The sequence below is a fragment of the Bufo gargarizans genome, chromosome 7 (assembly GCF_014858855.1).
Source record: "Bufo gargarizans isolate SCDJY-AF-19 chromosome 7, ASM1485885v1, whole genome shotgun sequence".
Taxonomy (NCBI): domain Eukaryota; kingdom Metazoa; phylum Chordata; class Amphibia; order Anura; family Bufonidae; genus Bufo; species Bufo gargarizans.
The window spans coordinates 56,129,073-56,273,251 of record NC_058086.1 but is presented as its reverse complement, the minus strand read 5'-3'; the positions used below and the strand labels follow the sequence as shown (position 1 = coordinate 56,273,251).

The following is a 144,179-nucleotide window of genomic DNA, read 5'->3' as shown; positions in this document are numbered from 1 at the left end:
AACCCCTTAATCAGTATTTTGTTGAAGCAGGTATATCGCAGCCCTCAATCAGTATTTTGTGGAAGCAGGTATATCAAACCCCTTAAGCAGTATTTTGTAGAAGCAGGTATATTGCAGGCCTCAATCAATATTTGGTGGAAACAGGTATATCGAACCCCTTAATCAGTATTTTGTGGAAGCAGGTATATCGCAGGCCTCAATTAATATTTGGTGGAGCAGGTATATCAAACCCCTTAATCAGTATTTTGTGGAAGCAGGTATATCACACTCCTCAATTTTTTTTTGCCACAACAGTTATTTCATACCACACCAAATCAATATTTGGTGGAAACAGGTATATCGAACCCCTTAATCAGTATTTTGTGGAAGCAGGTATATCGCAGGCCTCAATTAATATTTGGTGGAACAGGTATATCGCACCCATCAATCAGTATTTTGTGGAAGAAGGTATATCACACCCCTTAATCAGTCTTTTTGGGGGCAACAGGTATATCACACCCATTGCAAATAGTTTTTCCAATAGCGCTTGTCCCTCTATATAGCTGCGGTATTGCAGCAGAACCGCACACAACTGCTGCACAATACAAATGCACTATATACTTTCTATGTTAGAAAGTATATTATAGGTATATCACACCCTCAATCAGTTTTTGGGGGGAAAACAGGTATATCACACCCGTTGCAATTAGTTGTTCCAATAGAACCGCACACCACTGCTGCATAATACAAATGCACTATAATATACTTTCTATGTTAGAAAGTATATTTTAAGTATATCACACCCTTCAGTATATCACACCTATCGATAAAAGGACTTTTGTGGCCCTATTAGCTAGCGTTTTGTGTCCCTAACAGCCTGTTCCTGCTCCACAAAGCAACCTTTCCCTACATTGGCAAAACACAGAATGTAAAATGGCTGCCAGATCGGGTTTTTTGATAGGTGGGGGTGTTTCCATGTACTGAAACGTCTCAATTGGCTGTCCTGTCCCACCTGATGGATGTGTCACGGGTCAAAGTTTGGCGCTTTGCAAAAGAATATGGCGCCGGCGGACGTTGCCACATGTTCGCATATCCGGTGAACCGCAAACGTGCAAAGTTCGCCACGAAACGAACGCCGGGCGAACCGCAAGGCCATCTCTAATTACTAGCCTTGACTTCTCCCTGGACCCATTAGTTAGACATTCTGAGACAGAATGAAAAGGACATCATGGAGCGGTATGACCATGTACTGTATATAAGAGCAATATCTAGACACGGAAGACATTTTTTTCAAAGATGATTCCAGGTGAGAACTTTTTATGTTGTGTGTGATCTAACAGAGAAATTTAGCCGTGGGACTTTATGAGGTCAGTGAAAGAGCACCTAAGGCAAAAGGTCAGTTTTTTTACCTTTACGTAAGTTGCATCCCTTGGATCTAACGTGTCAGGTTCACAGCACAGATGTACATTAAAGTAAGTGGATTGTTGTATTAAAATATTCTAAACCTTATGTACTTTACACACAGCTGTCAAAATACAGCTAAAACTTACTCTACTGGATAGTTCTTAAGTGTCTGATTGGTAGGGGTCTGACCGCTGGGATCTCCACCTCCGATCACAAGAATAAGGGACTGTGTCCTCCTGAATGAATGGAACAGTGGTCAATTATGCACATTGCTGCCCAAGAGAAGCTGAGTCCAGAGCCCAGTTATCTCCATCAGTCCCATAGAGATCAATGGAGCCATAGCATGCATTCTTAACTGCTACTTAATTTATATAGTGAGTTTTTAGGACTCCTGTTTTTGTGATCAGGGGGTGTCCTACTGGTCAGACTCCTACCAATCATATTCATATCACCTATTCTGTGGATAGTTGACTAGTTTAAACCTCATTATTTAGTATTCAATTCCATTGGAGAACATACAGTATGTTCGTTTCTCTTGCATCCCCTTCCCCTCTTGGATGATTTGCTGGATGTTACCTGGCAATCACTGCATTTCCTGTTTCAGTGACCACCATACATGTTGCTGAATGTATAAAAGTGGTTCTTTTGCAAGTTCTTAAAACAAAAACAACACAAGTGCAAGTCTATAATGTCCCTCACACTTTGGTAGCATGAGAAGATTTCAAAAAGAAACCACGCAGCTTCAGGATGCAAACATGCAGGAAAAATGGTGGGGTCAGGGGTCTAAGGGTACATCCACATGGTCAGACTTCTGATGTTTTTGGAAGCCAAAATTAGGCATGGACCATACAAGAAGAGAAATTATAAAGGACAGATACAACTTCTCCACTTTTTTTAATTTATTCCTAGTTTTGGCTTCCAAAACTGCATCAGGTAACCTGACCGTGTGGCCTTCAAGGATCAAGAACGTGTGTGTTCTCTGTGTGTGGTATTGTGTACTGAGCAGAGATGGACTTTAACCGAGCAGCATTGCACTGATTTAATGTGAATTGATAAGTTTTAGTGTCTGCAAACGTTGCATGTAATAAAAATGTTTCAAATTTAACAAGTACGTATTCTTAATTTTATTTATCAGTATTGTCTGAGACGACCACATACATTTGCAGAGAAGTGACCCTATTGATAAAGATATATATATTCAGTAGGGCATTAGGGTGTATCCAAGTATTGTGATGCAATTTTGGAAGCAAAAACCAGAAGTAGATTCCAAATATGTCCTTAATACTTTCTCTCTTATGACTTTTGGCTTCAAAACCTGCATAAAAAACCTGCACACGTGTCAGCAATGGGTTGTCCAAAACTTGATTTTCAGCATAGATTCTCAATATCTGATTGGCAGGGGTCCGACACCCTGCACCTTTACTAATCAAAATTTACACTGCCTGGAACTGTCAATCAAAGTGCAGAGGGTGTGGCAGTTGCAGAGAGAGCAGAACCTCTAGGTGTAACGGCTACGCCCCCGTTGCTCCTAGAGAATCATTTGCATATATATAAATAAATAAAAATCTCAGCAATGTGGACACATATGAACATGGGACCAACACAGATGCCTTCAGCTGCCAAGTGCACATGTAACAGGTCAGCGAGTTTAATAAGTACAAATCTGCTGACAGATGCCCTGTGATGGAATAACTCAGCTCATAAATTAGACTATGGAATTGCTTTTTACGCTATGTGTAACATGACTTCTAAGCCTCATGCACATGACTGTATTTTCGATCCGTGCCGTATCCTCATTCTTTGCGGATCACACACACTGACCCATTCATTTCTATGGGGCTGCAAAAAATGCGGAAAGCACACAGATGACACCCGCGTGCATTTTGCATCCGGGCAGCCGTATGTCCATCCCGCAAAAAAAATAATATTGAACATGTCCTTTTTTTGCCAGACAAAAAAGTGGCTACACTGTTCACATTTCCTTTTGGGGCCGATCTTGATGGACCCCATTATAAGTCAATGGGGTCTGTCAGGCGTCACTGGTGTCTGCCATATGATGGATCTAGCACTCCACATTTTCCGTTTCTGCTTCCTCTGACAGAACAGAAAAATGGAAAACGTTCCAGATATGTGAACAGAGCCTAAAGCTCTATTCATGCTGCATTTGCAGTACATGATGTATGCCAGATGCAATGGATTGGCTACATCACTTAGTAAAATGGTAGACCGTTTGGTTTTTTTGCGGTATGCCTCGCTATTAAATAGCATAGTTGACTACACTATTCAATAGAGTAAAAAAAAATAAAAACATGCCAAGTGGGCATTGTGTGGGCACACGTCGGGTCAGTAGGGCTCTATGGGCACATTTAGCACATTACTGCACATATGTCCAACATACACTGCAAACGCAGTATAACTAGACCTTTTTACATATATCTTTTATGTATTTTATAGGAGCTTCTCTCTTGTTATTCCAGTGAACTACCACAGTTCTACAAAACAATATATGTGTAACCCAAAATTTTCACCATAAAATGGGCTTTATTGTCTGTTTAGCTCGTGTACAGGTAAAAATCATTAGTCCTCCTTTATCTAAACTGACTGCCAGAAAAACTGTCCTTGTTGTCAGTATCAACCAATCACAGCGCAGCTTTTATTTCTGCAGATCAGTTTAAGAAATGAAAGCTGACATCTGATTGGTTGCCATGGACAACCAGACAAACTGTTTTGATAAATGAGGCCTGGATTACCTGCTTCTAGAGCCATGATGGCCTGACCATAGAAATACATGTACTATTGCTTCATCACCAGAAGATACCTAATGTAGCAGTAGCAGACTTATGTTTTTAGTCTCCTACCACATTAGGAACGTTCCAGCAGAAAAATTATAGACCAAAGTTAATAAAACAATCCTACGAAAGAAGGTTCTGTAGTAGAGAATACCTCATGGTTATTTCCATACATAAGCTATAGGTTTAGAGCCACCCCATGTCATGTACAGATATTTATTCACTCTAAGGGCTCATGTGCTGCCCGTTGCCGTATTGCGAACCGCATTTGCGGATCCGCAATACACGGGCACCGTTCCCTGTGCATTCCGCATCATGGATGTGGACCCATTCACTTCAATGGGTCCGCAAAGCCGGAGATGCAGAACGGTGCAGAACGGAATCACGGACGGAACACTACAGAAGCACTATGGAATGCTTCCGTGGGGTTCTGTTCCGCATTTAGATAGAACTTGCTCTTTGCGGAACGGACGAATGCAGACCCATTCAAGTTGAATGGCTCTGGATTCATCCCGGCGGCTGTACGGAGGTTGCCCGTGCATTGGATTTCATTCTCTATTTTTAACCCTTCAGTTTTCAGAATGCAGTTATTTGAGGAAAGTTCAAAAAAAAGAATTTATTTTCTTTTCAGTTGAGTTTTTCCTGCAATGAATAAATAAAACATGTAATAAACTGTTCCTGCGTCATTATCTATCATGTTCTTGTCGCTAACACTGACTCAAGATTATTTCCTCGCAAATCCGAGTGTTGTAATCCATAGCAGCTGACAGACACGGCCTATGGCTGCCTTGTGAATCACTGAGGGCGGCCATGGATTACCATAATTTAATAAGGGAATATGTCATGAGAAAATGACATGCTGTTTAAAATTGGGTTTTTAAAGGGGTTTTCTCAATCTGAGACAATGGGAGCATATCGCTAGGATAAACCCCCATTGTCTGATAGGTGCCGCTCTTATATCGAGAACGGAGCGGACAAAGTGGTTGCTGGAGAAATCCGGTCTGGCCACCACTCTCCCCATAGAAGTGAATGGGAGCACACCGCGCATGACCGACCACTGCTCCTGTTCACTATTTCGGCGGCCCCATAGAAATGAATGGAGGGCAGTTGCAGCTGCACATGTGCAGTGCACCCGCCACCACTTTTAGGGACCTGCACCTATCAGACAATGGGGACATATCCTAGCAATATGCCCACATTATCTCAGCTGAGAAAACCCCTTTAAGTTAGGCTAGTTCCACACTAGCGTTAGACATCTCCATCATGCTGTTCCTCAAGGAGCAGCCTGCCTGAGATGTCTGGATCCGACATTGCTGGACGCTACCTGATACTCACTGGCCCTATTAAAGAGGACCCTTCATGGGTCCAGACATTATAAACTAAGTAACAGGATTCGTAGGGGATAGTGAAGGGATCTAACTGCACTTACTATTTTTTCTGGGCGCCGCTCCGTTCGCCCCCGTTGTATTTTCGCGCCTGGTATGCTAATTTTAGCATCGGAGCAATAAGGAGGAGACTGAGTCTTTCTCCTTGGGCGTTCCTTCTCCCTGGCTGTAGCGCTGTCCAATCGCATTGCAGAGCGTCACAGCCAGGGAGAAGGTGAGGTTTTTTTTTCTTCCAGGCTGTGACGTTCTGTGCTGCGATTAGACAGCGCTACGGCCAGAGGAGAAGGAGATGCCCATGGAGAAAGACTCAGTCTCCTCCTCATTGCTCCGATCCTAAAATTAGCATACCAAGCGGGAGAATACAATGGGGACACAGCAGGCGAACGGAGCAGTGCTCAGAAAAAATAGTAAGCGCTATTAGATCCCTGCACTATGCCCTACGTATCCTGATACTTAGTTCATAATGTTCATAATGTTTAGACCCATGAAAGGTCCTCTTTAAATTTAATTGGGGACCGATGGAGATATGGTTGCAGCCCGGCAACTATGCACAGTACTAGTTGGATTTAGTATAGGTACATTCTGACATTCGAAGTGGAGTGTAGGTGAGAGATTTTTTTTACACAATCCCTATAAGATAAAAAAAAAAGGCTAAATACCAATGTACTAAACAGGAACACCCACAAAAAGCTAGATTTCCACAGGAGGAGCAAAAAAATAACTGTGGCAGAATATTGACAAATTTGCCTTACAAGTAAAAGGACATGAGTCACCATTTACTCCAAGGCCTCTTTCACACGAATGTGTGCGGCCGCAAATTGCAGGCCGCAATGCACAAATACCCACCGTGGGGCAGACGCAGCAGATCGCGTAGCCATTTACTTTAATGGGTCCATGATCCGGCGGTTCCGCAAAAAGATAGGACATGTACTATCTTTTTGCGAAACGGAAGTACGGGACCGTAGGGTTCCGTTCCGTGCTTCTGTTCCGCATCTCCGGGTTTGCAGACCCATTGAAGGGAATGGGTCTGCATCTGTGATGCGGAATGCACACGGAACGGTGTCCGTGTATTGCGGATCCGCAAATGCGGTCCGCAATACAGCCACGGAGCGCACACATTCGTGTGCAGGAGGCCCAAAATAAAGACCAGTTTGAGAAATCAGGGCCGGAATATTTTGCGCCAGATGTATCAAGCTGCTATTCAGTTGCAAAAACGTTTCCGTGGAATTCAATAGGAATTTATAAACAGCAGATAAACATGAACTGTATCTTTCCATGCACTGGATGATGAAATGTACAAATAAAATTGCAGTATAAATGTAAAGTGATCAGTTATCAATCTTCCCAAAAATTATGTGACGCTTTGTTTTAAGCAGTAATCCAAATGGGTTATTTAGAAACCGTGAGTGGATAAAAAGGCCAGATGTCCACATGTGGAGGCCAATCTATACTGGAGATAGCTGCTCGCTTGTATGTGTTTGAAAATTTTTGGGGAATTTTGATAAGGGTCCAGGAGAGATCTGGCAAGAAGTCCAAGTTAATGTTAAATCACGGTTCACTGGCCAGCCAGGGCACAGGGATGGCCAAAGATTTTTAACTCATCGCTCCTGATGTTCACTAACCCTGGATTTTTCCCATCCAATAAACACAGGGTTTTAATCAGAGCTTAGTAATCAAGTTTAATGAGGCGGGATATTTTATGACAAGACGTCTGATTTTAAGATGATATTGGCCTAGGTACAGTGAGGCGTTCAAGGTAAAGCCGCATGCAGAGACCTGGATGCACATTCTTTAAAGGTTAGGAGAAATTTATTTTCTTAACAAGTAAAGTGCGGATGCTGATTTCACACCTCATATCTCCTGAGAGCAATATAGCCTACTCAAGGTGAAATTGTAGATTTAATGAGCAACAGAATACATTTTCACTGTAAGAAAAAAGTATATATATGATGTTTTTAACAAGCTAGTTATTTGGCCACCCTAGATATTAAATTACATTTTTGAAATTAATCTTTTAAGCATCCCCCACAGTAACTGAATAATAATGACATTTGTAAAAATCAATAACTTGCATGCACTCCGCATTCTTCATTTCTACTGAAAGCGATCAGGAATGTAATCAGTCTGAGCGGCTGCATGGGAAACCAATATTAGATATGTTTATGGTAATTTTATATGTCACCTAAATTTTCTTCATATCTTTGGAATTCAGGATTGCCTTGGGGTTATGTGAAAATCCATTTTTGCCACAATGCTTTTCTGAATTACTGTGAACAGCCTTCGCTATGACTTGGGGTCAGTGGTTGCATTTCTAAACGTGCAGGTCTAGATTTGTTCAGAAATTCTAGATATTACACACAAATCTAAAGGAAACTTGCAACAGTTATGCCCTATTCTATAGTTAGAAAAATGGTGTTATATGTGGATTGTGTTGTGGGTTCACCGACGATTTCACTCATGTTTACTCTCAATGCATTGGAAATCCACAGCATGCTAAGTATTGTACTGTAAATTGTACAGTGAATTTTGGTGAACAGGGTTCAAAGGGGTTTCTGAGATTTTGATACTGATGACCAATCCTCTGGATGGATCATTAGTATCTAAGAATCAGTCCTGCTACATTAAAGGGCAATTGAATGCATGAAATACACCAGATTAGGGGCCCCCAAGCCCACCACCCGACAGCGGCAGGTCACAGTGAGATAAACCAGTGGCGTACTGCCAACCGTGGGAGGGGGGGCCGGTGTTCTGCCAGATTTCTATAGCTTGCCGAAAGTCTATAGCGGAAGTGACGTGGTGCGCTGCGCAAGCGCACAAGCGTACTTCAGCGAAGCATTCCTGCTGCCTCCACTGGAGTAGTTCGCACACCGCGCGTGCGCAGACTTAAGGGTATAGCTTTCTTAAAGTGACAGTCATCTCCATTAATCTACATGAATTTGTACCCTCGCGGGCTCGCTTGCTCGCCACGCATCGGGCTCGGCCTCGCTGCGCTCGGCATTTAGTAAAACTAACTCTATGCTGCCATTGATAGTAAAGAAGGAAACGGATGGTAAAGAAAGAGATGGATAGTCTCTTTCTTTACCATCCATTTCCTTCTTTACTATCAATGGCGGCATAGAGATAGTTTTACCGAGCCCGATGCGTGGCGAGCGAAGCGAGCCCGCGAGGGTACAAATTCATGTAGATGCTGTATTTTACTGGAGGTGACTGTCACTTTAAGGCGATGATTCGGATGATTTGTGGAAGTGCGTTTGTGCGCTTGCGCAGCGCATCACGTCACTTCCGCTATAGAAATCTGGCAGAACACCGGCTCTGGTACTCCTACACAGCAGCTCCTACATCACTGGTACTCCTACACAGCAGCAATGGGGTAAGTTACTGTGGGAGGGAAGTTAGAATCCTGAAACTGCTGCCCCTGCACATCTTGTGTCCCCCTGTTGTTCCAGCCCCTCACACACCTCTGCCCACTGACTATCTCACCTATACTTCATGCAGAGCAAGAAGTTATGTCTCCAATTGACCAGTGCACCGCCCCCATGATTTAACCCCCCAGGTGCCACGATCAATGCTGATCACGGCACCTGTGAGGGAAGGCAGAGGAATGCGGTTCCCTCTAATAAAAAGAGGGACTATCTGTTACTGCCACATGGGGGGAGTGGGAGGCACTTTATATTGGCACATGGGGGTGGGGTGGGGTTTGGCACTTGATACTGGCACATGGGGGGTGGAAGAGAGGCACTTGATACTGGCACATTATTATGGGGCACTATGGGGGCTTCTACTGAGGCCACAAAGAAGGGGTATTTTATATGGGGGTGCTCTGTGTGGTACTAGTATTATCTGTTTCTGCAGTATAGTATTGGGGAGCACAGCGGCAAAGTATTGGGGGTAGTAGGATGATTTGTCCAGAAGATGGGAGGATGATGGAAAAGTAGTAAACTAAGATTTTTTTTTGTTGTCGAACTGCAGAGACGGAAAATGGCGACAAAATGGTGGTCTGGTCTGAAAAGAGAATATGAGGACACAGAACATCTACATCAAAGGAGACGTCACTGGATGTAAGAGGTATGGGGCGTTGTATTTGTGTAGTGATGGGGGGGAGCGTTAAAGTAAGCAGGTGTCATGTGGGGGGGTGGCCCTTATTGTTTTTCGCCCCAGGACCCCATTTCACCTAGAACCGGCACTGGCGGTAGGCTGGATGGAGGGGTTGGATTGAGAATTTGGCATGGGTGTAATCACCATTTCAGTCTTCACCTTAGGCAGAAAAAACGACTACGAGCACCCCTGAAAGTTCCCACCAACCCACATCCTGCCATTATCTCCAAAATATTTATAAGCATAAACGAGAAAAAAACAGCAAACACAAATATGTCCCATTAATGCCCGAGACGTTTGACAGTTATAATTTTACAGCAGGAGTAAACTATAAATGGATATAATATAAAAAGCAGTATTACCCGTCTTTCATAAATAGTCATTAAATGCCTGTGACCTTTAGAAAATGGTATGAAAACGAAGGAGGAATATTTCGCTGAAACTGCTTTTAAACAAAGAAATTGCAGCAAAGAAAAGCATCTTTAGAAACAAGGGACAAGCATCGCTATAGCTCCAGTGTTTTATTGTACATTATGTTCTCTGAAAATGCTGCAATTAAATTGTAAGAAGCTTCTACTGCTCATATTGCAGAAGGTAATCTGTGATGTTAGCCAGGTGCATACAGAACCCATTTACCGTTTTTGCAGATTTTCAGTGGTTATATTGGTTCTCAGTTTTTTGATCCCTTCTAGGAGCAATGAGATTTCATCTTACTCATTTACTTCACAAATCCTCTATTTACTCACTAATAGACTGGCCAAGTCTTGTAGTAACTCCTTCCACCATGTAGAACGTATAGCAGCTGCTATAGAGCGTTGTAGTATATGCCATGAATATAGGGGGACTTTCAGCAGTTCTAACCCCTACAAGATGCTGATAGTGCTACATGGGTGGCAGGGGGAGCATCGTAAGTATACATGGGGTGATGGTCCTGCAGGTTGCTTGACTAAGAAATCCAACTTTTGATCCTCTGGGACCACAGTTATGCATGCCATTAAATGTGGTTCCTTCATGTTCAGTAAGAGCCCTTTTCCATAGTGAAAAGTCAAGTATGAAGATACAAAGAAGGGCATCATGTGCAGAAGTGTTGCAGATGAATTGGTGTAAGTGTCTCTGGATAAATTGCCCTCTTCTCAATCTTCTATTGTTGCACTGTCAGGCACAATAGCTATTAAGACAGACATGAGAATCCCTTGTTATGTTGCAGCCTTAGGCCCCTTTCACACGGGCGAGTTTTCCGTGCGGGTGCGATCCGTGCGGCGAACGTATGGCACCCGCACTAAATCCTGACCCATTCATTTCTATGGGGCTGTGCACATGAGCGATGTTTTTAACGCATCACTTGTGCGTTCAGTTGAAATCGCAGCATGCTCTATATTTTCCGATTTTGACGTGACGCAGGCCCCATAGAAGTGAATGGGGTGTGTGAAAATCGGATGGCATCCGCAAGCAAGTACGGATGCCGTGCGATTTGCACGCATGGTTGCTAGGAGACCATCGGGATGGAGACCCGATCATTATTATTTTCCCTTATAACATGGTTATAAGGGAAAATAATAGCATTCTGAATACAGAATGCATAGTAAACCAGCGCTAGAGGGGTTAAAAAATAATAATAATAATTTAACTCACCTTAGTCCACTTGCTCGCGAAGCTGGCATCTCCTTGTGTCTCCGCTGCTGATGAACAGGACCTGGGGTGAGCTGCTCCATTAAATACAGGTTAAGGACCTTCGATGACGTCACTCCGGTCATCACTTGGTACGTCACATGATCTTTTACCATGGTGATTCACCATGGTAAAAGACCATGTGATGACCGGAGTGACGTCATCGAAGGTCCTTAACCTGTATCTAATGGAGCAGCTCACCCCAGGTCCTGTTCATCAGCAGCGGAGACACAAGGAGATGCCAGCTTCGCGAGCAAGTGGACTAAGGTGAGTTAAATTATTATTATTATTTTTTTAACCCCTCTAGCGCTGGTTTACTATGCATTCTGTATTCAGAATGCTATTATTTTCCCTTATAACCATGTTATAAGGGAAAATAATAATGATCGGGTCTCCATCCCGATGGTCTCCTAGCAACCATGCGTGCAAATCGCACGGCATCCGTACTTGCTTGCGGATGCCATCCGATTTTCACACACCCCATTCACTTCTATGGGGCCTGCGTCACGTCAAAATCGGAAAATATAGAGCATGCTGCGATTTCAACTGAACGCACAAGTGATGCGTTAAAAACATCGCTCATGTGCACAGCCCCATAGAAATGAATGGGTCAGGATTTAGTGCGGGTGCCATATGTTCGCCGCACGGATCGCACCCGCACGGAAAACTCGCCCGTGTGAAAGGGGCCTTAGACTCCTTTCAGACAGGTGAGTTCCACACTCCGGACGTGAGTATGCAGCAGCTCTCGTCTTGACCTCACAGCACTGACAGGTTGCATAGCATTATATTGATTTATGATGCTATGTAACCCTATATAATGCTGCTATAATGACATAATGCTGTCAGTGCTATCCAATACATGCCAGAACTGTAAGGGTTAGATAGCATCACATATCAATATAATGCTCTGCGACCCCGGCAGTGCAGGGAGGTCAGGACGGGAGCTGCTGCACACTCACGCTGCGAGTCGGTCGCGTGGAACTCGCTCGTCTGAAAGGGGCCTTAGGGTTCTGAATTGGTATGCAATAACTAGTGAACAAGATAATGCCTAGCGGACCAAAATCTAGGTCCTTTAGAGGGGATCTTTCATCAGGAAAAAAAAGAGTAATTTCTTTATAGCGAGAATATTTTATTAGTTAATAAAGAATTGTACTTTCAGGACTGAACCGGTCCCTTCATCAGGCTAAATAAAAATATAATTACGAATGAAAGAACGTGGGTCGCACATCCACATGCCATGCATTGATATATTGCTTCTCAGCATAATGAATAAACTTTACATGTGATACTTTCTTGATCAAAATGCATAAGCCCACTCACCGAGTCACACGGCGGCAAGACAGCACCAGAAGGTGGCGTGACCCAGCAGTCAAACAGCACCCCTGCTGTCAGACTAAGCCCCCTGGCACTGGGCCCCACCACAGACATAGCAACCACACTGTACTGCACCATGTGAAAAGATATCAGAAGCGCACCTTTCCACGTGGTCTCAGAAACTAACCCTGCTTTCACACCTGAGCGTTTCTCAAACGCGCGTTTTACGCGCGTTTTTGTCGCGGGTTTTTATGCGCGTTTTTTGTAATAGTAAACGCGCGTTTGACGCGCGTTTGTGTGATTGACTGCAGTGTCCTATGCCCACAAACGCGCGTCAAAACGCCCCAAAGAAGCTCAAGAACTTGATTATGCGTCGGGCGTTTTACAGCGCGATCGTACACGCTGTAAAATGCCCAGGTGAGAACCTTTCCCATAGGGAAGCATTGGTTTTCATGTGTTGAGCGTTTTACAGCGCGTTTGAACGCGCTGTAAAACGCTCAGGTGTGAACTTAGGGTCAACTGAGACCAAGTAGGTTTTTGCCCTTGTGCAGTCTCCTGCTACTTTAGTGCCTCGCTATTTCTCTTGGTAGCACCACTCCTCCCACCCAATTCAGGTGTTTTTAATTAGTAGAAGACTGCATAAGGCCCCTTTCACACGGGCGAGTATTCCACGCGGATGCGATGCGTGAGTTGAACGCATTGCACCCGCACTGAATACTGACCCATTCATTTCTATGGGGCTGTTTACATGAGCGGTGATTTTCACGCATCACTTGTGCGTTTCGTGAAAATCACAGCATGCTCTATATTCTGCATTTTTCACGTAACGCAGGCCCCATGGAAACGAATGGGGTTGCGTGAAAATCGCAAGCATCCGCAAGCAAGTGCGGATGCGGTGCGATTTTCACACACGATTGCTAGGAGACGATCGGGATGGAGACCCGATCATTATTATTTTCCCTTATAACATGGTTATAAGGGAAAATGATAGCATTCTGAATACAGAATGCACAGTACAATAGCGCTGGAGGGGTTAAAAAAAATAAAATAAAATTTAACTCACCTTAGTCCACTTGTTCGCGTAGCCGGCTTCTCTTCTGTCTTCATCCTTAGCTTTGTGTAGCAACAAGGACCTTTGGTGACGTCACAGTCATCACATGATCCATCACATGATCTTTTACCATGGTGATGGTTCATGTGATGACGTCACCACAGGTCCTGTTCCTCCACACAGCTAAGATGAAGACAGAAGGAGATGCCGGCTACGCGAACAAGTGGACTAAGGTGAGTTAAAAAAAATTATTTTATTTTTTTACTCCTCCAGCGCTATTTTACTATGCATTCTGTATTCAGAATGCTATTATTTTCCCTTACAACCATAAAGTGTTCCCGCAACGCACCCGCACATGTTTCCGCAACGGCCGTGTGAAAGAGGCCTAAGGGTTCAAACCTACGAGGTTGACGCCGCCCCTGGGCACTTGCGAGCCCTCATTTGCATATCCTACTAAGATGTTTTTTGCCAGTTTTATAGGTCCACGATTGCTTATAAAGGTAACGTTTTTATCAACTGTAATGCTGCTAGAAAGCTATGGGAAGCGTTAAAAAGGTGAAACTGTGATGACAGACTGCCTTTAAGGTTTGAATCGCCCTTCTTTCCTGTATGTTGATGTTGACTGTTTCTTTTATATGTTTGTCCAGTATTGCAGACTGTACTACATTTCTAAAGGAGTCAATATTCTGGTCCAAAATGGTATTGCGGTCAGGGGGAGGGGTCCAGTCAGACTGGTTTTTGTCCACCAGTGCCAATTGTGTTTGGGGTATCAAAAACGCCATTCACCTACATTGGAAAAGGATTGTGAATGCATTTCCTGTGGATTTAGGTGCAAAATCCGGTACTGATATCCTCTCGAAATCCTCAATGTGTGGATTTATCTATGTCCGTTCAATTAAGTGAGCTCAGCAATAAGCTGCCTATACCAGGTGCTGATATCAGTGGTGCTGTTATGTGCTCTTATGAGATATTGAAGGAACAGTCATTTATACATTAGGAAAATGCTTTAATGACACTAGAACTTAGCTTTTATGTAAAATGGTAACAATAAAAATAAATATTTGACTGTGGAATTTAGTGGACATGAGTATGTCCATAAAATTTTACTAGCTCAATTATCTTAGCCCAAAGAATGAATGCTATTTTTTTTATGTGTCGCCTTTGCATATAAAGTAATTTTATCCTCCCAGGCATTCGATTTTCTGCAGGATCCTTGCTCTTCCGCTGAGCTCTCATCGCAGAGTGTGAATTATTCATAATGTTTCTCATAATTTGATCAGAAACTTTGGATATAAAGTTAAACATTTTCAGGATTTTTTGGGTGTTTTCACGCTTTTCGGAGCATACAATATTTATTCAGAATTGTCATGATTTAGGAGTAGATGCTAAATGCGGGAAGTAATGTGAAGAAGGTGTTGGCGGGTGGATGTCTGCTTGTGAAATTATTAGTTTTCCACAAAATACTAATAGTTAAAGTGCAACTGTCATTTCATTTTTTAATGTATAGGAGCAGTGATATCAAGCGGTTTTCTAATATAATTTATTGGGGAATTACGTATAACTGAGCATTGCTATGGGAATTGTGTCTTCAGTGCAGTATTAAACGCTAAAGACAAGTGCCTGAAACACACTGCTTAATATTGTGACTGTTTTATGTAAAATGTGCTTGTGCCTGAGTTCCCATAAAGTTGCACAGGGAGGGGCAGGTTCTAACAAGCCTCCCAGGGCTGACTTCATCCTGTAATGATTTTATGTTCATATGTAATGTACCTGGTTCACCAGCAGATGGCAGCAAGCATGGCAGAGCTACCTTACCTAGAATGGAACCTGCTTTCCATTCTAGCTCTCTCTAGTGAGGGAGAAGTTTAGCTAATTAGGAGCAGGTCGAATCTACCCCTGCCAAGGGAGGGTGTGCAGCAGGCGCACTTCCCTGCTGGACGAGCACTGCCAAAAGCCAGCTAGAGTACCTTCAGCTCTGCTGGATCCAGAGGCAGAAGCCTAAAGCCTCAGAAACTAGGAGTAAAGTTCCCTGGATAAAGACAAAGCTACAGACCAGATTACAAAGTTAAGTACAGCAGAAAGGAAGAGGTCCTATTTAAGCTGGTTAGCACAGCAGAGCCCGAGAGAGCAACAGATGTAGCAGGGCCGAGTGTGTTTGCCTGCCAGAGTTAATGCCAAAGCATTCTGGTAACCAAGACAAAGCTAAAATATTGTTTCTGACTGAATGTTTATGCAAGTAAAGCTGTTATCAACTTCAACCCAAGGTCTTGACTCAATTTATTTAATCATCTCCTTCATCAACTATCCCTTGCTCTGCAGCACACGACAACGCCTGGGGTTCCAATGTATCCAGGTAGGAGCACCGTGACGTGTGCAACACTATTAAGGGACATTTAGGCCTCCCTATACCACTCTGGCATTCCTACACCTGGGTACCACCACAACACTAAAAGGGGTCCTGTGCCCTTGTTGCTTCATCGCAACTGGCGTCACGACAAAAACACTAAGAAAGGACCCCTGGCCGGACCGGCAGTACTCCCCTCTCCCTTCTCAGCATGATTGTTGTTAGTGCTGGGTAGATTTGAGAGAAGTGGGGTTTTAGCATTCAGCACTGACAGTAAGTGTACTCGTTTCCCGTATCCTTTCTGTCAGCATTGATCACTGCAGCCCCACCCCTCTCCCTACTTCCCAGTGCGTCTCTGGTTTGCACTGGGAACACAGGGAGAAAGAGGGGAAAACTGCTGGCAACGACTGACAAATAGATTATACAGTGGCTCATCTGTAAATACAGCAGGTCCTGATCAAATGCGTTTTGGGGTTTGTACTGTACCCCTTCCTCAGTGCACACACACTTACCTTTTAAACCTGAGGTGGAAATTTACCAAACAGTGTTGATTCTGCTTTTTTCTGCGATTTTAACCCCTTGATGTGGGAGTATTCTATTGACTGACAATATATTGGAGTACACTGTCGTATTTGGATCCATTTGATGCAGAGGATATTTTAGAACCTATATGTCATTCTATGTCCGTTTATAATGATTTATAGTTTTTTTGATCGTATGTATTAAACATTTTTTATATTCAAACTCATCACTTGGTATATATGTATTGCTCCAGTTTTTGAGTGCTCAGCCCACCTTTTATCTTTTTCAAGATGAGAAGCCTGCCTCCGCAGCTTATAATTATCTATCTTTAGAATTCAGTAGATTGCTAAAGATGGCGTTTCCTTAGCAATGCTCCGTAAGACATACATCTGTCACTTTAACAGATTTGGCTTGGGGCTAGTTGCAAGTGGCCCCCCTGGTTTTCACTGAACTTCACTACAGGGGAATCACCAGGCTGCTACCTCTCAAAGTCACCCCTGACCCACAGGCGTGAAAAGTCACTGGTTCGGAGCACTGAGGAATTAGTCAAAACTGTAGTCAGGAACAGGCTGAGGTCAGGGCAGGCAGAGTAGCATACAACTGAATAAACAGTCCAAGATCAGGCTGAGCAGCTCAGGGCCAGTACCTAGATCAGGCAGCAAAGGGGTAAATCTGAAAAACAGATAGAAATCAGTACACAGGCAGACAAATGTATAATAGCACACCTTTTGCAGGACACTATCTATCGCAACGGCACCCTCCAGAGAGTAAGGTGCTTTAGGTACCTTTGGGTCATCTGCCACAGGCTGGGGAAAATTTAGGTGCATGCACTGGCCCTTTAAGAGCACACTTGTGTGAGAGGCACTGCTGGCAAGATGCCACGGCCTGTAAGGACGAACAGCCAGGCAGCTCCAATGGTGGGGCCCACCGACAAGGAGTAGAGGGGCAGGTGAGCAGAGCGGTGCCTGGGCCAACTAGGAAGAGTGGAGAGGCGGTATGCATGCACGTGCCGTTTCCCTTCTCTCTTCCTGCTCACCGCTGCTTTGCCATAGACACGTACCCCCAGAGGAAGGGGGGACACACCACCGAAACGCACGTCGGGGTGCGCGGTCCTCCTGTGGAGTTACTACTTTAATATTACGGTATGTGACTTTTCATGCTGATATTGCACCCATTACCATTGTTGAGCCTTTGATAGGATTTTATCATGCTCTTTTTCCATTTATATGTGGTTTGCCCATGCACTTTATCATGATATCTGTTGCACTTTACTAAATATTTATCTACTCAATTGATGATATACGTACCTGCAGAGCTGCTTATTTGCGGTTAGCACTTGCACTTTATATATATGGCATTTTCTGCCTCCATTGATTAAGACATCCACACTCTTTGGATCTGTGCAATAGATTCTCATCTTCAGGCTCTATTTTATGTCACTTGTCTTACCAAATTCTCCCAGGGTTGTACCGCACTTTTTTCATTTTTGATTTGTCTGTCATCTCGTATTGTAAGTTTTTTTAATCATGAATTTCAATAAATATTATTTTTCTAGCTTATCAACTCTCAGTGTTCATTTTATAGGTTTTTCTAGCTAGCTCTGAGTTAGCTCTTTTGCTGAGGGGCTTATGCCACGTTGTTGCTTTACGCATCCCCTTTTGTAACCTATTTCGTATCTAATTTGCCATAGACAGCAGCGAACAGGAAGAGAGAAGGGAAATGGCACATGTACACTGCGTGTGCCTGTCTCCTCCTACAGCTGATCGGCGAGGGTGCCATGTGTTGGCCCCAGACAATCTGATATTGATGACCTATCCTGAGGATAGGTCATCAATAGTAAAAGCACAGACAACCCCTTTAATATCGAGTCAGTGGAGGTACAGCACCCACAATCCACACCAGTCATCTGTATTAGGCAGCCACACTAGGGCCAGAATCTATACAGTAGATGGAAGGCTCCACTTAAATGGGGGCTAACCTGCAGTACCCAGACACGGGCAGTACCCAGTGCTCAGAACCTTGCGCTTCGTCTCTCTCCGCTGTATAGTTCTGGGAGCTGGCAGCGAGCCAAGACAACTAAATGTGGGGGGAAGAGGTGTCAGACCCCTCCCAATCTGATACTGATGATATATCCAGAAGATAGGCCATCAATATCTAAGTCCTGGAAAACCATTTTAAGATGTTTACTGCTACACTGTATGGGACTGTTAATAATAATATTTTTTCCCAGGGCTCTGCTAATCTAAATTCCATTTTCCCAGAAAATTCTTTCTCCTCTTGGAAAATCCTATTCCTTACTATAAACAAACCAGAACTAATTTATATGCAAATACCAGAAAAGGCAAAACGAGGAAGGAAGGAAGAGTTCATGTCTAATAAAATTGTGACCATAACTATATTAAGGCTGCTGAAAATATGAATATTTGTATAATGCAAAGCTAAAGGTTGCACAGAAACCACGGAAATGCTAAATAATTGAACTCAAATAGAAATTAAATAATTCAAGAAATAAACAGCGTTTGCAGTTGTAGCACACCGAAGGAATTAATAAAAATATAAAAAAGCAAAGTAATCAACGGCACTGGAAACAAATACTTAGGAGGTAAATTAAAAGCCAGCAATTACTATTACAGACTGTAGGTAGCACAGTAGCATGTAGTAATGCTGAAACAAACAATTGCAGGATAATGACCTTATTACTGTAATATCGTGGATGTGATTAGTCCTATAAGTTACAGCCTGAAGTGAAACTTTTGTCAAGCAAATAAAATAAAAGATAACAACTGTGACACAGTGAAGGGTATGGTTTGGGTAAAACAGGTATTTTCCTCCGGGCGTGTGCTGCTGGGCTGATTTGCAGTCAGGTAGGGTCAAATACCAGACTGGATTTTAAGTGCCGGTCTGGGTTTTGGCAGCATCTAGGCTGTCCTTAAATAGGCAGCTGGGCTCAGCAGCAAAGTGTGTGTGTGGGCTGGGATCTGAGGCTTGTGCAGTGCTGGAGGGGCGAGATCCCGTGTTTAGGGGAAACAGGCCCCCTAAAAGCCTGCTATGGACTGATGGAGATAGCAAAAATCACCTTGTTGCCAGTTTTATGTGGACTTTCCATTGTGTATGAACTAACACCAAGACTGCAAAGTGACGTTTTGTTTTTGCCTTATGTGTGAATAAACACGGAGTTTGATTTAAGAACTGGTAATTTGCCTCTGTACTGCGTCCGCACACCCTGTCTACCAGAGCGAATCCCCACACAACCTACATTAAGATAATCTTCCAATGGCCTTATTTGCTATGGAGCAATGAGGAGGCAATGTTTTCTGCACTTTTATGCACGGTATGGAACAGTGGCATACCTAGAAATGGGTCCCACAGAATTTTTTGGAAAGGGCCCCCTTCCCCCAGCAACTTCTTTGCAACTCTCGACTCCTGTGCAACCCCCACTCCTGAGGCTAGTAAAGATCGCTGTCTCAGACGAGGCCCGGCAGCTGCTCCGTCCGTTTCCTACAGTGTCACAGTATATAATGTTTGTGTATGTATAAATACTGTTGAGGGGGCTTTGACAGTAAAATATTTTAGTCCTCCTCCTGGGTGGGCCTGTTTTGAGTGCCTCCCTTATAGCTACGCCCCTGATCTGGAAGACCACCAAAGGTTACGTCTAGGCTCTCCAATGGAGTATTAGACCACCTGCACATGGGTGTGAGTGAATGCACATAAGATCCGCAGGAATTTCCGTGCAGATTTATGTGTTTACCAACCCTACCCACCCTCTTGCCCTCTGCGATTCTAGTCTCAATAGGTGAATTGTATACAATGATTTTATTCTGTGGGTTTTGTGTTTTCTAATAAATTATATATTTTTACAATTAGAGGTGCATCCTTGTATGCGGTATGTCTTTTGGTTTATTCTATGGTTGTGCATTAATACCAGTGGTTTGCACTCTGCTTAGTGTATTTGGTGTGCCCCCTGCATTTGGTTTCTTTACAGGCTATCCCGGCAAAGAACAGCTTGCCAGAGTTCTCTGGATCCAGGATAGTCGGATACAGGACCCCATTGGGAAGCGGAGGTGGAATGGCTGCCCCCTGGCATATATGTCAAGATTCAGCTGGACAAAAGCCTTTGCATGCAGCAATTTTTGCTCAAATCCTGGCTGATATGCCGGGGAGCGGCCAGATACCTGCAGCCTTCCATTGTAGTCTATGGGGTCCATCAGGCACACAGCACTATCTGGCTATGCCAGATCTGGAGAGCTCTCTGCCGGAACAGCCTGCCAAATTATGTTTTTCTCAAAGCATTCTGATACCTTTATATTTTCTTGACCATTGAAGGGGCTACCCCATGATTAATGTAAAAAATGAAAATCAGACATTCACATAGTACGTGACAATCTCTTTCTAACAAAGCTAGAACCAGCCCTGTACCTCATTGCTCTGCTAGATTGATATCAAGCTGGCAGCTCACTGGGAGTGTCTTTTCTGCTGCAGCTAAGGGGGCATGTCTCAGCTCTCCCTATCACAGCTCAGGGGGCGTGTCTCAGGTCTCCCTATCACAGCTCAGGAGGCAGTTGAAGGATGAAACTGAGCATGTGCGTCCACCTCAGTGAGCCGGACAAAGAAATACGAAAAAGAACAAAGAACAGATGGCGCTATACAGATACATTTTATTGAATAACTCAGTGGCTATACAAACTTTTTAATTACATGCAATTAAAAAAGTATCAGGTCCGTTGCTGGTTTGAAAACTGTAGAATATTTTTTGTGGGTCAACCCCTTTAACTGTCATATGAAGGTGTAATAAAACTGTTCAGTGGATATATGTGGTATGTGAAAGTTCATTTTTAGCTGTATTTATTCTGACATCAGCCCATTATGAGGTTTTGTTGTCTATTTTTGGTCATTGCAGACACCACAGAATTTCCTTCTCTGCTTTTATTCAAAGGGAATTTAGAGATGAGATGCCAGTGTTTATACGTGTGGGCAGGGTGAAGGGGGCACACATCCAGCCAGGACTTGGCACTCAGTAAAAGAGTACTTTATGCATCAGAAGGACGTGTTCAGTGCAGAAATACAGACAATGGTGCTTCAGACACAACGACCTGGCTGGTGACAACTACATACAAATTGGTAGGGTAAGGGGGGATCATTTTGTGGTATTTTAAAGGGACACTGACAGGCCCAATAAGCATATTTAGGTATATATATGACAGTACAGGTCATATAAAGTGTATTAAAATCATCTAAGTATCCCCCCTGTCCACCTTATAAATACAGTAAACTGGAGTTTTATAACCTGCTTGAATCGTCTTCTTTCTGCCCAAGGGGCAGCGTTTCATCTCCACTTGCGCCCAGCCAGCCGCCCCCAACTGCCGTTTTGAAGCGCCGCCCAGCTCATCAATAATCACTTCGCTGGGCGGCTACTACTGTCCCCGACTGCACAAGATCCGGCGCATGCCCAATACAATCCTATGGGCATCGGCCTCCGTCTCCTCTTCAGCGCATGCGCCCGGCACCCTCACTGGCCGGGAGCATCGCGCCTGCGTACAATCTGCATCTTAGAGGCCGCTTCAGCCTCTGCATTATGCGCATGCGCCAGGCACTGTTCAGAGCGGGGACAGCAGAAGCCGCTCAGCAAAGTGAATATTGATGAGCTGGGCGGCGCCTGGCTGGGCGCAAGTGGAGATGAAACGCCGCCCCTTGGGCAGAAAGAAGATGATTCAAGCAGGTTATAAAACTTCAGTTTACTTTATTTATAAGGTGGACAGGGGGGATACTTAGATGATTTTAATACACTTTATAAGACCTGTACTGTGATATATATACCTAAATATGCTTATAGGGCCTGTCAGTGTCCCCTTAAAGGAAATGTGTCGCCCAAAAATGTATCTGCCGGTTAGAACAAGATCCACCCATATCCTTTTTTCTAGTCAGTTTTTATTTTCTGATTACAGTTTTTTTTATTCTATTTTCTGAACGTGATTATGGGGGCGGCCATCTTGCCTGAGCTGCTCTTACCAGCATTTAGAAAGCATTAAGAAAATTGCTTTACGGCAGCCCCATGGGCCATAGACACAACGGTCAGGAGGGGAGCTTATTGACTTCTATGGTAGAGTTTTCTGGGCATGCTCTGTGACCTGTGCAGAGGTCATTGTACAAAGAAAGAATAGCTACGCTTTGACAATCGCCTATTGTGAATTGTGGATCCTGCCTTATCTATACACAGAGGTGGTATCATTACAGGCAGGATTAGAGTGACAGATAAGCAGGTGACTGCAGTAAAGGGATCTGTACAGACCAAGAAGTGACGCCTGTTGTGAGTCTAAAGCTGGGTTCACATCTGTGCTTTTAACTCCAGCAGTCTATTCCGGCAGAGGAACAGACTGCTGGAGTTTACCGTATGTGGTATAGCCGGTACCACCGTGCAGTGCTGGATCCCCACTCACTGTAATGAGATTCGGCGGTGATCTAGCCACTTTCTGGCATACATGCCGGCTTTCCTTCTGACAAAAAAATGCTGCATGTAGTATTTTTTTGTCCAGGTGAAAGCCAGCATTTACGCTGGATATAGTGAATTCTGTCAGTCTGTTCCTCCGCTAGAACATACTGCCAGAATTAAAAGCACAGATGTGAACCCAGCCTTAGTGGCCAGTGTGAAAAACTGCAGGCTTTTATCGATTTTGTTTAAATATAGATGTTCACATGGAAAATGAAAAGTAACATTATCAAAAACACTAAAAAATATGTTAAGCATAAAAAACATGATTTAAGCAATTTTCCCTTTAAGTGGAGATGTTCTGATGCTTTTAAGATGTTCACAATGTGTCTCCTAGTTTTTGAAAATGGTTTTATGACATCTTTCTTGTCTGTAATTACTAAACACAACCACACACACCTTGGGAGAGATACGGTATAGTCAATCCCCTCCTAACCCATACAGCGATCAACAGATTCATCAGCATTAGTGTTGAGTGAATCGAAGTTCACGAAGTTGACTTCGATTTAGAATTTCAGGAAAAATGTGATTCGCCGTGAAGACGAATTTCCTTGTGTTTTGTAGTAACAAAAAGATTTTTCCTGAAATGGCAGTAAAATTTTTAAAAATCCTACTTTCCTCATCTATTAGAGCGTGAAGACACCGCCACGGGCATCTTGCTTGAAGATCCCACGCAAAATCTTGTGTGCGTTGACGTATGACGTCACCACGTCTGCCAACGTGATGGTGTCATCACTTGCCGAGCAAGATTTCGCGCCGGATCTTCAAGCAAGATGGCTGCAGCGACTTCTTTGCAATCAAATGGATAAGTGTAAGTACATTTTCATTTTTTTTTTATTAGCAATCACTAAAATGCTTCAATATGGACCTCAGATGATGCGATCAGTGATGAACGTGGCATCTGAGGGGTTCAATGACAGGTAGCGGTGCAATCGACGTTCCCTGTCATTGCACCCACTACTTACCAAGAAATTAGCTTTGTGACGAAGTAATTGTCACAAAGCAAATTTTTGGGTAAAATTCGACGAAGCAGCCAAATCAAATTTTTGAGAAGTTTGCTTATCTCTAATCAATATTATGTTCTGTGAATTGGTGAAACTTTTGTAGGTTAAAGGCAACCAAAACGCATAATAAATGTGAGACCCTACCAAAACACTATGGGCGTCATTTACACTATGGGGGTCATTTACTATACTGAAATATGCCTAAATTAGGCGTATTTCAGGCGCAGATGGAAGCTCAACAGTTAGTTGCACCGCTATCTATGACTTCGCCCCGCTCACGCCAGGTCTAAAATTGTGGGCGGGGGAGGGGAGGCCCTCCTCATTTACCATTTTCTACGCCAGCTCGGAAGCTGTCTTACATTTAGGACTGGCGCTGGATGTGCCAAAGTTATGTACAGGCCTGCGGCGGATTCACTGCCAGCACAGGGCCTTTATTAAGTCTTAATAAATGTGCCCCTATAGTTTTCTATATATCTATACCAGGAAACTGCCATCATTTCTTTATATTTACTTAAATATATATGCCACAAAAATATTCTACATTTTTCAAACCAGCACCTGGATCTGAATACTTTTGTAATTGCATGTAACTAAAAATTTTATATAACCACTGAGCTATTCAATAAAATGTATCTGTATAGCGCCACCTGCTGTTTGTTCTTTTTCTTATTTCTCGTCCACCTCACTGAGCTGGTCGCACGTGCTCAGTTTAAATGTTCTACTGTCACCAGGCATATCTTCTGTTAGAAACTGTGACAGTTATAGAGAAAGAGCTACAGCAGAAAGCGCATGCTCTCTAAACTGCCTGCCTGAAGTAAATCTAGCAGAATATTTGGAGCAGTGAATAGGAAGATCTCTAGATCCATGTGAGGTACAGGGCTGGTTCTAGCTTTGTTAGAGGTTGGTCAAGGCATAATCTGTTTTTTGAAACTAAGAAAATATAAAGCAATGCGATATTTACAGAGGAGGAGCTTCTTTTCAGCCTCTATTATATGTATTTGATTAAAAGAAAATATATATGGCTGCTTTTTTTTTTTTTGAAACAGTGCCACTCCTGTCCTCAGGTTGTGTCTGGAATTGCAGCTGAGATTCATTGACGTGAAGGAGGCTGAGCTAAAGTATCACAATATATATAAAAAATTTATCAATGTGTTGTGGCCTTGCACAGAATTTTATGATGTTTATATCCTTTTTTTTTTAGCAGAAAGGTAACCTCAGTGTTGTAATGTAAGTGAATGGCTACCGAAATGTGACAAATTTTCCCAATATTTCATATATCACATGATGATGGTCTGCCGTAGCAGAGGTCGTCGGATCCTCAGCTTTCGCTCGTGCTGTCAGCCACATATACTTATAATTATCTCCTTAGCAATCGCTTCTCTTGACCTCCTACAAATTGGAATAATTGGTCTGTCGGGTCGTATTGATTTTCAGTGAGTCTCAGTGATTTCGAGCTGCTCTCACAATTTTTTTTAGCGTCAGCAGTTTCAAGGGTTCAGTAGTCGCCTCTGTTTAAGACAATATCCTTCATTTCCATCAAGATCCTATTTTCTTCCCGATTATTCAGATTTCATTCATTTATACTCAGCGCTGGTCACATGCCAGAATCCCGCACCAGCTTAAAGGTGAATAATAAGATATTTCTGGGCAGAAAGATTCCACTACTCAGGAAATTATAACTGTAAGTTATTACATTACTGCAGATGTAGCAGAGCTGAATGTGTAATTGAACTGTCCCTTTTGTGCTTCGTTAAAGGGATTGTTGTAGTTTTCAAACATGGATTTGAATACTTTTGCAATTGCATGTAATTAAAATGTAGTATAGCCACTGAGTTATTCAATAAAAATGTATTTGTGTAGTGGCAGCTGCAATATTCTCATTTCTCTGTCCACCTCGCTATGGTGGTCACACATGCTCAGTTCCATCCTTCAACTGCCTTCTGAGCTGTGATAGTGAGAGAGCTACAGCAGAAAGGACACACACCTTTTAAATATACTGTAGATTATGTGCAATCTGAGGAGGTTAAGATTTGATAAATTGTATGCCAGACATTTATGCTTAAAGGGGTTAAAGGGTTTGTCTCACTTCAGCAATTGGCATTTATCATGTAGAGAAAGTTAATACAAGGCACTGACTAATGTATTGTGTTTCTCCATATTGGCTCTTTTCCATCACATTATACACAGCACGTATCCATGGTTTTGACCACTCTGCAATCCAGCAGCAGTGGCTGTGCTTACACACTATAGGGAAAGGCTGGAAGTGCGCATAAGCCAACACCTTTACCCTATAGTGTGTAAGCATGGCCACCGCTGCTGGATTGCATGGATACGAGCAGTGTATAATGTGATGGAAAAGAGCCAAAATGGACAATAACAATACATTAGTCAGTGCCTTGTACAGACCTGATCAAAAGTTTAAGACCACTTGAAAAATGGCAAAAAATCATATTTAGCATGGCTGGATCTTAACAAGGTTCCAAGTGGAGCTTCAACATGCAACAAGAAGAAATGGGAGTGAGACAAAAAAAATTTTGAGCATTCAATTTAATGAAAACAACGAATAAACTGAAAGAGGCAGTTTTTTCAGCTGATCAAAAGTTTAGGACCACACCTCCCAAAAAAACCTAAACCCCCCCCCCCCTCCAAAACAGAAATCCAACTTCCAAACATGAACTTAGTAATGAGTAGCTCTGCCGTTATTGTTGATCACTTAAGAAAAAAAAATTCTGCATGCTTGATGCAAGCGTTTCCATGAGGTGAGTGGGAACATTTCTCCAAGTGGTGAAGATGGCCGCACGAAGGCCATCTACTGTCTGGAACTGTTGTTCATTTTTGTAAACTTCGCTTGCCATCCATCCCCAAAGGTTCTCAATTGGATTTAGATCAGGGGAACACGCAGGATGGGCCAAAAGAGTGATGTTATTCTCCTGGAAGAAGTCCCTTGTCCTGCGGGCATTGTGTACTGTAGCGTTGTCCTGTTACCACACAGACGAGGCCCTCAGTCATGAGGAATGCTCTCTGCAACATCTGGACATAGCCAGCGGCCGTTTGACGCCCCTGCACTTCCTGAAGCTCCATTGTTCCACTGAAGGAAAAAGCACCCCAGACCATTATGGCGCCCCCTCTACTGTGGCGCATAGAAAACTTCTCAGGTGGGATCTGCTTGTCATGCCAGTAACGTTGGAAACCATCAGGACCATCAAGGTTAAAAAAAAAATCATCAGAGAATAAAACGTTCTTCCACCTTTGAATGTCCCATGTTTGGTGCTCTCTTGCAAAGTCCAAACGAGCAGTTCTGTGGTGTTCAAGGAGACGAGGTCTTTGAAGACGTATATTGTTTTTATAGCCCTTCAGTCTCAGATGCCGTCTGATGGTTATGGGGCTGCAGTCAGCACCAGTAAGGGCCTTAATTTGGGTCGAGGATCGTCCAGTGTCTTGACGGACAGCCAATTGGATCCTCCAGCTCAGTGCTGATGAATTCTTTTTGGGTCTTCCACTTGACTTTTCTGTTCCATAACCCTCAGGATCATTTAAGAAATTCCAAATGACTGTCTTACTGCGTCCCACCTCAGCAGCGATGGCGCGCTGTGAGAGACCCTGCTTATGCAGTTCAACAACCCGACCACGTTCAAAAAGGGAGAGTTTTTTTGCCTTTGCCATCACAACGTGTGACTACACATGACAATGACAATGAATCCACATCTTTGCACAGATTTGGCCTTTTAAAGGCATGTGGTCCTAAACTTTTGATCAGCTGAAAAACAGCCTGTTTCAGTTTAACCGTTGTTTTCATAAAATTGAATGCGCCAAAAATGTTTTGTCTCACTCCCATTTCTTCTTGTTGCATGTTGAAGCTCTACTTGGAACCTTGTTAAGATCCAGCCATGCTAAATATGATTTTTTGCAAATTTTCAAGTGGTCTTAAACTTTTGATCAGGACTGTATTAACTTTCTCTACATAATAAATGCCATTTGTTGAAGTGAGACAACCACTTTAAGTGTGCTACACTTAATAGGGTAACCTATCAGAAAAATGTGCATGCCCAGATCATCAAATATTCAAAACTGAGTATATAGTTAAAAAAAATATATCACATGAAAGTATTAAAAAACATTTGGCCTATGGACATATTATGTATTGTGAGACAGTCGGGTAGATCTTGGTATCCCTGAGGCTGGTGAATGGGCTTTTTTTATAGGAGGTTTTACAAGTATATTTTAGTTATCTATGCTCTTGTCCTTATGATATGTATGTTATACCCCTGATACAAATGCCCTGTATTATCAATATAATGCATTTTATGTAATCGATACTTACCTCTTGTGGTTAATGGTCCTTTTTTTATACTTAGGTGGTCCGATAAGTATACTATAGCCATTTGTGTTTTTGTACTAACGATATGTATGCTATACCCCCGATATAAATGCCCTGTACTACCTATATAATCTTATGTCACCAATAGAGGAAATGACTACTGATATGTACAGAGTATGACATTTTCCAGCCCCTTTCCAGTTGTCCCTTCTTCATGTACGGTGTGGATTTCTAAATGTTTTTTAATACTTTCATGTGATATTAATAAAGATATATATTTTTTAGCTATATACTTGGTTTTGACTATTTGATGATCTGGGCACACACATTTTTACGATAGGTAATATAGTATTGTCTATGTGGCCCTTTTAGGTCAGTTATAGGTTACTTAATAGGGTTAGGCAAAAAATGTCTTGCTGCGTGCATTGCATGTTTCTATGTGTGATAGGAACTGCATGTGTCTTGTTTCTGACTGACTTAAGAGCAGGATATCCATATATATGTAAGGCTACTCTCACACTTGCGGTAGCAGGGTCCGGCAGGATAGTCCAGTGGGGGAACAACCTGCCAGATCCATGCTTACTCTAGCCCACCGTGCCGCTGGAGGTCCGGCAAACATGCCGAGAGGCGGCCGGACAAAAACTACAGCGGACTTCCGGCAGGACGGTGGGCTAGTGTTAGCAGAAATGCGGGAGGCTTTTCCCCCGCTGGAACATCCTGCCGGACCCTGCTACTGCAAGTGTGAAAGTAGCCTAAATTCTGCCACATGTATGTTTGTGCATGTTGCTGTGAGTGTCTGCCATCATACTTCATCTTTAATATTTCTGTTATTACTGTAAGGGCTCATGAACACGATTGTTGGATGTTTGGCAGTCTGCAAATTGCGGATCTGCAAAACATGGATACCGGCCGTGTGCATTCCACATTATGCGGAACAGAACAGCCGGCCCCTAATAGAACAGTTCTATCCTTGTCTGTAATGCCGACAATAATAGGACATGTTATATAATTTTGTGTAGCGGCCATACAGACATGGAGTCATTTACGTTTTTTTGTGGCCCTATTGAAGTAAATGGTTTCACATACAGGCCACAAAAAAAAGAAATGGTATGGAAACGGAAGAAAAATAAGTTTTGTGCAGGAGCCCTAAGGTGGGCCCCCAGAATCAGTTACACTGCCGGCTTGATATAAATCTAACAGAGCAATGAATGAGGAGATCTCTGGATCCATGTGAGGTACAGGGCTGGTTCTAGCTTTCTTAGAAAAAGATTGTCATGTGCAGTACTAGATGATGTCTGATTTTCATTTTTGACATTCGTCATGGGAGAACCCCTTTAAGATAACTTTAAGGTTTACTTGAAGCCCTATGGAAATAGCACATGAAGGGTGAGTTTGCCTAATAACAAACTCAGCACTGCTACATCTATCTTCTACACATGGAAAATGAAGGTCTAAAAAAAGGTGAAGGAAGAAAACAAGAGCGCACCTCTAAGGTACTATAGTATTGTTATAGTGCAGAGGAGATGGCCAGACTCATCCATATCATTGTAGGTCACCTGGCTGGGTTGTGCTGTGATATTTGGCGCAGCTAAATACATTTCAGCCCTGGTAACCGGGCAATCCTATGGGTTCTGGCACTGCAACTGTGTCTTCACCAGTCCTAAGGAAGGCACCGGTGCAGTGGCAAAATCCACAGCCTCCATGTTTTATACTTTTATGTGGTTTTATTCCAATACACTGATATCTGTCATCTTTTATACAGGGGTGCACCACCAATGAGGCCCGGTGAGGCGATCACCTCAGGCAGCACCAGGAAGGGGCTGGAGGGGGGCAGCGGAAGGGCCATGGACAATGAGAGCTTTCATTGTGGCAAAGGGGTTAGGTTAAGAAATTGGCATTGGGGGGGCGCCGTTTCAGTTTTCGCCTGCTTTTATGGAAGAGGCATATGGCAGTACAGCTCAGGGGTATAGCTATAATTCATAGGGCCCATAGCAAAATAAGATTGGGCCCCTACCACCTTATGTAAGAAAATTAAAAAAGCAGCATCTGCGTCTGGAGGAAAGAAGGTTTGTACACAAACATAGAAGAGGATTCTTTACGGTAAGAGCAGTGAGACTATGGAGCTCTCTGCCTGAGGAGGTGGTGATGGTGAGGACAATAAAGGAGTTCAAGAGGGGCCTGGATGTATTTCTGGAGCGTAATAATATTACAGGCTATAGCTACTAGAGAGGGGTCGTTGATCCAGGGAGTTATTCTGATGCCTGATTGGAGTCGGGAAGGAATTTTTTCCCCTAAAGTGGGGAAAATTGGCTTCTACCTCATATTTTATTTTATTTTTTTGCCTTTCTCTGGATCAACTTGCAGGATAACAGGCCGAACTGGATGGACAAATTTATTTTTTCGGCCTTATATGTACTATGTTACTATGTTAGTCTCATACTGTAAGTAGCAATAATTAAATGTATCTGCAATAGCACAGAAAATCCGCATTATAGCAAACATACTGGGTTCAGTATAGTTTTTGTCCCAGTATACATTGGTTGTTTTCCTACTGATATTGATATCAGACTGTGTTTGTAGAGTTAAAGGGGTTGTGCAAGAATGGAGGGAGGCAAACCCTCCCTCACTTTACCAGATCCAGAAAGGGAAGATTACTTACCTGCTTCTTCTTCTCCAGGCTGGAGATGCTCCACAGGGCTCCCTCAATGTAAACATCTGGTTTGACATCGCCGCAGCCAATCACTGGCCATATCTTGTGACCATTTGTCATGATATAAGGGGAGCCAGTCACTGCCCCCCCCCCCAATGATTGGCTGCTGAGAAGTCAAACTGGATGTTTACATCGAGGGAGCCCAGTGGAGGCCAGGAGGAGAAGGAGTGAGGAGCCAGGAAGCAAGGAAGTACTCTTCCCCTTAGGCCCTTTGCAGATAAGTGTGTGCGGATTAGGTCCATATGCACTGCGAATGCGTTCAGTGAAAAATGTGCGATTTCGCAAACAAAGTCATTCAGTTTTGTCTGCGATCGCATTCATTTGTTCATTTCATTTTCTGCGCGGGTGCAATGCGATTTAATGCGTTTTGCCCGCTCGTGATAAAAAACTGAATGTATACAAACAACATCTCGTAGCAACCATCCGAGAAAAATGCATCGCATCCGCACTTGCTTGCGGATGCGATGCGATTTTCACGCAGCTCCATTTACTTCTATGGGGCCGGCGTTGCGTGAAAATCGCAGAATATGGAACATGCTGCGATTTTCACGCAACGCACAAGTGATGCGTGAAAACCAACGCACATGTACACAGCCCCATTGAAATGAATGGGTCCAGATTCCATGCGATGCGCAATGCACCCGCACGGAATACTCGCTCGTCTGCAAGGGGCCTTACAGGTCCGGTAAAGTAGGGGGGGGGGTGCGGTGCCAACTCCCCCCCCCCCCTTTCCCCCATTCTTGCGCAATCCCTTTAAGAATGTGGGCAGCACGATGGCTTAGTGGTTAGCACTGGTCCCTTGAAGCGCTGGGGTCCTAGGTTTGGATCCAACCAAGGACAACATCTGAATGGAGTTTGTATGTTCTCCACGTGTTTGAGTGGGTTTCCTCCGGGTTCTCCAGTTTCCTTCCACACTCCAAAGACATACTGATAGGCAGTGATGGTCAGTTTGCAGTGTTCGCCAGCGTGCGGGCTGCCATCTTTAGTAAGGTAGACTCACCCGTCCGGCGATGCACAGGTAAGCCCTTACCTGTGCCGGGAGCCGGTCTGAAATCAAATGCGGTCAGCGGGAGCAGGCAGTTCCGGGAACAGCCCGATGAAGGCCCCCGGGGACAGTGTGATGCATGTCTGTAAAGCGTTGCGAAATATAGTAGCGCTATATAAGTGCATAAAATGGAAAAAAAAGTTATGCAACTTGGGATATAAACCAGCACCTAACAAGCGCTGCGGAATATGTCCGCACTATATAACTAAGCAAAATAAAGTAACTAAAAAGGTGTTTCCGCTTTACTTTTTGCCCTGACACTCTCACGCCCACATGGCCCATACATGGTCTATTTAGTCCCTAATGAATGAACTTTACATTTTTTAAATTACTAGCTGTAAAATTGGTTGTCAAGAATGTGCGCACTTGCTTGACGGGTACACTTTAAGTTGTTTAGCCACGAGAAGCCAGGCGACCTTGCCTTCTGCCAAGCCAATTACTTCTTAACAGATTAAAATAGGCTACTTTGTATATGAAAAACACAAGGTAACGTTCCTGACTGCATTAAATAAGGAGTAAATAGGACTTCATAAACAGACGACTAGGTCCGCATACTCTGCATTGGAACAAGTGTGTACTGTGTCGCAGAGAATCCCATTTACCGGAGCACCTGCTGCTTTCCTTTATTTTACCAAAGTGATTTTAACAAGACATAATACAAATTTACATCTATCCTGTATTCTGATTAGCAAGCATGCAGGAACGGCGACATCTTGTGGTGACTTTGTGTACTGCAAGTCTCTGTAACTACCTAAATTCCTTATTTATTCATATTTTTTGCATTTCTCATATGGCGGCAACATAATCTGCAGCGCTGTACGGAGCTTGTCATTATCTACATCAGCTGCAAGATAAAGAGCAGGGAAGGGAAGCACGTAGCCTTCATGCTGCAATGGCATGCCTCCCCCCATGCCAAATTCTTGACCTGACCCCTTCCCTCCAGCCAGAAGTGTAACTTGACCTGCATGTACTTTCTGTAATACTGGTATTTTATTATGCGGCACAAGGGTCTTTGGGCCCCTTCAGGCTCCTGGGCACTATAACGACTGCTGCCTCTGCACCCCCTATATCAGGCATCCTCAAACTACGGCCCTCCAGCTGTTGTAAAACTACAACTCCCACAATTCCCTTCTGTAGGCTACTAGCTGTAGGCTGTTCGGGCATTCTTGGAGTTGTAGTTTTGCAACAACTGGAGGGCCGCAGTTTGAGGATGCCTGCCCTATAGCTACGCCCCTGCATCACCTCCATTAGTTCAGTGGTCTGCAAACCAATGTGGCCTCTGTCAGCAGGTTTGCCCCTTTGAAACTGGCTGACCCGTTCCATACCTCCCCAAGTGTCCCTCTTTTGGAGGGACAGTCTCTCTTTTTGACCCAAGTCCCTCTGTCCCTCTTTGCTCCTTAAATGTCCCTCTTTTTGATCAGAGGTATAGATTTGCATTATTACATTTAAAATATTGATCCAGAATGTGTTTCCCTGGTTTCTATCTATATCTTAAAGCCCATCTTGCATATTATTTCCTTATTTGATGTCATTTTGATTTTAGAAATCTTTATATTCAGATAATATTTGCGCTATTGCGTAAAAAAAAATGGCTATTGAAGTATATAAATATGCAGGAAAAGTGGACCTTTCACATAATAAACCATAAGTGTCCCTCTTTGACTGTCCAAAAAGTTGGGAGATATATTGTTCATATGTGCCCGCAAAGAGCTTCTAGTATCAACGGGGGCGTTGTCGTCACTCCTAGAGGCTCTGCTCTCTCTGCAACTGCCGCATCTTCTGCACTTGGATTGACAGGGCCGGGCAGTGAAAACTTCATAACGCCTTGAGCCAAGAACCAAGAGATGCTATTCAAATTGTGAGGGTCAGCACTGTTGGCTTCCAGCATCGGGTCTTTAGTTTTGAACCTTACCAAGGAGACACGGGCAATCCCTCTAATACGGAAGCAACCAACAAGATCAAGCGATTGATGCGGATCCGACATTCTGGCACTGATTTTGCTAGGGGAAGCTGTGGCCATCACAGACACATTACCCCGGAATGGCCATTGATTGATTAGTCATTAGTTTGGCTCTTGCAGCAGTCTGTAATCCGCCAGATCACAGGCAGCCAATAAACAGTCTGTTAGAGCAGGGATGCTCAACCTGCGGCCCTCCAGCTGTTGCCAAACCACAACTCCCAGCATGCCATAATAGCTGTAGGCTGTCCAGGCATACTGGGAATTCTAGTTTTGCAATAGCTGGAGGTCCGCAGGTTGGTCATCCCTCTGCTAGAGAATCTACAAGGCAACCGTGGGGAGAGGATTAGGGCTCCTGGTTAGTACTGGAAGCCCCTATAATAATGACATTATATGGCATACAATGCATTCAGAAAGTCTTCAGACCCTTTCACTTGAGTCCTCCCTAAGCTGCTCCCTAAGTGTTGTCTTGGCTGTGTGCTTAGGGTCATTGTCTTCTTGCAAGGTGAACATTTGGCCTAGTTTGAGGTCTAGAGCACTTATCATTAAGGCCTCTTTCACACGGGCGTCCCTGATTTGCTCCGGATGCGTCGCGTATGCATTGTGGGAAAAGCGCGCGAGTAGGCACGCAATTGCAGTCAGTTTGGACTGCGATTGCGTTCCGATGTTCTGCTTTTTTCAGCGCGAGTGCCTGTGCATGAGAAAAAACTGAATGCGGTACCCAGACCCGAACCCGGACTTCTTCACTGAAGTTCGGGTTTGGGTTAGGTGTTCTATTCATGTTATTATTTTCCCTTATAACATGGTTATAAGGGAAAATAATAGCATTCTTAATACAGAATGCTTACTAAAATGTGGATTGAAGGGTTAAAAAATAAATAAAAAACTCACCTCATCCACTTGTTTGCGCAGCCGGCATCGTCTTCTTTCTTCATCTTTCAGGACCTGCAAAAGGACCTTGCTTATCCTATCATCTCCTAGCAACCATGCATGAAAATCGCACCGTATCCGTACTTGCTTGCGGATGCTTGCGATTTTCATGCAGCCCCATTCACTTCTATGGGGCCTGCGTTGCGTGAAAAACGCAGAATATAGAACATGCTGCGATTTTCACGCAGCCGCATTCACTTCTATGGGGCCTGCGTTGCGTGAAAAACGCAGAATATAGAACATGCTGCGATTTTCACGCAACGCACAAGTGATGCGTGAAAATCACCGCTCATGTGAACAGCCCCATTGAAGTGAATGGGTCCGGATTCAGTGCGGGTGCAATGCGTTCACTTCACGCATTACACCCGCGCAGAAAACTCGCCCGTGTAAAAGGGGCCTAAGAATATCTCTTTAGGGTAAATGCACATGATCAGGATTGCCTGCAGTTTTTCTACGAGTATTTGCGTGCGGTAAATCCGCACCGCAGGTCATCCACATGATGCAGATTTTTTTCCGTGCAGATTTTTAAAAACCGGTCTCCTTGGCCCAGCCACTGAAAAATTCCCACTAAGCATGATGCTACCACCACCATGTTTCATGGGCCGGATGGTATTGGGCAGGTAATGATGAGCAGTGCCTGGTTTCCTCCAGACATGAAACTTAGAATTTAGGCTAAAAGATTCAATCTTGTTTTCATCAGACCCGAATCTTGTTTTGCACAGTCTGAGAGTCCTTTAGGAGGGCTGCAGTGATGGTTGACCTTCTGGAAGTTTCTCCAATCTGCTCAGTTACCATTGGGTTCTTGGTCACCTCTCTTACCAAGACCTTCTCCCACGATTACTTAGATTGGTGGAGTGGCCAACTCTAGGAAGAATCCTGGTTGTTGCAAACTTCTTCCATTTAATAACTATGGAGGCCAATGTGCTCTTGGAACATTTCAGTGCAGAAGACATTTTTTTTGTACTCTTCTCCAGATCTGTGCCTCCACACAATCCTGTCTCTGAGCTCTACAGGCAGTTCTTTCCTCTCATGACTTGGTTTTTGCTCAGAAATGCAATGCATTTTATATAGACAGGGCTGAGTCTTTCCGAATCATTTCCAGTCACCTGAATTAACCACAGGTGGAATCCACTCAAGGTGTAGAAACATCTCAAAGATGATCAAGAGAAATGGGAGGCACCAGAGCTAAGTTTCAATCGTCCCATCAAAGGGTCTGAATACTTATGTCCATGAGAAACTTTAGTTTATCCTTTTTAATAAAATTGCAAAAACATTCTAAAATTCTGTTTTCACTTTCTCATTATGAAGTATTGCGTTCAGAATGATGAGGAAGAGCTTGATTTTATTTATTTTTTGGGGCAAAAGGCAGCAACATAACAAAATGTGGAAAAAAGTGAAAGGGTCTGAAGACTTTCCGAATGCACCGTCTATCAGATAGATGCAATTTCTCCATATATTCTGTTGTAAAATGCAATCTTTGATATACAGCGACGGCTTATATTATATTACAGCCCTTGCAAGGACGTATATCTATGGTCAATAGTGAGGATCGTTTTCCCTTGAAACCCCTTGGGGCTGCCTAATGTGGCTTTACGCCGTAATTTCAGTGTTTTTGTGCCACAGCTATGCGGCAAATGCGTTGTTGAGATTGAAGGATGATAAATAATGAATAGTGCACCTCTCATTGAATCAGGGTTCAGCCTCAGGTAATAATCAGAACATCGTATTAAGCAACTACTCACATTTAAATAACCATTAGACAGCGCCGAGCTAATGTGATATTTGCAGCTTTATAATGGCCATTAGCTAGCATTAATAAACAGGAATGATAAATGGCCCATTTAGCCTCCATTTTACATATATTTTCCCACTCGGGGGCTCATAATGATTTGACTTTGTGAAAACACTTAATGTAGGTACAAACGCTGCACATATTAAAGTGGCAGGGAACCCTCGACTTTGTCAAAGCGATTAATTACAGTGATTACCGAGGCTTTGACATAGAGGCGGCTTTTGTTTCCATTATTATTTAACCAGCAGCTCTAGGCTTTGGGCAGAGGTAGTCCTCCCTTTAAAGAACAATTCCATCTACAGAAATGTACTTATCAGTGGACACTTACCCTTCTAGGGTGCTCAGAGTTTTTTTGTGCAATGTAATAATTTTTTTAATACAAAATTTAAATCCTCTGCCCTCCCTCAATCAGAACAACTTGTGCCGCCTGATCCTATAGTTTTCAATGATATAGGTGGTGGCAGAGATGTCTGGCAGCCACTTATCTCCCAGTCCCCATTGAAATAGCAGACATATTCGGCCCTACATTTTTAGGGGGGGGGGGGGAATCGAGGCCAAAAGCTGCCAGCCAAGTAATCGTTCAAAGTGCAGCTTTTACATACAGTCAGGTACATAAATATTGGGACATCGACACAATTCTAACATTTTTGGCTCTATACACCACCACAATGGATTTGAAATGAAACGAACAAGATGTGCTTTACCTGCAGACTGTCAGCTGTAATTTGAGGTATTTACATCCAAATCAGGTGAACGGTGCAGGAATTACAACAGTTTGCATATGTGCCTCCCACTTGTTAAGGGACCAAAAGTAATGGGACAATTGGCTTCTCAGCTGTTCCATGGCCAGGTTTGAGTTATTCCCTCATTATCCCAATTACAATGAGCAGATAAAAGGTCCAGAGTTCATTTCCAGTGTGCTATTTGCTATTTGCATTTGGAATCTGTTGCTGTCAACTCTCAAGATGAGATCCAAAGATCTGTCACTATCAGTGAAGCAAGCCATCATTAGGCTGAAAAAAAAAAAAAAAAACATTAGAGAGATAGCAAAAACATTAGGTGTGGCCAAAACAACTGTTTGGAACGTTCTTAAAAAGAAGGAACGCACTGGTGAGCTCAGCAACACCAAAAGATCCGGAAGACCATGGAAAACAACTGTGGTGGATGACCGAAGAATTCTTTCCCTGGTGAAGAAAACACCCTTCACAACAGTTGGCCAGATCAAGAACATTCTCCAGGAGGTAGGTCTCTGTGTGTCAAAGTCAACAATCAAGAGAAGACTTCACCAGAGTAAATACAGAGGGTTCACCACAAGATGTAAACCATTGTAAGCCTCAAAAACAGGAAGGCCAGATTAGAGTTTGCCAAACGTCATCTAAAAAAGCCTTCACAGTTCTGGAACAACATCCTATGGACAGATGAGACCAAGATCAACTTGTACCAGAGTGATGGGAAGAGAAGAGTATGGAGAAGGAAAGGAACTGCTCATGATCCTAAGCATACCACCTCATCAGTGAAGCATGGTGGTGGTAGTGTCATGGCGTGGGCATGTATGGCTGCCAATGGAACTGGTTCTCTTGTATTTATTGATGATGTGACTGCTGACAAAGCAGCAGGATGAATTCTGAAGTGTTTCGGACAATATTATCTGCTCATATTCAGCCAATTCTGCTTCAGAACTCATTGGACGGCGCTTCACAGAACAGATGGACAATGACCCAAAGCATACTGCAAAAGCAACCAAAGAGTTTTTTAAGGGAAAGAAGTGGAATTTTATGCAATGGCCAAGTCAATCACCGGACCTGAATCCGATTGAGCTGCATTTCACTTGCTGAAGACAAAACTGAAGGGAAAATGCCCCAAGAACAAGCAGGAACTGAAGACAGTCTCAGTAGAGGCCTGGCAGAGCATCACCAGGGATGAAACCCAGCGTCTGGTGATGTCTATGTGTTCCAGACTTCAGGCTGTAATTGACTGCAAAGGATTTGCAACCAAGTATTAAAAAGTGAAAGTTTGATTTATGATTATTATTCTGTTCCATTACTTTTGGTTCCTTAACAAGTGGGAGGCACATATGCAAACTGTTGTAATTCCTGCACCGTTCACCTGATTTGGATGTAAATACCCTCAAATTAAAGCTGACAGTCTGCAGGTAAAGCACATCTTGTTAGTTTCATTTCAAATCCATTGTGGTGGTGTATAGAGCCAAAAATGGTAATTGTGTCGATGCCCCAATATTTATGGACCTGACTGTATATAGGACCAGGTTAATGAGGAAAATTCAGTCACGTGAGTAAACAATATTGATCAATAATCTCCAATAGGGCGTGCAAATCCCTTTTTTTTCCTGCCAGAAAATCAGCAGAAATGCGGTTTTGCTGAATGGGGCAACTCCGTGAGCGGACACCTGCCTGCCATAGTTTCCCGGCAGTTTGCACAAAGAAATCTCACCAGGAAGAGAAATGATCATAGAAAGATTATAAATGATTTTCCTTTTTACATTTTTCATGGGATAACCCTTTTAACAAAAATAAATGACTGGAGTCAGGTCATTTCTGTGAATGTCTTTATTTCTCTGTTTCAGTACAGATGCAGCTTGCAGTTCAGTATACAGCTATATACATATGTACGGATGACAGTAAGATGAGTAGTTAGTTGCCAGCAAGGGAGACTTGGAGGAAATGGACTATTTACACATCCTGCTTCTACGCTCAGTCACAACCACTCACTAGATTTATAGGTAGCTCAAGAAATAACAAAAACACAACAACAAAGTCATGCTGCATGGATTGTGCATTAAAGGGGTTCTGCAGTCTCCTCTGGATAGATCATCAGCATCTGATCGGCAGGGGGTCTGACACCCGGGACCCCCGCCAATCAGCTGTCTGAGAAGGCAGTGGCGCTGGCAGTAGCGCCACGGACTTCTCACTGTTTACCACAGTCCCGGTGACTTCACGACTAGTATCAATGGCCTGGGCGGGGCTAAGCTCCATTCAAGTGAACAGAGCTTAGCCCCGCCCAGGCCAGTGATACTAGTCGTGAAGTCACCGGGACTGCATTAAACAGCGAGAAGTCCGCGGCGCTACTGCCAGCGCCACTGCCTTCTCAAACAGCTGATCGGCGGGGGTCCCTGGTGTCGGCCCCCCCGCCGATCAGATGCTGATGATCTATCCAGAGGAGAGATCATCAGTTTAAAAAAACTGCTGAACCCCTTTAAATAAACATGAAAAACTTGGAATGAGGTTAAATACTAACAAATAATGGTGCATAAAATAAAAAAACAGCAAATGATGACGGCTCCTGCTGGGGCTTACCGGACTATCAGAGCCAGCGTGGCATAAATAGAACACAACAAGTAAAACAGGTAATGGAAATGTATTTCCTAGCATCCTTCCAGAGAAAAGCCGAAGACTAGCCTTAAAGGGAATGTGTCACCTATCATTTGTTCTGCCACTTAAAACCAGATATTAGAACACATATATCTTTTTTTATTTTCTGATTGTAGATTTTTTTTTTTTTTTATGAACATGATTATGGGGGTGGCCATCTTGTCTGAGCCGTCATTAGCATTCAGAGACAGGCTTTGCTGCAGCCATCGTGGGCCATAGACACAATAGTCTGGAGGGGACCTCACTGACTGCTATGGGGGAGCTTTCTAGGCATGCGCTGTGACTTGTTTGTTTTACTCACTTCTATAGCGCTGACATATTCCGCAGCGCTTCACAGGCATTATCATCACTCGCTGTCCTCAGTGGAGCTCACAATCAAAATTCTCTATCGGTGTGCCTTTGGAGTTCAGATGTCGTCTTACAAGCAAGTAGTAGATAAGCTTTGACAATAATCTATTGTGAATGGTGGATGACGTGTACTGATATCTGTCATTGTAATCCTGTCGCTGATGATAATGAGATGACTACTGAAAGGCTACTGAAGAGACATGACATTATGAAGCTTAGTGGCCACTCGGAAAACGGCAGGATTTTTTTCAAAATATACTGTAGCTATAGTGAGATAGAAAAAAATTTAATATAACACCACTAGGGATGAGCGAACCACCTTCGGATGAAACATCCGAAGTCAATTCGCATAAAACCTCCTTAGAATACTGTACGGAGTGAGCGCTCTCCGTACAGTATTAGAATGTATTGGCTCCTATTAGCCAAAGTTATTACTTCGCAAAGTCTCGCTGGACTTCAGATAATAACGTCAGAAATGAATTTCTATTGGTAAAAATCTTAAAAAAACTGAGGTTTTTTACAGTAAAAATAATTTCTGAAGTTATTAACCGAAGTCCCGTGAAACTTCGCGAAGTAATACCTTCGGCTCATAGGAGCCAATACATTCTAATACTGTACGGAGAGCGAATTGACTTCGGATGTTTCATTCAAAGTCGATTCGCTCATCCCTAAACACCACCAAAAATTTTTTAACAATATGTTTAACATTAAAAAAAAACTTGATTTAAACAACAGCTCGTTTTCTGACACATTCCCTTTAAAGGTGAAGGTTTCATTTGAAGTCAATATAACTTTATCACTTGACGAATATAACAGTCTACATCTTTTTATATCATTTATGCTCCACTTCTTTGCTATTTTAAAGGGTCTATCCCTTTTGGGAATTCACAGCATAACAGCATCTGATGTATATGTCTGATGGGCGCAGGTCCCACCTTTGGGACCCGCTTCTGTCTTCAGAACAGGACCCTAAAATTAATGGAGAGAACGCTGCTGATGTGCATTTCTCTATTCATCCCTATGGAAATTCCAAAAATAGCCAAGTACACCTATCAGACATTTATGGCATATCCTATCAATTAACCATAAAAATCCAGAAGGGAATGCCCTTTCATGTATTTGCTGTGAGTGAATTAAAACATTCACAAGCTGCAAACCCTGTACAGAGCCAGTCCTGCTGAAAATGGATAGAACTGTGTCCAGTCTATAGAACTGTATTCATTCAGTGTTTTGTGTGCTAAACACCCCACAGCAATAGCTTGCTACAATGTATCAGCCTGGAATCTACTGTTATACTTTGCTACAATGTATCAGCCTGGAGTCTAGACTGGTGTAGTTGGATACAATGTATCAGTCTGGAGTCTAGCCTGTTATACTTTGCTACAATGTATCAGCCTGGAATCTACTGTTATACTTTGCTACAATGTATCAGCCTAGAGTCTAGATTGTTGTAGTTGGATACAATGTATCAGCCTGGAGTCTAGCCTGTATACTTTGCTACAATGTATCAGCCTGGAGTCTAGATTGTTGTAGTTGGATACAATGTATCAGTCTGGAGTCTAGCCTGTTATACTTTGCTACAATGTATCAGCCTAGAGTCTAGATTGTTGTAGTTGGATACAATGTATCGGCCTGGAATCTAGCCTGTTATACTTTGCTATGTTGTATCAGCCTGAAGTCTAGACTGGTGTAGTTGGATACAATGTATCACCCTGGAATCTAGCCTGTTATACTTTGCTACAATGTATCAGCCTGGAGTCTAGATTGTTGTAGTTGGATACAATGTATCAGCCTGGAGTCTAGCCTGTTATACTTTGCTATGTTGTATCAGCCTGAAGTCTAGACTAGCGTAGTTGGATACAATGTATCACCCTGGAATCTAGCCTGTTATACTTTGCTACAATGTATCAGCCTGAAGTCTAGGTTGTTGTAGTTGGATACAATGTATCAGCCTGGAGTCTAGCCTGTTATACTTTGCTACAATGTATCAGCCTGAAGTCTAGACTTGTGTAGTTGGATACAATGTATCAGCCTGAAGTCTAGGTTGTTGTAGTTGGATACAATGTATCAGCCTGGAGTCTAGCCTGTATACTTTGCTACAATGTATCAGCCTGGAGTCTAGATTGTTGTAGTTGGATACAATGTATCAGCCTGGAGTCTAGCCTGTTATACTTTGCTATGTTGTATCAGCCTGAAGTCTAGACTGGTGTAGTTGGATGCAATGTATCAGCCTGGAGTCTAGCCTGATACAATTGTATCAAACTCCCAGAGCTGGATTAGCTATGTACAATTTTGCGGCAGTCTTCTCATTCACTAACCCTAAATTCACACCTGAGCGTTTTACAGCGCGTTCAAACGCGCTGTAAAACGCTCAACACATGAAAACCAATGCTTCCCTATGGGAATGGTTCTCACCTGGGCGTTTTACAGCGCGTACGATCACGCTGTAAAACGCCCGACGCATAATCAAGTACTTGAGCTTCTTTGGGGCGTTTTGACGCGCGTTTGTGGCCATAGGACACTGCAGTCAATGACACAAACGCGCGTCAAACGCACGTTTACTATTACAAAAAACGTGCATAAAAACGCGCGTAAAACGCGCGTTTGAGAAACGCTCAGGTGTGAAAGCAGGGTAACAGCAACTATCTTGCAAAGCATAAGTGATATTAGAAAGTTTGTAGAGCTTTACATTTGTATGGTGATTAAGTTTCATTTATATAAAACCAGAAAGGGTTGCATGAAATTTGAAAAACATAGCTGCTATCTTTCAGAAACAGCGCCATTATTGTCAATGGGTTGTGCATGGTATTGCAGCTTAGTCGTTGTCATTTGAATGCGTTTGAGGGGCAATACCAGATATAGCCCACAGACACGAGTGGCGCTGTTTCTGGAAGTAATAGAATTTTGTAGTGAATTCCGCTCTCATGCAGACAGGTCCAGAGGTCTCATCTTCAGTTCTATAAACGGAATGGAAAATTCATGACCTTTCCAAGGCTCCCAGTTAACTCCCTGGAAAACAAAAAAGAACTTTTAGAAAACTTGAGCACGTGTAGAAGCAAATACACTGGCAAGTAATAAGTCACTTAAAGGGACCGCACAGTTCGTCTTATCTGTTTGCCATGTAGTTGGCTGCAGTCTATTCTGTCCTATTATTAGCCATTTTAGGCTGGGAAGAGGTTGATTGTTATGTTCCTACATGGGATTGCAGTCAGGCTGTCATGAACAACATGTACTATTTGGCACATAAAGACCCTATTACCCTGCCCGACATCAGCCGACGAACAAGCAAACGACTTCATCGGCTGATTGGCTGCTCAATCATACAGGCCAGGTATTGCGAACGAGCTCCCATATGAATGCTTGTTCCTAATAATTGGCCCAAAAAGCATGCGGTCTAATAGGGGCTTTAGAAAACAATAGCAATTCATAATAAAATTAGCACAAACAACTCCACCAGCAAACTGCATGACCCATATGAGGCACAAGGATGCTGGGGCATACCTTTTGCCTCCTGTTAAAACAAAGTATAGATTTCTGTATTAGGCTACTTTCACACTTGCGGCAGAGGATTCCGTCACTGAAACTGCCTGCTGGATCCATCGAAACGCATGCAAACAGATGGCATTTGTCAGACCGCATAAATGCATTGAAATGCCGGACCCATCTCTCCGGTGTCATCCGGAAAAATAGATCCGGCATATATTTATTAAAATTTTTTTGCGGTCTGAGCATGCGCAGACTGCAATGCCGGATCCGTTTTGCCGCAAGTGTTCCGGAATTTTGGATGAAGATAAAACCGCAGCATGCTGCGGTATTATCTCCGTCCTGAAAAGTCAAAAAGACTGAACTGAAGACATCCTGAAAGCTCTCCATTCAGAATGCATTAGGATAAAACTGATCAGTTCTTTTCCGGTATAGAGCCCCTAGGACGGAAAAGAATAACGCTAGTGTGAAAGCAGCCTTAGAAGTTTAGCATCCGTAGGAACAGCCTGCACATTTCAGGCTACGCAAAGACCTTAATTATAGTTTAGTTCAGAAACTCAGAAATCAGCACTATATGTAGGGATGAGCAAAGCGAGCTTCGGATGCTACAAGTCGCTTGGTTCAAAACTTCAAATTGATACTGTACAAAGATTCGTCTCCACGCGGTATTAGAATGTCAGTTATTCGCGAAGTCGTGCAAGTGGAAAACCACTTTAAAACTTGGAACCGAACTCTCCTTTGGTTCTGACTGCCACCTCTGAGCCGAAGTTCGGTTCCAAGTTTTAAAGTGGTTTTCCACTTTAAAAATCAACTTCCAAAGTTATTCAACGAAGTCACGCGTGACCGCAAATAACTCACTTCGGCTCATCGGAGCCCATACATTTTAATACTGTTAGGAGACGGATCTCCGTACAGTATTAATCCGCAGTTTTGAACAAAGCGACTTCAGATGTAGCATCGGAAGCTCGCTTCGCTCATCACTAAGTCTCACATATATTGTTTGCTTATCATTTAACTTACATATATCCTTCTCAAACAAATCATCTAGAAGTGGATCAAGCCTCCAAAGCGAGAAGGTTGCCTAGACCCAAACCCTCTAAGCAAAAGAGTCCAGCAAAAGACTGAAGTGTCCTCAAATCGCAAAAGCTTTGACACCTGTCTATAGGCTGTTGATAAAGCCTTCCTCAGAACACCAAAAATTAAGTTTGGCCCCTCCTGAAGGAGCTATCAAGTTTCCAGGAAGTGAGGAACCAAAGGGTCACCCCCTCCACTAGACCTCTGGGGAGGACATCTACTGTATAAGGACAAGTAATCGTGTGAAATAAAGACACCATGAAATTGAAAAAAAAATAAGGTGCCACTTTCCACTGGTCGGCATGCTAAAAATTCTTAAGTGCCGAGAATTCAAAAGAAGGAAAGAATAACTGCATATCTGTAAAAAATAAATCAAGGCAACTGGACTTACTGTAGATTTTTTTAAAACGTTTCACTCGTTCTTCCAACGAGCTTTCTCAATTCTGAGTGACTGTACAAGAATTCTCTGGGAATAAATATGTAACTGAATCAACATCTGGTAATTATACCCAGCATGGGGTCAGAGGTCATTATACCCAGCATGGGGTCAAAGTTGTTGATGCCATTATCAAGATTCAGCCGTGTACTTGCATCTAAAAGGAACAGGTCACACCTTTGAAGACAGTCAAGTACGTGTTTTGGATGAGGAGGCGATTGGTACAAACGAGGCGTGAAGGAGGCCATCTACATAAAAATGGAGAAGCCAAGCTTGAATAGAAGCGGGGGGGTTAGACATCTATTGTCTGCCACATACAATGCTGTCTTGACACCTTTTTCTGGGAGGTCATTATCACCTACTGACTCCAATTAGGATAATGGAATCAACACCTTTGACCCCATGCTGGGTATAATGACCTCTGACCCCATGCTGGGTATAATGACCAGATGTTGATTCAGTTACATATTTATTCCCAGAGAATTCTTGTACAGTCACTCAGAATTGAGAAATCTACAGTACGTCCAGTTGCCTTGATTTATTCTTTACAGATATATACCATGACCTGGATAAATGAGAACCTTCACAGACAATAACTGCATGTTCAGCTACATCCTGCAGATTAAATGGGTTTACCATCCACATGTGATTTTAAAGTGCCATTGGATTATGAATGGGGGGGCACACTGCACCCCAGACAAAGTACTCAACATAATGGTGTCAATCAGGGGGTCTCAGGTAGGTAGAAATCAATTTAGTCTGTCTACTCCCAGGGCTTAACCAGCGTATGCAGTGCTACATCTCAGTGATACCATTTCTAGTCCCTAATAAGAACAGGTGCTACACTTGATCTTAGCAAAAACGCATCAAATACTGTACAAACGCAGCAACAACAGAAGAAAAAAAGTTATTTTCCTGGCCTATGCTTCCCCTCATTTGTGCTTGTAGCTGCTTGTGGGAAAGAAAAGTGACCTAGCCTGAGGCCCCCCAACACCACCTCCTCCAGGGGGTCCCTTGGAGTACAGTATAGAAAGCTTCCAAAGGGAAGAGAAGCCAGTTTGTGTATGCATAAATTCAGTATTTGTGCTTTACAATATGGAGATCGTCTGAATTCATATGTCTTTAAAGTAAAAGTATATTATGTTAATGGCTTTGGCAGAGAGAGGGAATCAGCAGTGGCATTATGTAAATGTCTAATCTGCCATCAGTCTTCTCTGCAGCAGCCTGAAACCAGCAGCACGTCCATCGTCTCCAGTGGAGATCAGACCCTATACCAACTGTTTTTGCAGTCTTACAAGGCAATAGAAGTGACAGCAAATCTATTCTGAGCCATTTTCTGGAGTGATATACCGTGATAAGGAGCCTCAAGTCTTTCCAGGGATGAATATCTTAAGCAAAACGGGAATACTTCTAGAGAAACCATAAAATAAACATAAAGTTGAAATTTTATGAACAAACCCTGTTGGGCATACAGTTTATGCCACCTGGAAACTCACCGAAATATATATTCAACACACAACAAACCCAAATATTCATAGCTGTCATAACAGCAGTCCAAGGGCCTGTACACCCTCGTTGTAGGTGGCGAGGACTTTCACAACAGCATAATACTGAACCAGAGGAGTGCACATTAAGGGGCCACATAGCCCAGTGGCATAACTGTGCCCCTGTCTACCATAGGCTAGAGTTTTATACGGATTACCTATCTCCTGGACGTACATGGTGTAGTATAGCGACTGTGCTTGGTATCACAGCTCAGCCTAGGCCATGTGACTCCATGAAGGTGATATCTCATGGCCAAGGCTAAGTTGTGAGAAGGCCGCGGCACTCATGCGAGCACCGTTGCCTTCTCAAATAGCTGATCGGCGGGGGTCCCGGGTGTCAGACCTCCACCGATCAGATACTGATGACCTATCCATCAGTATAAAAGTCTCAGAAAACCCCTTTAAAATACCGTCCTGTGTGGCAGAGTTATTTGTTACTACCCCTATAACTTCGCCATTGTCATGAACAAAAAACAAATACATTTCCCTCACCTCTTCGCCGTTTCGCCCGGAAGAAGCCAGTTTACTGGCGAAACGGCGTTGGGTCAGGAAGTGGCTGAGAGATTGACACACCATTCAGGGTATGCTTATTATCTTTTTTAATCACCAAGTCTTTTTATCCTCGTATTTGCCTCCATTGCAGCATTGTTTGGGGCTTATTATTCTGAGGTGTCGTGGTGTTTACCATCTTGTCTTCTTTTCCCTGCTTGTTGGTGTGCTGACCTCTCGGCCCCCCTTGGGTCCTGTTCCTCATCTTTGTGTTCCACCTTTGTGCTGCCTTTTACCATCATGTATGTATTTGTTATGTGTTATCAATAAAGCTGATCGATTTTCACTTTGTGAAGATTATGGTTCAATTTTTTGGCGACATTTATGGCTCCTTGTGGGTCGGTATTTTTTCGTTATTTATCTCTGTCCGGTAATAATTGGGTGGATAGTATAGCGGCCGTGCTTGGTATCACGCTCAGCCACATTCAGTTCAATGGGGCTGAGCTTCGTCTACGTCATGTAACCAATGAACGTGACGTCAAATGACCTAGGAAAAGCTGGAGAAGGCTGCGGCATTACCGCAAGCACAGGTGCCTTCTCTACCCGCTGATCGGCGGGGATCCTTGGTGTCTGACCTCCCCATATCAGATACTGAGGACCTTTCCGGAGGAAAAAAAGACACTTGGAAAACCCCTTTAAAATATCTTATTCATTCCATAAATTGTAGAGATAAATGACATAACTATGTCCATACACAAACTGAGAATGTATTCACTTTGCCTGGGTGGTAAGACCCCCTGCTAGTGGAAACCCCTTTACTATATAGACATAAGGAGTATTTTCTGTGGCTGTTATACAATAATTATAAGGTATTTATATAGTGCTACAATAGACTTCCAGGGATCTAAGTGAGCTCAGGCACAGACCTGGATGTTTTGGAGGCTCGTTCCCTCGCGGCCTGCTATTGGCTGCCCCCCCCCCAATTGCCGGATGTTTTGATACGCACGACCGGGAGATGCAGTGGCGGCCGTGCGGGGAGCAGAAGCGACGCAGGTGCCGGGGATCGGGGTAAGTATAACCTGTAAGAGGTGCTCAGGCATTTTGTGGGGGCATTATAGGTTTTGGATAACCCCTTTAAGCCTGTATCACACAGGCCGATTGAGAAAGCGATTGTCAGTAAGGAAGAGTTCGCCTGGCGGAGGAGATCGCTTCTATTACTATGTCATTGCTCGTCCCCATGGTGTCTAGTGGTTTGCCGGCAGCAGATTGTAATTAGACAGCATGATCTGTTGCCGGCAAAGGATGATTTTTAAGCGTACATCGGGCAATCGGCAGCAGTATTACACTGCAAGATGGCTGCTAATGAGCATTCATACGAAGACTCGTTAGCGATCATCTGCCCAAAAATCAGTAGGTGTAATACAGGTTTTACTGCCAGGTTTCTCCAGATATTACAGAGAAACTTTTTGCAATCAGCTTACTGTAAAGGAATCCTTACAATTAGTAGTAATCATCCACAGCACATTCTAATTTTAGTCCTATGATCCACCTAAACATTAGTCATTGATGTAGTTATCATTTAGTTAGACTCATATCATTAGGGAATGATCTAAAAATAAAAAAATCTGGTCCAAATGCCATTAAGTCTGTCATGGCGAGCAATATACCGTACTTACTACGACTTGGGATGAAGAAAGTTCTCAACACAGAATGGCCCCATTGACAAGCCTGCAGTAAATTGTTTTTTTATTCAAATAATGACAAACATTTTTGAGTATTTTTTATGTTTCCTTACCATACTGTGATTGTTATCTCCATACTGTCCATTAGGATTGGCGAGGTGGCAGTTCTTGTACCAGAAGGCCCCGCGATGTGATAGAGCACAGTTAGTGAGAGCAAGGTCATTGTCCTTATCCCATGTAGTAAATTTTAATCCATTGTGATAATTAAGAGCATCACCTAAAAAAAAAAAAAAAAAGCAAAGAATTATAAAAAAAACTTGCATAGCAAAATGATCAAACATTAATCAGTTTAACCATAAATCTTTAGATTATTCCCAGAAATGAGACCATGATTTATTAAATATTTTCTGTGATATGTTGACGATGTTAATGAGTTCTGAGGTCTGCCTTTTGCACACGACCGTGTGTCCCCCGTGGCCGTATTGCGGCCCGCATACGGCGGGTCCGTGATACACTGGACACCGGCCATGTGCATTCCGCATCACAGATGCGGACCCATTCACTTGAATGGGTCTGCAAATCCGGAGATGCGGTGCGGAACAGAACCAAGGAACAGAAGCACTACGGAGTGCTTTCGGTGGGTTCTGTTTCATGCTTCCGTTCTGCAAAAAGATAGAACTTGTCCTATCATTTTGCAGAACGGACGGATCGCGGACCCCATTCAAGTAAAAGTGGTCGCTATCCGCATGCGGCTGCCCCATGGTCGGTGCCTGTGCATTGCGGACCGCAATTTGCGGTTCGCAGCACGGCCACGGGGAACACACGTCCGTGTGAAAGAGGCCTAATGCATGTGAAACATTGCTGTTGACTTTCTAGGGTTTTTAAAGAGACATTACCATAAAAAAATGTTATCATGTGGATATGTTGTGCATTTTTTACAAAAATAAGTGGATGCTTTTCTGGATATAATAAAATAGCATATATCACACCATGTATTCAACTTCCTATACTGGCTCTTAGCTTCCTCCATTGTTTGGACCCATGGCAAACAGCCTCACCTAAAGGCTATGAACATCTTTTCACCATAGAATTTTACTCATTTTTTTTCAATAGATAATGATTTAAAAATTTCAACAGTTTTGGGTCTACAGCCTGCCCACAAATCATTTCTTTCTGCTTTACACTGAATCCTTATTGAGGGCTCAATCAGTAGCCCTTTTACCCTTACGTTCCCAACAATAAACACTTATTATAGCAAAATGCTTATTCGTTTCCTAAGAATTTAGCTATATTGGGTGTTTATGAGAAGTCATGAGTTCAGAGATAAAGGTTACAGATCAACCCATGAGAGCAGCTCCCTAACAGATTCAGTGTAAAGCAGAAAAAAATGGTCTGCAGAGGCCCTGAAGGTAAAGCCTATAGAACAAAACGAGCTGCAAATATTTAATAAAGATCAGTTGAAAAAATGATTTTAAGCCCAAAATGAGAAGAATGGAATAAATTAAAAAAGATTGTCTCCAGGTGTCCTTGGCCTTTAACTCAGTCAGACCATTCACTGCAGCCAGAGAGGAAAGGGGGCTGAATGACTCATTTAGAGCATCACACATCACACTGATAAGTGCAGTTACCGGATATGGTTGTGCCTAAAGCTGGATTTATACGGTCCGACTCAGTGGCCGATTGTTGGGAAGGAAGCTTTACTTCCAGACAGTCGGCTGCTTGCTCAGTGAAGAAGACTGCTGCACTTACACGCAGCAATCTCTTTCACTATGTGAGGACGAGGCATTAATCGTCCTCATACAGAATCATGGTTTCTGAGCAGCAGATCGCTGTTTAGACCACACGATCTGCTGCCCAGAAGCCATGATCAGTGGTCCCTGCATGAACGACAGGTCATGTGATCAGCGGCACATTTACATGGCCAGATTGTCGGGAACGGCGGTTCACAGGAACGGTTGTTTACCTGTCACAACCAGACAGCTGAGAAGCTCTGACAGAGGCCTTTCAGAACCTCCTCCTTGAATTTCTGTGTTGTGGTATTCAGCTCCTCCTCTCGTCAGCCTCTCTCAGCTGTCATGTCTTAATTGCTTCCCTTTAAATGCCTCCCCAGAATGCTTTTCTGGGCGGCTTATATTTCTTCCTGGAGTGTGTGTGCACGCTGATCTGTCCTCCTGTTTGCTTCAAAGCTAAGTGTACTTTTATATGTTAATATCTGTTTGCTGGATCCCAGATGACCCTGACTCCCTCCGTGTCTTGTGTAGGGAGCCGGTGGTCGTGTCCCCTCACTATAGTAGGGTGCTCAGGGCTTTATAGTCAAGGTTCGTGGATATGCAAACCTCCACCATTAGGATCTTTGCATAGGCTGAGCAGCCAGGGAAAGTGCCAGATCTTCTGCAGGGGTCTCCCTTGGTTCCTTAGTTTTTGGATCCAGCGAGTCGTTTATACATGTTGCTTTGCCTTGTTACCTGTACACATTCCGTGACATTATAAGCCGCCAAAACCGTCTTAAGCATGGATCCGGTTTCACTTTTGGCTGAACGCTTCCAGGGTCTTTCATTGGAGGTAGCTGACCTCCGTAAGACTTTGTCTCAGCTTCAAGTGACCGGTTCAGCTTGCGTTCATGGAGCTTGTTCTGAGCCTAAGATCTCGCTCCCGGATACGTTCTCCGGGGGTAGTGAGAATTTTGTGCGTTTTAGAGAGGCTTGCAAACTCCATTTTCGCCTTCTTCCCCATTCTTCTGGTGATGAGGAACGGAGGGTGGGGATCATTATATCGCTGCTCAGGGGTAACGCTCAGTCCTGGGCCTTTTCGCTGCCGGAGGGGGCACGGCCCCTCCGTTCAGTGGATGAATTCTTTTTAGCCCTGGGTCAGATATATGATGATCCGGATCGTATTGCTCTGGCGGAGTCTAGACTACGTCTCCTATGCCAGGGTAAACAATCCGCAGAAATATACTGCTCAGAATTTCGGAGTTGGGCAGCTGATACTGGTTGGAATGATGCTGCACTCCGAAGTCAATTTTGCCATGGTCTTTCAGAGGGATTGAAAGATGCATTCGCCTTTCATGAGAGGCCTATTTCTTTGGACTCTGCTATGTCTCAGGCCGTTCGTATTGACAGGCGTCTTAGAGAGAGAGGAGAGATCTCTCTTTCCTGTCATACTCGGTCCCAGGACTGTGCAGCGGTCCCATTCTCTGCGCAGGGGTCTCAGTCGCTGTCAGCCCCTTCTGAGCAGGAGCCCATGCAGCTGGGGTTGATTGCTTCTGACAATAGAAGATTCAGCCCGCATGAGAGGGTTTGTTTTTGTTGTGGAGGTATTAATCATTTGGCAAATATTTGTCCCTCTAGGAGATTCAGGCAGTTCTCTGGGTATAATAAAGAAACAAAGAGGAAAAAATCTTTGAAAAAAGTTCAGTCTGTTACTATTGGCAGGATTGAGGCGGAAATTGAAGATTTTCCGTTTGCTTGTAGTTCCCGTTTTGTCCTGCCGGCTAGGGTGGCGCTAGAGAGCAAGAACATTTTTTGTGAGATTTTTGTGGATAGTGGAGCAGCGGTTAATCTCATTGATAATCACTTTGCGATAACTCATGGTTTCCAGGTGTGCGCTTTGAGAAAGGATATTCCTGTGTTTTCTATCGATTCCGCTCCACTTTCTCAGAAGTCATTAAAGGGCATAGTTCACAATATCCGTTTAATTGTGAGTGATGCTCATGTTGAGGATGTGTCATGTTTCGTCCTTAGCGGTTTGCCGACTCCTCTAGTGTTGGGGCTACCCTGGCTCACTAAACATAACCCCACCATTGATTGGCAAGCAAGGCAAATAAATGGTTGGAGTGACTTTTGCAGAGAGAATTGCCTCACGACATCTGTTTCTGAGGTTGCTACTAAGACTGTACCATCTTTTCTCTCTGAATTTTCGGATGTCTTCTCTGAGAGTGGAGTTCAGGATTTGCCCCCGCACAGGGAGTACGATTGCCCTATTAATCTCATCCCAGACGCCAAGCTGCCTAAATCTCGTTTATACAATCTTTCCCAACCTGAGAGGATCGCTATGCGTACTTATATCTCTGAGAGTCTGAGAAAGGGACACATACGACCCTCAAAGTCACCTGTTGCCGCTGGTTTTTTCTTTGTTAAGAAAAAAGATGGTTCTTTAAGACCTTGTCTGGATTTCAGGGAGCTGAACAATATCACAATTCGTGACCCTTATCCGCTTCCTCTGATCCCGGACCTGTTTAACCAGGTTGTTGGGGCTAAAGTCTTTTCCAAATTAGATTTAAGAGGGGCATACAACCTGGTCAGGGTCAGAGAAGGGGACGAATGGAAGACGGCCTTCAATACCCCTGAGGGCCATTTTGAGAATTTGGTTATGCCTTTTGGGTTGATGAATGCCCCAGCCGTTTTTCAGCATTTCGTGAACAGCATTTTTTATCATTTGATGGGAAAATTTGTATTGGTGTATTTGGATGACATTTTGATTTTTTCTCCCGATTTCAAAACTCATAAGGAACATTTACGTCAGGTCTTGCTCATCCTGCGGGAGAATAAATTATATGCGAAACTGGAAAAATGTGTGTTTGCGGTTCCAGAAATTCAATTTCTGGGGTTTCTTCTCTCCGCTTCTGGTTTTCGCATGGACCCCGAGAAGGTCCGCGCTGTGCTTGAGTGGGAGCTTCCTGAGAATCAAAAGGCGCTGATGCGTTTTTTGGGCTTTGCCAATTATTACAGGAAGTTCATTTTGAATTATTCTTCTATTGTTAAACCACTCACTGATATGACCAGAAAGGGGGTAGATTTTTCTTCTTGGTCAGTAGAGGCGCGTAAGGCCTTTTCTGATATCAAGGAGAGTTTTGCTTCCGCTCCCATCTTGGTGCAACCTGATGTTTCATTACCCTTCATAGTTGAGGTTGATGCTTCTGAGGTGGGTGTGGGGGTGGTCTTGTCTCAGGGTTCCTCTCCTGCCAATTGGCGACCGTGTGCCTTTTTCTCAAGAAAACTCTCCTCCGCAGAGAGAAATTACGATGTGGGAGATAGGGAATTGTTGGCCATCAAGTTGGCTTTTGAGGAATGGCGCCATTGGCTAGAGGGGGCCAGACACCCTATTACCGTATTTACTGACCATAAAAATCTGGCCTACTTGGAGTCAGCCAAGCGTCTGAACCCGAGACAGGCCAGATGGTCGTTGTTCTTTTCTAGGTTTAATTTTGTTGTCACGTTCCGCCCTGGAGTTAAGAATGTGAAGGCAGATGCCCTGTCACGTTGTTTTCCGGGAGGCGGGAATTTTGAAGACCCGGGTCCCATTTTGGCTGAAGGTGTGGTGGTCTCTGCTCTTTTTCCTGAATTGGAGGCAGAGGTGCAGGCAGCCCAGTCAGAGGCTCCTGATCTTTGTCCTCCTGGGAGGTTGTTTGTGCCTCTCGCTTTAAGACACAAGATTTTTAAAGAACACCACGATACGGTCCTTGCTGGGCACCCGGGGGTAAGAGCCACACTGGATCTCATCGCTCGGAGATTCTGGTGGCCTGCGCTTCGTAAGTCGGTTGAGGGTTTTGTGGCAGCCTGCGAGACTTGCGCTCGTGCCAAGGTCCCTCATTCACGGCCATCAGGTCCTCTCCTTCCCTTACCCATTCCTTCCCGTCCTTGGACACATCTGTCCATGGACTTTATCACGGACCTGCCTCGTTCCTCGGGGAAGACTGTGATTCTGGTGGTGGTGGACCGTTTTAGCAAAATGGTGCATTTCATCCCTTTTCCTGGTTTGCCCAATGCTAAGACGCTGGCGCAGGCATTTGTTGATCACATTGTCAAGTTGCACGGTATTCCTTCAGACATAGTCTCTGATAGGGGCACGCAGTTTGTTTCCAGATTCTGGAAGGCTTTCTGTTCTCGCTTGGGGGTTCGGTTGTCATTCTCTTCTGCTTTCCACCCGCAGTCGAATGGCCAGACAGAGCGCGTCAATCAGAATCTGGAGACATATCTGCGTTGTTTTGTGGCGGAGAATCAAGAGGATTGGTGTTCTTTTTTGTCCCTTGCTGAGTTTGCTTTAAATAACCGTCGTCAGGAGTCCTCTGATAAGTCACCATTTTTTGGTGCATATGGGTTTCATCCACAGTTTGGGACTTTCTCGGGAGAGGGGTCTTCTGGTTTACCTGATGAGGACAGATTCTCCTCGTCTTTGTCATCTATTTGGCAAAAGATTCAAGATAATCTAAAGAGCATGAGTGAGAGATATAAGCGTGTGGCTGATAAGAGACGTGTGCTTGGTCCGGACCTGAATGTTGGTGATCTGGTGTGGTTGTCTACCAAGAATATCAAATTGAAGGTTCCCTCCTGGAAGTTGGGTCCTAGGTTTATTGGGCCTTACAAAATCCTGTCTGTCATCAATCCTGTTGCATACCGTCTTGATCTTCCTCAGACTTGGAAGATCCATAATGTTTTTCATAAGTCCTTATTGAAACCTTATGTTCAACCCATTGTACCCTCGCCTTTGCCTCCTCCTCCGATTATGGTTGATGGGAATCTTGAATTTCAGGTCTCTAGGATTGTGGATTCTCGTCTTGTCCGCGGTTCTCTTCAGTACCTTGTTCAGTGGGAGGGGTATGGTCCTGAGGAGAGGATGTGGGTCCCAGTGACGGACATTAAGGCCTCTCGTCTCATCAGGGCATTCCATAGGTCCCATCCTGAGAAGGTGGGCTCTGAGTGTCCGGAGTCCACTCATAGAGGGAGGGGTACTGTCACAACCAGACAGCTGAGAAGCTCTGACAGAGGCCTTTCAGAACCTCCTCCTTGAATTTCTGTGTTGTGGTATTCAGCTCCTCCTCTCGTCAGCCTCTCTCAGCTGTCATGTCTTAATTGCTTCCCTTTAAATGCCTCCCCAGAATGCTTTTCTGGGCGGCTTATATTTCTTCCTGGAGTGTGTGTGCACGCTGATCTGTCCTCCTGTTTGCTTCAAAGCTAAGTGTACTTTTATATGTTAATATCTGTTTGCTGGATCCCAGATGACCCTGACTCCCTCCGTGTCTTGTGTAGGGAGCCGGTGGTCGTGTCCCCTCACTATAGTAGGGTGCTCAGGGCTTTATAGTCAAGGTTCGTGGATATGCAAACCTCCACCATTAGGATCTTTGCATAGGCTGAGCAGCCAGGGAAAGTGCCAGGTCTTCTGCAGGGGTCTCCCTTGGTTCCTTAGTTTTTGGATCCAGCGAGTCGTTTATACATGTTGCTTTGCCTTGTTACCTGTACACATTCCGTGACATTACCGATATTCTGCCAATTCTCGGGCTGTGTAAATGCACCTTAAACTGTCAGAACTCTGCAGAGAGCGTACAGATCTGAACAGGGTCCAGACGTCAACTGGCTGCAGCTCCACGGAAACTGAGGTTCTGATATATTGCAGGTAGGTAAAAAAAAAAAAAATTGAGATTCCAGAGCGCTTTTCAAGTGAACAAATTTAATAAAACAACAGCGCTACGCATTTCGAGAGTGAAGCACTCTCTTCATCAGTCAGAGGTGTGCCTGATGAAGAGAGTGGTTAACTTTTAAACCGCATAGCACTTTATTTTGTTTTAATAAATAGGAGCGCTCTGGAATCTCAATTTTTTTTTATTTTTACCTACTCGCTATGAAGAGAACAATAGAGCTCTTATACTGTTATCCAAATTCTTATAATGTACTATTATACTAGTAGATAACATATTCCCCTTACAGCAGCAATAAAAAAATAACAATGGGTTATCTAACTATATAGGAGTTTTTCTCCGTGATATGTATTTTAATTTTTACTGCTGAAATGAAAAATGTAAAACAGACAAAAATGATTTAATAAATGTTTTCTATGACTATTGAAATAAAAATATGCCTTTTTGACAGAAGTTCCCCTTTAAGAAATATATTTAGTAAGTGACAGTCTTACCTGCTGTGCCGGAGTAGCCACCAACTAACAGTTTGTATCGGTCCCTAGAAGTACCTACATTGAAGGTGCTGTAAACAGCATATGCAGACTCATCCCCAACCCGGAGGTCCACACGCAACTCATACTTGACTGGAGTAGAGGTAAGTTTATGAAGCCACTCCAGACCTGCACAGATAACAAACATAATTAATATTAACGAAAATCAGGCATCTGTCTGTAAAATTGTTCCTATTAGGTTTTCCCATGGCGCTGCTCTAGTGGATGTGGAAACAATCCTCTTAGCATAATCCCTAGAGGGGTTGTCTCACGAAATCTATCCCTGTCCATATGGACTATTAAGATCTCCTCCGACTATAGCAGGCCCGGCCCCATCCATGCATTACATGGTCAGTCAGTCATTTAAATGCCCGCCAGATAATACTATATTTCCCTTGTAGAGGAGATGAGTGACTAGGTGCAGGCTACCCCTGTGCTTACAGCGGGAAGCCTGACTCACCAGGCTGCCTTCTTTCTGAAATGTGGCTGTCATGGCGAGACAACCCCTTTAATTTAGCATTATAGAAAATAAAAAAATTAAAGCCGACTCAATAAATATAACAAGCAAAAAAACAAGTGAAAGAAGAAAATGTGAAAAAAGCCACACATTTTTGGCAAAATGCCTTTGCACAAAAAAAATCGCCAATTTCCTACACCAGAAAACTGGCAGATACAGTAGCTTTAGTACACATGTCCCATAGAGCTGTATTTTAAGTACAATTTCACATACCAAGCCAGAATTCATCACTGGGATCGCCAAATCCTTCCACATACGTCCTCCAGCGCTGGTAAAAGTCAAGTTTCCCATTAGTCCTTCTCTGGAATACCTACAAGTCAAACAAAAAGAAGGAGGTGATGACAGAATAATGGAGATAATTTGTGAGAATAAACTTAAATAAAATGAATCCCACAATTAATGTTGAAAAGAAAATCAGACATGACATGTCTATGACAATCACTTTCTACGAAAGCTAGAACCAGCCCTGGACCTCACATGAAACCAGAGCTTCCCTCATTCAGTGCTCCGAATACTTTGCTAGCTTTCATTTAGTCTAGCAATTGAGGCTGGGTTCAGACCTGAGCGTTTTAGAGCGCGTTCCTACGCACTGTAAAACGCTCAACAGGCAAGAACCAATGCTTCCCTATGGGAATGGTTCTCACCTGAGCGTTTTACAGAGCGTACGATCGCGCTGTAAAACGCCCGACGCCCCAAGAAGTACATGAGCTTCTTTGGGGCGTCTTGTCGCGCGTTCCCGTACATAGACTTCCGGAAACGCGCGACAATGGGCGTTCGCTTGTCTCTGTATGCGCGATTGCAAACGCCGGTATAATCGCGCATACAGAGCGCGACATCCCGAACGCTCAGGTCTGAACCCAGGGTTAGGGTTTGTGTCATTTTCCAGGAGGCATGTCCTTTCTGCTGCAGCTCTCTATCACAGCACAGTCCTTTCTCAGGGGAGCGTGGCCTCTCTCAGTTTTTGTGTCCTTTCTGCTGTAGATCTCTCCCTGTAACTGTCATGGCTGCTAACAGTAGATACAGCTGGTGGCAGTTGAAGGATGGAACTGAGCATGTGCGTCCACTTCGACAATGTTAGGCCTCATTCACACATACGTGGATTTTCACGGACCACGAGCGCACGACGTCATTGGTTGCTATAACACCGAGTGCTTCGTGCCGCCGCCGCTGTACAGTAATACACTCGTATAGATCATACTAGTGTATTATTGTACAGCGGCGGCGGCACGAAACGCACGGCGTCATAGCAACCAATGACGCTGTGTGCTCGTGAACTCAGCAGGACGGCAGGCTGGGTTTTCACGGACTGCGGTCCGTGAAAATCCACGTATGTGTGAATGAGGCCTTACTGAGGTGGACGAAGAAATAAGGAAAAGAACAAACAGCAGGTGGCGCTATACAGATACATTTTATTGAATAACTCAGTGGCTGTGCTAAATTTTTCATTACATGCAATTACAAAGTATTCAGATCCAGGGGCTGGTTTGAAAACTGCAGAATGTTTTTTGTGGGCCAACCCCTTTACCCATTGAGTACTTACAGTCCATCCACCTCCATCTGTATCCTGGTCACAATACACTCTGACTCCTGTTGTGTCCTCTCCCCCGGGATAGATGGTATATATACCACTTTCTCTGTTGCCAGCTTGTCGGATTTGGGAACAATCCACAGGGAATGTAATTATGATTGTCACTGGAAAAGAAATAAGAGATGAACATGTCCTTCCAAGGGATGCAACTAACCGTTTTAGGGTACGGCTACGCGGCAATTTTGGGCGTAACAAGTGTCACGCGTCTATTTATCACAGTGTAGCAGGACTGCATAGGAATGAATGGGGTTGCAGCACTGCTCGTACGTTTGCTGCAACCGCAACACATGAATCACAAAAATCCAGCAGGGCGCTGTGACCCCATTAATTTCTTCAGCAGCCCTGCTACACTGCAATATTTAGGCTGTGTTCACACCTGAGCGTATCCGATAAGCGCTGTTTACAGGCGTTTTTATATTTGGAAACGCGCGTCGTACACGCGTTTTGCTATTGACCGCAGAGGCGTACGCGCGACAATACGCCCCAAAGAAGCTCCTGCACTTCTTGGGGCATCGGGCGTTTTACAGCGCGTTTGTAAGCGCTGTAAAACGCTCAGATGAGAACCATGCCCATAGGGAATCATTGGTTTTTGCCTGTGAACCCAGCCTAAGGCTTGCGGCACGTGTTGAGCCCAAAATTGCAGCGTAGCCATATCTTTAACCTGCAGCATTTGAATTGAATGCATTGACATCTTTAGCAATCTCACAAATTCAAACAATTCGAAAACGGATATATCCAAGGTGTATAATAGAAAAGTAGATATAACAAGGTAAAAAAAAGTATTCCATTACATACTAAGGGTGGGTTCACATCAGCGTTATGGATTCTGTTATGGCTTTTCGTTATATAACATGGTTATAATGGAAAATAACGGAATCCACAATACGGAATCCTTTAAGAGGCATTCCGTTTTGATCCGTCATAATACAAGTCTATGGGCAGCAGAACGGATCCGTCCTGGTTTCCATTATGCAGGTGTCCAGTCCTGCCTAACTGAAACCAGAACAGATCCGTTCTGCTGCCCATAGACTTGTATTATGACGGAATGCAAAACGGAAGCCTTTAAGAGGTTTTCCGTCATAATAGAGGTCTATGGGAATCATAACGGATCCGCCCCGTTTCCGTTATGCAGAACAGATAAAAAAGTCCTGTCGACTGCATAACGGGAACCAGACGAATCCCTTATGATTCCCATAGACCTTTATTATGATGGATCAAAACGGAATGCCTCCTAAACAGGATCCATAACGCTGATGTGAACCCTCCCTAACTTGAAATGTACAACCATATACAGTATACAAGAATACCACCCTAGTATGGTTAACAAACTCCTATGTACCCTTAAAGGGGTCATCTCACTTTAGCAAATGGCATTTATCATGTAGAGAAAGTTAATGCAAGGCACTTACTAATGTATTGTGATTGTCAATATTGCTTCTTTGCTGGCTGGATTCATTTTTCCATCGCATTATACACCGCTCATTTCCAGAGATTACAACCACGCTGTAATCCAGCATCAGTGATCGTGCCTGCACACTATAGGAAAAAAACTCCAGTCTATGCGCATTCCTACGGGTCCCATCCAACAGAGAGGCGCCCTTTCCTGTAGTGTCCAAGCATGGCCACTGTTGCTGGATTGCAGGGTGGTCGTAACCCCTGGAAACGAGCAGTGTATAATGTAGAAAGGCTCTCTTGGCCACCAAGTGGTATTAAGCAGTACTGCAAACTTTCTTTATTCGGTTGAATTCCAGGCACCAGTGATGGTGATCTTAAATGTAAAGGTTCTCAATATTCATCTTTTTAACCCTTACCAGTGAGGAACGTGGCGGTGGCTTGTCTACTCTTTTTCTCTCCTTTGTAAGCTCTCAAGTATACAGTGTACTGTGTTCCTTTCTTGAGACCTTTCAGCTCAAAACTCTTGCTTGCAGCATCTAATTCAATCTCCTGTAGTTGACAGATAAATTCATATTTTTCAGAACTATTGCAATCTCAGCATCTACTACAGAACCAGCGTGATCATGATGGAGGGGAAGAATCCCAATTCCCAACAGATCATCTGGAAACTTTTCCGTGCAGTCTTTTTATGGCTATACAGAAGATTTGGAGTCCTGAATCAGAATAAAATGAGCTCCAACTACCATTAAAGGGGTTGTCTGACCAATTAAAGGCTTAGGGCGAAGTGAAATAATAAAAATAAGTCCTATTCACCTTACCAATCCCCGATGCTCCCATTCCATTGCTTCCCGGTTCTCTGTTGATCTCTACTTCCCGATCCTAGTTGATCACACAGGGAATGACCACTCAGCCATTCATCTCATTGAGGTGGTCACCGCTGCGTCCAGTGATTGGCTGGGCAGTAATTTCCTATGTGTTGACAGAAGGCAGAAAGTAGAGACTGGTGGGGAACCAGGAAGCATATGCCATTCTCAGCTTTTTTTTTAAAAAAAGAAAAAAAAAAGAAATGTAATAAGCCAGACAACCCCTTTAAGATATATAAAGAAATTAATTTGGACATAACTTTGTACATATTTAAATTAAAAAACTAAATCTTGGTTGAGGGGAAAATGATTATAATGGTAATTAGCTCTTAGCACCAAGGGGCCAGCCACAAGGCTTGGAGCACTGCTATCCCAACATCCATCTCTTCTATGCACTCCCCCCTCCCCTAGAAAATTTGTCTAGCCCTGTATTCTCACTCCTGCAGTTAGCTATATCACTATGTGGCTGAGCAGTGTATCTGATGCTTCTTTCTGAGCTCATCAGATCAACTGCGCAAGTGCTGAGTTGGCCCAGTGACTCGGCGCTTGGGCAATTGATCTCAGGAAGCTGCATCAAATACACTGCTCAACTGCCTAGTTTAATCAGTGTAGGCGTGAAAATACAGGGCTGGACGAAATATCTTGACTTGCCAATCACAGGAGAGGGGGGAGTGCACAGAGGAGCAAGGGGGGTTAAAATGGCAGTGCTCCAAGCCTTCTGGCCAGCCCCTTGAAAGAGCTAATTAGCATAATAATACAAATGGTGATTTCTTGGGAAAGCTGCTACCTAGAAACATAGGTAAGGTATCGCTTTAATCAGTATGATCAACCCTACCAGCCTGGTTTAATAAGGTTGACCATGCTGACAAATGTTCTTCAAATCAATTTGCAATTGATCATCCATTAAATTCTTTACCTGACGGTTGCCATCTGCATCCTCATAGGTGAGTATATAACCATCTATTTGAGCTACTGGAGGAGTCCAAGTCAAGGTGGTTTCTGTCTGTGTTATTTCAGATGCCTCCAGATTTTTGGGGGCATCAATGTCTAAAGTGAGAATGCATAAAATAATTTAGAATATGAAAAGCCATTTAGAGGTTGCATTAGGGAATTGCATTATGACATGCTTGCCTAGTCTCCCAGGACTTCTTGAAAAGTCATAGAAATTGGAAGTCCTTCTGGATCCTCAGAAAGGCAGATGTTTCTCCTACTTGCTGGAAGTGCTTAGATAGTCTGCCTCCCTGTCAAGTCTATGTTATGGGCCAGGTCAGTCAGAGGGAAGTTCTTGGTGTGAGTGCTTGGGTCTTCTCTGAAGGGTTTTGGGGTCTGAAGGGTGGAGTTCATGTGCAGTTTTCATGATGCAAGGGCCGTTAAGGGGTCATAACTAATACATGAAAAGGCAGGGCTTACCGTGTGTTTAAAAATGAGAAATGTGGTAATCCTGGCAAACATACAATGTAATAATAACATAGGGTTTAGAATGACTCAATGGTGAAAGCTCCTTTGAAATATGTTTTGGGAACTTTACCCCGATTCTACAACAAACTGTAAGTTTTTGGTTATCTATTACTTATCTGAAACAAGTCCAACCTCACCTGTCGTGGCTGACACGGTGGCTCTCTTACTCCTCTTGTTTCCTTTTTCTGCCCATACGTTGAATATATACTCGATACCGGGAGTAAGGCCTGTCAAGAAAGTACTGGTCTTCTCCTTGCTCACTGCCATCTCCTCCCTGTGTCCATCAACTGATGCATATGTTAAGATATAGCGATCTATCTGAGATTGGGCAGCCTCCCAGGACAAGCTGGCTGTGTCTTCACCCACGTCTGTAGCCACCAGGTTTTTAGGACCATCAATTCCTAAAGATATTTGCCCATTATTAGTCCCTTCAGTCATATATTACAGCATTATACATTTTTATTATTCCATAAAATTAGAAAATCTGATCACAAACACCATGCTGGTCTCCTGCCATGCAGTGGACTGACTATTACTGCTTTCTTCTGCTTGTAAATGTGTTCCGAAATATTATTTCAGTGTCTTTCATACACCTTTTGAAATGCAGCAGCCTTTATACCTGAATTACCACCATGAATACCGATTAAAGCTTTCATTTTCCACCTCGTTTCATAAAAATTGCAGTACTTTTTTTACGAGTCTTGTCTTGAATCAAAAAGGACATAAAAATATGCTTGATATGAAAAAGCACATAAGAACCTGCACTATAAATATGGTGCGAATGATTGGTTCTTTAACTATAGGATTTACTTGTCGTAAAGCTAATATAACTAATCATATCTGGGCAGCATGATAATGAACTTCTGATACACAGTCACTTAAATTTTTATTAAATTTCCATTTATACAATATCCATAGACAAGACAGAACGTATATCTGCATTATCTTACTTTTTACTTCAAGGCTACGTTCAGAAGGCGATGATTTCCAGATATCGGCATTGTACATCCACATGTGTGTTGGCAAGAGGATTCACATGCAAATACCAATGAGATGTTGGATGTTGGAGGAGAATAAATCTGACAGGTACATGGACGATGCTAATCTACCACAGCCCTTAGAGAACGAACACATTTTGATAGGCCAGGCATGTACTTTAATGGTGTAATCGGATATCCTTACAGTGAATCTAGTTCATTATAGAGACATGAAAATGTAAAGTGTATGTCACGCTCAGTAATGTCACCCATGAAGAGACAGGCTGCTTATTGCCTCTATGGCCACAATTGACTACAAGGAAGAACTGCAACTTTTGACTATGGAGCCTCTTCCTTTCCTCTACATGCAGAAATTGTGTTGCCACTTTCTCAAACTTTGGTACTTTTACAGTACCCCAGTACAAGGGGGCATCTGCAAATGGTTTATGTAATGTTGTGTATGTAATGTTGTGTTATGTAATGTACACGCAGCATGAAATGGTATGGTTGGCAGGGACAGGGTTAATCACCCTGTTGCTCCCCTCTGGCAGGAGAGGGCTGGTCCAACTTCCTGTATAGAGGTGAAGACTAGTGGAGAGTGTCTAATGAGTAAGTGAGGAGTGAGGAAGCAAGCCCATGCGCTCTTACTCCTTAGATCTCAGGATCCAGAGACTAACCGATCTCTGTAAGTTTCTACTTTTGCTACAGAAAGAGCAAGAGAGAGAAAGAAAGACAAGAACTTGGAATGTGTGTAGCTAAAGCATAGGAGACACCAAAGTAACCTGCAATTACAGCTAACCAGACTTTGCTGCTTGTGAGGGTCTACTGTTAAGACAACACCATAACAATTAACAACATCCTGGCCAGGCTTGCCTCTAAAGACTTGTACCCCGCAGTAGACATTACAGCCACAATTGCCAGATTACAGTTACCAGCCAGAGATTCTAGAGAGAGAGACTTTAGCAAGATAGCATATCAAGAGTGCCATTATTTGCCACTTTGCCAGCCTCCATATTTCACCATCTAGCAAAAGGATTTGCACTGTTCCCAGACTGTTGTTGGATGTACTAAAACTCATATTTTGCACTCAAGTAAAAAGAGACCTTTATTCTTCTACCTGTGGTCTGGTTTCCTGACTCCTACCACACCATACACTGGTCATTGCGCTACTAGACCTCCTGCCAGGTACCCAAACAGCCACCAACATCAAGGGCACCCAAAACTGCTATTAGGCAGGACCCCAACTATAGGAAGTTCCCTGAAGGAAGAAAGGATGTGCCCTCCTTTCACTGCACCAGTCCTAGGGAGCAATGGCCTGAGGGCAACCACTGTGACACATCCTAAAGTCAGAGCCACTACCACTTTGATCCTCCATTCTGGCTCTTTAAGGGCTCGCTGCACTTGCAGGGTTACATGTCATGTCTGTGGGGGGGGGGCACTCAAATTGCACTCATGCTGTGTTGTTAATAGGCAGCACAGTGTAGGATCTTTGCTTTGGGGGCACTTTAATATAATTTGTTTGAGTAAGGGGTCCTTGGCTAAAGGTCTCCATACACGTTTAATAACTGTTGGCTCAGCTAGCTTTCTAGGCTCCCACCTTATACATACATGTGATTTCAATGGGAAGGAAGGAGAAAACCACTGCCAGACACTTCTGGTGGCAACTTATGTCCTGGGAGAACAAAAGGAAAGGGTGTTAACATTCAAAGCACCCAGTCCTTTTTTTCCCCATCACCACCTATTTAGGAAAGTCAAGGAGGGTGGTGGGGCCATACACATTAGACTCTTGGCCACTACAACTAATAAATGGTGCAGTTTGGCCAGCAAAACCAAAATGTTTATGGGGGCTTTAGTAACTTTGAACAACTAGAGCTAGGATAACATAGCTTTGTGTGATAAAGTGGGAAGCAGCGGAAGGAATGGGCACAACTCAGGAGACAATTACCATTCTCGATGTTCCTTTTACCTATCCTTCTATCCTGGGTTGAAGAACGTGAAGAACACATGGGGTCAAGTGTTTCCTGTTAGTTTTAGGCCTCTTTCCCACGGGCATGGCGGGTGCGTTGCGGGTAAAGATGCGGGTGCGTTGCGGGAAAATGTGTGATTTTTCCGCGCGAGTGCAAAGCGTTTTAATGTGTTTTGCACGTGTGTGAGAAAAATCTGCATGTTTGGTACCCAGACCCGAACCTGGACTTCTCCACAGAAGTTCAGGTTTGGGTTAGGTGTTGTGTAGATTTTATTATTTTCCCTTATAACATGGTTATAAGGGAAATTAATAGCATTCTTAATACAGAATGCTTAGTAAAATGTCAATTTAGGGGTTAAAAATAATAAACTAATTTAACAAAACCCCATCCACTTGATCGCGTAGCGGATCTACTCTTCTTTCTACTTTCTTCAGGACCTGGCTAAAGGACCTTTGATGACATCACTGCGCTCATCACATGGTCCGTCACATGGTCCATCACCATGGTGATGGACCATGTGATGATCGCAGTGACGTCACCACAGGTTCTTTTCATTAAAAAAGAAAGAAGACATGCCAGGCTGAGCGTTCAAGTAGATTAAGGGGAGTTTATTAATAGTTTTTTATTTCACTATTTTACTAAGCATTCTGTATTAAGAATGCTATTATTTTCCCTTATAACCATGTTATAAGGGAAAATAATAAAGATCAGGTCCCCATCCCAATCGTCTCCTAGCAATCATGCGTTAAAATCGCACCGCATACGCACTTGCTTGCGGATGCTTGCGATTTTCACGCAGCCTCATTCACTTCTATGGGGCCTGCGTTGCATAAAAACCGCACAATATAGAGCTTTCTGCGATTTTCACGCAACGCACAAGTGATGCGTGAAAATCACAGCTTGTATGCACAGCCCCCTGGAAGTGAATGGGTCCGGATTCAGTGGGGTGCAATGCGTTCATCTCACGCATTGCACCCGCACCGAATTCTTGCCCGCGTGAAAGGGGCCTTAGAGTCTAGCTGTGCTATTGTGAGGACCTACATGTGCAAGCTAGGCCCAAGCTCAGAGAACTTTCATCTCTGAGACTTCTACAGCCAAGGAAGCAACTTTATCATTAAAGGTGCTCCATAAAGAAGGAAGTTGAAAAGGTCAAAAATTTTAAAAGCCATGCATTGGAGTCAGTCAGCAAGGTATTGTGCACGTTTATGGCAGCGAGACCTTATTTCTATGGGAAGGAACATTGCTGATGCACCCTTACCTACTTGGAGACACTTTGGCCAGCTGTGCCTGAAATCTGCCTGAGAATTTGCAGAAGCAGCTAACAAGTACCTGACTGCATCCCTAAGGTTCTGCGTAGAGACTTTATAGAGGGATAGAGAAGGAGTATTACGACCCCTAATATTGCTACCATCCATGCACTGCTATTAGGGAAGGACTGTACTGCTTTGGAGCTGTGCCTTGTTACTGTTGAATGTACTACTATTCCTATCCTGCACTTTAGCAAAGAGACTTATTAATTGATACCAACTGGCCAACTTACTGATTCCACCAGTTGCCGGCCACTGCACCTGCCCTCCTGCCTTGTACCCAGACCAACACTTAACATCAAGGGCACCTCAGCTACCTCCAATACCAGTGTTTCCCAAGTAAAGAATGGGGGCACCCTCTAGTTACTGCACGGTACAACGCTACCACGTTACAGCGAGCAGAGAATGCGGCATACCAAATGGGCACGGCTCAGAACACAATTACTATTCTCAATGTTCCTTTTATCAATCCGTCTCCCAAGTGGGACCCAAGAAATGGAAGTAAATCTGCTTTCCCTTCACTCTTTCAACATCCATTTCATGACAAAAGAACACAATGAGAAGTTGTCACAAAGATGACAGATCCTCTTTCGGCAATTTCCATGCTTTATCCCAGAACAGCCCAGTCTAGCATCACGCACTCCTCTGCAGCACTTCCCGCCTATTATAACTCACTTGCTTTATTATGCACAAGTTTTCTTAATTAAATTAATCATTGCAAGTGATATTTACGCGCCAGCCTGGAGTATATAAAAGAAAATAATTAGGATTGTTTAGCACCAGGGAGAAATCTCGCTGCACCGAGCATAAACTATTGCTTCGCAGATGGGGTTAAAAGATACATAATTCAAGGATTTATGGATGGAGGTTGATGCCAGAGATGGGAAAACGCAAATAATGAAATTGTACAAGACTGCCGAATAAGCGATATTTATCTGAGTGATGTACAAGGCAGCCTGCTGCTGATATAGACGCTACGATACCCATGAGTACTTGTGTGCCCTGAGATAGATATTGCAAATAAGGCATTTTCATGTGGAGCTCGCCGGGTAAACAGTACTGTTTAATGAAGAATCACAGAGAAGCCGGAAATCATAGCCCTCCGAAGATCCCATCTAAATTTACATGAAAGGATAGATAAAAAATAAATGTATGTCCGTGTGGCGGCTGCGCTATAATTTGTACACGGAGGAGTGTAAATGTCGTATTTAACGTCTCGCGGCTTCCTCATGTAATATTCATCGGTGACACTTGCTCAGAGAGTGTGTGACAGGTCGTAATATAAATATCCAGCGTGTATACTGATTAGAATGGCGAAGGCATTCAGGAACCACTGTCAACGACGGGAATGATTGCCTGTGTCATGAAGTGCTTGTTTGATCAACTGATTGAATGAGCGTTCACGTCGTTTAGTGATTGCGCAAATAAATCACTGACGAAGTCAGCAAAGGATTGCGCGAGTAAAGAAACGACTTCATAATTACCGGACACGGTCAGATCCAAAGAGCCCGTTGAAGGCGATATTGGAAAGTGTTTTTTATAGTTCATGCATATGATCTATAATGTGTGGGTCGCCATAGTGTCACTTCAGTCACAGCCACCAGGAGGTGGCTTTAATGGTCACGCAATGGGACAAAGAGGTCATTTCTGAGGTAGGTGTATAAAACTCATGGGGCACTAAGTGCATAAAAAAGAAAGGTAAGTACTCCAGAACCAAAGACATTTAATTCCAAACATCCTCACTCAGCCATTTCAAACTCGCCAAGGGTTTTTAGTTATAGGGTGTGATATTGACCTTTCATCTGTACAAACCATGGAGCCACCTCAGGCATCATTTCCCAGGTGCAACTGCAAACTCTGTAACCACTAAAATGCACACAGTGATGTCGCTGCAGAAGAATAATACTTAAAGGGGTTGTTCGGGTTCAGAACTGAACCCGGAAACAACTTGATCGTCACTCATTCACCATGAATGTGTGCAGCACTGGAGCGCTGAGTCACACAGGGATAGGGCTGTTTGTTTACATTTGGACACTGCTAGGCAGAGGCTTCCGCCTAGCAGTGTTCCCAGTGACATCACCGGCTCTAATGGGCAGGCTTTAGTGTTGCCCTAGCCTGAAAAATCTAGGATACCCATGGAGAGCCCGGTATGTTAACGGATCTCAAGAAAATTCAGCACAGGGCAAGTGTAGGGGGGGGGGGGGGCATCGGAGCATGAAAAGCCCTGATGCTCTACTCATTCATAGTGAACAAGTGCAGATCGGGTTGTGTCCAGGTTCAGCTCTGAACCCAGACAACCCCTTTAAAGTTATGTCACAGAATCTGGATAATAAACACAGAGATGATGTCACAGCACAAGGATTACAAGCACGGTGATGTCATAGTACAGAAATAACACACACAGTGATGTTACAGTACAGAACTAATACACACAGTGATGTCACAGTACAGGGATAATACACACAGTGATGTCACAGTACAGGGATAATAAACACAGCGATGTCACAGTACAGGGATAATAAATACAGTGATGTCACAGCACAAGAATAACACACACAGTGATGTCACAGTACAGAAATAACACACAGTGATGTTACAGTACAGGGATAATAAATACAGTGATGTCACAGTACAGGAATAATACACACTGTGATGTCACAGTACAGGGATAATAAACACAGTGATGTCACAGTACAGAGATAATCAACACAGTGATGTCACAGTACAGAGATAATAAACACAGTGATGTCACAGCACAGGGATAATAAACACAGTGATGTCACAGCACAGAGATAATAAACACAGTGATGTCACAGTACAGAAATAACACACACAGTGATGTTACAGTACAGGGATAATAAACACTGTGATGTCACAGCACAGGGATAATACACACAGTGATGTCACAGTACAGGGATAATACACACAGTGATGTCACAGTACAGGGATAATACACACAATGATGTCACAGTACAGAGATAATAAATACAGTAATGTCACAGTACAGGGATAATACACACAGTAATGTGACAGCACAAGAATAACACACACAGTGATGTCACAGTACAGAGATAATAAACACAGTGATGTCACAGTACAGGGATAATAAACACAGTGATGTCACAGTGCATAGATAATAAACACAGTGATGTCACAGTACAGGGATAATACACACAGTGATGTCACAGTACAGGAATAATACACACAGTGATGTCACAGTACAGGGATAATAAACACAGTGATGTCACAGTACAGGAATAATACACACAGTGATGTCACTGTACAGAAATAACACACACAGTGATGTCACAGTACAGGGATAATAAACACTATGATGTCACAGCACAGGGATAATACACACAGTGATGTCACAGTACAGGGATAATAAACACTGTGATGTCACAGCACAGGGATAATACACACAGTGATGTCACAGTACAGAGATAATAAACACAGTGATGTCACAGTACAGGGATAATACACACAGTGATGTCACAGTACAGGTGTAAGAAACAGCCCAATGATGTCCCAAGTTTCATTAGTCTGTGTAAACTGTTGTAAAGTTAAATGTCTATGTGTTTCTGTGCTTCTGGTCCTTTAAGACAGCAGCTATTGTACTATATGCTGGAGTGACACACCTCCAATGATGATGACAGCCTGCCTGTTTTGCAGTGTGTGAGAAGAGAAGCAGGCTGTGACACGACAGAGAACAGCAGCCATCTTGGCAAGAGAAAAGACAGGCGTCTGTGCTGTATTGGGAGTGTGGAGATACTGGAGAACTTTCCTGTGCGGCCAAGCCGTATGCATTTCAGTCCAGAGGCGGACGGATTGTAAAGAGACAGTGTGTTTAGTGGAGCCACATTGAAGGGCGCACGCTTCTACGGACAGTAAGCGGTCCGCCTGGACCACAGGGAGAAAGGGGGATGCTCACCCAACTGTGAAGTTAGGGATAGTTTTGGGAATATTGTTCATTCAGTGTCCATACTGCAGAAACAGACATAGCAAAAGTAGAAACTATTGCAGAACCTGCCTTGAATTGTTCATACTATACTGTGTATTTTGCTTGTCCTTCTCCCTGCTCTTTCCCCTTTAACTTGCCTTTATTAACTTGTAGTAAATGCATTTTTATTGAACTTGACCACTGCGTGTGCGTTCTTTTCTGGTTGCGGAGACCAAGCTACCTGCCTTGCTCTCGATTTTTGCCGCAGGGGGCTAGCTCTGGCTCAGAAACAGTAGAAAAAGGGATGATTAAAGAAATTCTCACAGTAATGCAGAAATTGCAGGAGCAAATGGAACACCTGCAAACTAGATAAATAGCAGAATTCCAGAAAACTACAGTCGTGGCCAAAAGTTTTGAGAATGACACAAATATTAGTTTTCACAAAGTTTGCTGCTAAACTGCTTTTAGATCTTTGTTTCAGTTGTTTCTGTGATGTAGTGAAATATAATTACACGCACTTCATACGTTTCAAAGGCTTTTATCGACAATTACATGACATTTATGCAAAGAGTCAGTATTTGCAGTGTTGGCCCTTCTTTTTCAGGACCTCTGCAATCCGACTGGGCATGCTCTCAATCAACTTCTGGGACAATTCCTGACTGATAGCAACCCATTCTTTCATAATCACTTCTTGGAGTTTGTCAGAATTAGTGGGTTTTTGTTTGTCCACCCTGCCTCTTGAGGATTGACCACAAGTTCTCAATGGGATTAAGATCTGGGGAGTTTCCAGGCCATGGACCCAAAATGTCAACGTTTTGGTCCCCGAGCCACTTAGTTATCACTTTTGCCTTATGGCACGGTGCTCCATCGTGCTGGAAAATGTATTGTTCTTCACCAAACTGTTGTTGGATTGTTGGAAGAAGTTGCTGTTGGAGGGTGTTTTGGTACCATTCTTTATTCATGGCTGTGTTTTTGGGCAAAATTGTGAGTGAGCCGACTCCCTTGGATGAGAAGCAACCCCCCCACATGAATGGTCTCAGGATGCTTTACTGTTGGCATGACACAGGACTGATGGTAGCGCTCACCTTTTCTTCTCCGGAACAAGCCTTTTTCCTGATGCCCCAAACAATCGGAAAGAGGCTTCATCAGAGAATATGACTTTGCCCCAGTCCTCAACAGTCCATTTACCATATTTTCTGCAGAAGATCAATCTGTCCCTGATGTTTTTTTTGGAGAGAAGTGGCTTCTTTGCTGCCCTTCTTGACACCAGGCCATCTTCCAAAAGTGTACGTGCAGATGCGCTCACACCTGCCTGCTGCCATTCCTGAGCAAGCTCTGCACTGGTGGCACTCCGATCCCGCAGTTGAATCCTCTTTAGGAGACGATCCTGGCGCTTGCTGGACTTTCTTGGACGCCCTGAAGCCTTCTTAACAAGAATTGAACCTCTTTCCTTGAAGTTCTTGATGATCCTATAAATTCTTGATTGAGGTGCAATCTTAGTAGCCACAATATCCTTGCCAGCAATTTTTATGCAACGCAATGATGGCTGCACGCGTTTCTTTGCAGGTCACCATGGTTAACAATGGAAGAACAATGATTTCAAGCATCACCCTCCTTTTAACAGGTCAAGTCTGCCATTTTAACCCAATCAGCCTGACATAATGATCTCTGGCCTTGTGCTCGTCAACATTCTCACCTGAGTTAACAAGACGATTACTGAAATGATCTCAGCAGGTCCTTTAATGACAGCAATGAAATGCAGTGGAAAGTTTTTTTTGGGATGAAGTAATTTTCATGGCAAAGAAGGACTATGCAATTCATCTAATCACTCTTCATAACATTCTGGAGTATATGCAAATTGCTATTATAAAAACTTAAGCAGCAACTTTTCCAATTTCCAATATTTATGTAATTCTCAAAACTTTTGGCCACGACTGTAGAGACGAAAGCGGCAGGCCGTCCACACCAAGAAGGTCAGAATCACCCACAACCCCGCTGAAGGGATGAGGACAGGACCTACCGAAGGGGTCCAAATAATTTAGTACAGCGCTCAGGAGAAACCAAAGGGGCCCGAACCGATGGTGAGAGCAACGGGAGATACACTGCTGGGAGTGTGGATGGATGGGCCACGTTGCTGCTAGATGTCAAGAGCAGAGACAAGCTTATGAGAGACCGCCGTTAAAACTGAAGTCCCCTGCGGCTGTAGGGCATGTAGTAGGGGAGACTGAGAAGGAGACTATGTGGGGAGAATGCCCTGATGAGGACCTAAGCGCTGCAAGTTCACAAGTAACGACCCTGAGTAGAGACTGTTATGAATGGTACTTTCGGCAACATGTGGAATATGATCCCCATACATTGTACGAGTGATCGCAGCTTACCAGCTACCAGTCCCAGTGGTGGGGGTGGCCTGGATGAATGTCCGGTTATGTGGTCAAGATCCAGGGAAGAAAGGCATTGTGTCGTTTCAGCGAATGATGGAGAAATGTCTCGGTGACTTCAACTTTGAGTTCACTCTTATCTACTTGGATGACATTATAGTGTATTCTGCGACTTTTGAAGACCATCTCCGCCAGTTGGGGCAAGTATTTCAATGATTGCGGGAACACTGGCTCAAATTGAAACCCAGTAAATGTTGGTTTTTCCAATCTGAAATTGATGAATTGGGTCATCACGTATCAGGAGAAGGGGTGAGACCGTCGAGGGACAAGATAGAGGCTGTTCAAAAATGGCCGACATGACTACCCTGCGATAAGTGAGGGCATTCCTTAGAGTAGCCGGTTACTATAGACGGTTCTTTAAGGATTTAGCCAGGGTAGCAGCACCACTTAATGCTCTCCTATGAGGCACATCCGGTGGTCTTAAGAACTGGTCCGTGAAATGGGGACCTGAACAGGAACAAGCCTTCCGGGCCTTAAAGGATGCTTTCACAATGACCCCAATCTTGGCGTATGCTGATTGCCACTTGCCATTCCAGCTATATACGGATGCAAGCCTGTATGGTCTCAGAGCAGTGCTTTCCCATTTTCAGGATGGCCTGGAGCATGTCATAGCGTACGCCAGCCGGTCTTTGTGGGATTCTGAAAGAAATCCCAAAAATTATAGTTCATTTGAGTTGGAGCTGTTGGCACTCGTATGGGCCATGACTGAGAAATTCTCGGAGTATTTGACCGGGACTGACAACAACCCACTAGCTCACCTGGAAAATGCCAAGCTCTGGGATTTATAAAAGAGGTGGATAGTTTGAATGTCTAAGTTCAATTATCGCATTAAGTATCGGTCCAAGATTGAGAACCAGAATGCCGAAGGACTTTCTAGGGTAACTGCCCAGACCCCCCACCAGAGACGTGGATCATGAGTTAGAGCATGTGAAGGTGCCTGACTTCTGCAGATTTTCAAAGGCCTTGGTCGCCGCTACTAAGTGTGAGATGAAAGGGACTGAAATGGCTCCTTTCTTTGGCCCCTCACAACAGGAATGGGCACAGATACAGTGGGCTCATGAGGGGCTGGCACAGATGATCAAGTGTGTTGAGGAAGGCAAGAAGCCCTGTAGAGAGGAAAGAGAACGACTGACACGTGAGATATTATCAGTCCTGAGTCAGTGGGAGAAGTTGGAGATGAAAAATGAAGTGCTATGCCGAAAGGTCTATCTACTTTCTGAAATCGACATTCGATACCAAATTGTGGTGCCTAGTCAATTGGCTCACTCATTGGCGGTTGAGGTCATAATAAGAATGGACATTTTGGTCATGAGAAGACCTCTTGTTGGTTAGGGCTGTTTCACACGAGCGAGTCCATTGCGGGAATCACGCTCCATGTGTGAGTGTGATCCTCTGCTCTGGACTTGCAGGAGCGCACAGCTTTATCATGATTTATAATGCCATGGTCTCCGTCAAATGGTCAAAGAAGTATGCCACAGCTGTCGAACTTGCGAGATCCATAAGGCAATAGAACAGAGAGCTCCCCTGCAAACCATAGTGACCCAGGAACCTTTGGAAATCATCATGATAGACTATCTAATGGTGGGCCCATCCAACAGCGGACACCAGTATTGCCTCGTTATGGTGGACCACTTCACCAAATTTGCGGTGGTGACCACCACCAAGGACCAGATAGCTGAGTCAGTGGCTCAGGCTCTGTGGCAAGATTTAATTCCAGTGTATGGGTGTCCCCAAGGCATCCACTCCGACCAGGGCACCTGCTTTGAGGGACAGGTATCTACGGGATAAAGAAGTCGCACACAACTCCATACCATCTCCAAGGAAATGGGGCCTGTGAAAGATTCAACCGAACTCTGCTACAGATGTTGCGGACTCTGGAGGAAGACAAGAAGTTACAGTGGCCTCAGTTCTTGTCTGAGATGGTGTGGGCCTATAACAATCAGGTCCATTCTACAACTGGGTATTTGGTACATTTAGTGGAGCCACGCTGAAGGGAGTGTGCTCAGTGGCTAATCAGTGAAACCGATATTTTTCCTGTGAATATTGCCACCAAAGTTAGAGACTCGCAGTGCTGCTGAAGTACCGGACAGTAACTGCAAAACCCCAGTTTACACCTCAGTGTACTGACTCTGCAGGACTGTCAGTGTGCTGAGTGATATCTGCTGTTAGACTCCATTGCATCCATTTGTTTCCCTGCCTGCTGTGGATTTAATTGCTTCGGATATTGTGATAACCGTGAGGAGAGGGCGCTTCGCCATCAAAGAAAGGAATGAAATTGGGCCCCACTGCTTCTACGGACTGTAAGCGGTCCACCTGGACCACAGGGAGAAAGGGGGATGAGCACCCAACTGTGAAGTTAGGGATAGTTTTGGGAATATTGTTCATTCAGTGTCCATACTGCAGAAACGGACGTAGCAAAAGTGGAAACTATTGCAGAACCTGCCTTGAATTGTTCATACTATACTGTGTATTTTGCTTGTCCTTCTCCCTGCTCTTTCCCCTTTAACTTGCCTTTATTAACTTGTAGTAAATGCATTTTTATTGAACTTGACCACTGCGTGTGTGTTCTTTTCTGTTTGCGGAGCCCAAGCTACCTGCCTTGCTCTCGGCTGACACAGGGATAATACACACAGTGATATCACAGTACAGGGATAATAAACACAGTAACGTCACAGTACAGGGTTATTAAAGGGGTTGTCTCACTTCTGCAAATAGCCTTTATTATGTAGAGGAAGTTAATACAAGGCACTTACTAATGTATTGTGATTGTCCATATTGTTTCCTTTGCTGGCTGGATTCACAATATACACTGCTTGTTTCCATGGTTATGACCACCTAGCAATCCAGCAGTGGTGGCCGTGTTTGCACACTATAGGAAAAAGCACTGGGCTATGCCCTCTCCCACGGACCTGACCACCAGAGAAGCCAGAGCTTTTTCCTATAATATGCAAGCACGACCACCTCTGCTGGATTTCAGGGTGGTCGTAACCATGGAAATGAGTGTATAATGGGATGGAAAAATTTATTCAGCCAGCCAGGGGCATTGCTAGGTCAAAACATTTAGGGCCTGGGCCCCTGATGTTTTGTCCCAGATCCCGAATGTCCTGCCTGCCTGTTAGATATAACTGTATTGCCTTCCTCAGGACGGAAATACAATTGAATCTAATGCCCTGCAAGAGTTGAAGGACCTGTGATGACCTCTCAGGTCATGTGCAGTGATGGCCAGTTCGCAGTGTTCGCCGACGAACACATGCGATCTGCCATCTTTATTCCCAAGTCCGGCGATGCAGAGGTAAGTCCTTACCTGTGCCTGCGCCGCGAACCGCTCTGAAACACATGCAGTCACCAGGAGCAGGCAGTTCCTAAAACAGCCTTCATCGGGCTGTTCTCGGAAACTGCCTGCTCCAGGTGACCGCATATGTTTCAGAGCGGTTCACGGCGCAGGCACAGGTAAGGACTTACCTCTGCATCGCCGGGCTTGGGAATAAAGATGGCAGATCGCATGTGTTCGTCAGCGAACACTTCGAACTGGCCATCACTGGTCATGTGATCAGTTCTAAATGCAGTAGCTGAAAAGGACCTGGGATGATGTCACCATCATGTGACCAGTGCAGGAGAGGACAGCTCAGCAGTGAAGAGAAGCCCTGGTAAGAGGCTGAGGGGAGATCTGCTATATGTGGAGAGGTAGAGCAATGTTGGGAGTTGTAGTTATTTAACTGGGACTGTATGTTAGGGCTGAAGGGAGGGAATTTATTTACATGTGACAGTGAGGTGGAGTGATGTTAATTACATGGGACTGAAATTTGGAAGTGGCTGGGGTAGGGTGATAGTATTTACATGGGACTGTATGTTGAGGGGTAATGTTATTTATATGGGACTGCATGTTGAAGGCAGCTGTGGGAGGGAGTAATATTATTTTCATGGGATTGAATGTTAAGGAGGTGATGTTATTTACATGGGACTGTATGTTGAAGGCGGCTGAGGAGGGGGTGATGTTATTTACATGTTATTTACATGGGATGTTATTTACATGGGACTGTATGTTGGACGGGGCAGGAGAGATGGTGTGATGTTATTTACATGGGACTGTATTTTGAAGGGGGCTGTAGATAGAGAGGGATGTTATTTACATAGGATTGTATATTGGAGGAGACTGGAGAGATAATGTGATGGTATTTATATGGGACTCTATGGCGGAGGGAGGGAAAGAGTGTTATTTACATGGGACTGTATGGCGGAGATGTTGAAGAATTATAATTTCTAAAGACACTAAAAGGAGGAATATAACTACAGGGGGCACTGCAGGTGGCATTATAATTACTTGGGGCGCTTCAGGGCGAGCATTATAACAGTAGGGGGCAGTATAAATACTGGGGGCACTGTGGGGTCATTTTAAATCCAGGGGACATTAGGCGTTCTTATTACTACTGGGGGCTCTATAGGAGGGATCTGCATTATTTCTACTAAGAGCACTATGGGGCCCCTATTACTACTGAGGGGTCTGTAGAGAGCTTTATTACCACTAGGGGAATAATAGGGGGCCTTATTTCTACTAGGGGCTCTGTGAGGGTATTATTAATACTGGAGGGCTATTCTACTAATGGAGCATTATCACTGTTGGGTCCAGTAGGGGGCAGTATTACAAATGAGAGCATTCTAGAAGGGAATTACTATTGGAGGGACCATGAGGAGCACTATTACTATGGGGGGCACTCATTTTTCTTCCGGATAGTATTTGGGGGTACAGAAAAGTAAGGAGGCTAAGATGTCTGTGTGTCACACTCTGCAGAGACGAGGCGGCTGAGAGAAGTGTCTGGACCAAATAGAGAAGATGATGACAGAGAAGATCTACATCAGAGGAGACATCACCTGGGAGGCCCTGGATGTGACAAGTATGTGCTGCTGTATAGCGAGTACAGGAAAATGTCTTCAGTGCTAGTGTTTGCAGAAGGGGGGGGGGGTGCGGTTGTTCAACTTGGGCCATATTCATTGGTGCTTGGGCCCTGGATCTTTTGAGACCCTTGCAACGCCCCTGCAGTCACCAAAGGAAGCAATATGGATACTAACAATACATTAGTAAGTGCCTTGTATTAACTTCCTCTACATAACAAAGGCTATTTGCTGAAGTGAGACGACCTATTTAAACACAGTGATGTCACAGTACAGGGATAATAAACACAGTGATGTCACAGTACAGGGATAATAAACATAGTGATGTCACAGTACCAGGACAATAAACATAGTGATGTCACAGTGCATGGATAATAAGCTTAGTGATGTCACGGCACAGGGATAATAAACACAGTGATGTCACAGTACAGGGATAATAAACACAGTGATGTCACAGCACAGGGATAATAAACACAGTGATGTCACAGCACAGGGATAATAAACACAGTGATGTCACAGCACAGGGATAATAAACACAGTGATGTCACAGCACAGGGATAATAAACACAGTGATGTCACAGCACAGGGATAATAAACACAGTGATGTCACAGTACAGGGATAATAAACACAGTGATGTCACAGTAGAGGGATAATAAACACAGTGATGTCACAGTAGAGGGATAATAAACACAGTGATGTCACAGCACAGGGATAATAAACACAGTGATGTCACAGCACAGGGATAATAAACACAGTGATGTCACAGCACAGGGATAATAAACACAGTGATGTCACAGCACAGGGATAATAAACACAGTGATGTCACAGTACAGGGATAATAAACACAGTGATGTCACAGTAGAGGGATAATAAACACAGTGATGTCACAGCACAGGGATAATAAATACAGTGATGTCACAGCACAGGGATAATAAACACAGTGATGTCACAGTAGAGGGTTATTAACCACCTCCGGACCGCCTAACGCGCCGATGCGTCCGGAAGGTGGTTGCTTTTCTCCTCCTGGACGCATCGGCGCGTCATCTCGCGAGACGCGAGATTTCCTGTGAACGCGCGCACACAGGCGCGCGCGCTCACAGGAACGGAAGGTAAGCGAGTGGATCTCCAGCCTGCCAGCGGCGATCGCTCGCTGGCAGGCTGGAGATCCGAATTTTTTAACCCCTAACAGGTATATTAGACGCTGTTTTCATAACAGCGTCTAATATACCTCCTACCTGGTCCTCTGGTGGTCCCTTTTGTTAGGATCGACCACCAGAGGACTCAGGTAGGTCAGTACAGTCCCACCAAACACCACACCACACTACACTACACTACACCCCCCCCCCCGGTCACTTATTAACCCCTTATAAACCCCTGATCACCCCATATAAACTCCCTGATCACCCCCCTGTCATTGATCACCGCCCTGTCATTGATCACCCCCCTGTCAGGCTCCGTTCAGACGTCCGCATGATTTTTACGGATCCGATCCATGTATCCATGGATCCGTAAAAATCATGCGGACGTCTGAATGGAGCCTTACAGGGGGGTGATCAATGACAGGCGGGTGATCACCCATATACACTCCCTGATCACCCCCTGTCATTGATCACCGCCCTGTCAGGCTCCATTCAGACGTCCGCATGATTTTTACGGATCCGATCCATGTATCCATGGATCCGTAAAAATCATGCGGACGTCTGAATGGAGCCTTACAGGGGGGTGATCACCCATATACACTCCCTGATCACCCCCTGTCATTGATCACCCCCCTGTCAGGCTCCATTCAGACGTCCGCATGATTTTTACGGATCCGATCCATGTATCCATGGATCCGTAAAAATCATGCGGACGTCTGAATGGAGCCTTACAGGGGGGGTGATCAGTGACAGGGGGGTGATCACCCTGATTACCCTGATCACCCCCTGTCATTGATAACCCCCCTGTAAGGCTCCATTCAGACGTCCGCATGCGTTCTGTGGATCCGATCCATGTATCCATGGATCCGTAAAAATCATGCGGACGTCTGAATGGAGCCTTACAGGGGGGGTGATCAGTGACAGGGGGGTGATCACCCTGATTACCCTGATCACCCCCTGTCATTGATAACCCCCCTGTAAGGCTCCATTCAGACGTCCGCATGCGTTCTGTGGATCCGATCCATGTATCCATGGATCCGTAAAAATCATGCGGACGTCTGAATGGAGCCTTACAGGGGGGGTGATCAGTGACAGGGGGGTGATCACCCTGATTACCCTGATCACCCCCTGTCATTGATAACCCCCCTGTAAGGCTCCATTCAGACGTCCGCATGCGTTCTGTGGATCCGATCCATGTATCCATGGATCCGTAAAAAATCATGCGGACGTCTGAATGGAGCCTTACAGGGGGGGTGATCAGTGACAGGGGGGTGATCACCCTGATTACCCTGATCACCCCCTGTCATTGATAACCCCCCTGTAAGGCTCCATTCAGACGTCCGCATGCGTTCTGTGGATCCGATCCATGTATCCATGGATCCGTAAAAATCATGCGGACGTCTGAATGGAGCCTTACAGGGGGGGTGATCAGTGACAGGGGGGTGATCACCCTGATTACCCTGATCACCCCCTGTCATTGATAACCCCCCTGTAAGGCTCCATTCAGACGTCTGCATGCGTTCTGTGGATCAGATCCATGTATCCATGGATCCGTAAAAATCATGCGGACGTCTGAATGGAGCCTTACAGGGGGGGTGATCAGTGACAGGGGGTGATTACCCTGATCACCCCCTGTCATTGATTACCCCCCTGTAAGGCTCCATTCAGACGTCCGCATGCGTTTTGTGGATCCGATCCATGTATCCATGGATCCGTAAAAAATCATGCGGATGTCTGAATGGAGCCTTACAGGGGGGGTGATCAGTGACAGGGGGGTGATCACCCTGATTACCCTGATCACCCCCTGTCATTGATAACCCCCCTGTAAGGCTCCATTCAGACGTCCGCATGCGTTCTGTGGATCCGATCCATGTATCCATGGATCCGTAAAAAATCATGCGGACGTCTGAATGGAGCCTTACAGGGGGGGTGATCAATGACAGGGGGGTGATCAGGGAGTCTATATGGGTGATCACCCCCCTGTCATTGATCACTCCCCCCCTGGTAAGGCTCCATTCAGCCATTTTTTTTGGCACAAGTTAGCGGAAATTTTTTGTTTGTTTTTGTTTTTGTTTTTTCTTACAAAGTCTCATATTCCACTAACTTGTGTCAAAAAATAAAATCTCACATGGACGCACCATACCCCTCACGGAATCCAAATGCGTAAACATTTTTAGACATTTATATTCCAGACTTCTCACGCTTTAGGGCCCCTAAAAAGCCAGGGCAGTATAAATACCCCACATGTGACCCCATTTCGGAAAGAAGACACCCCAAGGTATTCCGTGAGGGGCATATTGAGTCCATGAAAGATTGAAATTTTTGTCCTAAGTTAGCGGAAAGTGAGACTTTGTGAGAAAAAAAACAAAAAAAATCAATATCCGCTAACTTATGCAAAAAAAATAAAATTCTAGGAACTCGCCAGGCCCCTCATTGGATACCTTGGGGTGTCTTCTTTCCAAAGTGGGGTCACATGTGGGGTATTTATACTGCCCTGGCTTTTTAGGGGCCCGAAAGTGTGAGAAGAAGTCTGGGATCCAAATGTCTAAAAATGCCCTCCTAAAAGGAATTTGGGCCCCTTTGCGCATCTAGGCAGCAAAAAAGTGTGACACATCTGGTATCGCCGTACTCAGGAGAAGTTGGGCAATGTGTTTTGGGGTGTCATTTTACATATACCCATGCTGGGTGAGAGAAATATCTTGGTCAAATGCCAACTTTGTATAAAAAAAATGGGAAAAGTTGTCTTTTGCCAAGATATTTCTCTCACCCAGCATGGGTATATGTAAAATGACACCCCAAAACACATTCCCCAACTTCTCCTGAGTACGGCGATACCACATGTGTGACACTTTTTTGCAGCCAAGGTGGGCAAAGGGGCACCTTTCAGATTTCGCAGGCCATTTTTTACACATTTTGATTTCAAGGTACTTCTTACACATTTGGGCCCCTAAATTGCCAGGGCAGTATAACTACGCCACAAGTGACCCCATTTTGGAAAGAAGACACCCCAAGGTATTCCGTGGGGGGCACGGCGAGTTCCTAGAATTTTTTATTTTTTGTCACAATTTAGCGGAAAATGATGATTTTTCTTTTTTTTTTCTTTTTTCCTTACAAAGTCTCATATTCCACTAACTTGCGACAAAAAATAAAAAATTCTAGGAACTCGCCGTGCCCCTCACGGAATACCTTGGGGTGTCTTCTTTCCAAAATGGGGTCACTTGTGGCGTAGTTATACTGCCCTGGCAATTTAGGGGCCCAAATGTGTGAGAAGAACTTTGCAATCAAAATGTGTAAAAAATGCCCTGCAAAATCCGAAAGGTGCACTTTGGAATATGTGCCCCTTTGCCCACCTTGGCAGCAAAAAAGTGTGACACATCTGGTATCGCCGTACTCAGGAGAAGTTGGGCAATGTGTTTTGGGGTGTCATTTTACATATACCCATGCTGGGTGAGAAAAATATCTTGGTCAAATGCCAACTTTGTATAAAAAAATGGGAAAAGTTGTCTTTTGCCAAGATATTTCTCTCACCCAGCATGGGTATATGTAAAATGACACCCCAAAACACATTCCCCAACTTCTCCTGAGTACGGCGATACCACATGTGTGACACTTTTTTGCTGCCAAGGTGGGCAAAGGGGCGCATATTCCAAAGTGCACCTTTCGGATTTCACCGGTCATTTTTTACACATTTTGATTGCAAGGTACTTCTTACACATTTGGGCCCCTAAATTGCCAGGGCAGTATAACTACCCCACAAGTGACCCCATTTTGGAAAGAAGACACCCCAAGGTATTCTGTGAGGGGCATGGTGAGTTCCTAGAATTTTTTATTTTTTGTCGCAAGTTAGTGGAATATGAGACTTTGTAAGAAAAAAAAATAAAAAATAAAATCATCATCATTTTCCGCTAACTTGTGACAAAAAATAAAAAGTTCTATGAACTCACTATGCCCATCAGCGAATACCTTAGGGTGTCTACTTTCCGAAATGGGGTCATTTGTGGGGTTTTTCTACTGTTTGGGCATTGTAGAACCTCAGGAATCATGACAGGTGCTCAGAAAATCAGAGCCGTTTCAAAAAGCGGAAATTCACATTTTTGTACCATAGTTTGTAAATGCTATAACTTTTACCCAAACCATATTTTTTTTGCCCAAACATTTTTTTTTTATCAAAGACATGTAGAACTATAAATTTAGCGAAAAATTTATATATGGATGTCGTTTTTTTTGCAAAATTTCACAGCTGAAAGTGAAAAATGTCATTTTTTTGCAAAAAAATCGTTACATTTTGATTAATAACAAAAAAAGTAAAAATGTCAGCAGCAATAAAATACCACCAAATGAAAGCTCCATTAGTGAGAAGAAAAGGAGGTAAAATTCATTTGGGTGGTAAGTTGCATGACCGAGCGATAAACGGTGAAAGTAGTGTAGTGCCGAAGTGTAAAAAGTGGCCTGGTCATGAAGGGGGTTTCACCTAGCGGGGCTGAAGTGGTTAAAGGGGTCTCACTTCAGCAAATAGCCTTTATTATGTAGAGGAAGTTAATACAAGACACTTACTAATGTATTGTGATTGTCCATATTGCTTCCTTTCCTGGCTGGATTCATTTTTCACATTGATGTCATAGTACAGGAGTAATAAACACAGTGATGTCATAGTACAGGAGTAATAAACACAGTGATGTCATAGTACAGAGATAACACACACAGTGATGATTTAGACCAAATGAAATGAAGCAGATGCCAGGGAGCTATCCTCAAAAAGGAAATTAAAACTCATTAAACAAAAAAACATAAAACCAAATGGAAGCCTGGTATAACGCGATTCCTCAGGCCACCTCTTCTTCATCAGATATATCAGGTATCTGGCCTAAGCACAGCTCAGCCCCATTGAAGTGCCTTCTCAAACAACTAATCGTCGGGGGTCCCAGGTGTCGGACCACCAGGGGATAGGTCATCAGTTAAAATATCTCGGAAACCCCTTTCAGCTATAATTGAGCACTGGAGATTTCCTTTCAGTTGCAGATATTAAATAAATCTCATGTTTTTTTTCTAGTTTTCCCGTCAACAAGAGAAAAGGAAGGGTTTTGTGATATTCTTTCTTTATACAATATTCGTGGTGGCTCCGCTCCGCTCACCGTCTCCGAAAGAGGCCTAAAAAATGTCTGCCCTGACGTAGCGATCATATAGGCAGAAGCCTATATACAGTATGAACCCCTGCCCCAGTGCTTTCAGGTGGTCATCTGGTATCCTTCATTCCTAGTACGACCTTAGGGGGTGCAGTAAAGTTTACCTCTGGCAACAGATTTATTTCGTCAAGACCTAAGCAGGCATTCCGATATCCCATCCATACATTGCACACAACAGATGCACCGCCATACCTGTTATTCCCACTGCAGACGAGGCTTTTCCGTCCTGTCCTCTTCTCACAGACTGGATGCTGATGTCATACTTTGTGCTGGGCTGTAGGCCTGAGAAATGCAAAGGAAATAGGAATATGTGATATGTCTGTCAATACCTTCTGTAGCTGGAATATAGTGTATATTATCCTGCTGTGCCATACTGGGGCGAATCACAGAAGCATAAGGCATCTTGCACACAAATGTGTGCTGCCTGTGGCCGTATTTCAGCCCGCATACGGCGGGTCCACAATACACGGGGCACCGGCCATGTCCATTCCGCATCACGGATGCGGACCCATTCACTTGAATGGGTCCGCAAATCCGGAGATGCGGTGCGGAACGGAAGCACTACGGAGTGTGTTCTTGGAGTTCCGTTCTTCTGTTCCGCAAAAAGATAGAACTTGTCCTATCTTTTTGCGGAAAGTACGGATCGCGGACCCCATTCAAGTGAATGGGGTCACGATCCGCATGCGGCTGGCCCACGGTTGGTGCCCATGCACTGCGGACCGCAATTGGCGGTCTGCAGCACGGGCACGGGCAGCGCACGTTCAAGTACAAAAGGCATTAGTATGATAAACATCAAAAGACAGTGATAAAGTATTAGGGAACACTACTTTTTCTAGATTTAACGGGTTGCACGGTGGTACAGGTTGTGGGCGGTATTGCAACTCAGCTCATTGACTTTATAGAAGCTAATCTGCAATACTACACTTAAAAGGGTTTTTCCGAGATTTTAATACTGATTACCTATCCTCTGAATACGTCACCAGTATCTGATCCATGGGGATTTGAGAAGGCACCGGCAGTATTAAAATCTCAGAAACACCCTTTAACCCATGAACAGGTGCGGTGCTGTTTCTAGACAAATGGAGAAATGCCTTTGTAACCCCTTTAAGACTAAATTTCCATTCTATTGCTTTACTAACTGGTTCTGAATATTTTTGGGGAGATACCTCTTTTCATACACCTACCAGCAGAATAGGGACTAAGAATCTCACCTGTGGGATAATCTTATTATGAGAAAGCACTGGTTGAAGTTTGAGGCTACCACCAAAAATTGAGGTAAAAAAAATTGAGGAAATTGATCTATGAAGCGCAAGCACAGAAACAGATTACATTCTTATTATGAAAAAGCACTGACTGAAAAGTCTGAGGCTACCACTAGGGGAAAATATTATTATGAAAAATCACTGATTGAACAGTTTGAGGCTACCACCAAAAACTCAGTGGATAAAAGAGAGGAGAAAATTGATCTATAAAGCACAAGCACAGCAACAGATATAAAAAAAATCTTATTAGTAAAAGCACTGATTGAGAGGTTTGAGGCTACCATTAGGGGGAAATCTTATTATTAAAACACACTGATTGAACAGTTTTACTCTATCGCCAAAACTTAGTGGATAAAAATAGGGGACAACTGATCTATGAAGCACAAGCACAACAATAGATATAAATCTGATAATGAAAAAGCACTGATTGAAAAGTTTGAGACAACCACTAGGAGAAATCCTTATTATCAAAAAGCACTGATTGAACAGTTTGAGGATACCACAAAAAAAAATCTAATGGATAAAAAAAAAGGGGAAAATCGATGTATGGAGCAGAAGCACGGCAAGAGACAAAAAATCTTATTATAAAAAATGACGGATTGAAAATTTGGCGAATCAGACCAAAAATTAATTTCAATAAATTCACTCATCTTTAAGGTGTACCTTTAAGTATCTTCTCAGTTGTCATTGGGAACTATCAGAAGATGCTATTGGTAGAGTCCATGAGTCTCCCAGCAGTTGCTAGAACAAAGACCCTCCATCGAGGACCATGTCCCTTTAAATTCTACCGACTTCACCCAAAGTGATGCTAATGGGAAATGTAATTCAATGGAGCTCCTATACTGCAGTCTATTTGTGAGATACCATTTCGTGGACTACATATCTCAGTGAGGTTCCAGAAGATGGTAATAGAATGGATATTCGTGTCATGAATGATCCATTGTACAAAGACACAATTGCACAAAGATTACACCAGGTACCCCTTTAAATCCAATGTCCTCAGCCATGTTTTACGATGTTTTACAGGAGAATATATTAGGAAAAATGTCCCTATAGATACAAAAGCATCTGGTTATATAAATGATATCTTCAGAACAATCTCTCTTTCCCCCGCGTACATACGCTCCGCTGCAGCTTTATATTTTCAGTGAAAAATTGAGGTCAGGTCACAGCAGAAAACGACAACTAATTTCTATTGTGTTGAGCAACTTTATTTTGCGAGTCTCCTATGTTACAAGAACAAATCCTTGATGAATAACCTAATTTATACTTATCTAAGTAGAATTTCATCTTTTCCGGGCTCTGCCAGATGCATCTCGCTGCGGCTGCATTTATCTACAGCTTGTACGCACATATTTTTTTTCACTGTCTCATCAGATTGGATAAATTGTACAAATTTACAATTGTATATTCTAAGTCACATAATAGGTAGGAAAGACTCAGATAAAGATATTTTCTTATTCTCTCCCAAAAAAAAAAAGCTACCATTCTTCAAAAGTATGTAAAAAGTAATTTTTAAAAAGAAAAAAAGTATTCTTTTACAATGGTGTCTCCATCTCCCTTTGTAGCCACACATCGGGTTATACAATAATAAGGCCCCATAACATATTGTAATGGGTTCCAATTTGTAGCTGATTCACAGCACCACACATATCCTATCAAAATCACAAAGGACCCAGTTCTTTTTTGACTATATTCCATCTCTGACTGGTTGTTTCCTTGTAGCTTAAAATGTTTCCCTTTAACTCCAAAAAATTACAGTGTCCATGGAGAAGTGAAGACTTGCATAAGTTACCATTCATACGAGTGCTATGGGGCCCCAGGGGAGGAGGTGCTAAGCTGCTCAGAAGTTCTTCTCTTCCCCACATAAAAGCACTGCGTTTTCATGCAGCTGCCACTAGGGGAAGCACAGCGCAAAGAGGTCATTACAGTAACTGTATAAATTCCTATGCACTGAGCTCCCCCTAGTGGTGGCTGCAGAGAGCCAGTTTATTAATATACAGTGCCTTGCAAAAGTATTCACCCGCCTTGACTTTTTTTGTGTTTTGTTACATTACAGCCTTAAGTTCAATGTACTGTTAATCGGAATTTTATGTGATGGATCAGAACACAATAAGTTAGACTATTGTGTTTTGATCCATCACATAAAATTCGCAAAAAAATATAAATAAAACTATTGTTCAGAAATAGAAAACAGAAAATTGGCATGTGCATATGTATTCAAACCCTTTGTTAGGAAGCCCATAAAAAGCTCTGGTGCAACCAATTATCTTCAAAAGTCACATAATTAGTGAAATGATGTCACCTGTGTGCAATCTAAGTGTCACATGATCTGTCATTACATATACACACCTTTTTTGAAAGGCCCCAGAGGCTGCAACACCTAAGCAAGAGGCATCACTAACCAAACACTGCCATGAAGACCAAGGAACTCTCCAAACAAGTAAGGAACAATGTTGTTGAGAAGCAGAAGTCAGGGTTAGGTTATAAAAAAATATCCAAATCCCCAGGAGCACCATCAAATCTATCATAACCAAATGGAAAGAACATGGCACAACAGCAAACCTGCCAAGAGACGGCTGCCCACCAAAACTCACGGACCGGGCAAGGAGGGCATTAATCAGAGAGGCAGCACAGAGACCTAAGGTAACCCTGGAGGAGCTTCAGAGTTCCACAGCAAAGACTGGAGTATCTGTACATAGGACAACAATAAGCCGTACGCTCCATAGAGTTGGGCTTTATGGAAGAGTGGTCAGAAGAAAGCCATTACTTTCAGCAAAAAACAAAACGACACGTTGTGAGTTTGAGAAAAGGCATGTGGGAGACTCCCAAAATGTATAGAGGAAGGTGCTCTGGTCTGATGAGAACTAAAATTGAACTTTTCGGACATCAAAGAAAACGCAAACCCAACACATCACATCACCCAAAGAACACCATCCCCACAGTGAGACATGGTGGTGGCAGCATCATGCTGGGGGGACGGGACTGGGAAACTGGTCAGAGTTGAGAGAAAGATGGATGGTGCTAAATACAGGGATATTCTTGAGCAAAACCTGTCCCACTTTGTGCGTGATCTGAGGCTAGGACAGAGGTTCACCTTCCAGCAGGACAAAGATCCCAAACACACGGCTAAAGCGACACTTAACTGGTTTAAGGGTAAACATGTAAATGTGTTGGAATGGCCGAGTCACAGCCCAGATCTCAATCCAATAGAAAATCTGTGGTCAGACTTAAAGATTGCTGTTCACAAGCTCAAAACGTCCAACTTGAAGGAGCTGGAGACGTTTTGCAAGGAGGAATGGGCGAAAATCCCAGTGGTAAGAAAGATGTGGCAAGCTCATAGAGACTTATCCAAAGCGACTTGGAGCTGTGATTGCCGCAAAAGGTGGTGTCACGGCCACGGTTATGGCCGTGACTCCTTGGGAGCCGCATACAGTTGCCCGCGGTTTGGGTTGTTGTTTCAACCGCAGCTTGAGGCATGATGTTGTTTACCTCAAGTGCGGTTGCCGCGGACAACAGTGATGTGTGCGGTTCCCTTGGAGTTGTGTGCGTGTGTGTATGCACTTTTGTATGTCTGGTGTGCACTGTGTTTTATGTTTGCTGCGCACGGACATCTTCCTTTCACTGTGGCTGCCCGTGGCAACGTTTGGTATAATGTACATGTGGTGGCAGTGTCCCGGCCCTCGGGCTGACTCCCAGGACATGAGTGCCACCCATGTCGTTGCCTGCGGCAACAGCCACAGTGTGTGTTAGTGAGTTGGACACTTTCCCTTTAATGTGTGTTTCCCTTCTCTGGTGCTGGAAGGGTTAACTCCCTTCCCAGTGTGTGTGTGTCACTGGGTGTGTCCGACTGTGGGGTGTGGCTTCTTGGCCTATAAAGTCTCACTGTTTTCCCAGGTCTGGAGGTTGCTTCAGCCATGCTTTGCTGGAGCAGCCTCCTGTATTTTCCACCTGCCAGTGAGAGCCACCCCTGTGGTCATAACCATTATGTCACATTTAAGTTTATGTCCAGTTATGTGTGATGTCTATTTGATGTTTCCTTGTGATTTTGTGCAGCTATGGATCTGGGTCCCTGTGTGCGGATGCGTTCTGAGCTTCTCCTTGCCAGCACAGGGATCCAGTCAGCAAGGCTGTGGCAGGTAGGTGGAACTCCTTGTTCACCTGCCATATCCATAGAGCTGTTTATGTTCCCCTTTTTCCAGCAGCTTGGCCATTGAGACTCCTGCTCCTCCGTGCCTAGGAGGAGTAGGTTGTCTTACCCTGACTCCTAGCTAGGGACCAGACGGAGGGTAAGTCAGGGCTCCTATGTTCCTGCGCATGGGTTCTCCTACCTTTAACCCCTTAAGGACACAGGGCGTACAGGTACGCCCTTGTGCCCTGGTACTTAAGGACACAGGGCGTACATGTACGCCCTGTGCATTTTCGATCACTGCCGTGCGGCTGGCAGTGATCGGAACCCGGTGCCTGCTCAAATCATTGAGCAGGCACCTAGGCTAAATGCGCGGGGGGGTCCCGTGACCCCCCCATGTCGGCGATCGCGGCAAACCGCAGGTCAATTCAGACCTGCGGTTTGCTGCGATATCTGCAGTTTATGATCCCCGCGGTCCCTGACCGCGGGGATCAGAAACTTTAGGTTTCAAAACGTTGTCCAGTATTCCTCCCCCTGCACCCCTGAGTTATTTGGGCACGGTGGGAGGTGCAGGGGGAGGGTTGCGGGCGGTGCGGGCGGTGCGGGAGGCGGGCGGTGCGGTAGGCGGGATCGCGATCCCCCGCCCGCCTCCCATTGCGTAATCGTTGGCGTCTAGTGGGTATACCAGGGTGCCAGCACATTGCTGGCACCCTGGTATAAACGGCTGACATCGGTGATGCGATGTCAGCCGTTTAACCCTTTCCATACAGCGGTCCGTACGGACCGCTGTATGGAAAAGGTTAACAGTAAGAGGGAGCTCCCTCCCTCTCCCATCGGGGGGCTGCTGTGCCTTTGCAGTCCCCCGAATGGAGAGGGAGAGAGCCCCCAGACAGCCCCCCCAGAGCCCCGTCCTTACCCTTCCCCGTCTGCGCAGCTCTGGCCACTACTGAGCAGACGGGGAAGGTTCCCATGACAACAGGACGCCTGCTCAGGCGTCCTGCTGTCCATGGTGCTGAACAGATCTATGCTGAAAGGCATAGATCTGTTCAGACAAAGTGTAAAATACAGTATAGTACTATATATTGTACTGTACTGTATTATGTAGACATCAGACCCACTGGATCTTCAAGAACCAAGTGGGTCTGGGTCAAAAAAAAAGTGAAAAAAGTGAAAAATAAAGTAAAAATCAAAAAACACATTTATCACTGATTAAAAATGAAAGAAATAAAATTCCCTACACATGTTTGGTATCGCCGCGTCCGTAACGACCTGATCTATAAAACGGTAATGTTACTTTACCCGAACGGTGAACGCCATAAAAATAAAAAATTAAAAACTATGATGAAATTGGAATTTTGCCCACCTTACTTCCCAAAAAAGGTAATAAAAGTGATCAAAAAAGTCGCATCTATGCCAAAATTGTAACAATCAAACCGTTATCTCATCCCGCAAAAATCATACCCTACCCAAGATAATCGCCCAAAAACTGAAAAAGTTATGGCTCTTACACTATGGAAACACTAAAACATGATTTCTTTTGTTTCAAAAATGAAATCATTGTGTAAAACTTACATAAATAAAAAAAAGTATACATATTAGGTATCGCCGCGTCCGTATTCACCGGCTCTATAAAAATATCACATGACCTAACCCCTCAGATGACCACCGTAAAAAAATAAAAATAAAAACGGTGTAAAAAAAGCCATTTTTGTCATCTTCCGTCACAAAAAGTGTAATAGCAAGCAATCAAAAAGTCATGTGCACCCCAAAATAGTGCCAATCAAACCGTCATCTCATCCCACAAAAAATGAGACCCTACTTAAGATAATCGCCCAAAAATTTAAAAAACTATGGCTCTTAGACTATGGAGACACTAAAACATTTTTTTTGTTTTAAAAATGAAATTATTGTGTAAAACGTACATAAATAAAAAAAATTGTATACATATTGGGTATCATCGCGTCCGTGACAACCTGCTCTATAAAATTACCACATGATCTAACCTGTCAGATGAATGGTGTAAATAACAAAAAAAAAAAAACGGTGCCAAAAAAGCAATTTCTTGTTACCTTGCCGCACAAAAAGTGTAATATAGAGCAACCAAAAATCATATGTACCCTAAACTTGTACCAACAAAACTGCCACCCTATCCCGTAGTTTCTAAAATGGGGTCACTTTTTTGGAGTTTCTACTCTAGGGGTCCATCAGGGGGGCTTCAAATGGGACATGGTGTCAAAAAAACCAGTCCAGCAAAATCTGCCTTCCAAAAACCGTATGGCATTCCTTTCCTTCTGCGCCCTGCCGTGTGCCCGTACAGCAGTTTACGACCACATATGAGGTGTTTCTGTAAACTACAGAATCAGGGCCAGAAATAATGAGTTTTGTTTGGCTGTTAACCCTTGCTTTGTAACTGGAAAAAAAATATTAAAATGGAAAATCTGCCAAAAAAGTGAAATTTTGAAATTGTATCTCTATTTTCTATTAAATCTTGTGCAACACCTAAAGGGTTAACAAAGTTTGTAAAATCAGTTTTGAATACCTTGAGGGGTGTAGTTTCTTAGATGGGGTCACTTTTATGGAGTTTCTACTCTAGGGGTGCATCAGGGGGGCTTCAAATGGGACATGGTGTCAAAAAAACCAGTCCAGCAAAATCTGCCTTCCAAAAACCGTATGGCATTCCTTTCCTTCTGCGCCCTGCCGTGTGCCCGTACAGCAGTTTACAACCACATATGAGGTGTTTCTGTAAACTACAGAATCAGGGCCAGAAATAATGAGTTTTGTTTGGCTGTTAACCCTTGCTTTGTAACTGGAAAAAAAATATTAAAATGGAAAATCTGCCAAAAAAGTGAAATTTTGAAATTGTATCTCTATTTTCTATTAAATCTTGTGCAACACCTAAAGGGTTAACAAAGTTTGTAAAATCAGTTTTGAATACCTTGAGGGGTGTAGTTTCTTAGATGGGGTCACTTTTATGGAGTTTCTACTCTAGGGGTGCATCAGGGGGGCTTCAAATGGGACATGGTGTCAAAAAAACCAGTCCAGCAAAATCTGCCTTCCAAAAACCGTATGGCATTCCTTTCCTTCTGCGCCCTGCCGTGTGCCCGTACAGCAGTTTACAACCACATATGAGGTGTTTCTGTAAACTACAGAATCAGGGCCAGAAATAATGAGTTTTGTTTGGCTGTTAACCCTTGCTTTGTAACTGGAAAAAAAATATTAAAATGGAAAATCTGCCAAAAAAGTGAAATTTTGAAATTGTATCTCTATTTTCTATTAAATCTTGTGCAACACCTAAAGGGTTAACAAAGTTTGTAAAATCAGTTTTGAATACCTTGAGGGGTGTAGTTTCTTAGATGGGGTCACTTTTATGGAGTTTCTACTCTAGGGGTGCATCAGGGGGCTTCAAATGGGACATGGTGTCAAAAAAACTGTCCAGCAAAACATGCCTTCCAAAAACCAAACGGCGCACCTTTCACTCTACGCCCCGCTGTGTGGCCGTACAGTAGTTTACGGCCACATATGGCGTGTTTCTGTAAACGGCAGAGTCAGGGCAATAAAGATACAGTCTTGTTTGGCTGTTAACCCTTGCTTTGTTAGTGGAAAAAATGGGTTAAAATGGAAAATTAGGCAAAAAAATGAAATTCTCAAATTTCATCCCCATTTGCCAATAACTCTTGTGCAACACCTAAAGGGTTAACAAAGTTTGTAAAATCAGTTTTGAATACCTTGAGGGGTGTAGTTTCTTAGATGGGGTCACTTTTATGGAGTTTCTACTCTAGGGGTGCATCAGGGGGCTTCAAATGGGACATGGTGTCAAAAAACCAGTCCAGCAAAATCTGGCTTCCAAAAACCATACGGCGCACCTTTCACTCTACGCCCCGCTGTGTGGCCGTACAGTAGTTTACGGCCACATATGGGGTGTTTCTGTAAACGGCAGAGTCAGGGCAATAAAGATACAGTCTTGTTTGACTGTTAACCCTTGCTTTGTTAGTGGAAAAAATGGGTTAAAATGGAAAATTAGGCAATAAAAGGAAATTCTCAAATTTCATCCCCATTTGCCAATAACTCTTGTGCAACACCTAAAGGGTTAACAAAGTTTGTAAAATCAGTTTTGAATACCTTGAGGGGTGTAGTTTATAGAATGGGGTCATTTTTGGGTGGTTTCTATTATGTAAGCCTCGCAAAGTGACTTCAGACCTGAACTCGTCCCTAAAAATTGGGTTTTTGTAAATTTCTGAAAAATTTCAAGATTTGCTTCTAAACTTCTAAGCCTTGTAACATCCCCAAAAAATAAAATATCATTCCCAAAATAATTCAAACATGAAGTAGACATATGGGGAATGTTAAGTCATCACAATTTTTGGGGGTATTACTATGTATTACAGAAGTAGAGAAACTGAAACTTTGAAATTTGCAAATTTTTCCCAATTTTTGGTAAATTTGACTTTTTTTTATGCAAAAAAAAATATTTTTTTAACTTTATTTTACCGGTGTCATGAAGTACAATATGTGACGAAAAAACAATCTCAGAATGGCCTGGATAAGTCAAAGCGTTTTAAAGTTATCAGCACTTAAAGTGACACTGGTCAGATTTTCAAAAAATGGCCTGGTCCTAAGGTGTAAAAAGGCTGTGTCCCTAAGGGGTTAAGGTCGGCCCATGCAGATAGGAGTTAGGGTCAGGTTAGGGACGCTGTAGGAGGTGACCTGCTCCCTATCCTGTTGTCCTGGCCGAGCAGCCATAACACCATCTGGCATCACACGGCTAAGGGTTTCCCCCATCCTCAGCCGTGACAGGTGGCTCTACAAAGTATTGACTTTAGGGGGGTGAATAGTTCTGCACATTGACTTTTTCTGTTATTTTGACCTATTTGTTGTTTGCTTCACAATAAAACATCTTCATACTTGTGAGCATGTACTGTAAATTAAATTATGCAAATCCTCAAACAATCCATGTTAATTTCAGGTTGTGAGGCACCAAAATACGAAAAAAAAGTCAAGGGGGTGAAAACTTTGTTAAGGCACTGTATTTTGTGAGTTGAAGCAGGGACATAGAGCTGTATGGAGGAGATTTATTAATGTGTGTCAGTTGTCTGATATATATACATTGAAAAACATGATGCTCAGAATGAGTGCCATATTTTTGAAGATCCTGTTCCACTTTTTCCATGGGCCCCATAGCACCTGCCTGGTCTGCCTCTTTAGTACCTACTCCGATATCCCACTGCAATAAGCAGTAAACTTACACAGATCTCATAGGAACGCCATAGCAAAACTTAGTATGGCCCCCCTGACCCGCCTAGTTTCCCAGTACACCTACATCAATCACTCTGAGCACAATGCCAAAGATGTCTGGTTAATTTCTAATAAATTCAATTTAAAGAGCACCATTCACTAGGAATATGCCAAAAATATGCAGAGCCAGTATGTGTTGCCATCCTTTTCAACTACACTTTCAGTGCAGAGACATTGAATAAAAAGTATACTGTGCTATCTGCAGTTTTTACTATAGGGTTCTATGATCAGTGTATCCTCCTGTATGCCTATACAATGTCATCGCAGCCTCTCTTTGGCGGTATACACCGGCAGAGATACTGGATTACACACTTGAGCTCCCCCTTCTGGCAGCAGCTATAATTATAAAACATAGTAGAGATTTAGTAACCTATCATCATTCTGTTAGCGAAGCTTATGGATATTATGTACAACATTAGGTTGTTTACATATTATATCAGAATTGTTACATTTCTTGACAGCAGGTGCTATCGGCTGTTATAACTGTATGATTTATGCCTCCCTATCGGCTGTTATAACTGTATTTCTTGCCCCTTATCTCCTTTGTTACCTTGGGGGCCAAGAGTACATTGGCAGCCCTTTACAAGATGTTCAGCACAGCCGGTTCACATATGGAGCCAGTTAAATTCCTGCTACTGACAGCCGTAACCAGGCCTTGCCCGTATCTGTGTGAAACTTCATCATCTGTGTCAGAAGTCACGAAAAAATTCAGCTACTCTGCATGACACATGAAAAGGCTTTAGATTTGATATTCAGATTACAAGAGACAAGAGCTGTTATGTAAAAGCTTTAAGGAATGAATATAACCGTAATAATCTGAATTGGACTTGGATAAGCTTGCTCCCAGAGAGTGTATGGTAATCTAATTTAATAATTTGATTTCAAGCATTCACAGATACGCAACTTTAGGCCCATTTCCTATCAAAGGAAACTGCAGAAAGATGGAACACTGTGTTACAACTAGTGCAGGATTTGTGGAGGCAGTGCATGGCACAAAAAGAGGGAACGCCAAAGACAGAACTCATGCCCTGCCCTTCAAGCTCTGCACTAAATATAATACAGTGCATTAGCTCTTCTTGGAATGTTCCTTTAAAAGGGTTGGTCCAGCTCACTAGTGGCATATTACTAGGGTATGCCACCAATAACAGATAGTTGAGGGTCCCAGAGGTAGGACCCACCACTATCTCTAGAACGTGCCTCCAAAGAGAAGGAGAGCTCCCTGTCCATGCACTGCCTGCTCTCCTTTCGCTTCTTTAGGAATTCCGAAAAGAGCCAAGAGAGCGCGCTCGGTTATTTCCATAACTACCATAGAAGTTAATGGAAATTGCACCGTGCAAGCGCTGCCACCCCTCCATTCACCACAATGGTTTTAGAATGCTCTCCAGCTCAAACTGTAACCTGGTGGCAAGACATTGGGTCTAATCAAATATAATTACATTAAAGCCCTATTCATATTTTCGTTCCTCATCCACATTTTTTGTGGATCAGATGCAGAGCCATTAATATAAATAGGGGCCGCAAAATATACGGACAGCACATGGTGTTCCACGGCCCTACAAAAAAAGATAGAACACGTCCTATTCTTGTCCATTTTGCAGACAATAGGCATTTCTATCACAGGGCAGGACGTTCCGATCCGCAAAATGCGGAATGCACATGGCCAGTATCCGTGTTTTGAGGATCTACAATTTGCGGTCTGCAAAAACGTATACGGTCATTATTCTGAGTTTATGAAGAACCCTCATGATTACCCACCTTTAATGAGGTATCTGGTCTTGGGGTCATCGCTTTGTGACACTTGAACCTCTGTCTCCACTCCTCCAGACTGGGCAGCATACTTCAGTATAAAGTAGTCCACTCTAATATTAGGATTCTCCCATTCCACCTCCAAGGAATCTTCTGTCTCTTCAGTCACCCAGAGAGTTCCTAGAGCACCAGCATCTGGAAATGGAAAGTAAAGATGACTTCTACTACACAGAATTTATTTATTGTAGACCTTGTATCCATACATTGCATCAGTGAAGAACATGGACGTATGAGTAGACACCAAACTGGTCTTGGTAAACCTGGTCACACAAACTGAGATGTCAAAATGAGACATCTTGTTGTCAAGTTCCCTGGATCTGTACAACAAATGGCATACTGACTAGAAGAAATGAAAAAAATCTATTTGCATAAGTTTGATCATTGAACATCAGAAGATCACTTTGAAGGGATAGGATAGATAGACAGACAGACAGATAAATAGACGGTCCTGAACGTTTGATAAACAGTTCTATAAGAAAATGTCAGTGTGTATATACTGTATAATAGATGCCACTCTCTATATAATGTTACTGCCCCCCCTTCCCTCACCAGTTTGGCCTTGAAGTTCGGCTGGATCGCTGGTCACCCCATTCTTCACTTGGTACATCAGTATTTGGTACAGTGTGCTAGGGCTCAGTCTGCCAATCTGGTAGAAGTCTTGGTCTGCAGAAACTTTAATTTGCTGTTTCAGGCTTGCATCTCCGTAAGGATAATAACTAATATAATAATAGTCCACATCCACCAGTACATCCCAGGAAAGGCTCAGAGAGTCCTCTGTTGTGCCGACGAGACGCAAGTTCTGCACGGCCATTACTGTCATAAAACAGAAATGGGTAAATTACTTTTAATACCCGTTGATTCTGAAACAGCGACAACTTACTTTATCTTTGTACTTCTGATGTCCACCTTTTATCAGACAAGAAAGTGTTTACTCTGATCAAGATGAAAACCAAAAACACATGTGAATCTCATACATAAAGACTTTAGTGTTTTAATATATTCCCAGGGCACATCATCTTGCTGAAGGGAACACAACAGATAAGCTGGCACCAAGGCTGGTGACATTTATGCAACTTAAAGGGAACCCGTCATCAACGTTATGCTAACCTCACTGAGGGCAGCATAAATTAGTGACAGTTATGCTGATGTCAGCGGTGTGTCACTCAGTGGTTGCTGAGAACCAGCATCATACTCATTGCAGCCCAGGCCTTAAAAGGAGTCAAATCTTGAGAAGAGTCCTGGTTATACATAATCTCCTGCTCTCTCGCCCATCTGCTGATGATTGTCAGTTCTCTGCTAGAGAGAAAGGGAGAAAACTCGGTATTAGACGGTCAGTCATCAGCAGGTGGGCAGGAAAGCAGGAAGTCATGAATAACCAGGACTCTTCTCAGGTGGCCGTGACTCTTTTCCAGGCCCAGTCTGCAATGATTGTGATGTTGGTTCTCGGCAACCACTTACTTTTAACTTATAAATGACAGACCGCTGAAATCAACTCACCTGTCTCTGCTATATTCTGCTGTTAGTATGGGCAGCATTAAGTTGATGACAGGTTCCCTTTAATATTAATGAATTATTATAACAGTTTTATTTATACATTGTATGGCAGTATTACTTGATTACTGTATTATTAGATTACTATTTGTGCAGTACCCCAGACCTGGGAGTATCTACAAAGTTTGGTCTGTTATATAATGTTTGTAATGTTAATGCTATGTACAGCAAGCTCAGTCGTTCAAGCATGAGCCAGGCAAGGGTAGAGTTAAAAGTCCTGGCCTAGCCCCCTCTGGAGCTCAAGATGTGGGCTGGCCCCACCCCCTAGGTTTCCAGTCAGATTAGCTGTAAAGGGTGAAGGAGAAGGAGCAGTCTCCATGTGCTCCTCTCCCATATACTCCAGCTCCAAGACCTGGAGGCTTGGTCACTCCCAGGAGATGAAAGCAAGCAATAACTAAAGGAGAAGGATATGCATGGCTACAAAGAGAGAGTGAGACAGAAAGGTAACTCAGCTCAAGGTGATCCAGCACCTGCTGCTGCTGAGGGATTACAAGTTAAGACACCTTATAAACCCCAAAATAGTGTACACTACAGCCACAGTTGCCAGAGCACAGCTATTAGCCAGAGATCCCTATAGCAGATATTGTAGCCAGAGTAATCTGAGGGCCAACATGCATTCATCTGCTTAGTTCATGCTGGGACATCTGGGAGGACTTTGCATTGTATACAAGCTACTGCTGGATTTACTACAACTTCACTCGTGCATACAGTAAAGAAAGACAATTGTTAAGTTTCATCTGGCCTGGTCTCTAACTCTCTGAACACCACATGCTGGCCATTGCATCTCCTACACATGCCCTGCCTACCACCCACCCACATGGACATTAACACTATGGGCACCCCAAACCACCATCAAGCAGGGAGTCCACAGCTACATGGAGTGTCCCAAGGGAGAACAGGGTGCCCCTGCTTCACTGCACCAACTAGTGTTGAGCGAATCGAAGTCTATATAGAGAATCGATTTTTCGTGAAATAGTGTACAAAACACAAAAAAATGAAACATACTTCATTCATTTGCTCACGAAGATCCAGCCGCCTTGATTGAAAGTCTTGCACGAAATACCGTGTGTGGTGACGTATGACATCACCACACTGAAGACACCATCACAGGCCACGCAAGATTTTGCGCTAGATCTTCAATCAAGATGGCGGCGACATGCCCGTCATGAGAAAATGTATGCGGTAAGTATGATTTAATTTTAATTTTTATTTTACACCCGATTATTGTTTTCAGATGCCGTGATCATGTATGAACGCAGCATCTGAGAGGTACAATCGCAGCTCCCTGTCATTGCACCCACTACTTACAAACAAATGCGCTTTGTAACTAAGTAATTCATCATGAAGCACATTTTTTTTGTAAAATTTGGTAAAGCAGCCTAATTGAATTTATGAATACTTTGCTCATCTCTAGCACTGATCCCAGGGATTGATAGCCTTAGCGAGTACACCGTGACAGATCATCATCAGGGTCCCTACCACTCTCGTTCTCTGCTCCGGATCCTCAGAAGCTTGCTGCATTTGTACAGCACTGTATGGTGGTACTTATATTGTGCGGCACTGCTATCTCTTTTGCAGAGTATGGTGGTGTCAGCACCGTATAGCATTATTTGATATACTGGCAGGCAAACAAGACTATAACGTACCTTTGCAGGAAACTAGCTAACTAGAACCTATTGCTCAGGCACTGTCACGGTACCTTCGGTGACAGAGGTTAGAAGATCAGAGAGACTGACTGCACGTGAGGTTAACTGACAGTCTCTTGATTCTCAGTGTTGTGGTTTGGTAATGACCACACCTCTTGTCAGGTGCAGCTGGCAGTCATTACTGCTTCCCTATTTAGTTCCGTTGCACACTTCATACCATGCGGTTGATATTCTCTGCTTGGATTTGGAAGAGTTGGTGTGTGGACCTTATCTGTGTTCCTGCTCATCCATTTTCTATAAGATAGGTTGTACTGCTCATTGTATTTGGTTGTTCCCTTGTGCTTGTTGTTACTAGGCCTCAGGGAGACGCTGGTTCGTTCACCTGGGAAGGAACCAGTAGTCTCATTCCCTTTCACTACCTCTAGGGTATCTCAGGGCTCCTAGGGTTTAGGTTCCGGTGTATGTTTTTTTCCCACCTTCAGGGTCTATACATACTGACAGGAGTCAGGGCAAGATCTAGGGGTTTCCTAGGAGGTGACCTTTCCCTTCTCCCTAGCCTTGAGGCCTAGTTCTTTTTCCTCTCCCTTCTATTGCTTTCTGGTGTTCCTCCTCTCCCCATTATTCGTGACAGGCACTTTCCAACAGGACAAGGTGCCTTAAATACTCTGAGGTGGACAGCCATAAACTGGGGAAAATTAAAGTGCGCAAAATGACTCTTTGAGTGCCAAAGGGAGTGCGCACACCGGCCCTACACACAGTGAGAAGCACGGCAGAAAAAAGGCAGGTGGACACAACTGGCAGCCACAAACACCCGGAGGGAGTAATAATATTGCTGCAGCCCCAAACCGCCAGAGAAAGCAGGTGCATGCAGCCATAATTGCCAGGCAGAGTCGGGCCTCAGGTACAGACGCGAGTATAGGAAAAATGTCTTGGTGCACTTGAAGTTTTATGATTACAGAAGTTCAATAATGCTGATGGTCCACTTTGTAAGCGCAACCTTATAATGTGGAAGCCTCCTCTGCAAAGCTCCTTTTTCTGAAAGCTATATCTATATTTTTAGTTGCTTATATAATGGTAATAAAAAAGTGGTGTACCCTAAGGTTCAGTGCTGGGTCCTCTATTACCTAATTTATTTATTAATGATATCGAGGACAGGATGAATAGCACCATTTCTATTTTTGCAGATGACACTAAGCTGTGTAGTACTGTGCAGTCTATGGAAGATGTCCACAAACTACAACCTGACTTGGACACTCTGAGTGATTGGGCATCAACTTGGCAAATGAGGTTCAATGTGGACAAATGTAAAGTTCTGCATCTTGGTAGTAATAATCTCTGTGCATCATATGTCCTAGGCTAGGGGATGTAACACTGGGAGAGCCATTTACAGAGAAGGAATTGGGAGTCCTTGTAGATCATAGAATAAATAACAGCATACTGTACAATGTCAATCAGCTGCTTCTAAGGCCAACAGGATATTGTCATGCATTAGAAGAGGAATGGACTCGCTGGACAGGGATGTAATACTACCACTTTACAAAGCTTTGGTGCAGCCTCATCTGGAATATGTAGTTCAGTTCTGGGCACTAGTGTTGATCACGAATATTCGAATTGCTAATTTTTATCGCAAAAATCGTCACTTCGAGAATTCGCGAATATTTAGAATATAGTGATATATATTAGTTTTTTTTTTTTTAATCAGTACACATGATCCCTCCCTGCTTCTAGCTTGTGGGCCAATGAGAAGGCTACAATATCTTTGACTTTAGGAGTAGTGTTGATTGCAAATTTTCGTACTGCAAATTTTTGAATTGCCGATTTCCTCAATCAAGAAAATAATGACTGGACTCGAATTTGCGAATATATGGCGAATATTCGCCCAAATATTCACAAAATATCACGAATTCGAATATTGCCCCTGCCACTCATCACTACTGGGCATAAGTCCACAGAAAGGATGCCCTGGAGCTGGGAAAAGTAAAGAGGAGAGCGACTAAACTGATAAGAGGCATGGAGGGCCTTAGTTATGAGGAAAGATTAAAATAATTAAATGTATTTAGTCTTGAGAAGAGATGTCTAAGGGGGACATCATTAACCTATACAAATATATAAATGGGCCGTACAAAAAATAGGGTAATAAACTGTTCCATGTAAAATACCCTCAAAAGACAAGAAAAAGTTCAGTGACCAGAAGCATCAAAGGTTCTTTACTGTAAGAACTGTGAATCTTCCTCAGGACGTGGTCACAGCAGGAACAGTGGACAGTTTTAAAAAGGGTTTAGATGAATTCTTAAAAGCAAATGACATTAATGCTTAAATGCTTATAAAAATGTGTAGAAATCTGAATCTCACTTCCTTCTGGGATTTACGTCCCCACCGATCCCTTGGTTGAACCTGAAGGACTTATGTCTTTTTTCAACCGTATTAACTATGTAACTGTGTAACTATTATTTCCTATCCTGCCCATTTATATAAAGTAACCTCCCCAGAAACATATTATTTGATGTCTTTTAATGAGATACAACCTAGCTGTGCTCTTTGCAGTAGATACAGTTGCACAGTGATGTTCTATGTCACATCCAAGGGTAGACCAAACTAATCAGGGATCTGCGACTGCTATACTGCAATGTAATATACAGACAGACCAGAGACATTATTGGTTAGTTGCCACTCTACCTCTGTATGCCGCTCATGTGCCAGAAGGGAAGGGTGTTGCCTTCATGAGACAACCCATTGTTAGGGCTCAATGAATTTTTTATTTTTTTAAAGCACCTAAAACATGATCTTACCTTCTGAGCACGATTCACCAAAGAATCCCTCTTCACAGAAGCACTGGCCACCATCACAGCGGCCATTTTCACCACAATTGACGACACAGTCCTCCTCTCTGCAAGTCAGCCCCGTATATCCGAAGTTACACTGGCAGACACCGTCAACGCACTTGCCGTTTTCGCCACAGTCCGGGAGGCACTCCTTCTCACTGCAGTCAGGACCGGTGAAACCACTTGCGCACTGACAGACACCATTGACACAGACTCCATTATTGGCGCAGTTGTTAGGGCAGCTTTTCTGAGAACAGTCTGGTCCTTCCCAGCCTTCATCACACACACAGGTACCAGTTTTAGTGTCATATCTGCCATTATAACGGCAAAGACTAGCAATTTCTGGGGGGGGGGAAAAAGGACATATTAAAGCAGAGTTAGTACGAAAAGATCAAAAAAGAATATTCGGTGATAAATGTGACATTTTACATTTTTCCCCTAAACAGCACCTGTCGCCTCTTCTGACATATCTATTTTAGTACATACTTGAATTTCCCATAATATAACAATTCTTTTCGGATCTCTGTCTTCTGCTGCTCCTCTGTTAGTCCTCCTAGAAATAAATGAATAAATTAACAACTGGGTGTTACCAGTTGGGGGGGGGGGGGTGTCCATACACACTCTGAAACTGTCCAATCAGCGCAGCCAGTGTCAGACTGTTTAAGGACACACCCCTTTTGACAAGGGGAATTATGACACCCAGTTGTTAATTGATTTATATATTTCTGTATATTTAGATTTATCTATAGATTTATATAACAGAGGAGCGACACAATGAAGATTTGTAAGATGTTCCAGAATTGTTATTTCGTGGGGACTTCAAGTATTTTCTAAAATAGCCATTTCAGGAGCGCTGATAGTTGCTCTTTAACTCAATGTACACTTTTAATCACAATTTTGTAAGAAAAGGAAAAAAAGTTTCAATTGGTTTTCACTGTGATTTCTAAGGTTTTCACTGTGATTTCTAAAGCATTGTGCTTCTGCAGCTTGCACATTTTTCAATATATAGCAAACTTCAGAATGCCGTTCAGTGCCAAATCTGCCAAACAAGCTTTCTGACAACTCATATCCAGCCACTTTACCTTCTCCATGTAGCTGGGGGGGGGGGGGGACATTTTCAATTGGCTTCTGCAGCTTGCACATATTCCAATATATTGCAAGCTGCAGAATACATTCAGTACTAAATCTGCCAAATAAGTTTTCTGACAACTCATCTCCATCCCCTCTCTCTCTCTCTCTCTCTTCCATCTAGCTGAATTTAATAAGATCGATCAATTTCATAAAGATTTTGCAAATAAGCCTTTACAAATAGGAATGTAATATAGCCTCTCAATAAAATAAGCTTTTATGACTATGATGAATATGACTTATTTGGATAGTTCAATTTAGATTCAATTTTGTGGCCACTAATAACTTTGATCCCCTATCCATAGGATAGGGTATAAGTGTTTGATCACTGAGTCCGACTGCAGGGAACCTCACGAGAACAGAGAAACACAAGTGCCATCCCATGGCACAGAGCAGTGGTGCATATATGTGACCACTGTTCCACTCACTTCTATGGGACTGCTGCAGGTGCAGTACTTGGCAGTCCCATAGAAGTGAATGGAGTACTGTTCACTACGTGCACACTACTGATTCATTCTCATGGAGCAGCTCCGCAGCACTTGTGGACCCTCATTCTTGGGATCGCTGGGGACCCAGCGGTTGGACCCCCCAGAGATCAATGACTTATCCTCTTGAAGTTAAGTGTTATTAGTAGCACAACCTCTTTAAAGGGTCTGTAACGGGGATTCGGCGACACGCTCTCCCTCTGCAGCGCCGCCGGCATCCCATTCATGAGGAGAAGCGAAGACGCGGCCGGCATCCACGTCTCCATGGTGACAAGAGGGCGGGGAGGACCCGTGCGCACACATCTCCTCAGTGCGGCCGGCGTCCTCCATCTCCTAGACAACGAGCAGGTGAGGAACTGAGCGCCGATGTTAATAAGTCGGCGCTCAGGTGTACTGAGATGCTGGACATGGGTCATATGACTCTGGCCACATCATGTGACCCATCAAGAGGACCTATTTAAGCAGGTAACCTGCTGGCCACAGGTTGTCTATGATTGGTATTACTACCGTCACTAGCGTTTCCTGCGTGTGCGACTTCTGTCTGTTTGACCTCAGCTTGTACTTGACTCTGACCTGGTGTTACTCCTTGTACTGACGCGACCTTTTGGCTCCTGACCTCGGCTTGTACTTGCCTCTCACCTGGTGTTACCCCTGGTACTGACGTGATCTTCTGGCTCTTGACCTCGGCTAGTACTCTTGTTATTGTTAGACCCCTTGTGCTTGTGTTACCTCCTGAACCTTGTCCTCGGACCCCTTGCTTCTATTGTTATTCTGTACTGGCCTGGGAAGCTTCGGTGTGATCCGTCTTGTTTATTGTTTTCCTTTCTTTAGCACGCTGCACGTACGTAAGCTAGGGACTGCCGCCCAGTTGTACCCCGTCAGTTAGGACAGACCGTACAAGTAGGTAGGGATAGGGGTGTGGGTGGAGATAGGGCTGCACTTATCCCTACCTATTGGTGATAGGGTCATTGAGTTTTCAGAAAACATATGTCATAGAGGTATATCAAAAGTTTTCCTCGATGGGAGTCTGACACTGAGACCCCCACTGATTGCTAGAAAGAGGAGAGAAAAGCGATTGAGTAGCGAGAGGAAAGAGATGGACTCAGTAGAAAGTCTATGGGCCCATATCGCTTCCATCTTCCGCAGTGAGGAGAGCACTTCTCTCTTCTCGTTCTGTTGATCGCGGGGATCTCAGTGTTCAGACCCCCACCAATCAAAGAATGGTGTAACTAGAACTGACTGGGCCCCACAGCAAAGTTTTAACCTGGCCCCCTCCCCCCAGCAACTTCTTCGTGACCCCTAACTCACGTGCAACGCCCACTCCTGTGGCTAGTCAAGATCGCGCTCTCAGGCGAAGGCCCGCAGCCGCTCGATCCGTTTCCTACAGTGTCATTGTATAATAATGTTGAGGGGGCCCTGACAATAAAATCTCCTCCTGAGGGAGACCCTTGTGAGTTTGGGACCCCAAAGCATCCGTTTCCTACAGCTACGCCCCTGGATCAAAACCTTTGATATGTCTCTATGACAATATAAAAAATGATATAAAAACACAGTGACCCTTTAAGGCTACCAGCTTCCCAGATCATTTATAGTGCTGAAAAGGAAAGGCAAGAGAGACACAAATGTGTCTCTCTTACCTATATTAGCACATGGAAAATAATACTGTAGGTTACAGCGATCAAATGTAAGTTTGTACCTTTTTTAGTGAGATTTGTATGAAGAAAAATGCAGGAGAGACACAGATCTTGTCCTCCCTGCTCCTACCTACCCCTATATTAATAGATATTGATATCAATAGGACTCCATGGGTTTTTCAGGAGTGGAGCAGTAGATTAAAAAGCAACAGATTTCTCACTATTGGTCCCAGCATATTACAGCTCTATTATCTCAGCACAGTATTGCGTGCCTGTTTGTTGTGGGAAAGGCCATTATTGTTTTGCCCTGGTTTCCATAAATCATCTTGTTGCTGACATTTAAGACAGTATTGCCTTTAAATGTCAATATTAAAAGGTGCTTTTTACTGCTGGGCTACCAGAAGCTCGGAAATAAACTAAATTGCAAAGCAAATCCTGTATTTACCTACGTGTCAATCCACATCCCAGTACATGAAGTCACAGACAAAGCGTGACAGCCATTCAGAATTCCTAATAAAGGGCTAATTCACACCACAGTAAAAAAAACAGCCATCACGCGGCAGTTTTCGGAACCATTGCGGTCTATGGGGCCATTCACATGGCCGTTTTTTAATGGCCACTGAATAGCAGCTATCAATAAATAGGACTTGTCTGATGGACCCCATTAAAATCAATGAGCCAGTTTTTAATGGACGCTTGGATAGATTGCACCCATCTAACAGTTGTTAAAAATGGGCACACTATCAAAAAGAGACTTTTCAGAATAAAAAAAATATGAAAAAATACTCACCTCACCACTTGCATGCATGGAGACACTCGCTTCACACTGCACGTGCAAGGGGTGAGATGAGTATTATTATTATATTTTTTTTGGCACTAGCAGAATAAGGGGTACTAATGGCGGCATTATGTATACTGGAAGGGCACCATGGGGGCCATTATAGATACTGGGGGCAGATAGATCCTGGTCGAACCTAATAGAATTGGTTCTATCTACAGAATTAGGCCCCAACGAGAATGGAAAGCACACTGCATGCACGGCATACTCTCCATTCACTGCTAGGGGACTTGCAAAAATAGCTGGCAAGTGTGGCCACCCTTCCATTCACCACTATGAGACTTCAGAAAATAGCTGAACCAGCGTTTAGCTACTTTTTGGAAGTCCCATAGCTCTGAATGGCAGGTGGCCACGCATGTGTGGCTTACTGTCCTTTCACTCCAGGGGCTCGTTCTGGAGATAGGAGTGTAACGACTACCAAACCACAGGGGAAACACGTGAGGCTCACGGTGGACCGATGGGTGTAATAGTGTACTTGTACTCACGGTTAGCAGATGCCTCCCTTGTCTGGCGTACAGTGGATGGAAGACAGCACTAAATCCTCCGGGGCACTCTCTGCTTGCAGGGAACAACAGCCAGATGTTGGTTGAGGTTCCCTTGATGGTAATTGGTGTTTAAGGTGCTTTGGTGGCTGGGCCCCTGGTTCGAGATGCCAGCACCATAAGGTGCAAATGTTGAGTTTAGTAGTGGAAATGATGAGGAGTCAGTTGTTATCAAACATTTGAACATTTACTAAATCAATTGTCTTCAGGTAGTCAGTACAGACACAGTTCATTTGTATGATATAAGAGATGAGGAGTTCTCTTTAGGATTGACTCTTTACAGGCAAGACTTCTGTAATTATTCTAAGTCCAAACTATAGCACACTGGTACTAAATATGCTGTTTTCTACTTATCTTGAGCTATCCAATTAGGGGCGATCTCCCTCGTGGCAGGCAAACACTTCTGCTTCATTATTTGCAGGATACTCCACTAAAAAGGTTTAGGTTTTTACACTATGTCCCAGAAGGCTTGTGTAGTGGATAAGGACAACTATGGCCTTAATCATCCAGTTGTGTCCAAGTACTCGGAAAGCTACTCCTGGTCACTTGTGCTGATGAGGTCCATAAGCTAGATTCAGCTGTAGACCTCTTGTGCTTGGCTGCTGTAGATAAATGTTAGATGTTCTCCCTTAGCCTGGCCATGACCAAGGGGTAGAAATAGCAGACTACATGGTGGACGATGCCTGTTTCTCTCCTCTATATACACTGTACTAAGAAACTTCACTTCCTGTCTACTCTCTGTATTCTGCTCTAAGCTAGACACACCCCAGCTATATATATTATGTGGTACCAGCACCACCTAGAGGCGAATGGGTGTAATGACATTGCCAGCCTGATAATAGGAAATACCATACAATGCAAATACATGGGCAGATGTTTAAAGTGTCCCATTTACACACTGATGTGGGACGCTGCAGGAGCTGTTCCCAGAGGTGGAACTTGCACCTTTCTGACATTCATATCACATCCTAACGATATGCATGAATTTCCCAGATGGGAATGAGTTGTCATAAAGCTTCTCTGGCAGGTTTGGTACTGAATGTATTCTGCAGCTTGCTACTGTATGTATTGGAATACATGCAAGCTGCAGAAGCCAATAGAAAATGTTGTTTTTCTTCTAGCTACGTGGAGGAGATACAGTGGCTGGATGGGAATAAGTGATGCCATATCCTAGCGATACACCATCACTTTATGAGATGTGAATACCTCAATAACTCTAGGCACAAACTGCAAAATAGTCTCATGTCCAACCTCCCAAAACCTTCCTTACCTGGGGTGCTGAGAAGTGCAGATCATGGTAACTTCAGCGCTGCAGATTGCACTTATGGAGGATAATTTGTCACTGTGAAGTTACTGTGTTGCACAAAATTGTGATACAATGGTGTCTACTTGAATGCAAAGGTTCGAACATATCATGGAACATTTAAAGGCTATTTTTTATGACTGCATTTTACTCATTTTGGGGCTAAAAATATATATTTTTTCAATTACTCTTCATTAAAAATGTTCAGCCGTTTCTGAGTTACAAGGGTTAAAAATCAGTCTGTTTACAAGCTTATTTAAGACATATCATTTAAGACATATATTTAAGCTTATTTAAGACATATCATTATAGTTGCTAGAAATTCAACTATAATGAGTTTATGAGATCAGGAGATCAGAAATAAGAAATACACATGAGCTGTCAGATGACCAGATTCCAAGAAAACAGACTGTGACAGTTTGTAAATAGACAGATTTTTTTATAAAGACCAATTGAAAAATTTTACAGAGTAAGGATACTTTCACACTTGCGGCACAGTGATCCGGCAGGCAGTTGTGTCGCCGGAACTGCCTGCCGGATCCTTCAAAACGTATGCCAACTGATGGCATTTGTAAGACTGATCAGGATCCTGATCCATCTTACAAATGCGTTGAAATGTTGGATCCGTCTTTCCGGTGTCATCCGGAAAATCGGATCCGACATTTATTTTTTTCACCTCTTTTTCGGTCTGCGCATGCCGATATTCTGAATGCCGGATCGAGCACTAATACATTTCTATGGAAAAAAAATCCAGCATTCAGGCAAGTGTTCAGTTTTTGGGCCGGAGATAAAACCGTAGCATGCTGTGGTTTTTATCTCTGTCCTGATCGGTCAAAAAGACTGAACTGAAGACATCCTGATGCATCCTAAACAGATTGCTCTCCATTCAGAATGCATGGGGATAAAACTGATCAGTTCTTTTCCGGTATAGAGCCCCTAGGATGGAACTCAATGCCGGAAAAGAAAAACGCTAGTGTGAAAGTACCCTAACAAGAAAAGTGGACGTGGTCTCCCCCAGATAAATAGTTAATGCTCCATTAATCAAGTGGAGTGGGGAGAAAAGGTATATCATTTCAGTAAAAATCTAGAAGAGATGAAAATATTTTGTGACTATTGGACATTTCAAGCGTGCACCTCAACAGGTCTACACCTGGACTGACAACCTTTAGGGGACACAACCACTGAGTTGATGATAGTCCCTACACCGGTTACAGTACCATCCTCATGCATGAAGCATCCAGCAGGTATCAGGAAACATGCAGTTAGTCAAATAATGGGTGTCACAACATATTTGGTTAAAAAAGCCTCTTACCAATGGAACAGTCAGCTCCCATGAAGCCTTCATCACAGACGCATTCCCCGTTAACACAACGGCCATTGGGACGACAGTCGACAGCGCATTTTTTCTCTTTGCAGTCAGCTCCCATGAAGCCTTCATCACAGACGCATTCCCCGTTAACACAACGGCCATTGGGACGACAGTCGACAGCGCATTTTTTCTCTTTGCAGTCAGCTCCCATGAAGCCTTCATCACAGACGCATTTCCCGTTAACACAACGGCCATTGGGACGACAGTCGACAGCGCATTTTTTCTCTTTGCAGTCAGCTCCCATGAAGCCTTCATCACAGACGCATTTCCCATTAACACAACGGCCATTGGGACGACAGTCGACAGCGCATTTTTTCTCTTTGCAGTCAGCTCCCATGAAGCCTTCATCACAGACGCATTTCCCGTTAACACAACGGCCATTGGGACGACAGTCGACAGCGCATTTCTTCTCCCTGCAGTCAACTCCTGTGAAGTTTTTATTACAGACGCATTCCCCATTAACACAACGGCCATTGGGACGACAGTCGACAGCGCATTTTTTCTCTTTGCAGTCAGCTCCCATGAAGCCTTCATCACAGACACATTTCCCATTAACACAACGGCCATTGGGACGACAGTCGACAGCGCATTTTTTCTCTTTGCAGTCAACTCCAATGAAGCCTTCATCACAGACGCATTCACCGTTAACACAGCGGCCATTGGGACGACAGTCGACAGCGCATTTTTTCTCTTTGCAGTCAACTCCCATGAAGCCTTCATCACAGACGCATTTCCCGTTAACACAACGGCCATTGGGACGACAGTCGACAGCGCATTTTTTCTCTTTGCAGTCAGCTCCCATGAAGCCTTCATCACAGACGCATTCACCGTTAACACAACGGCCATTGGGACGACAAGTCGACAGCGCATTTCTTCTCCCTGCAGTCCACACCAGTGTATCCCTCTGCGCATACACAGGCACCATCAACGCATTTCCCGAATTCACCACAATCAACAGGGCATTTCTTTATGGAACAGTCGGGTCCTTCCCAGCCCTTATCACACTGACAGCGGCCTAATGCTGGCACATACTTGCCATTCCCATTACAGTTACCGTAAAGTGCTAAAAAAGAGATGAAAAGGAATATCAGTGTAAATTCTTTATGAAGTCAGGTACAAATATTATAATGCAGGACTGTCACTATTCAATTGCCTTTTGGCCAAAAAGGTCTAAAAAGAACCAGTCATAACTCCTGACGTGCCTTTGTACTAGTTAATTGTATTCGGGGGCGCACCACCAATGAGGCGAGGTGAGGCGATTGCCTCATGTGGCACCACATAGGAATAAGTGGATGCATGCCAACGTGCATTGTGGAAGCGCTCATCTCTTCACATTCAACTGTATTGCCGTACTCAGGCCGCTAATATAGCTGAATGCTGCGGCAGGGCAAGGGAGGGAAGAGGCCTGTGTCCTGCACCACATCCAGCAGCTTGGAAGTATTTAAGTTTGTTATTTAAACCTTGCAGCATGTTGGGCCACTATAGAGGGGGTCATTATTTATTACAGGGGGGAGCACTATGGGGACATTGGTTCTACAGGGGGCTGTAAAAAGGCGAATATTTGTGCTGGCACATATTATACCATGGGGACATTTGTCCTACTGGAGGCACTAAAAGGGGACATTTTTGTACTGGCACACATAATAAGGGGGCAGCTATGATAACCACCCCTACACAAATAAATGCAATAATAGTAACCACCCCTGCACAAATAAGTGCAACAATGGTAACTACCCCTGCACAAATGCAGCAATGGTACTGTAACTGCCCCAGCACAAATAAGTGCAACAATAGTAACCATCCTTGCCCAAATAAGTGCAATAATAGTAACCACCCCTGCATGAATAAGTGCAATAGTGGTAACCACCTCTGCAAAACTGTAACAATTGTATTCACCCCTGCACAGATAACTGCAATAATGGTAACTTCCCCAGCACATGTAAGTGCAACAATAATAACCACCCTTGGCCAAGTAACTGCAACAATGGGAATCTGCCCTGCACAATGATAACATGGTTGAACTTTGGCTTTAACTTTGCTGTCTCTGGATCTACATGATGAAGCAGAGGGGTTAGTTGGCACTCATTTGTAGCACGTTATTCACGTTAGCCTCGTTTGCATATTTGATGGTAATCTTACTGTACGGTCTTAAACATTTCTTCCTTTATTTTTTCACAAACTTTAGTGGAGATTTATCAAAACTGGAATAAAGGAAAACGGGCTTAGTTGCCCATGGCAACCAATCAGATTTCAAAGAGGTCCTTTGGAAAATGAAAGGTAGAATCTGATTGATTTCTAGAAGCAATTAAGCCAGTTTTCCTTTACACCAGTTTAATAAATCTCCCCCTTTGTATCTAAAAATAAGCCGTCATTATGCTTTGCCCATTTGGGACATCATTTCTTTGAGATTCCAAAACCGCCAGCAGGTTACCTATGGAAACTGCGAGAGAATGACAAACATAAAAGGGAATAAATATAGATCATTAAGAAGCATCGCTAACACCTGTAATTCAAACAGATCCCAGAATCCTTTGCCTCTACCTAATACCGCAGCAGGAGCCTCAATTAAAACGTTATTAAATTGCATCCGTTTAGAGCCTTCGAACTCGGGGAATCATTCAACGGAACGCATATCTTTTATCAAATATTTTACGCGGCCAATTTACTAAGTAGATTTAAAGGATCTTCTTGTGCATTCACCTTCTTTTCTAGAATGATGCTTGGCATGATATTATTATAGTGGTTGATTTGTAGAACTGGTGGAAAAATAGAGGAATTTTATGGGAAATAAGGCTGAATGTACACTGTCTGTAAGGCATTTCATGGGAGCTTGAGAGATGTTTTATAATTTACAATGTATTTTTTTTTTTTTATATTGCCTACAGTTTATTTTCTTCTGGTGCAAGGCGCCATCTACTGGAGCGTTTGAGAATTGCATGATGTCTATGTGGACTGTAACTCCTGCTTTAATTACTGCAAGCAGCATCTAATACTAATTAGGCAGAAAAGTCAACTAACCCCAGGTCACCATTGAGATAATGATCAGGTCTTGGCTCCTTTAGAGCTTTTTTTTTTTTACAAACTCTTCATTAATAGAGGGTATTAATAAAAACTTGAACTAAATTGTTATCTTGCCATTTCCAGTACTTAGTCTGACATGTTTGATTGGTTTTTCAGCCTCTGAAGACTGTTATACAGCGCAACAGTAGAAGGCGAATCGTAGAAGAAACAAATGGTCTTGTCTCTTTCATTTTTCTGGTTATTTTTCTGATTTGTGACAAAAGGTTGCAGCTACATAACTCAAAAACTACAATAAAAGTAGAAGTAGCATTTCCATTATATAAGCCAAGCATGCACAGAAATATTGATATGGGGGCACCATGTCGCATCAAGGGTAGGAGTATTTGTATTCTGAGATAAAGCTGGAGTTCCTAGAGGAAATATAGAAACTCCATGTAGATAGTCCAAAAAGTTTTCCAGCACCACGACTTGTCATAAGCAGACAGTAGATGATAACGCATTTTGGGCCTCAAACTGGACCCTACACACTACTTTGGGATAATTACGGTCCAATTCTATGAAAAGTTGTAGTGCTGGAAAAAAAATTGGGACTATTTCATCGAATCAATGCCTCTACACCTAATGCAGGTGAGCAGGGGACAGCAGCTGGTCATTTCACTTTCTAAAATCCATGCAATCCAATCCAACGCAAGGTGAAACCTCACCAAAATATGATGCACCAAAATGATGACCCCCCCAATAACCGGGCACCTCATATAAATTATACTTACTCCGCATTGCTCCTGCACGACCGCCACTGCATCTCCCTGGCAGCCAATAGCAGACCGTGATGGGGAGAATCCTCTCTAGCGTCACCCGCGATGCTAGGGAAGTTCTAGCACGGCCTGCTATTGGCTGCCACCCCCAAACACCCAACCCCCACCCACGTCGCTGGATGTTTTGATCAGCGCGATGGGGAGATGCCGGGCAGCCGTATGGAGATCAGGATGCAGCGTGAGGTGCTCGGGCATCGGGGGGTTCATTATAGGGGTTGGATAACCCCTTCAAGAAAAACCTCCTAATCCAACTGTTTGCATAGACACATAGCTGTGGTTCACCTGAGGAAAATGTTGTTTTACTGTTCTTGATCTAATGTTCCCTTCCCCAGTTTCTTAATATGCAAATTAGGCCTTTAGTGCAATGAAGGCATCACCGTTGCTCTTGTTGCACTTAAGCTCCACTCTTTTTGTATCCACACCCTTCCGGGCTGTTTTGATTGACAGGGCCAGGCAACGGCAAAGCAGCGAGGGAGGGTCCGGCCACAGAAAAGAGCGTAGCTTGGGTGCAACGAGAGCAAAGGTGACAGCTTTATCGCACCAAATTTGCATACAAAAAAAAAGTATAATAACTCAGGACTGGAGCCTCGAATCAACAAAACAAAAACAGTGCTTTAATCAGGTGAACTCCAGCTATGTGTCTATGCAAACAATTAGATAGGGAGGTCATTGGTGACAGATTCTCTTTGGCACATCCCCGAAAAGGTCCATGAGCCAGTAAATACATTTTTTGCCGGCAAGGAATTGGAGTAGATTTCAGGTGTTCCAGTTTTCAATTAGTCAAGGTGTCATGGTGTGCAATTTTACAAAAGAGGGAAAATTTGCTAATTTTGGTGCAAAATATCACTTACACAAAAATCTGTGGCCCACCAGAATACCAGCCCAGGCTCTGATATTATAATGGGCCCCAACGATCCAGAGGAAAAACCCATTTGGCTGCCTTTGGAGAAGAATTATTTGCACTAGGGTCTATTTCTTTGATTCAAAAATCGATCAAACTTGATTGCTGATACAGAGGTTTGGCCTTGAGAATAATTTCCATTGGAGGGCTAGATACAATCAATGATTCATGTCTTCATTTTTTTCTGTGGGTGATTGTATGGACCTAAAGCAAGAGTTTCCTTTGGATGTAGCAATTTCACCAACAAGCTGCACCTATGGGCCTCAATGCAACTGTCACCTCATGGGCGTAGCTATAGGGGGTGCAGAGGTAGCAGTCGCTACCGGGCCCAGGAGCCTGAGGGGGCCCAAAGACCCTTGTGGTGCATACAAAGACACTGGTATTATAGAAAGTGCATGCTGGTCAAGTTACACCTCTGGCTGGAGGGAAGGGGTTAGGTCAAGAATTTGGCATGGGGGGGGAGGTGCTGTTTCAATTTTTGCCTGAGGCAGCATGAAGGCTATGTGCTCCCCTGTCCCTTACCACTAAGCATTGAGGGAAGGGGAGCCCAAGCTGAACTCTTGCACCAGGGCCCATAAGCCTTTAGCTAAGCCTCTACCTGAGCCCCATTTTAATTTCTGTTTTCCAATTGTAAAGTTGTGCAATGGGGAAATGTAGTTTGGTGTGACCCCATCCCTTTCACATACACATGCCCTATGTCTGTCTACCACCAACATTGCAAGGACCTGCTGCTCAGATCCACAGCACTGTCAGAATTAGTGGAAGGGGGCCATATTGAATTTGCTACACAAAAGGCTATAGTGATGTAGAAGTGCTTGTCCGGCCTAGGAGCAATCCTAACTGGCGGTTGCAAGCCGTAGCGCATGTAATTGCTGAGGCCAGTGATTGGCTGCAGTGGTCATGACAAAGGCATGTCTAGTCCATCAAGAACAGAAAGCAGATTAAAATGGGACAGTAGCACTTAAACAGTAGGACTGCAGAGTTTTCATTTTTAAATTGGTCAGCACCGGTCGAAACCACTGGGCTTGCCGGCTTCTAGGCTGGACAAGCTTTCGAATTCCATATTTTTGACCAACAATCTGTTGTCACCCTACAATTGGGAAATCCATCTGTTGAGAGAAGGTTGCCAACCTTCCATAAAACCCTAAAACAGTCTGCAAAAACTTTTTTGCAGTGTCCAGCCAAAAATAAATGTGTCTGAGATTTTGTAATAATTAGGTCATTATCATTGAGACAATGACACGTATCAATCACGTACTATCTTTATCCTTCATTATAGGTTTCTAATTTGTGTCCATAAAAAATTGTTGGATGTCCAAGAAAATCTGTCCAGGAAAAGGAAAAACTCAGGTTGGCAACCCCGGCCCGAAAGGGAAATATCAAACAGCAGAATTCAATTATACTAATTTAACCAGCAATCTGTTCGAAAAATGTCATAAAATTTATCTCCAGACACTTTATCTAGAGATATATCATCGAAGATTAAAGGAAAGATTTAAGATTCGCGTCAGGTTTTAATTATTCATCTTATAATTGAGGTCTTGATGTATTAATAGACATCGGTGAGACAGACGACACAATGACCAGTGTCCTTGAAAGAACCGTATTCACAGCAGATGCATGGCGTCCAGGACAGAGCTGCCTCTGTGGAGATGTTCCAATTGTATTAATGGAGGGATAAAAGGTGAATATTTGGATGTAATTAGCCATTAGTTCTATTCAAGACTAGAAATGGTTGGGTCTGACGAGTACGTATACTGGGAATGGTAAAATCATTTCTTTTCATGCTTTTATCTGTCCTGATCATGAGGTTTTCATGTGAAATATATACAGAGCCGTTTCTAGGGGCGGCCGTCCGGGGGCGCTGTTAGAAGGGGGGCGCCGGCAGGGGCGCCCTCTTGTCGTTTCTCTGCCTGTTATTACTCTCGTGCCGTGCACCCCCCCTGGCTTCCTCCCTCTGAGATCTCGCCTGCCCTGCGACCTGCGCCCGAGTGCCGAGTCCAGTCACTCAGCTCCGGTTACGTGCGGTGCGGGCGGCACTTACTGACATCACGCGCCTGCTCCTCCCACTAGGCGGCGCAGGCGCGTGACATACAGTGAGTGAGTGAGCGCCGCGCTGCCTGCCTGTTACTGCTGATTGCTGAAAAGAAGCCGGCTGTGAGGATCCGGGACAGTGGGTCGACTCGGGTGCAATGTTGTTAAATTAAACAAACAATTTTTTTACAATGGGGACAGTGACACTGTGGATGGTCTGTGGGGGGGGGGGGCCACTGTGGGAGACATCAAAATGGGGGCCACTGTCACTGTGGGGGACATTAAGTTTAATAATGATCACTATGGACATTATTTAGAATGGAGGCTGCTGTGGGTGTCATTTAGGGCTGCAACGATTAATCAACGTTATCGATAACGGTATTCGATAACGGGATTCGTTGTCAACGAGGAGGGGGGGGGAGTTTTTTTGACACTCGCCCTGAGAGAAATTTTACCTAGAAACTGCACTGTACAGAGGTGTCATTTGTTTCTGAGCCCTGATGTAAACTCATTTATATCCGTCACAAAAAGTATGTTTCAAAAATTATATCAACATGAGGGCTCATGCACACGGCCGTTGCCTGGTGGTCCCCTTATTGCGGCACGCAAACAGCGGGTCCGTAATCTGTGGGCCCCGGCTTTGTGGTTACCGCATCACGGATGTGGGCCATTCACTTGTATGGGTCCAGTCCGGAAGGTCCGGTGCGGAAAGGAGGCACTGAACCCCACGGGAATACTACAGAGCGCTTCTGTGGGGTTTCTCTCCGTGCCTCCGCACCGCAAAAAAAATAGAGCATGTTTTATTTTTTTGCGGTGGGGACGGATCACGGACGCATTCAAGTTGAATAGGTCTGGATCCGTCTGTGGAATCCACACGGTTCACTTGAATGGGTCTGCAATCTGGAAGATACGGTGCGGAGGCACAGAGTGGAAGGCCACGTTAGCGCTCGTGTGCGTCAGCCCTTAAATGCACAAATTTTCAAATCTAGAAAATTTTTGTTATATTTCAGATTTTTGAAGATAAAATCACAAAAAATAGCAACCCAAATTTGCCACTTTAAGTACAATATGTCAGAATCAGTTGGCTATGTAGAAGTGTTTCCAAAGCGATGGCCAGATAAAATGTCACATCGGATTTCAAAAAAAGATGTTGCCCTTAACGGATGAAACTATTTTTTGATCAGAGATGGCGATGAATGTTAAAGGGATTTCCAGGATTTTAATATTGATCCCGCACCCTCACAATCAGCCTCAGAGTCTCTCCAGCACCGGAATTTGGAACTACACAGCGCCACCTGTTGTGTAGTGGACAGAGCTTGTTACTGCAGCGCTGAACCTAACGAACAGAATACTGCAGTAACCACTGCAAAGGAAGCGTCTGTGTAGTTCTGGCGCCAAGGGCACTCTGAAACAGCTGAGTGCGGGATGTCAGACCCCCGCCAAACAGATATTGATGGATTAGCTATAATAACTGCTAACGGAAAGTGTGACTTGTTGTATCTCTACCCAACAGAAGTATGAAAACCCAAAATATTGGCGATTCTTCTGTACATCCAAGGGCGGGTTCACATCAACGTTATGAACTCCGTTATTGTTTTCCGTTATAACATGGTTATAAAAGAAAATAACGGAAGACGGAATTCAAAACGGAATCCTTTGGAGGCATTCCATTTTGATCCGTCATAATAAAGGTCTACGGGCAGCATAACGAATCCGTCTGGTTTCCGCTATGCAGGACGTAAAAGAAAATCCTGTCGACATGACTTTCTTTTCCGTCCTGCATAATGGAAACCAGATGGATCCGTTATGCTCACCCATAGACTTCTATTGTAACGGATCAAAACAGAATGCCTCTAAAGTTTTCCGTTTTGAATTCAGTCCTACGAATTCCGTTATTTTCCGTTATAACGGAATGCATAACGGTGATGTGAGCCCGCCCTAGCCCAAACAAAAATTGAAACTTTTTTTTAGTGTAGAATGAGAGCACAATCCAGATGAATGCATGTCTTGGGGTGAATGCGAGCCAATACTTTACGGATGGAACATCGAAAAAAAAAGAGAGGAGATCCCCAGATCCAGTTCTTAATAATATAGACCATGCACGGAATGTCCTACATCAGCATGAGGTTAATTACCTGCAGCTCCACAGCACCCTTCATACTGCTCCTTCATTTCCTTCATCCCTAGTTCTAATGCTTGAATCCTGGCAAGGAGGTCATCTATCAGTTCATTCCTCTGGCAGTCTGCAGCAGGGCTCTGGAGCCGCAGCTGGTGCCTGAACACCAACTTGTTATCATCGGATTCCATGGTTTGGAGCTGTTCGCCATCCTCCCCGGGCGCGCTGTAGATGTGGGTGATGGTGAGTGCCTTCTCGGTGCTGCAGCCCTTGCTTGCTGTGGGTTTGATGGCGGCAGCAGCGGTCAGAAGGTCATAGGGACAGCAGAGAAGAAGGCCAGCCAGGACCCTCCAGAACGATAAGTGGTCCATTGCGAGTCCTCACCAGGAGAGCTGTGTGTTAAGAGAAAGACAAACGAATTGATGAATTTTCCTATAAACCTTTCTTGAAATGGCTCTTTTAATAACGACTTGCATTCCCCATGTGATAACGATTCTGGAGCATCTATTCCTATAACTTTATGATGTGCCATTCTTTTATTATTCCTGTTAGAAGTTATGAATGACTTGCTAGCAGTTTACAATAAAGGTCTAGATGGGTGTTACCAGTTGACGGGAGTCCCTGCACAGTCTGACACTGGCTGCAGTGATTGGATGGTGTCAGGCTGTGTCGGGACACACCCCCAACTGGTAACACCCAGCTGGACCTTCATTGCAAACTGCAAGCAATTCATATCATATCTTCTAACAGGAATAACAAAGGAAGGGCACAGCATAGAGCAGGCATCCTTAAACTGCGGCCCTCCAGCTGTGGCAAAACTACAACTCCCAGCATGCCCGAATAGCCTACAGGTATCAGCCTACAGCAGGGCATTGTGGGAGTTGTAGTTTTACAACAGCTGGAGGGCTGCAGGTTGAGGATGCCTGGCATAGAGGCATATGAATGTATGCTTCAAAATTGTCATTACATGGGAGAAGCAAGTAGTTAATAAAACCGACATGTCAGGAGAGGCGACGGGTCATCTATAGTTAATAAAATGACATATACTGTACTTATAAAGTTGAGGTCCCACTCTATATTAACTCAGATGGAAAATGGAGTTTCTAAGCCAGACAGACATTCTCGTTAAAGGGGTTGTGACACCATTAAATTACTTTTGATATAATTCACAATTTTTATCATTTACTTTCTGTTACACAAATGCTCCAGTTGTGAGATGTTCTCTTTACTTCATATAATGGTGCCCCCTGGTCAGTGGCGTACATAGAGAAGTAAGGGCCCCATAGCAAGGATCAAACTGGGCCCCCCACACAAGACAGAAGGGGTTCTGCCTAAACCCTTTTCATTGACCCTTGGGACATTTTTTCACTGCTTCATTTGCTAAAAGTTCTTCCTTTAGAGTCCTGGCCAAGTTTTCCCTCCAGCAGAAGAGGAGATAATCCCAACTAAGACTGGGCCCCCTCTTGCCCTGGGCCCCATAGCAGTTGCATGGTCTGCCGCTATGGTAGTTACGCCCCTGGTGTTTAATAGGTATATTCATGCATACCTACTGAGGTGGACGCACATGCTCAGTATCATCTTTCAACTGCCGCCAACCATGTACTGTTAGAAGCTGTGACAGTTACAGAAAGAGGGCCGCAGCAGAAAGGACACGCCCCTTGAGAAAGAACACACCCCCTGAGCTGTGATAGGGAAAGTTGCAGCAGAAAGGATGTGCCCTCGGACCTGTGCTAGGGAGATATCTGCAACAGAAAGGACACGCTACTGAGAAAGGAAACACCCCCAGAACAAATGGAGCAAAGAATGGTGAGATCTCTGGATCCATGTGAGGCACAGGGCTGGTTCTAGCTTCCCTTACTAGTAGGCATTAGAGCTTTGCCAGCAGAGTGTCCACAGGGCTAAGTTCTGGCACAATGGCAAGGCCCAGCTATTACAATCTGTATGAGTTTTTACTACTACTACTACTACTTGGGTCCATCCTTTGGAGATTTTTAGAAAAATAACTCATTGGTCCTTATTATTAATATCACACTGTATAGCTGGAAGGAGAACCCTCAGTATTATTTGCTCGGGTCATTTCAGTATACCTCAGTCCAGCTGTAGGGGTGCAGAGGTAGCAGTCAAACCTGGAGCCAAGTGCCTAAGAAGACACCAGTGTCATAAATGGCCCCATAGCAAAACTTAGTATGGGCCAACCTGTGCCACCAGGTTCCCAGTGCACCTACATCAATCACTCCAAGACAGTGCAGAACAAAAGCACAGTGCCACAGATTTCTGACGAATTCATGATTTTTTATTAAATGGAAGAAATTTTACTGAAACAAAATTGCAATACAGAAAGGTGCCCTCGGCCTCACTCACTTTACCTGACTTTAACTTCCCATCACACATTAAAAATCACTGCCTACAGCTACCACTAGGGGGAGCTCAGTGCATAGGAGTTTATACAATGCAATAGAAGCTATAGTAATGCCTTTGCAATGAGCTCCCCCTAGTGGAAGCTGTATGAAAATGCAGCATTTTTACCTCTGAATGAAAGGAGAGGAAATCAGTGCCGGATCCTTTGTCATGTTCATCTACTTGGAGAAGAGCCTAATGACAGACCACCAACCTCTTGGGTCAGAGGTTAACCAATCCAATTGACATTTGTGATGAATAGGATGTACAAATCCCTAGCAGTATAGTAAAGACATCAATTCATCATTATTAACACAGAGAAAATAGATAGCCCATAGGAAGACCAGGGAAAGATATTCTTGGAAAGTTAGAATGATGCATGGGAAGACTGATAGGCCGTGCAAAAAGTATAGTGAAGACACAAAAGAAATGTTAGTAAATAGGTTCTTTGCTTGAAGAGACTATGACAAGATATTTTTTATAGAGCACTAGTCACTAGAGATGGCCTTGCGGTTCGCCCAGCGGTCATTTTGCTGAGAACTTTGCGTGTTTGCGATTCGCCGAACATGCGAACATATGGCGATGTCCGCCAGCGCCATATTCTCTTCAATTGCACCCAACTTTGACCCGTGACATACACATCAGGTGGGACAGGACAGCCAATTGAGATGTTTCAGCACATGGAAATACCCCCACCCTATAACAGAACCCGATCTGGCAGCCGTTTTACATTCTGTGTTTTGCCAGTGTAGGGAGAGGTTGCTTTGTGAAGCAGGGACAGACTGTTAGGGACACCAAACGCTAGCTAATAGGGCCACAAAAGTCCTTTTAAGGACTGGTATAGGTGTGCTATCGATAGGTGTAACACACAGAGGGGTGTGATATACTTATAATATACTTTCTAACATAGAAAGTATATTATAGTGCATTTCTATTGTGCAGCAGTTGTGTGCGGTTCTGCTGAGAGACAAACGGTATTGGAATAACTAATTGCAACTGGTGTCATATACCTGTTAATCCCCAAAAAACTGATTGAGGGGTGTGATATACCTATAATATACTTTCTAACATAGAAAGTATATAGTTAATTTGTATTGTGCAGCAGTTGTGTGCGGTTCTGCTGCGATACCGCAGCTATATAGAGGGACAAGCGCTATTGGAACAACTATTTGCAATGGGTATGATATACCTGTTGCCCCCCCAAAAACTGTTTGAGTGGTGCAATATACCTGCTTCCACAAACTACTGATTAAGGGGTTTGATATACCTGCTTCCGCTAAATACTGATTGAGGGGTGTGACATACCTGCTTTCACCAAATATTTATTAGGGGGTTCTATATACCTGCTTCCACAAAATACAGATTGAGGGGTGTGATAAACCTGCTTCCACAAAATACTGATTAAGGTTTTTTTTTATATACCTGCTTCCACTAAATATTGATTAAGGGGTTCTTTATACCTGCTTCCACAAAATATAGATTGAGGGGTGCAATATACCTGCTTCCACAAAATAGTGATTGAGGGGTACAATATACCCGTTTCCACAAAATACTGATTGAGGGGTGCAATATACCTGCTTCCACCAAACATTGATTAAGGGGTCTATATACCTGCTTCCACAAAATACAGATTGAGGGGTGCGATATACCCGTTTCCACAAAATACTGATTAAGGGGTGCGATATACCTGCTTCCACAAAAACTGATTAGGGTTTTTTATATACCTGCTTCCACAAAATACTGATTGGTGGAGGCAGGTATACTGCACCCCTCAATCAGTATTTTGTGGAAGCAGGTATATTGCACCCATCAAATATTGATTAAGGGGTTCTATATACCTGCTTCCACAAAATACAGATTGGAGAGTGCGATATACCTGCTTCCACAAAATACTGATTAAGGGGTTTGATATGCCTGCTTCCACCAAAAACTGATTTAGGGGTTTGATATACCTGCTTCCAACAAATACTGATTGAGGGGTGCGATATACCTGCTTCCACAAAATACTGATTAAGGGGTTTGATATGCCTGCTTCCACCAAAAACTGATTTAGGGGTTTGATATACCTGCTTCCACCAAATACTGATTGAGGCCTGCGATACACCTGCTTCCACAAAATACTGATTGAGGGGTACGATATACTTGCTTCCACCAAATATTGATTAAGGGGTTCTATATACCTGCTTCCGCAAAATACTGATTGAGGGGTGTGATACACCTGCTTCCACCAAATATTGATTAAGGGGTTCTATATACCTGTGTCGGGCATATTTATATCTGCACATTAAGGTCTAACAATATTAGAACCAAAATGGAGATTCACATTACCTTTAAGAGGCCAAACTCTCTGTTGGAATAAGCCAGAGAAGATCATGATGGTCACTGGCATACAATGTATATTGTTTTAAAAAGTTATTGCCAACAGATGTGGTATCTTAAGAGAATGTAATGGGTCTCACATAAACTGTCTCAAATACCGGGGTCAAGAGAGGTTATTGCTTAAAAACACTGGTTTCTCTAAACATATCAGTCTGAGGAACAATGGGTGTGCATGACTAAGTCATGATCTGATAAGAAACGTCCATAAAACACATCTGGTGTGGAATGGGTATCTTTTCGTATATATATATATATATATGTGTGTGCATTTATTTAGCGTTTGAACTTGTTAATGATTCATATATATTATGCAATATTAATGTATTATAACCAATTAATAATGTATCTTTTTGTATTGTATCTCACTGAGAGAATATAGAGAGCTAAGTTGTATGTTCTTAAAAGAAGGATCTATTCAGAGGAACTGATGGTATTTCAAACATCATTACTCGAATAGCTGTGACAATTAGGTGTATACAAACCAGGGCAAAAGCTAGAAGTTTATGGTTCTCTTATCTGACCATAAATAAGATGGTCTGTTGACTGTCAAAATGAATCCGTGATGTCTGGGAAAGTGATCCTAAAGTGTCAGAAAGAGTACCTCCTAATTGATTTAAGTTGGGAGAGACCAAAGGTTAAGAGGTGTAATAAAGCCGGATATATATGTTAATTCTAAAAATTGCTATATGATACAACAGTGCCATCAAGTGGTAGATGGGCAGAAGGAATGCCAATTAAATGACATCATCCCCATGATTACCATACGTAACACCCACCTTATCTAATTGGAAATCCCTAATCCAAGAGGGGATGGGCATAGATAAGGATGTGGATATCTAAACCAGTTTTTGGAGATGCAAAAGAACTAAGATCACTTGAAAAATCACTTGAGACAAAGAGGACTGGAGCCAAACATCACTTGGAACTTCTTCAGGGAGAACACTTGGGAATTGATACATCAGCATCACTTCACACACCAGGAACATACCACAGGACGGGATAGATCTGAATCTTGGAAAGCTGGGTCCCTTCTAAAAGCTCTTTATCCCAAAGCCAGGGGTAATGTATGATCTATTTTACTTGCAGTAATTATAAATCGCTCCAATTGGCATATAGTTGAGACCCCATTATTAGTGGGTCTATAGTGTTAAAACAATAATTTTATGGGAAATTTTAATGAACGTGCACATCATTAGAATTTCTGTAATATTGCTATCAGAGTGAAATCTCTGATCGGATTTTATTATCCGTAGTTAGGTCAACGGGCGTATTTATAAGGTGTCTCTTACTGCCATATTCTCTGATTGAGCATAAGGGATTTTCCACAGATTCATTTCTATTGTTTTTTTTGTTGTTGTTGTTGCATTATAATATTTTGATTACCAGTATATTAATCGGTAATAATTTGATAAAAGGAAGTAGTATTATATTGTACTTAAGTCAGCCTGTAAACGGTGGAGCACCATCTTATGGTCAATTTTGATATTATCTTTGTATTTGTATGCCATGTTTTCTGCTTGTATTTATAATAAATTATATTTTGTATAATTAATTGCACCCTGTTTCATTAGCTGCACAAATTAACTTTAGATCTCATCAATAAAAGAACTGGCGTTTATATGTCCGCCAATTAAATTTTTCATTTTTATTTTTTATTTTTTCATAAAAATATGAAATCATATTTTATGATTTCATATCTTATGTGAAATAAATACCCGACACCTGCTTCCACAAAATACTGATTGAGGGGAGTGATATACCTGCTTCCACCAAATATTGATTGAGGCCTGCGATATACCTGTTTCCAAAAAATACTGATTATGGGGATTGATATACCTGCTTCCAAAAACACTGCTCTTCTCTAGGGACTTCGGCACAGGGTCATTTTGAAAATGACAGGCAGAGGAAGAGGCAGGCTGTTCAGCAGGGGTGGTAGGGGTCGGGCAGGTGCACCAGGCCGGAGCCTAAGTGGGAAGTTGGAGAAGGTGCGTGCGATTACATTAAAGGACGCACCAGAGTTGGTTGAGTGGCTCACTCAGCCCTCTGCTTCTGCACCCTCCTCATCCTCTGCACCCTCTTTACTCTCTGCTGTGTGCACCCCCAAAGACACTACCAACACCATAGCCCCTTCACTTGAGTCAGAGGAATTATTTTTACATCCATTCCCAGACCCTACCGATGCGCAGCCATTCTTGGCATCGAATGAGGAAGCGGAGGTAGCAATGGTCGCCACCCAGCGGTCTGATGACAGTACCCAGATCAGCCCAAGGGGGGGTGGTCCCCGCTGTTGCTGCCTACTCCGAGATCTCTAATATTAGTGGTGGTGAAGGTGACGATGATGACGTGTCGATGGATGTCACGTGGGTTCCCACAAGAGCGGAAGAGGAGGGGAGTTCAGAGGGAGAGACGGAGCAGCAGATAGGGAGGAGAAAGAGAAAAAGCAGGCAGAACCCACAGTGCACAGGAGGCAAATTGCAGACTGCAAATGTATCTGGAGCGAGCCATCCACCATGCACTGTCACATCTTGCGCTCCCAGGACGCCGTAACATGGCTCCACAATGTTTTTTAACGTGTCAGCTGCTGACAATAGTGTTGCCATCTGCAGCCTGTGCTGTCAATGCATAAGTCGCAGTAAGCCCAACACTCACCTAGGGACGACCGCCTTAAGAATGCTCCTGGCCTCCCATCACCGAGCCCAGTGGGAACAACGCCGTCAGAACCCACAAAGCCACACTCCTGGCGCTCCACGTCCTGCCACTTCTCCTTCTCCTCTCGCCTCCCATATGTCCTCCACTCCACCTTCCACCGTCGTTGCGATCATCTGGCAGAAGGCAGGCTTCCGTGGCCCAAATGTTCGAGCGTAAAATTTTGATGACGCCGGATAACCCTCTTGCCCAACGGCTGACCGCTGGCTTGTCAGAAATGATAGCCCGCCAACTACTGCCATATAAACTGGTGGACTCTGAGGCCTTTAGAAAATTTGTAGCCATTGGCACACTACAACGGAAGGTCCCCGGAAGGAAATATTTGTCTCAGAAGGGCATCCCAGAGCTATATGGCCACGTTCAGCGGCAAGAGAATATATCTCTTGCACACAGCGTCGATGCCAAGATACATCTGTCCACAAACAAGTGGTCTAGCAGACACGGGCAGGGAAGGTACATAACTTTTACTGCCCACAGGGTGAACCTTCTGACGGCTGTCAAGCATGTAACCCGTGGCACCCCCCGTGTATTTGGTGTTACCGCTACGGATTGCATGTAGGCCTGCCTCTTCTTCTCCTCCTCCTACTCCATCCTCTGTCTCCTCCTCGGCTGACTCCTGCTTTTTCACTGCTACCGCCTCTTCCGCTGTACCCTCCAAGCTTCCCAGAACCTATTCCACGTCCCAGGTGAGACATTGCCCTGCTGTGCTGTGGCCGTTGTGCCTGGAAGCCAAGAGCCACACCGGTTCTGCACTGCTTTCAGCTCTGCTGTCACAGGCCGATCAGTGGCTAACCCCGCTCAATTTGACAATTTGTAAAGTGGTGTGCGACAACGGTGCCAATCTGCTGACCTCGCTGAAACAGGGCAAAATGACACACGTGACGTTCATGGCACACGTCCTGAACTTAGTCGTGCAGCGATTCATTGCCAAATACTCCAGGGTCCAGGATGTCTTGCGGCAGGCCAGGAAAATTTCTGGCCATTTTAGAAGATCTTACACTCCCATGGCTCGCCTTGCTGACATGCAGCGGCAACACCACCTGCCCATCAGATGTCTGATTTGTGACAGCCCGATGCGCTGGAACTCCACCTTGTATTTGCTTGATAGGCTGCTCCAGCAGCAACTACCTGTATGAACTCTGCAGCAGGACAGGTTCTGGAGAGCTAGGTTTCTTTTTACCGCGCCAGTGGCTGCTCATGCGCGACGCATGCAGACTTCTGCGGCCATTTGAGGAGATCACCAAACTGGTCAGTCACAGTCAGGGCTCCAGGATAAGATATACAAAGCTTTGGCGGCTCACTCTGTTTATAGTTATGGGGTGGGTGCACAGTCAGGGCTCCATCAGTGACATCGTACCTTACACCTTCTCTCTGGAGCGTGCATTGCGTCGTGTCATTGATCAAGCCATTGATGAGCAGGAGCTGGAAGATGAGGAAGTCGCAATGCTGAATGATTTGCCAGGGGGGCTACTCCATCTGAGACAAGTCAGCAGGAGTCTGAAGAGGAGTCAGAGGAGAATGGTGGCTGGGGAGAGGAGGAGGAGCAAGAAGAGCAGGCTTTGAGGGGGACTTTAAACTTTTCGGGGATCCCTGGTGTTGTCCGTGGCTGGGGGGAGGAGATCAAGGACAACATTCTCCTTGGCGATGAGCAGGAGCCAGGGCGCTCCACAACTTCCAATTTAGTGCAAATGGGGGCCTTCATGCTCCAGTGTTTTCAAGAGGGACCCCCGTATAAAAAGCATATAGGGCAAGGACCAGTACTGGGTGGCAACGTACTTAGACCCCCGGTAAAAACACAAAATGGCTGACATGTTACCAGCATTACAGAGGGCTGTCAGAATGCAGCATTTCCAGGCCTTGCGAGAGATGCTGCATTCTGCTGTTGCGGGCGCTGGCAGAGGAATTTCCACCCACAGCAAAACAGGTGCAGGTACCAATCCTACCGCACCTGCAAGAAGAGGGCTGTTTGAAGATGTGTTGGTCACTTTGGATATGAGATCATTCTTGCAGCCAACCCATCGACAGCCACCCTCCGGATCTAGCCTCAGGAAATGCCTAGACCGACAGGTGTCTGACTACATGGTGTTAACGGCCAATGTGGACGCTCTGAGTAACCCCTGGACTACTGGGTGTGCAGTCTTGACCTGTGGCCAAAGCTGGCACAATTCGCCATTGAACTCTTGGCTTGCCCCTCATCGAGTGTCCTGTCCGAAAGGACGTTCAGCGCAGCAGGGGGGATCGCGACCGATAAGCGCACTCGCCTAGCTCACAACAGTGTGGACTACCTCACATTTCTAAAAATGAATGAGGCATGGATCTCGGAGGAATTCAACACCTGTGACGACCACGTGTAATTGAATTTCCTCATGCCAGCCCACACATATCCGCCACGACCCAGAACAGAGAATGGTCCTTGTCTTATGTATATACAGCGGCATAAAAGGCCTTTTTTGTCAGGTGAATACCTAATTTTTGGGGCTTCTTTTCCAGTGGCCTACAGTAAAATTGTTATGCAGTGACTGCCTAATGTACCTCCAGCCACATAATCGCTTGTTCTTTTCTGTCAGGTGATTGCCTAATTTTTGGGGCCTGTTCTCCCGTGGCCTAAAATAAAAAATTTCTAGGCTACAGCAGGGCACATTTTTGACAGTTTCTCTTTAAGACGCATAAAAATGGCCCCTGATTAAAATACATATTTTTTGTGGGAATTTTTGCCATTGATCCCCCTCTGGTATGTCACTGTCCATGTTGTGGGACTATTTGTGCACTTCTAGTAAGTATTTTGTGGCTGCAAATATGATCTGAAGGTTTTCAGGTTCGCCTGCCATTAAAGACAATGTGGTCCGCCGCGAACGCGCAGTTCGCGAATATTTGATGTTCGTCCATCCCTACTGGTGACAAACAGGTAAATAAGATCACCCATTTAGGGTTTATGGGGTTGTCCTAATGAAACACCCCTTTTAGGAAATTCTGCATCTGAGGTTGCTATGTATGAGTCTTCTCAACAGAAGTCTTCTGCAATATAATGACAAGGGGTCCCAAGTACAGATGAGTGAATCAATTTTAACAGGCAGCATAGTAAAATATTTTATATATTGGCACTAGAGATGAGCAAATTGATTCAAACAAATTGATTTGTCTCATCATGAGGGCTTGCAGCCACCACTAGAGAGAGATCACTCCATGTGGATTTATTATTCAGTTCAAAGTACATCAGTATGCAGTAAGCTCTTACGCTGGGTTCACACCTGAGCGTTTGCGATGGAGCGCTCTGTATGCGCGATTGTACGGGCGTTTGCAATCACGCATACAGAGACAAGCGAACGCCCATTGTCGCGCGTTCCCGAAAGTCTATGTACGGGAACGCGCAACAAGACGCCCCAAAGAAGCTCATGTACTTCTTGGGGTGTCGGGCGTTTAACAGCGCGATTGTACGCGCTGTAAAACGCCCAGGTGAGAACCATGCCGATAGGGAAGCATTGGTTTCTCCTTGTTGAGCGTTTTACAGCGCGTAGGAACGTGCTGTAAAACACTTAGGTGTGAACCTAGCCTCAAGCTGATTAGCAGGGCAAGGGCACAGGCTCTGCTTTGGTTTCTGAGCAGCATCTGCGCAGGTATGGTTACTGCACAGATGCTGCTCCAAAGCTGAACAGATTCTGTGCCCTTGCTCTGCTAATCAAAGCAGCAGAACAAGCATTTTTAGGGCTTGGCAAAATGTCCAACCCTGTCAATCTTGCGGCAAGTGGGCGCTTCTTCACCTGTAGGGACAGCCACCCATGGGTGATGAAGCCCTGCTGATGAGACAAATAGATTCGTTAGAACCGATTTGCTCATCTCCAGTGCCAATGCATACCTTTTTTACTATGCAGCCAGCCAAGTAATAAGGTTATGTTCGGATGTATGTATGATATGATATGCAGGCTGTCCACAGCCAACACTAGAGGGCGCTTTAGAGCTTACTGCATACTAATGTACATTGTACTTAATAATAAATCCATATGGAGTAAGCTCCCTCTAGTGGTGGCTGCAAGCAGTCAGCATGTTATTTTTTTCAATCAATAGGACAGATGCACTAATCAAATTGAGGAAGATTTCTGCACGCACGTGTTTTAGACATTTTTTGCACTTTGCTCAACAAGGGGTCATGACTTAGCTTGAAAGGGGTGAGGCTTGACATGAAGGGGGTGGCCTAAAATGAGCATTATGAGCCAAAATTGCATCAAACTAGGTGGTGAAAAGTAAGATAAAAAGTGTTTATCAATGCACCATATTTTTCAGACATGATGAGCCATTGTGATAAATTTAATGCATTTTTAGAATGTTTGGTCTAAGTTTACACTGTCTAAATATTAGGCAGTCTCAATATATGTCAAAAAATTAATAAACACAGAATTTTGGACCTGAAATAATTGTTGATAATCACTGTACTGTCAACAAACTTTGCACAGATTAATAGTACAGGTACATTTAAGAAATTTTGTAATATATCTTATCATAGAAAAATGCTTTTTTCTCTCTTTATCAACTCGCTCCACTTCCCCCTAGCCACTCCATACATTTATATGGGCAGCATGTCATCTGACCCTTCAGTGAACTGACAATCCATCTTGTCTCTCAAGACAGAGAATGTTAGTTTATAAGTGGAGAAAGAGCCATTTTTCCTCTGATAAGATATATTACAAAGTTTCTCAGAGTAACTCATACAATTGATTTATGCAAAAGTTTTTAAGTTCAGTGAACATAAAAGCATTAGGTTTAGACTGCACAGTGATGGTCGCTTGATTTCCAAAGAGATTGTGTTACCGTAATCACAGAATTTTGAAGCAACTTGCACGTGACCATGTGTTGCTGTGTAACCCTAGTCTCATACATGACTATTTGAAATTACACAGTTCAACATACAATAATTTGCTAACAAAAGTCATTAAACTTAAATACATCCGTTATTTAGACTGATGTTATCCAGTACAGCGACTACAGTGTTGTGTAACAGGTTTAGTTAGTGCACCCTATCTCCTCTGCTCTGCTTCCCTTTCCCTCACTTGATTCAGAGGGCCAGACATCCAGGTAGAGGAGAGGCTAAAAATTCAGAGGAGCTAGGGTGCACAGAGTTGCCACGACGTACCCTTTGTGCATTTAAAGGCTATGTACACCTTTGGGGGCAATTTTTTTTATTATTATTGCATTGTACCCATTTTGAGCTAAAAATAATTTTTTTAGTTAGTCATTATTAAAAATATGGTTTCCTTTCTTCTGTACAGAACTGAGATGCTTTAGTAGCACCTTTCGGATTTTCTATCTTTTCTGTCAGACCAGGAGCAGATTGACTCCTTATCTCTGCTCTCTGACCTCCTAAACACTCATTATAGCTTAGTTGTTATCTTACTGATAATAATGTGGCTTAAATAAGTGTCTATGACCTTAGAGATAAGGGTTATTAGATGACTGACACAAATTGAAAGTGAAAGCACCAATCACACAGCTAGAAAAACAGTTAAGCTTTTGTGACAGAACAGCTCAATATTTTTAATAAAGGCCAATTGAAAAAAATGATTTTTTTAGCCAAAAATGAGTAACATGCAATCAAAAAACACATATTTCTCCTAAACACAGCAATGGGTTGAGGGAAGAAAGGCATGCTTTTCATTAGTAGAGTGAGCCCTACCAGGAATTATGGCTTGTTTAATCCTGCTGACAGATACCCTTTAAGAAACCAACAATAATAATTAAAACGATTTTGATTAAATAAATTTGTTTGCCTGAGGGTGTTGGTTCCACATAAAGTTTCATACAGAAACCTTATTGATCTCAACTGGAGATGTATGCTCTGTATGATGTTCATGAGCCTATGGTGGGCTTGTAAATATGCACAGCAGAAAATATCAGCAAGCCGAGCTGCAGTCTAAAGCATGTAGGAGGGACCGAGCAGTAGCCCGAGACTGCGCTGAAACACGGGGCAGATAGAATTCCACTCCAGGGAGCTTAGCTTGAAATCACGATGCTTGTGAAAGCAGTTGGCTAGAAGGGTATACTGGGAGTTATAGAACCACAACAGATAGAAGCTATCAAAAGCAACAATAATAATAAGTGATGATACATTGTACTATTAGGGCTCATGCACACGACCGCATGTATTCCGCGGTCCGCCAAACACAGATCCACAAAAAATATGGATGACGTCCGTGTGCATTCTGTATTTTGCGGAATGGAACAGCAGGCCCCTAATAGAACAGTCCTATCCTTGTCCGTAATGCGGACAATAATAGGACATGTTCTATTTATTTTTTATTGCGGAATGGACCTACAGACATACGGAAACGGAATGCACATGGAGTAACTTCCGTTTTTTGCAGACCTGTTGAAATGAATAGTTCCGCATACGTTCCGCAAAAAAAATGGAACAGACAAGAATGAAAATACGGTTGTGTGCATGAGCCCTTACAATGATGCTAACCACAGGAAGTGCTAAGTTAAAAAAGTTTAATAATTTCCCATTTTATAAGTAAGAAAACCCCATGCATACACCACTAATGCAGACCCAAACTCTAATTACTCATCTCTTAATCACTGCCATCACCATCACATAAGCTGCTTGTAAGTATAATAATAAAAGACATAGCAAAAATAATAAAAAAATAAATCTATTTCATATATCAATACAAGCACATTCCTACTCGTGCTCAAGATGCATTCACATGTCAGACCCATGAACAATATCCATGATTGTTTGGAAATCAAAGCTTATAATTGGTTGTATTGAATATTTGAAAAAATTCTAATTATTTTTTTTATCAATATCGGAAACCTGTTATGTGGAACTACAACTTTCATGATTGATATGACATGATAGGAGTTGTTTGTCCAAGAGACACAGGTTGTAATACGATCAGGTTAAACATGCATGCGTCACAACATTTCTTGCAATAAACATAAAATGCTTGCAAAATACTAATTCAGAAAAACTACAAATTAGCAAATTACTGTAATGTTTTGTTGCCCCAGACTCAGAGTATAGGGACAGGCACCCCATAACCACAGTACTCTATGCATCGGGTACCACAGCTCAGTGCACACACCTACCCCAATCTGATGACCCGGATTCTGCTCACTTCTTGCTCTTGCAGCAAGTTTAAGTGTTTTACAGACCCAGGAGAGGGGACGACCCGTCAGTTCAGGGGAGTTGCTCTCATGCCACTATTTATTACTAAGTGCCTGGGACCCCTGTAATCCCTTTATCCAACCCTCTTTTCTGTACTAAAGTTTTGGATTATCTTAAAGCACATCTGCCTATGTCAAGTCCTCCCCCATCCCATTCCTTCACAACCCACAAAACTCATTGTAAAACACACTGAACAAATCTTTGCAGGTATTTTACACTTTGGAAATAGAAGTCTCTGAAACATGAGATTCCTGACTTGCTCTCAGTGCACGGTTCCTTCTGCAGGGGAAATCTTCTGATACTGAAATTCATTTCTACTGGACATTAGTTTAGGATTATTAGAGGATAGCACATATGAGAAAACTATAAAATACAGTATGACGAATCATTTTTTGAAAATCTGAGATGACAGTATAGCAGTGCTCGAGAGGGGGCACAGAGGATCTGGAGACGATAGTGAAAAAGTAGAACTAAAAAGGGTCATCATAGCTATTTCTGGAGTATTAATTGTGTGATACAAACACTGGGACCCCAAGCAGACCAAGATCTTGGGTTCTCATTCCCAGCAAAAAGGTGGGTGCTCATAAATGGCTGGCCACTATCACAACCCACATGGGGGACCATCCAGACCCGTCCTCACAGATTGTCCATGTGGCCATGGTCCAATATGAAGAAACCATCCCAAAAATACCAAATCAGCAAAATTAGTCCATCCCTCTTTTCTACAAGGGGAATTAGATAATTTCTGGGCTCCTCACAGGATTGTGGATAAACCTGCAACAGGAACAGAGCTCCATTTTGATTTTCTCTCTATTTACATCTTTTGCAATTGAATATGAGCCTATCTTCAAAGTACACACGGAACATGTGCCCCTGAGGAACCAGTGCAGAGAATGAGAGTGGTAGTGGTGCTGATGAGATGACTTATCACGGTGTGCTCCCTCAGGCCGTTGCTCTCTGGCAATTGGTGCAGTGGAAAGTTGGTATAAGGAATCAGGCCAGAAGTGGAAGTATAAAAGTCTCTCTTTACGTAATGCAAAATGGCAAAGTAGCTGATTATGGCATCTCGGATATGCTATCTTGCGGATGTCTCTCTCCTACATTTCTGACTAACAGCTGCAATCTCGCACTTGTGGCTGTAGATGTTCACTTGTGAAAATGCAGCCTTTTATGAGCTTGCCTGAAATGAACTATAGTGATGGGTGTCTTAACTTGTTTCCCTTCACCTGAAGCAGGGTCTAAATAGCTGTGGTTGCTGGTCACTCTGTTGTCTGTAAAAAGCTGTTGTTTTGATGAACATCTGTAGCCGTGGACCTTGCAGTCTCCCTGGAGCAGTGTTCCTCACAGATGGAGCTGGGTCTCTGGTCCCTGAGGACCTATGGAGAGGGAGTAGATAGTCATGCTGCCTTACTCCTTACTTGATACTCTAGCTCTCTCTAGAGCTCACCCTCCTGGCAAGAAGTAGGGCCAGTCACCTCCTACCAATAGGGGAGGAATGGGATGTTAATGGGTTTTCCTAATGCCAACCATACCTGTTCTGCTGGAGTACAGGGTATACAACATGGTAAAACACATAACATAACAAAACAAGCACTGCATTGCACATGTTACCAGGAGGGTATGTAAAAATTATAGTGACCTATACCAAAACTCACGTTATACCTATTAAAGGGAATCTGTCATCAGGAAATTTTCTGTTAAACCAGGCACAATGCCTTGTAAAAGTACTTTTAATCCATATGCAAATGAGCAGATAAGTGCACTGAGGGTGGGCCCAATCCAATCTGTGCACCCTTGCCCCTCCTGCTTCCTCCGAGAGCCCCTCCCATTCTTCTTGATTGACAGGGCCGGACAAGTTGAGGATTCAGGAACATGGTCCTGTCAATAAAAAAGCAGAGGGAGGGGCTGCTACAATAATCAATCCCAGCCATTTAATTCCATAGATGCCATGATCAATAGCGACCGGGGCATTTAAGAGGATTAACAGAATGACTTACACCCCCAGCAGAGCTGTCACATATCCCACTTATGAGGGGCAGGAGTGAGACTGGGTTTAGTGAGGAGACCCTGAGCAATCGTTGTGCTCAGGACCACCCATTGGGCACTTACCAGATCATTTGCATATTGGATCAAACTTAATTTGCTCTGCATTTGAACCCCCATCAGTGAACAGGTAATATTGTTGAACTATTTAACACTACTACCCAACACTGGAATTTTTTTTAGGAACAGAAGGAAGCAGGAGGGACAGACTCCCTTTAAAGGGGGTTTTCAGGATTTCACTACTGATAGCCTATCCTCAGGACAGGCCATCAATATCTGACCAGTGGGGGTCTTACACACAGCATTCCCAGCAATCAGCTGTTCTGCAGTAGCTCCAGTGCAAAAATTGGTGCCAGAACTGACATAGCTCCATCCATTGTGTAGTAGAGGGAGGAGGTTACTGCAGCGCTGCTCTTATTGAAGTGAGTGTGAACAACGCTGCAGTGACTAGCTTTGTTCACAATACAGTGGGTGAAGCTGCGCAGTTCTAGCATCATCTTATGGCACCGGAGCTACTGCAGAACAGCTGACTGGCAGGGGTTCAGGGTATCAGACCCTGCCAATTAGAGACTGATGGATACCATCAATAGTAAATACCTGGCAGACCCCTTGACGGCCCAAACAGGTCCGGTTCTTTTTAAATGTTCACCATTTATTTTTTGTTTACTTTTTGGTCCCTTTTTATGCTAAATTATTTAATATTTTCACATAGAGGAGCTCTGTTTTTCTGACCTATACAATTCTTCCTACCTGAAGTCACCACTAGGTGGAGCTAATTCCATATAGATTTCTACTGCCAGCATTGAAATCAATGGGTTGTGTAAATGTGTATGCCTCTGTTTTTCTTTAGCTGCTGTCAGTATTCTCCACATGCTTTCATAATATGGAAAAATGACAGTACAAAGAGCACAATGCAAGAGTTTCACCACCATCCCAACCCTCTCCATTCTTTTTTCGAATACTCCTCTCTGCAAATTATGTCTAGATGCTTGAAAAATGCATATTTACAGTTAGTGACAAGTGGACGCCATGATAGGGTTTGTCACCACAACATGTTATCGCCATATGGTGGAGTAGCAGTCAGTGGCGTACATAGAGAACTAAGGGCCCTGTAGTAAGGATCAAACTACGCGTGTTGCTAGGGTCTTAAAGGATCCGAGCCCAAGCCCCAATGAATATGGCCCAGTTCTCTGAGGCTACTTTCACACTAGCGGCAGCCTTCTCCGGCAGGCTGTTCCAGCAGGGGAACAGCCTGTCGAATCTGTGCTACCGCCAGTGCACCATGCCGCCAGAAGTCCACTCCAGCCCCGTTCACTATAATGGTGCAGGACGGAGGTCCAGCCGCAGCACGGCAAACATGCCAAGAGGCAGCTGGAATAAAAACTGCAGCATGCTGTAGTTTTTTTTTAGCCAACCTCTTGGCATGTCTGCGGCCGGACCTCCATTATAGTGAATGGGGCTGGAGTGGACTTCTGGCGGCATGGTGCACCGGCGGTAGCACGCATCCAGCAAGCTGTTCCCCCGCCGGATCAGCTTGCCAGAGAAGGCTGCCGCTAGTGTGAAAGTAGCCTAAGTCGACCCTCCCGGCGCACACTGTATTTTCCTGTACTTGTATACAGCAGCCCGTACCTCTCACATCCAGGGCCTTCCAGGTGACGTCTCCTCTGATATAGATCTTCTCTGTCATCATCTTCTCCACTCGGTCCAGACAACTTTTTTCAGTTGTGCCTCGTCTCTGCAGAGTGTGACACACAGACATCTTAGGTTCCTTACATTTCTATCATCATCCCCCAACCTGGAGTCCCAACAGTGTTATCCTGCTGCTCGCTGTGCTCCCCAATACCCCCAAATACTATCCTGAAGAAAAATGAGTGCTGTACAGATAGCCCTCTCCATAGTAATAGTGCTCCTCCAAGTACCTCCAATATTAATTCCCTTCTAGAGTGCCCTCATTAGTAATACTGCCCCCTATAGTGCTCCCAACAGTGATAATGCTCCCCAAGAGTGCCCCCATTAGTAGAAGAGCCCTTCAGTATTAATAATGCCCTCACAGAGCCCCCAGTCTAAATAAGAACCCTATTGTTCCCCCAGTGGTAATAAAGCTCTCTACAGACCCCTCAGTAGTAATACGGCCCCCATAGTTCTCTTACTAGAAATAAGGTAGATCTATAAGACCCTCCTATAGAGCCCCCAGTAGTAATAAGAACTCCTAATGTCCCCTGGATTTAAAATACCCTTACAGTGCCCCCAGTATTTATATTGCCCCCTCCTGTTATAATGCTCTCCCCTGCAGTGCCCCCTGCAGTTATATTCCTCCTCTTAGCATCCTCACAAATTATAATTCCTCAGCCCCTCCACCATACAGTCCCATGTAAATAACACTATTTCCCTCTCTCTGCCATAGAGTCCCATGTAAATAACATCACACCATCTCTCCAGCCCTCTCCAATATACAGTCCCATTTAATTAACATCACTTCCCTCCCTTCGGCCCCTTCAATATACAGTCCCATGTAAATAACATCACTTTCTTCCCAGCCCCCTTCAACATACAGTCCGATGTAAATATTATCACCCACTTCCCAGCCGCCTCCAACATGCAGTCCCATGTAAACAACATCACCCCAACAACATTCAGTTCCATGTAAAAACCATCACTCCCTCCCACAGTCACCATCAATATACAGTCCCATGTAAATAACATCACTCCCTCCCACAGTCACCATCAATATTCAGTCCCATGTAATAACATAACTCCCTCCGACAGCCGCCTTCAACATGGAGTCTCATGTAAATAACATCACCCCCTCAACATACAGTCCCATGTCAACAACATCACTCCCTCCCACAGCCACCATCAACATACAGTCCCATGTCAACAACATCACTCCCTCCCACAGCCACCATCAACATATAGCCTCATGTAAATAACATCGCCCCCTCCCCAGCCTCATCCAACATACAGTCCCATGTAAATAACATCACTCCCTCCCATAGCTGCCATCAACATACAGTCCCATGTAAATAACATCGCCCCTCCCCAGTCTCCTCCAACATACAGTCCCATGTCAATAAGATCACTCCCTCCCAAAAAGTAAAGCACCTCAAACAACCTGTGTTCATATAAAAAACTTGATAGATTATTAAAGAAACTCCCCAGTTTATTATTGTAGACACGATCAGAGCTGAGATGACCTCTAGTTATAAAGGAAATTTACCAGTGTCCTCTTCTCCCCAGGACCTACCTTCTCAAAGTTGCTGCGGAGACCACCAAATTCAATCATCTGGTAGCATCTTGCTGCTGTGTGAGCAGGTAATATTTGACTGTATCCGTACGGTGGGCCCCCAAAATAAATTTTACTGATGGGCCCTAGGCACCCCAGTCCGACACTGGACGTACCAAACACTGGTCAATGTTCCCTCCACAAATACCAAACGGGACAGCCATGGTAGCTAATGGTGCCCCACACCATGACACCTGGAGTTGGTCCTCTGTGTCTCCACACTATGCATGATGGCAGCAAGTGCTCTCTAGTTCTCTTGCAAACTCTATGGATAGATGCAAATGTTGAGAGTAGTGGTGGTAATAATGAGGAGTCAGTAATTGTAAATCAGTTGAACGTTTACTGAAGATCAATAGTCTCTGGACAGTTGGTACAGTTTATCAATGGACAGCTTTTGTATGCATAACAAGTTCAAGGGTATTCTATTTTCTGGTAGTGGCAAATGTCTATGAGGAATTGTCCTTTTAGGAGTAGACTCTTGACAGGCAAGGATCCGGATAGAAACCCTATATTTAACTTCACACGACACTGGCACTAAAGATGCTAATAATTATTTATCTATTAGTATTCCTTTAAGGGCGTTCCCCTCAGGGCAGGCAAACACATCTGCTTCATTCTTTGCCAGGAAACTCTTCTAGAAATGGGTTTTATGGTTTCTCACTACCACCCAGAAGGTTAAGTCAGTGATAAACGACAACTTGGCCTAAGTTATCTGGTTGAGTCCAGTCACTCTGTAAGCTTCTCCTGGTCACTGGTGCTAATGAGGTCTATAAGCCTTAGTTAGCTGTTACCCTCAATAGTCTCCTTGCATCTCGGTGTATAGACTCACTGTCTGGTGCTGGTCTTCTGTAGATATCTTCTCTAGGCTTGATCAGGGCCCAGAGGGAAGTTACATGGTGACTTTAGTCTGTGTCTCTCCTCCATAGACTTGCTTCTTCCTCCTCTCACTAACTACGTCCTAAACTAAACTTTCACTCTCTCTAAGCTAGACACCCCCCCCCCCCCCCCAATATATATACTATGTGGTGCCAGCACCACCTAGGGGCGAATGGATGTAATGACATTGCCAGCCAGAAAATAAAGAATATTATGCATTGCAATTACAATAAGTACAGATATTCAGATGCTTGAAGTGTCCCTTTTTCACACATATGGGGGACACTGCATATGGACAACAGGAGCAGGAGAGTAGCGGATACTCAGAGCCATCTGAAAGCTATAAAGCTGTCTGTTTATGAGCAGTTCTAAATAACAAAAGTACCAGTTTACAAGATTCCTCCAGATGTCCACCGACGTGTTTCCTGGTACAGAGGTACAGTAGCCAAACTGATAGAATTTAGGAACTGGCTTCATTTCTTAAGTAGCTTCGAGTGGGGAGAATCCTAAATTATATGTAGAAGAGAAATCCAAACAATTGATACCATAAATACATTTTACAGGACAGGCTATTTGTAAGGACAGGATGCTTCTGTGGAGATCACAGAATGATTCCTGGCCTAGAGCTATCCATGAAGAATGACTGTACATTTATTACCTGTCTCTAGCGTCTGATAGGCCTCACATGTTTTAACAATTAGGTCTTTATAGTATGTTCACGTTATCACTTCTGCATTAAAAAAAAACTATAATTTATAAAAAACTAGAAGGCTAAATTCGGACCAATTTTAGTTCTCAGGTACATTGAATAAAATTTTTAAAAATCCAAGAATGTTTTAACAATTAGGTCTTTATAGTATGTTCATGTTATCACTGCATCCGGAAGAGGTGTCACTTCTGCATCGAAAAAACTATGAGAAACTAGAAGGCTAAATTCAGACCAATTCTAGTTCTCAGGTACATTGGATAGAATTTAAAAAAATCCATGAATGACCCCCATGATGATTTTAGAGAATCCCAATACTATTGACAAGGCAAAATGAAAAAGACATTCTTAATAGATCACATGAATAAGTCAGCCACAGAAATTCACTAAATATTAAAGTCCTGCACAGAGACATTTTGTTGGTCAGGGTTAAAGGGTCTCTCCAGAACTATAACATCAATGGTCTAAGGCCATCAATGTCCAATCTCTCTAAGACCTCCTCCCTTCCAAAAAACTAGCCAGGCAAAGAGGAACTACCGGATTCCTGCTGTCTCTCAGGAATGGAGTCTTGTCCGCATGAGAAGATGCTCTTCTCATTCAAGTCCACTTTGGGTTTCATAGACCGGACCTTCACAGATCAAGCATTGAAGGCCAGTTCTAAGGATAGACCATCAATGTTATAGTCCCAGAGAACGCTTTAATATATATATATGACTTCTTTGTGTACATGTGTCATTTCACTCTTTTTCTACTGATTTATTTGCCTATCTGAAGGACCTTATTCTCTTTGTGTGGGTGGGCAGCAGCTCACTTGAGACAATCAAGCACCTGCATCTCCCAGGATGAATTTTCAAGCGTTCTTGTTAACCACTTACTCCTCTGTATACATAATTGACCATCACATATATCCCCTGAGTTACATATTGTATGTATTGCCCCCAGAATGTTCTTCTCCACTGTCTAGAGAGAGAGAGATAGCTGTATATTTCTATTAATTTAGAAGTAGGGATGAATGAATGAAAGGTGTCTGGATACTTCATCTGCTTCTCTGTTAGATCACTACGCTAGAACTGAGATAAAGGAGCAGGGAAGCTACTGAGCATGTCAGTCCACCACTGAATACACAGATGGACCACAGATGGACCACAAGAATAAACAGCAGGGGGCGCAACCAGAAAGGAAAATGTAATGTACATCCAAAAAGGCAATATCTTTATTGCATGTTCAGTATATTGCAGTAATACCTCATTCGAAATGTCCTATTCATTGCATAGTAATACTCTTCGTAGGGGGCTTTAAACCGGTGCGGCTCCCACTCAGGTGGACTCAAGCTTTCCGAGTATTACATTTGTTCATATATGCAAAATCACCTGCTAACCAGGGGTCTTCAAAATGTATAGTTAGCATTAGGAGAGCATGCATTAATACTCATTTTACATGTGAATATTTGTTATGTAAACCAGATAGAAATTATTATTATAATTTTATTTATTTTTTTAAGAATAATTGTCTTTGGTTCATTTCTATTCCTTTTTTGTTTCTTAGAGATATTTTCAGTAAAATAATCAGCCTCTTGTTTCCTCCTTTTTGGGAACTACCTTCTCTAGGGTAAAGTGTTTTAATGATGCCCCCTGTGGACAGGGGCAGGGCAAAGGTTCCTTTAGCCTATTTATTAAAGCAGCCCTGGCACCGCTATGGCTTATTTTGGCCATCAGAAAAGTTGGAAGCTTTGCTGTTTTAGTAAATCACCTAGGAGAATGGGGCCTACTCTCTTTCAATGACATTCGGTGAATAATAACGGTACTAGATTGGGATTGCTGTGCCTCATCAGCAAATAAACCCGGAGCCAAAGCTCTAACAAGTCAGACAAGACATGATGTCATAAAGCGCGGGCAGGCAGCCAGCCCTACTGGGCTCTAAAGCCATGCTGGGAGACTTGATAAATGTATGACGGATGGAGCAAAGGTCAGGCTTTCAGCAGCGGGCTACTGCATGTCTTTATAGCAAAGCAGCACGGGATTTCACTTTTTTGGATCACTTATGTTTATCATTATGCTTTATGTTGCAAGAGAAGCTGAGATTTAGGGACCACAAGCAATAATATATTATGTAACATTGATTCAGTGACCACCTAAAATTTACTATGCATTCTGTATTAAGAATGTTATTTTCCCTTATAACCATGTTATAAGGGAAAATAATAAAATATACAGAACACCTAACCCAAACCCGAACTTCAGTGAAGAAGTCCGGGTTCAGGTCTGGGTACCACAGTCAGTTTTTTCTCACGCGCATGCAAAATGCATTGCACTCGCGCGGAAAAAACTGAACATCGGAACCCAATCACAGTAAAAACTCACTGCCTACTCGCGCGGTTTCCCCGCAATGCACATGCGACGCATCCGGAGCAAACCCGGAACGCCCGTGTGAAAGAGGCCTTGAGGTAGATGTAGATGTACAGATTATCGCAATGCAAAGCGGCAGCTGTAATCCATTCAAAGGACATCACAAGTTAGTTGTATCTGTAATCCTAGTAACAGGCTCTTGGTGAGGTATTGACTCTGGTCACACTCGGGCTATTGTAACTTCTGGCTGACTGTCTATCTTCCAGATGTGGAGTATACATCCATAAACTTTCCTGTTTTACACGGCTGGTACATATACAGTTGCAAGAAAAAGTATGTGAACCCTTTGGAATGATCTGGATTTCTGCACAAATTGGTCATAAAATGTGATCTGATCTTCATCTAAGTTACAACAATAGACAATCACAGTCTGCTTAACCTAATAACACACAAAGAATTAAATGTTACCATGTTTTTATTGAACACACCATGTAAACATTCACAGTGCAGGAGGAAAAAGTATGTGAACCCTTGGATTTAATAACTGGTTGAACCTCCTTTGGCAGCAATAACTTCAACCAAACGTTTCCTGTAGTTGCAGATCAGACGTGCACAACGGTCAGGAGTAATTCTGGACCCTTCCTCTTTACAGAACTGTTTCAGTTCAGCAATATTCTTGGGATGTCTGGTGTGAATCGCTCTCTTGAGGTCACGCCACAGCATCTCAATCGGGTTGAGGTCAGGACTCTGA

General features: G+C 43.7%; 1 protein-coding gene across 1 annotated transcript; it reads right to left on the bottom strand.

Moving 5' to 3' along the window:
- Positions 1 to 43,450: 43,450 nt before the first annotated feature.
- On the bottom strand, positions 43,451 to 119,905 carry LOC122944155 (tenascin-like). The gene is given in 17 exon segments (XM_044302385.1): positions 43,451 to 43,537; positions 49,350 to 49,513; positions 57,142 to 57,306; positions 57,908 to 58,004; positions 59,235 to 59,386; positions 61,094 to 61,226; positions 62,457 to 62,587; positions 63,136 to 63,399; positions 85,033 to 85,122; positions 97,279 to 97,464; positions 97,879 to 98,142; positions 103,316 to 103,621; positions 110,618 to 111,503; positions 111,505 to 111,710; positions 113,079 to 113,087; positions 113,314 to 113,403; positions 119,554 to 119,905. Coding segments are annotated over 17 exon segments (3,582 nt in total).
- Positions 119,906 to 144,179: the final 24,274 nt, after the last annotated feature.